Source organism: Emys orbicularis, chromosome 6, assembly GCF_028017835.1.
Source record: "Emys orbicularis isolate rEmyOrb1 chromosome 6, rEmyOrb1.hap1, whole genome shotgun sequence".
Lineage (NCBI taxonomy): Eukaryota > Metazoa > Chordata > Testudines > Emydidae > Emys > Emys orbicularis.
The window spans coordinates 33,117,843-33,262,021 of record NC_088688.1 but is presented as its reverse complement, the minus strand read 5'-3'; the positions used below and the strand labels follow the sequence as shown (position 1 = coordinate 33,262,021).

General features: G+C 41.0%; 2 protein-coding genes across 8 annotated transcripts; one reads left to right on the top strand and one right to left on the bottom strand.

The window, feature by feature from the left end:
* The first annotated feature begins 26,073 nt into the window (after window positions 1–26,073).
* On the top strand, window positions 26,074–34,029 carry MOCS2 (molybdenum cofactor synthesis 2). Of its 7 annotated transcripts, XM_065406169.1 has the most exons (6): window positions 28,445–28,544; window positions 29,225–29,354; window positions 30,606–30,733; window positions 31,685–31,838; window positions 33,120–33,243; window positions 33,944–34,029. In XM_065406169.1, exons 3-6 carry the CDS (start codon window positions 30,613–30,615, stop codon window positions 34,010–34,012), a joined length of 468 nt encoding a protein of 155 aa, XP_065262241.1. In that variant the 5' UTR covers window positions 28,445–28,544; window positions 29,225–29,354; window positions 30,606–30,612; the 3' UTR covers window positions 34,013–34,029. The 7 variants fall into 7 exon arrangements, 6 of the variants coding, with proteins under 6 accessions (XP_065262244.1, XP_065262245.1, XP_065262242.1 ...); XR_010561484.1 differs by lacking the exons at window positions 30,606–30,733; window positions 31,685–31,838; window positions 33,120–33,243; window positions 33,944–34,029 and adding exons at window positions 26,074–26,147; window positions 26,772–26,893; window positions 28,199–28,345 and having other exon boundaries at window positions 28,443–28,544; window positions 29,225–29,321; XM_065406170.1 differs by lacking the exons at window positions 28,445–28,544; window positions 29,225–29,354 and adding an exon at window positions 28,269–28,345.
* Window positions 34,030–42,407: 8,378 nt separating this feature from the next.
* ITGA2 (integrin subunit alpha 2) lies at window positions 42,408–143,944 on the bottom strand. The gene is made up of 30 exons (XM_065406608.1): window positions 143,753–143,944; window positions 120,208–120,331; window positions 95,695–95,804; window positions 94,341–94,432; window positions 86,451–86,565; window positions 85,909–86,036; window positions 81,582–81,730; window positions 80,214–80,364; window positions 79,294–79,459; window positions 78,853–78,926; window positions 76,770–76,908; window positions 74,527–74,672; window positions 73,576–73,719; window positions 71,503–71,706; window positions 70,507–70,643; window positions 68,779–68,918; window positions 67,397–67,548; window positions 65,882–65,992; window positions 65,467–65,549; window positions 64,816–64,957; window positions 63,100–63,192; window positions 60,968–61,044; window positions 60,722–60,805; window positions 57,411–57,513; window positions 56,402–56,512; window positions 55,271–55,375; window positions 54,324–54,437; window positions 51,362–51,451; window positions 43,584–43,700; window positions 42,408–42,497 (listed from the first exon to the last, which is right to left on the bottom strand). Exons 1-30 carry the CDS (start codon window positions 143,796–143,798, stop codon window positions 42,408–42,410), a joined length of 3,537 nt encoding a protein of 1,178 aa, XP_065262680.1. The 5' UTR covers window positions 143,799–143,944.
* Between the last annotated feature and the right edge of the window lie 235 nt (window positions 143,945–144,179).

Sequence of the window (144,179 nt, the reverse complement as noted above, 5' to 3'; positions counted from 1 at the left end):
ATAAAAAATAAATAAAATTAAACAAAATAATAGCAGGTTTTACAACTGTTAATGGAATAGTTATAGCTAAATATAGAGTGTCAGGGAAAAGTTAGAAAAGCTTTCAGATAAGAACTAAAAAATTCTATCACTTGATTGCTGTTCCCTCCTCCACTCTCCAGTATGATATATACAGTAGAGTGAAGTCACAGAATATTAGTGGCAAAGCATCTTCAGGAGACACCACCACTTAAAATCATAAAAAGAAGCCCCCTCTGACTTCACTAAAATATCTGATGGCTCCCAAATGTGTGTCTACAATACCATTCATGTTATAATTGCCCCAAGCATACAGTTTGGAAAAGATCAAAATATCTTCAAAGCAGACATGTGAGCAGTGGCTGATAAAGCTGGCAGGAACTGTGTGAGCTCTTTTCTTCCTAGACAGTGGAAATGCTGCTGAGATGTAAGTGTTACAGACTGAGATGTATTACTCACTGGTCACTAATGACAGCTGACTACATGATCTTGAAATGCGTCACTGATTGTGAGAAAGTGAACTCCCCATGTGTCAGCATAATCTAGATGAGTACACAAGTGCCAGTAAGATACTGTATTTACCCTCTTCTTTTACCTAACTTTATAGTTCTAGTCTGTTTTTCTTTTTAGGCTACGTCTACACTCTGAGCTAGGGGTGTGATTCCCCTGCTCATGTACACGTACTTGGGCTGGCTCTCATCAAGCATGAGTATAAATAGCAGTATAGCCATGGGAGGGTATGTGCTCCGCATGGCTCAGTCGTGCCTCTGCTGCCGCAAACTGTGGTACCCTTGCTACAGTGGTCGGCAAGCTAGTGTGATTATGTGTACACGAGCAGAGGAATCACACTCCTAGCTCAGAGCATAGATGTAGCCTTAGTTTCTTATTCATAATTTACCACTGCTGTGATCAATATCAGACTGGCAGCATAGCAGACTCCAAACGCAACAACAAATTCAAGATGGGCCTGAATGAAAACCCAAAGGCTTTTGGATATGCAGATTCTGGAATTTCCAAAAACCAAATCAGGATCCGAATCTCACAAACAGCCCTTCTCTCTATTAATATTACTGTTTATTATTTGTTGTACAGCACCTGAGAGCATGCTAGCTGATTTATAGAGTAAATCAAAGTCACAGCTCTTGCCCCTGAAAGCTTACAAACTAAGCATAGCTGAATGAAGTTTGATTAAAGGGAGGAGAGAGGGGAGAGATCAGGGTACAGACGGAGAAGAGTTACTTTAATAAGACAGCGTGGTTACATTAGTTAGTACAGATGTTTCATGTTAAGTTATTTTTGAATAAAATTAAAACATATAGTATCAGACAACTAGACCTAGAGAGCTTAAACCTAAATAGCGAATGCAGAGAGAGGGTGGGAGAGAAAAGAGAACCACAGGAGTGAGGTGACTTGCCCAGGATCACACAGCAAGTGAGAGGCAGAGCCAGGAATAGCACCAAGGTTTCCTAATTCCTACTAGGCTGACCCCCAAGACCTTACAATATAAAATAATCAGCTGAACAAACCCCTTGATCGGAGTAGCCCAGAATTTTGAGATGTCCGAAATCCAGATACGGGTATGGATCAGCATTTGGTGCCATCCCTAAAACGAAGACAAAAAAGCCAGGCCATTCCTTATATGAAAGAAAACATGAAGCGGATTTTTTTTCTCTCTCGAGACCGCGTGTAAATATTTCATAGAATTGCCCACAGTGAAAACTTAGTGGATGAGCAGACATCAGGCGTTGTGAATGTTAGTGCTTCCAGACTGCTCAGGAACTAAGGCCAGATTGTGATCTCAAGGCAGCATAAATCAGGACTGAATCTACTCAGGACAATGAAATTATAAAACTAACCTAAGTGAAATCAAATTCAGCCTCCATTATTGATGATCGAGATTATTAACGTTTATATCAGTTTCTGGACAAAGTGTCCTGTTTTATAGGCACCCACATGGCTAGGCAAAATCCCCATGTCTTCCAATTTTCTCCTTCATGCCCATGTTTTGGGCTACCGCTTAGATGCAGCAATAAGGGCCCAATCCTGCACCATCAATTTTACTGGATTTGGAAATTCAAGTGTATAAGGGCATTCATCTCCTCTCCTGAGGTCTTCTGTGTTTTAAAGGACTGGCACCTATGTAATATCAAGTATCCTTTTCTGGAAGAGCAGAAAGGAACATAATATGGGACCTTAAAAATGTTAGAGATTCCCTCCCTCAGCTCCTACAAGGAAAATACTCTTTTCAGAAGTCTAGACTCTTCAGAAACTTGCAGAGGTAGAAGCAGCTCCAGAATTTCTATCTGGGAAAAAGAAAAATCTGAAGGGAGGGTGACTGAGCTCTCAAGATTATTTAAACCCACTTGTTTGCTTTGTTTGTTTTTGTTACAGAGAAACCTGTAGTAGTTTTGTGCCTAGTTCTTAGCATTGGAGATAGGACAACAAACATTAAAAGAGACGTCATTGCCCTGTCTGGTGTGTTGAAATTCGGGGAACTTTTATTCACAACAGGTACAATTCTCATAATTCATTCTGCTGCAAGGTTAAAAATGTTTCAGTTTCTCAACAACAAACAAAGAAAAAAGACAATTCTGGCTGCAGAGATTTGCAATGAGACAACTTCATTGTCGACGTCAGTTTGAATTGATTCTGCCATTGATTCCTATTTTCCTAGACTCTGCATCCAGCATGCATCCAGTTCTTACTCTGTTGCTAACAGTCAATATTACAGTAATAGCAGATTCTGTATTTGCATGCTAATGGCTGATTTTAACAGGCAAATTATACAGTGCACATTGACCTAAAAGTTTCACAAATCAAAGTATGTTTGTATTGAACTTTCAATAGCTGCGAAATGTGTTACGTTAAATCATCAATAACTAGTTTCCTTTTTAATATTGGGCAGATTTCTTCCATTGATCTGGGGTTGCAGCAGTATAATTGAGAGGGGAAGTTTGTCCATCATCTCCAGTTATGGGGAGGGCTCATAGATTTCTGACACACTGCTAACCATTTCTATAGGAAACTTTCTCCGCTGGGAGAAAGTCAGAGAATTATGCAGCAGATGTAAGTAAATTCAGTAGCACTCCCCTACTAGTGACAGAACTGTGCTGTGCTTGTCATCCTATAGAAACGTCCACAATTATTTGATGGCATGGCTTCACAAATGATGCTGACATCAAATACAATCTAAACATGCACTGAAAAGGAACTCTTGTTTCGAGTGGAACTGGCAAGTTTTGGGGGTTTTTGCTACTTAAAAAGAATTTCAATCTTAACTCTCTCCAAACTGTCCATTTTCTGGTAACATGATGAGCAGAACTCTGTGCAATATTCCAGCTGTGGCTGCTCAGCAGATGTTCAGAGGAGGACTGCTCCTTTCATGTATGCAGCCTAAAATGGGTTTGGCCTTTTTTGCCGCTGTGTAGCATTGCAAAGTCAATTCTGATTTTTCTGTCTACTATTGCCTTGTGTATCTCTTTCAGTGTTACTGCTTCCCAGCTTTTGTTTTTTGTTGCATATGTCTGAGGTAAATTATTTTCCCTTTGATAACTAGCCGACATTGTTCCATGTTGAACTGAATTTTGTTGTTGTTTGGCAGTGTTTTTAATCTCTCCAAGACCCTTGCTTTAATTTATTTTTTCTTACTAGTGTTTACTACTTGGATTGCCAATGCTCGAGGATTGTCCTGGAGTCTCCAAGAATTAAAGATTGATCTTTAATTAAAGATTGTCATGTGGTTAAACCTCCAGGAATAGGTTTGATGAAAATTGGTGACCCTACTACAACTCCTCTCAATGTAGTATCCTTTGTGAATGTTAACAAGCTGTTTACACTCTGAACCTTGGAGTGCCACACCTCCCCTAGCTTGATATGTTGCTGTGTTTTGATATCCTTTGGTGTGGTCTTTTCGTCTGTTGTCAGTCAATATGACAGTGTTCTTATGCATGCCAGTTTTAAAATAGATGTTTATCACACCACTTATTTGCCTTTACTGTGATTATTTTGGTATTCTCTACACTCAGAAGGGGAAGTACTGCAAAAATAGTCACATATTTCACTGCAGAAAGGAAATATCCAGTTTCTAATTGGTGGTTACTGGGTTTGGAATACTGAAATACCATGAATACCCATGGTATAGAGTGGAAAACTGATCTTGATAACAGACAATAATCCCATACTTAATATCTTTGTACTCTAAATGGTGGTATCTTTTCTAGTATTTGAAAGATTGCACCAATGACATTATACTCTTGTCACATCAGTATGATACTCATAATAAAGCCTCTTTGGACATAGGAATGAAGACTTTTTTTCCCAGTGGTTTTCTAAATCTATGTGGGTTCCTGAGTATACTCAGATACAGGGAGTGTCTTGCCTTTCCAAACAAGCCTTGCTCCTTAAAGTGAAAAGGGAAGAAAGAGCTAGAGGAACTTGCTTGCAAGGGACAAGAAAGACCACCCTTTGTCAACTAAATGTACTTAGTCAAAATAAATAGGAAGTAAATAAAAACTCAGAGATCAGATATAAATATATGCACAATGTCAGTGTGAAATACATTGTTTGTTGAACCTGTAAATTTTCTCCACCTGCAACAAGGGGTGAAGAAGGGATTCTCTCTCTTGTAAGAATCTAGGCCAGGAAGCACAAATGGTTCTGAGTATGTTACTTCAATTACTGCTTAAAGTTAGTATTGGGCCTGTCATTAAGGGCAAACAGCTTCACGTGCCCAAAGTCTGCAAAGGATTGCCACATTCTGACTAAGCTAAAACTGACTACCAGGCCACCCCTCTTTTCTTAGATTGCACCCCTTTCCAAAAATTGGTTGGCAGCCAACATTTATTTTGCTGCTGGATGGGTGAGTGGATTAAGCATCTCCTACTCTCCTCCACGTCGTTGTTGGGAGAGAGGGCATGATTATGTTGAGCAACAACTTTCTGGAAGAACTGAGAGTGCTCCTTTGGCTTGGTACTTGAGTCCAGTCACTGGGGACTGAGTGCAAGATCAAATCTGTGCTCTCGGGTTTAGTGTAGATTTGTGGTGCAGGAACTGCTGCCTGCCAGCCACATACCATGTTTTTATATATATGGAACCCAGCCTTAGAAACAGAGAGGCCAAGAATGGGGTTAACCAGTTTTCAACTGGACTGGTGCCAGTCCTACATAAAACTGGAGCTCAGGAGGATGGGTCTGAAGAGGAGGTTTGGAGCCAGTGCTGCCTGAGAAGCCCTGCCAGGAGATGGTTGTCAAGGGAACAGCAGCTAGAGGAGCCTTGGAGGAAGGAGGGTTTGGAGAGTGTCATTTGCGTTTATTATTTTTTACTAGTCTCTGGGTGGATCACATTCATTTCCCAGAATGAGAGCACTGTAGGATTTGAGACCTGAATCCAAAGGAAAAGAATTCCACACAGCTTTCCAGTTCTGAGAGTTTAATCTTCACAATGAATTATGTCTTCTTCTAGATTAGTTGAATAATCCATCCCTTGTACTTGACATCGGGAGATTATTTCAAGTTATTGGGATTTCAGTTCATAGTGTCATCATCTAGGACATTTCTTTAGCCCCCCCCCCCCTGTCACGGAGTATGGGGGGACTCAGGGCCCTGCACCCCCGGCGTCCTGCGATTCACCATGACTCTCAGCCAGCCAGTAAAGCAGAAGGTTTATTTAGACGACGGGAATACAGTCCGAGACAGGTCTTGCAGGCACAGACAACAGGATACCCCTCAGTTAGGTCCATCTTGGGGTCCTTGGGCACCCTAGCCCCCCTGGGAGGTCAGAGCCCCGTCTGCCTCCCAGCCATGGTCACTAGCCAGCTCCTCAGACTCTGCCTTCAGCCACCCCTCCCACAGCCTTTGTTCAGTTTCCCGGGCAAAGGTGTCACCTCGCCCCAGCCCCCTCCTGGGTTCTCAGGTTACAGGCTCAGGTATTTCCCTTCAGTCATTCTCCCATCCCCCAATGGAGACCATCCTAGCCACACTCCCCTGTCAGCACTTACAGATCACAGTAAGAACAGTCCCAGTTCGTCACATCTCCCCCCTTCGAGACCGAACTGAGCGGGGTCACTTTAGCCAGTGACCCGGGGAAGTTCGAACCTACCCCCGTTCCCATGGATGCCCCAGCATCCCTCCCATTCCTGGGTGAGAATTACACCAGGCCCCTCCAGTTTCACTCCCCCCCTTAGGTCGGGGGTGCTCGAGGGCATTTGCAGCTCGCATGTGGGAAGGGTTATGCGGCCTGTGCCCTTTTCCCACCCCAATACCCCTGGGGTTCCAACTGGGCTGCGGTCTTCTCCCAGCGCTCCCGTCTGGAGGTCTGTGCTTCGGGCTCTCTTGGTTCAGAGCCCCCCTTTTAACCTTGGCCACCCTCTGGAAAGGCTCCTCTATGCTGGGCAAGGGTCCTAAAGCCGTTTTCCCCTTGTCCCGGGCCTTCCTTCCCCTCTGACAGGGGTCACAGGATCGGCAGTACTGCCGGACAGTAACAAAGACCCCAGGCCAGTAAAAGCTCCGTAGCAGCCTCTGCTGGGTACGCCAGGTTCCCTGGTGCCCTGAGAGGGGGGTGTCATGGGCCCGGTACAGCAGCTGGCGGCGATACTTCTGGGGTACCACCAGCTGCCTCCTGAACCCCCCTGACTCCATTTTCCCTGGGGGAGCCCATTCTCGGTACAGGAACCCCTTCTCCCACAGGAACCTTTTCCGGCCACCTCTCCCCATGGCCTGTACCGCACCGAGGTCGGCCAGGTCCCTTATCTTCCGTAAGGAGGGGTCTTTCTGCACCTCGGCCTGGAACTCAGCAGCTGGGACAGGGATGGCCACCTGCTCTCTCTTGCCGGCTGGGTCTGAGGCCGCAGCCTCCCTGAGCCGTGTCCCTGGGCGTTCCCTCCCCACCAGGTTAGGGTCCTGCACCTCGGGCAAGGCACCCTCCCCAAGGCCAGGGCGCAGTGCCCCTCGCCGGCTCTGACGGCGGGTCACAACCAGTGCACTTGGTGGGTTGCTTGACCAGTCCTCCAGGTCCCCCCCCATCAACACCTCAGTGGGCAAATGCGGGTGCACCCCCACATCCTTGGGGCCCTCCTTGGCCCCCCACTTCAGGTGTACCCTCGCCACGGGCACTTTGACTGGTGTCCCGCCCACCCCCGTCAGGGTCAGGTAGGTGTTGGGCACCACCTGCTCTGGGGGCACCACCTCGGGCCGGGCCAGCGTCACCTCTGCGCCCGTATCCCAGTATCCATCGACCTTCCTCCCATCCACCTCCAGGGGAACGAGGTACTCTTTCCGGAGGGACCGCCCCGCGCCCACCGTATAAACCAAAAACCCTGAGTCTGGAGCATCCCGCCCCGCAGAGGAGCAGGCCTGGAGCTCTCCTCCCTCCTTAGCAGGTGGTACTCTGCCAGCCCCCCTTCCCTGGGAGTGCTGCCTCTCGCCCGGCTGGGTCTCTACCCAGTCAACCCTCTGTGGGTTTGGTCTGCTCAGTCTGTCCCTGAGCCTGGGGCACTGGGCCCGTATGTGACCTCTTCGGTCACAGTGATAGCAGACCATGTCCCAGGGGTCCCCTCGAGTGGGTTGGATGGACCTGACGCTGGATCTTCCCCTTTGGTGGGGTTTCTCCGCATTTTCCCGCTGGGATGGCCCATGGTGACTCTCGCTCTGCGTTGAGGTGGGACTGTTCCTTTGGGACTCCTCCCTGCCAGCCCCTGACCGGCTCTTTACAAACTCATCGGCCAGCCGGCCTGCATGTCGCGGGTTCTCTGGCTTTTTGTCCACCAACCACAGCCTCAGGTTGGATGGGCACCGCTCATACAGTTGCTCTAGTACCAGCAGTTTAACCAGGTCCTCCTTTGTCTGGGCCCCAGCAGCCCACTTGCTGGCGTATCCTTCCATGCGGACGGCTAGTTGCAGATATGAGATCTCCGGGGTTTTATCCTGACTCCGGAACCTTTCCCGGTACATCTCAGAAGTCAGCCCAAACTCACGTAGCAGGGCCTTTTTGAATAGTTCATAGTCCCCTTTTTCCGCCTCTTCCAGTTGGCGGTACAAGGCCAAGGCTTTGGGGTCCAGTAAGGGGGTGAGAACCCGGAGTTTGTCTGCAGGAGGAACCTGGTGCAGCTCGCAGGCCGTCTCAAAGGCATCCAGGAAGTCATCCATGTCCTCCCCCTCCTTACGTGGGGCCATGATGCACTTATCAAAGCTTCGTGCAGTCCTGGGTCCCCCCTCACTCACCGCAGCCGGGGGCTCGCGGCCCTTCAGCCTCGCCAGTTCCAGTTCATGATGCCTTTGTCTCTCATTCTCCTCCCGTTCATGCTGCCTCAGTTTCTCTTTCTCCTCCCGTTCATGCTGTCTCTGGTGTTCACGATCCTCCAGCTCTCTCAGTTTTAGCTTTATCTCCCATTCCAGCCCATTCCGCTCCACGGATGCTGCGCGTGGCCGGGAGGATCCCCTGCTGGCCGGCGAGCGTTGCCGGGAGGATCCCCTGCTGGCCGGGGGGGTCACAGCACCCTCGGTATTTGCTGGGCTCCTCCCCACCCTTCCCCTAGGCATAGGCAGGAGGGGTCTCTGGAAGCCCTCAGCAGCCGGCTGACCACTCCCAGATGGGACAGACACTGGGGCCTGCGCTGCATCTGCCAGGCTGCTTCCCTCAGAGACAGGGATCAGTTCATTCGCGCGATCTCCCTTCTCCAGCTGGGCAATGAGCTGTTCTTTGGTGAGCTTCCCAGTGCGCACCCCCCTCTGCTTGCACAGCTCCACCAGGTCGCTCTTAAGCCGCTTGGCATACATCTTCCTGCTGGCCACTCACAGGCCTGGGTGCTCACCGCTCCCCACAGTCTCCAGGGAGACCCCTAGTGTGCCAGCCCTTCTCGAGGTCACCACCTCTCTGCCAGGGTCGAGCTGCAGACTCCTCCGCCCCTGGGACCACTCGCTGCGATCCCCCGGGGGACCCTGTTACTGCAAAAGTCCTTCTCGCTGGTCACACGCTCCCAGGGGTGATAACCGTCTCTCTCTGACTCCTCAGCACGCCTGGTCCCCGTCAATCCCCCTTCGTTTTACTGCTCCCCAGTCACTTACTGCAGGAAGCGCCGTCCACGGGGTGCAGTAGATCCCACCGCTGCCACCAGTTGTCACGGAGTATGGGGGGACTCAGGGCCCTGCACCCCCGGCGTCCTGCGATTCACCATGACTCTCAGCCAGCCAGTAAAGCAGAAGGTTTATTTAGACGACGGGAATACAGTCCGAGACAGGTCTTGCAGGCACAGACAACAGGATACCCCTCAGTTAGGTCCATCTTGGGGTCCTTGGGCACCCTAGCCCCCCTGGGAGGTCAGAGCCCCGTCTGCCTCCCAGCCATGGTCACTAGCCAGCTCCTCAGACTCTGCCTTCAGCCACCCCTCCCACAGCCTTTGTTCAGTTTCCCGGGCAAAGGTGTCACCTCGCCCCAGCCCCCTCCTGGGTTCTCAGGTTACAGGCTCAGGTATTTCCCTTCAGTCATTCTCCCATCCCCCAATGGAGACCATCCTAGCCACACTCCCCTGTCAGCACTTACAGATCACAGTAAGAACAGTCCCAGTTCGTCACACCCCCTAATCATCTTTGAGTTGTTAATGCTGTAAACTGAATTTAGAGTTTAGTTTTTATTTAAATGGAAGCCTGAGGGCTGCACAGAATCATAGCATATATTTGAATGCAGTTATCTTAACTGCATGTGCAAGTCAGGTGACTATGTGTACTAATGGCAAGTTATGTATCTAGCTAGCCATTTGCACCCACAATTTCCACAATTTGCCTTCTCAGTTTGTGGTAAATACATGTGTATTTTTGAGCATTGACCTAGAACCTTTTCTTTTTTAATTTGGTATTAAAAGTGCAATTTCATTTCTGGTACCGCATAAAGCATGTAAAATTGATATGGAATTTGAGTTCATCTATATACGCTAAACATTGATTGATCAGTCCTACCAGAATGTATGTATGTCATTTTACTCAAAACTCCTAGACACCTGTTTTTTTAGGTAAGAAGTGTGCTCATTATCCTTCCAACACATGATCCAGTAAACATGATCGTTAGTGTGGTGAATTGTATACATGATTTTTGTGCATCTTTACTAAGTGATTTTCACTGGCTAGTTATCTGGAAGACTATGAAGGGTCTGCAAATCTAAGTGACAAGGTTTGATTGGTCAATATTCAAATCTTTTCAACAATGACAGATTAACAAGAAGTGTTGTAGTTGAATAAAACCCATAAGATAATATAGCTCATGTGTTTAACCAGGCCACAATGTGCCACAAATCCTCTAACTAGCCTTACTCTTCACTGCATTGTTATTCTTTATATACTGAAAGTTAGAGACCCACAATATTGGGGAAGACTGGTGTACATGACTCCCAACAAAGAGTAAATTTGTAAAAACAAAAAAACCATCCCCAGAAGTTATTACAGTAACAATGTCATGCCCTCATGACCACAAATTAGTCAATCAAAATTTGTTCTGATGTCATGAATTTTGAGTAGGCAGGAAGGCTTGGAGAGTAGTTCCTTGTTTGAGAAATTTATGGAGACAGACACATTTTATTATCCTAGACAGCATTTACTTTCCATGTGTGGTAATCCTGCAGAATAAGCAATATCAGATGGAAAAAGGGGAGCACAGTTTACAATTTCCAGGGCTCAACAAAGTCATTGTGTATCAGTATCCAGCCACACTGCATCTCTGTAGCTGCTAACAGGCACGGTGTTTATCACACACTCCAACCATTCTGCAGTGTAATCTCCTCCCTGCAGTGTAATCTCCTCCCTATCTCAAATATCATTTATACTAATAAATCTGAGTTTCACTGGGAAGATCCTCAGCTGGTGTACATTGCTCTAGCTCCACTGAAATTCATTGATCTGCCCCACTTTCACCACAGTATCTTCATTGAAGAATTGTTGGCCTGTGAAAGTGGTCTGAACTAATCTGCTTAGAGAACATTCTAGTTCTGCTTATGCAGATCAGTTAATCTCTCTTAATAAACAGTCAGGGTGATTAACCATTGGAACAAACAACCATGGGAAGTGGTGGAGTCTGTCTCCTGATGCCCTTTGAATGACTGAATATCGTTCCTCCAATACGGCATTTGAAAAGCATGTGTGTTGGGGTGGGGAAACTGGACTTGTGGACAGAACATTTTATTACATTAAAATATATGTTATATGAAGACTATCTGAGTCAATCTGTGAAACTGTACCTTTTTTTATTGATGGCCTTTTTTGGGGGAAAGGCGCTGAGGAAGAAGGACTCTACAGGGATTTTTTTCCCTTCCCACAAAAAGGGCCTTATTGGCTCAAAAGCATTGGGAGAAAGACCAAAGGTACTTACATGGTATATGCTTGACACAAACAAGAATTCAAATATGTAGCAGTAAAAATGGAATCCGATCATTATTAACACTTGTCTGCAGAAGAGTTTTTCTGGATACGTGGGGGAAATTATCTCATGCTCTTCCCTTTCCACCAACAAGTTCTCTGAGATCAACTGATATATGGAACCTAGATTCCATCTGTCAAATTGTGTGGAACTTGATCTCTTCCAAATCAGTTTTTCCTCAGGGATGACTCTTTATTAAACTAACCATTTGCCATCAGCTTCAACAATGTCTAGTATAGTCAAGTCTTCTGGAACATTTCACAAGTCTGGTCCATTGCTTGAGTTTGTGCTAATGCAAAGGAACGTGTTTCTTTCTGTTTATCTGCCTTGCAGTACAAACATTATACTTTCCTCAGCTGAAGAACCATGTAGCTATTTGCCACCTCATCAGTATTTCCTCCAACTCTCTGACTTCATGTTGTAGACGGGGATAAAGGAAGTCTCCACAATTTCCCCCCAATACACAAAATGGCCTCTTACAGTTCCTTATTTCTACATGACTGGGAAATCTAAGGAAAGGTTTTTGGAGGCTCTCATCAAGCTTTTTAGTGTCCAACAGTACAATCCAGTTAATGATATTTTTAGAGAAGAAAAACACCCTCTTTATTATATCATGCTGCACAATAGCCCTCACTGATGGCTAACCACAATATCTAATTGATGTTACCTCCATTGTTAACTCCAATGTCTTGTTACATCCTCCTTAAATCATATCTAATTTAATTTGTGAGCTCTTTGTCCTTGCTTCAATGTCCCTTTTTTTACTCCTGTTTCTGAAGGATTCTATTCTTTTGGGTGCTGAGAGAAATATATACAGGGCCGGCGGTCGCCTAGGACGGCAGGATTTGGGGGGCAGCATTTTGCCGTCCTTGGCAGAAATTCGGCGGCGGGGGGTCCTTCCACTCCGGGTCTTCGGCGGCAATTTGGCAGCAGGTCCTTCACTCGCTCCGGTACCCGCCGCCGAAGTGCCCTGAAGACGTGGAGCGGAAGGACCCCCGCCGCCGAATGCTCAGAGGAGGAGCGCTGCCGCCTAGGGCGGCAAGAGCCCTGGCGCCACTCCTGAATATATAGATACACCTCTCCCTTGATATTATGCTGTCCTCGGGAGCCAAAAAATCTTACCATGTTATAGGTGAAACCACGTTATATCGAACTTGCTTTGATCCGCCGGAGTGTGCAGCCCCGCCCTCCCGGAGCACTGCTTTACCGCGTTATATTCGAATTCGTGTTATATCGGGCTGCGTTATATCGGGGTAGAGGTGTAGTTAACTTTTCTAAGTCTATTGACTTCAATGGAGTTGCTCCTCATGTACAGTGGTGAAAACAAGAGGCTAATCAGACCCTGTGTATCCAGCCCAATTAAAAATGTGGCTATAACAGTGACTTGGTTTGTACAATATTATGCAATGTCTAAAAATGAAGTGGGTGCTGCCACATACTTTTATGGATTTAATGAAAGTGAGGTTAAACTTGGAATTTTTGTTTCTTTCAAAGCTAAAAAATCATAAATTTTAATGAAAAACTTATTTTTATCATGCAGATGGATTAAAGTATTTTTATTTTTTTAAAATAAAAATGATCAATTTTGTGTGCTTTAAATATTATCAATTTTTAAAGCTTCCTGTGGATTTTAGAGTTGCCTATGCATGCAAAGTGAATTATTGCTCTCTGGGGATCAATAAAAACAAAGTGACCCTTTTGATATGCAACATTTTGAGAGTTGAATCTTTGGTCTGGCTACATAAAAATAAAATTGGAGTAATTGTTGAGTGATACAGTCATATCACAAACAGATTGTATATTAGACCTGAGAATAAGATGTCAATTAGTGCCCTCCTGTGGATATGACTGCTGTTACGTATTGGAGAAGAAAATCTTTTAATCAGAGCTGAAATCTATGAACTTCAGGTTTTTCATATGACCCATAGAATTGTGATGCTTCATTTAAGACACTTTCTTTTATTATTTATTTGTGTCTAGGAAATATCATGTCACTGAGTTTTAAGTGGAATTTCCTAATGAGTTCCGCATAACAACTGATGACACAGTACAGTATAACTCCAAATTTAAAACTTAAATGCAAAACTCAATTCACCCTTAACTGCAGAGCCACAGCTAGTGTTTCCATAATAAAACCTGTTGATTAATTTGTAGCAAGATAGTAAGATCAGTGGCTCTCAGCCTTGCAGTTGCAACTCCAAAGTCATTCACAAAGCTTGTTAGTGGTTTGCCAAACTTTCTATGGAGAGAAATCTTTCCTTAAAGAAATAGTCTATTGCCCTTTAAGGTTTCAAAGATAGAGTTCCAATGTAGAAATAAGGCTTACTGAATACAGACCGTGGGCCAGATCCTTAGCTGGTGTAAACTGTTAGCTCTATTGATTTCAGTGACTGCTAAACAAGGACCAACACTGTATGCAGTGCTTGTAAAAACCCACTTTGGTTATATGTAATACAATAAATTTTAAGCAACCATTAAATTAAGTATTACAGCATTTTAGGTTTTTGCTTTTCTTTGCTGAAATAGCACAAAGGATTCTGGGAGATGTCCAGCAAAGGGTTTTGGGAGATGGGAGTCATAGGAAAAAAAAGTGGATGGGTTGGTGACTGCAAGTGGGGCAAAAAGCTACAAAGCTCAGACATTCTGAGTGTCTTATTGGCTTCATTGGGCATCTACAACTCCTAATCTCCCTTACCATCTGGCCTTCAGCATACTTATTTTGAATTAGTTCAAAAGTTTACATACTTTCAATCTTGCTACTTCAAAAGGCTAAGCTTTAAGTGTTGTATCAATGAGTACATTTCAATCCAAACCAAACACTTTACAGTATCCGCTAAATAGTCCTATAACTAAAACGTAACACCGTATTTTCCACTTTGTTATTTTTCTAATTGAAATGCAAAAAATTAATAATTTGGCACAATAAGAACAATAAATAATACATTAAACCAGATCACCATCTGTTTTGGCCAGGTAAAAACAGAAGATCATGTGTTGTGCTTGCATGGGCTTCTAGAGGAAGTAAAAGTAGAGAAGTGCTGATGGGAAATATCATGAGAACTTGGGGAAAATTGCAATTCCTGAACTGTGCAAAACAGCTACAGTTGGTGTGGAGAGCAGGAATAGACCAAACAGGTACAGTAGGTTCAATCTTGCAATCAGATATGACAGGTCAGACCTCAAAACTCAAATTTTGAAAAGCTGGACTAGGAATCTGAGTAAATTCTTATTTTTGAGCCACCTATGGATCAATTTAGCCCCAAATGTAATTCCACTGGCTTCAGCAAGTGAATATGGCTGAATGTCTTTGCACTTAAGACACTTTTCACTGTCTTCTTTTTTATGACTTAAACTGTCCAGAGCCTCTGGAATTTTTTTGTTCTGTAGGGAGTTCCATGCACTTATGTGTCATTAAAATTAGAAACGAAGAGCGGTGGGTCTTATCCTTAAAGTGCAGTCCAGGTCAGGGACATCCTGCTTTACAAAGCACAATTAGCCATTTCATTAATCTAATGGGTTGTGTGTAAACTAAACTGCTTTAAAATTATAGTGAAATCATTCAGGCCAGTACTTGGCAATATGAAGTAGTTCTTGTTCTTTTTATTAAAATGATGATTAATGAACTTAGTCCTCCTGAAAGGTGCATCTTGAAATTGAAGCCCTGCATTGGTCTATAGGACAGGTATAATACTAGTAGTGTAAGCTTCCCTGTTTGCACTCTTGACGTGGAAAAAGAGATGTCCAGATCTTTTTAATCTTTGGTCTTTCTGCTGAGACCACCACCAAGCATACCAGTTCTGAGGCAGAGATTTGTAATGTGGACAGTTTACAACTAGAAACAGGGCTGATAAAGAACATGTCTCCTACAAGCCACTGAACAGTTGTCAGCTAGTTAGAAATGTCTTTTGATCATCATCAACCTGGGCTGGATTCCCTAATTTAGAGGTGAAAAGCTCTGCATCTCATTACAAATGTACAGATTTATCCAGTTCTTCAAAATTACATAACTGAAAAAACCCTCCTATAATTTATTCTAAGTTGCATAGAATCTTATCTGGTCTACCACACTGGGTAAAATCCTGTCTGTACTGAAAAGTTTTGTACTCAATGAGAGTTTTGACATTGTCTTCAATAGGAGCACCCTATATCTTTAAAAAACTATATAAATATATAAAAATATTTTTGTGAATTCAGTTTACTCCCCTTCTCATTATGGCTTCACTGTAGAGTTTTCTCCCAGGTGACTTTTGTAAAATGAAAAGCTACGGAAGTGTCATTGCCTTCTGTGAGGTTTTTCACTGATGAGGTTGGTCACATGTCAAAAGGAATAGGGAACATCCTGCAACGGACCCAGTACAAACACTAGTCAGCTGAACCGGTTCAGGGAAGGAGTCTGCAAACATGGACTCAGTCTATTAAGATGAATATGCAGTATAGAAAAACTGTTTTCTTCCTTTTTTTTTTTTTTTTTTTTTTTTTTTTTTGGTATTGAAAATGTAACCTAAGAAAGTACTTCAAAGAGCCACTGACTTGGCAGATGGAAATACCAGGGGTGAAATCCTGGCCCCACTGAATTATTATTTATTGTTTGTATTACTGTAGCCTATGAGCCCTACTCAGGGACCAGGACCCCTTTGTGTCAGGTGCTGTACAAACAGAACACACAGATGTTCCCTGCCCCCAAAGAGCTAACTATGTAAGTATAAGACAAGAGGCAAAGAAGTTTTACCAGTTTAAACATGACACACAAGACCTGAATTATGAAGATGGTATTCAACATTCATTGTCCTTACATAACTGCTATGTTATAGCGTTTTTGGACATTAGTGCAGAATAATGTAATATTTGTTTCCTAATGGAAGGATAAGAAATTTGACTTAAGATTAAGCACCTCGTTTAAAATACTTAGACTTCCTGAAGTACAGGTTCAAATCCCAGGCAGGTAGACCAATCCATTTTTTCTTCCAATGTAGATAAATTGAGTACTATTCACTTTGAAATGTGAGGATCTTTGGGATCAAATGTTTGCCCTGCATAAACACTATCATAAGACAAGGGGCTTGCCCCAGCACCTTCAGACAATTTTTGTTTCCATTTCCCACAATGCTATACAAGCATGGGTTATACTGGTTAGTTGCACCTCCACACCTCAAGAGTGGCACTGCTTGAATGGTGTTGTGTGTATGTTTATATAGTTTATGAAATATTTTTGTATCCTTTGGGATGCTGGGCACTATAAAAATGTAAAATATTTGTCTTGGGGAAACTGCACCAGAACCCAAGAGCACTTTACACAAGCACATGACAATATGTGCCCAGACAACATGTCCATTTTGATTCCACCTACTTAGTTTACTGTTACTGTTGACTGCAAGCAAAATATAATTGCATGTAAAACAGAACTGCCTATAAAGGAGGTAGTCACACAGAAAAATTGTGTACCTGTGAAGTACAGTTCAAGATTGTTCTGCTTGCCTTCAAATGTGTCTATTTGTATGTACTTGTACAAGGCATTTTAGATTGAAAGGCCCTCTTAAACCTGGGTGATCTTTGGTCCAGGGAGCAAAAGATTAGTTCCAGATGTGGTCATGCTCTTCTAGTCCTTCAAAAGTAACTACTGCACCATCTGTTTTGTAATGGACAATTTCAAAGAGTGCCAAGAGGATGTTAAAGACATTGGTCAAATGACTAGAGATACCTCTCACACACACAAATTCTAGAGGTCATAGTGCCTCAGACAAATTCATATTTTCACTTTTCAATCATTCTGCCACCATGGGAACTCAGGGAACAATTCTCTGTCCTTCAAGAATAAGGCTTTGAAAATGTGTTCCAGAATATGACTATTGTTAATATATTGGGCCAAATTCAGAATGGAATTCAGTGGAGTGATTGGAAATCAATGGCAACAGATCCTCTTACATCTGGTGTGAAAGTTTCCTGGTATGTATTGAAAACAATTTTGTTTTCTTTTTAGTGGAATCTCTGAAGGAGGTTAAAACTAAACTTGTTTAAACTGGCTGATTGACCATAACAAATGAAAGAGCTGACACACAAACTGAGCTGTTTTCAACATGGAATATGGGGTTGTTGCAGATCATCAAAATGGGAGTTCTTTCTATGTTTGATCTCAGTATTCATGAAATAAGAGGAATGAGTCAGTCTTTCTATGTATGATATTACTTATCAATAGCCAGGTTCATTATGGTCTGTGCGTTTATATCTAAGATACTAGCCACTAACCAGGGGTGAATCAGAATTTTGTTAACTGCTAAACTTTATTGCATGTTGCTTATTTCAGACACAATAAAAGAGGTTATAGATAAATTTGTGTCTACTTACTGCCAATTTATGTGCCCCCAAATATCAGTTGTTTTACTATGTTTTGATTTAACTGATCTTCTCAGGCCAGGCACCATGTCTTTTCATTTACCTGCAAAATGCTATACAGAGTGATGGCAAAAATAAATAACAATGGTTTTGAAATGAGTATTAGATTTTTAGTGATCTCCCAATGTGAATGCAAAATCAAACTTTTGGCTCTATTATGAGTTTTGGCCAAAGCCAGGAATTTTCATGGGCACCCAGCCAACAACAGAGTACTATATCCCCTTTTCAGGTTAAAGCAAACTCGGCTGATTCTGCAACTGCGCTCTAGCATCAACATAACAGAATTGAAGATGACTGTGAAGTAGGAATGGGTCAAGTTCTGTGGTCAGTTACATGAATGTAAACGTGGATTTCAGCTCAAGATTTACACCAATAGTTGAGAGAATAATTTGGTCCAAAATGAACTGAAAAAAAATGGGAAAGCTACTAGATGCTTTGTGTCAGAAATATCAATTCCAGGGCAATAACTGTCAGTGTGGCCTTAAGAATTCACATTTTCTGCATTATCCATAGCAAGTAAGTCATCAGCAAAAATAAATTAAGAGAAATAATAAAATCACTCCAGTTCATTCTTCTGCTAGTCTGCCCAATGCATCCTGTCGTCCCCTCTCTCTCAGGTCTCAATCCTGCAATGAGCTCTGCGCAAGCAGATTGCTGCACTTGAATAGTCCCCATTGATTTTTATTTGGTTCCTCCCCCTGTAGAGCTAATTGCAAGATAAGGGCCTTAGATTGTCCCCTATTTAGGGGAGGGTTTATCTTCATTCCATATTTTCACAGTTTGAAGTGCATCACTGGCACTTTAAGAAATAATATAAAAACAATAGCACAACTCCTTGCCACTTTCTCTCCATGGTATTACTATCATTTAATTTTTCATTGTTTGTGTCATTTGGAGGGGGATTCAGGAGTAGGGGGGATCCTTCCTGGGTTATTTTGCATCCATTGCATTTTAAAATGGAAAAACAAACTGGAGAGCAGACTAGAACACTTCCACTCTAAAGGGCTTCAGTTAACTCTTAAAGTTCCAAAGAAATATTATTGAAAGGGGTAAAAGTAAGTGTATGTGGGAGTATGTGTACAAACCTTTTCATTAAAAGAGCAGTTTTCTGTCTGAAGGCCATGGTGTGTTAATAGATAACAAGGGTGAGTAAATAATCCCACTGTTTTCCTGGTTCATATTCTATAGGCTAAATTCTGACTTCAACCAGAGTCACACAACATAGGACAGCTGACCACCTCTGTCAGCAATAATGGCTGAAGATAGCAACTGTCAAGGGCTGGGTCAGTCAAGTGAAGGGCTGGATGAGCTCTTAGTGGGGGTTCAAATAAAGAAAATCCAAAGAGTTGCTTCCTGCAGCTAATTTCCCCTCACCTCAGGGTGAATTTGATTCCCAGCTCAACCCAAAATCCAGACACACAACCTTTAGAGTTCACTGCTTTTGTGGTCGTCCTGAATGATTAATTTGCTCCAGATGAACCCAACCACCCACATTCCCCTCATGGCTCAGTTCCCCGAATGGCAATCTCTACTTGCAGGGCATGCACCTGTGGGACCTATGTTATCATGCTCAGGGTGTGTGTGCTAACCCCCTTGCCAGCTACTGGCTGGGTTATATAGACCCTGTCAAAGTGACATATTTAATTTAAGATGCACCGCTCCAAGAATACATAATCCAGAAAAAAGAAAAGAAAATGATCAGGTTATTCACGGTTACAAATGGACATGCTATTCATCTGGCACATGATGTCTTGAGCAGAGTTCAATTTGTAACAGTAGTTAATCATTCACTTCATTCACAAACGGAAGAGAGCATTTATTTCTTTGAAAAATTTAACTCATTTGTTTCCTGACAGCAGTGGATTGAGACACACAGGAGGCATATTCTTATCTCAGTTACAGCCATGTACATCCAGCGTCACCTCCAGGTAGTTCAGATTTACACCAGTTGAAATGGGTAGAATTTGTTTCAGAGCATGAGCAGTTTCCAGACGTGTAGACAGAAAATAAGTCACTCTGCTTAATGTTAACATCAGTTTGCCAAAACTTTTTCTGATATTAAATAGAATTTTCCAATAAACCACCTGACCCTCCTCAAGATGAGAAGGAAATCATGACGAGCAGAAGGATTTGGTTTTCAATTCTCTAATGCTAAAAATATAAAGCCAATATTCCACATTACCAATGTCAATATTTCATACAAAACTCTTCAACTCCATTGCAAACACCTGTCTTTACTCAGCCCTGCCTCCCATTTCATATTTGGCATTCAGAGCTATTTAGTGCAGGAAATCACTGATTTTCAATTGTCAGTAAACATAGATTCATAGTTTCATAGAGTTTAAGGTCAGAAGGAATCATTAGATCATCTAGTCTGACCTCCTGCATATCCCAGGCCATTAACTTTCTCCCAAATATGCCTATGTTGAGTCCAAAGCATTTTAGCCCTCAGGAGACTAAACTGGTCTGTGCCACAGGCAGAGAACAGAAGAGACCTTTTGCAAGTGACCAACTGAAGCCCTGAAGCATGAGATTAGATTATAATCATTATCATAATGCCACATGTGTTATGAACATGTTGGGCAATCACATTCTTCCCAAGGCCCTTAAAGGAAGGGGATGAACAGGGGGATTCACAGACTTCAAGGCTGGATGGGATCACCCCAACTATCTAGCCTGACCCTCCCATACACAGGCTGCAGAAATTCTCCAAGAAGCTGGATTAAAGGACATCTTTCAGAAAAATATCTAATCTTGTTTTAGAAACGCCAAGTGACGGTGAGTCTCCTCCCCGGTAAACTGTCCCAGTGTTTAATCACCTTCACTACTAGGAATCTGCATCTTATTTTAAGGGTGAATTTATCCAACTTCAACTTCCAGCCTTTTAATTATGCTATGCCTTTATCAGACAGGTTGAAAAGCTCCTCACTATCAAATATCTTTTCCATGTGTACGTACCTATGCACAGTGATCAAGGCTCCTTCGCTTCAATAAACTGAATAAATTGAGCTCATTTAGCATCACCACATTAAAACTTGTTTTCTGGCAACCGGATCGATTTTGTGACCCTCCTTTGAACTCTTTCGAGTATTTCCACATCCTTCTCGAAGTGCAGACACTAGAAGTGGACACAGTATTCTAGCAGTGGTCTTACCAATGCTGTGTATAGAGGCAAGATCACTTTACTACTTCTACATAATATTCCCCTTTTTATACATGCAAGGATTTCATTAGCCCCTTTGCCATACCATTGCACACAGCTCATGTTGAGAAGATGATCTACAATGACCTTTAAGTCCTTTTCTGAGTCACTGCTTTCAAGACAGAGTCTCAAATCCTGTAGGTATAACCTGTGTTTTTTGTTCCCAAATGTATTACCTTGCATTTGGTTGTATTAAAATGCATTTTGTTGGACAGTGACTATTTAGGCAGCTAATTCAGATCATACTGTAACAATAACCTGTCTTCCTCATTCTTTACTACCCCACTAGTCTTTGTGTCATTTGCAAACTTTACCAGCAAAGATTTTATATCATTGTCTAGATTGTTGATAAAAATATTAAATAGTAAGACCAAGAACCAATTTCTGGAGCCCCTATTGAAACCAGCCCCACACATTAATCTCTCCCCATTAACCACTACATTATGAGATCTATTGTAAACCAGTTTTTAATCCATCTGACATGCGCCCCATTAATTTCATATAATGCAAGTTTTTAAATCAAAATACCATATCATATTAACTCAAATGTTTTACAGAAATACAAGATACAAGTATACCATATCAAAACAGTTACCTTTATGAAGCAGACTTGTAATCCCGTGTTAAAAAAAATAAAATAACCGGCAACAGGTTTGTCTGACAAACCTATCTTCCATGAAACCACATTGACTGGCTTTTATTATATTTTTAGCTTCTAACTCCTTGTTGATAGAGTCCTGAATTAACCATTCCATTATTTTTACCTAGAACTGACATCAAGCCAACAGGTCTGTAATTCCCTAGGTCATCCCTTTTACCCTTTTTAAATATTGGAGCTATGTTGGCAGTCCTTCAGAATTTCATCAATTTTCCAAGATTTGTTAAAAATTAACATTTATGGTTCAGCAAAGTCTTAACGAAACTAGCTGTAGAGTTATGTGTATCAGTTATCCAGGCCTGTTGATTTGAAAATATTTAATTTTACCAGATGTTGCCTCAGTCCTCCTTTGTTACAGATAGTATATCTTCTGCTCAATCCACAACAGCTGGGATGCATAGATACCTCTGTTTCATCCCAAATACAGAACAGAAATAGCTATTGAACATTTCTGCTTTTTGAACACAGCTATTTATAATTTTAGCATTTTCATCTAGCAATGAACCTAGGGTGGTTGGTTTTTTATTCACAATATGTATAAAAATTGCCTTCTTATTGTCTTTTGACTTATTGGCTATTGCTATTTCATTGAGTTCTTTGGCTTCCCTTTTCAGTTGCCTACTTTTTTTTTTTTAACATGTTACTTATATCAATGCCATTTACTTCCCCATTTCCCCATCCTTTATAGGTTGATTTTTTTTTTTTTTTACACTTTATCGCTGCTTCCAACCAGAATGTCTTTTTGCCTAGCAAAAGCGGTGATGGGGAGGGGGTTTGTGTGTGTCTTTGGAAGTGTGGCTTTCTGGGCATCCCGTAAGATATCCTCAAACACTTTCCACTTTAAGTTATGTTCCCATTCAATTATGATGACAATTGCTTTAAGCTTTGGAAAACTGGCCTTTTTTGATGTTTCAAATATACACAATACATTGTGACATACTGTAACCCAAGGGAACGCCCTGTAACCCCAATATTCATCATTCATATATGGTTGTGAAACTTCGTACAAAACATGCCATGTAAGATATCATATGAAAGGTCATGATCTGCTGAAACTCATTGATTCATCACCAGACAATGGGATTACCCAACTCTGGGACTCGGCAAAGCACACCAGGCCATGTCTGGGCTAGTATTTTCCAGGCACATGGACTGAGGGTCTAAAATAAAGGACAGTGGCATCATGCAATTAGCTTTCCTTCCCCCACCTACACTAAAGGCAACAAGAACACTGGGAAGACAAAGACTTGAACTGAGGAGACTGGTGCCAGGCTGAAAAGAAACGCCTGCATATTAAGGACTGTAACTTACCTGCAACATCCAGAGGGGTGAGAGAAACTGCTTGATCCAAATATTGCTTGTCTAAAAAGGTTTAGGATTTAGACTGCATGTTTACTTTTTATTTTCTTTAGTAACTATCTTTGACTTTTATGCCTACCACCTATAATCACTTAAAATCTATCTTTCTGTAATTATCTTAACCAGTGAGTTTGTCTGAAGTGCTTGGGGAATCTGCTCAGGTTACAAAGGCTGGTGCATTTCCACTTTCCTTTGATGAAGTGGTGAACTAGTTAATAAGCTTGCACTGGTCAAGAGAAGAACTTGAGCTGTGCAAGACAGTATATTCCTGGGGTGCAAGGCTGGGGGCTTGCTGGTGTTTCAGTGTGTATAGTTTATGAGAGTATTTATTCAATTTAGCTGGGTGTGCCTCTGCATGCTGATAGCTGAGTGATAACAGCTGTTGGAGGGGTTAGATGCTTGTCACTGGCAAAGCACTGTAAGAGACAGCCCAGGCTGGAGAATAAAGGGGGCACAGCAGTCTCAGAATTCCAGGTTGTACCTCGGGGGTCCTGTCACATACATGTTGGTGAAATCATTAATCATGAAATAAGTTAATGTCAAGTGATATCAAATGGGCATATTTGAACTAAATAGATGCAACATATCTTAATGCATGAGAAAAAACAGGTCCATTAAGCAAAGTCTCCAATTAAACAAATTGATATCAAGAGAGCTTCTCAGCGTTGGGTGTAGTTGGGATGAGAGCCTGCCATTTCCAGCAACTCTTGTCAGATATCAATTCAAACCTTAAAAAAAGCAGAAAATTAGCAAAAATACTTTTTTTAACACTATCATTCATTAAGCCGTTTTCATTCCTCTATTTCCAGGGCCGGCTCTAGGATTTTTGCCACCCCAAGCAAAAACAATTTTGGCTGCCCCCCCCCCCCCGTTTTTTAATTACCCCACCCCCGGCCCCACCTCAACTCCTCCCCTTCCACAAATCCCCAGCCCTGCCTCCTCCCCCCAGGCTCTCAAGCCTGGGACGGAGGGGGAGCAGCGGCGCGCGAAACGGCCGCTCGGGATCTCCCCCTCCCAGGTTTGAAAGCGTGGGAGGAAGGGGGAGACACCGAGCCGCCGCGGCGCGCGAAACAGCTGATTCGCGCGCCGCTGCTCCCCCTCCCTCCCAGGCTCCCATTAAGGACCATCAGCTATACAACTGACCCATTGAGAGAAGGCAGATATGCCTTGTAACTCAGCAAAGTATGCAGGAACTTGCCCATGTGACTCCAGACTCCATTTTGCTATAATTTTCCACAGTAAGAACAAAGAGGTGTTCTTACACCTGGAAAAGGCTATAAAAGGCTGATGCCTCATCTCTATCTTGTCTTCAATCCTGCTTCTTACCTCTGGAGGGACTTTGCTACAAACTGAAGCTCTGAACAAAGGACTGAATGACCCATCCCAGCTGTGGATGTACTCCAGAGACTTGATTTAAACCTGCAGTTTAATTCATCACTGCTACAAGCTTGAACCAAGAACTTTGCCATTACTGTATGTAATTGATTCCATTTAACCAATTCTGGCTCTCATCCATATATTTTTCCTTTTACGAATAAACCTTTAGATTTTAGATTCTAAAGGATGGCAACAGCGTGATTTGTGGGTAAGATTTGATTTGTATATTGACCTGGGTCTGGGGCTTGATTCTTTGGGATCGAGAGAACCTTTTTTCTTTTATTGGGGTATTGGTTTTCATAACCATTTGTCCCCATAACGAGTGGCACTGGTTGTGATACTGGGAAACTGGAGTGTCTAAGGGAATTGCTTGTGTGACTTGTGATTAGACCAAAGTCCTCTTTGGCTGGTTTGGTTTGCCTTAGTGGTGGAAAAACCCCAGCTTTGGGCTGTAACTGCCCTGTTTTAAGTAATTGGTCCTGAATTGGCACTCTCAGTTGGGTCCTGCCAGAACCAGCATCGTTACAGCATCATAAACCCATATCACTATCAGGTATCAGAAATTCTCCTCTTGTTCAAGTGATAGGGTCTTTGCATTTGGAGGAAGATTTGAAAACTATTCTGCTGCTGTGAATGTGCACGTGAGCAGCACAGTGACAACTGTAGGCCTACCTGGCCAGAGGTTTATTACATCAAAGTTTCTCAAGTTGTGGTATATGGAACATTTGTTATTGGTCTTCGGAGCATTTATTTGTCATATAATGCTGGATGCTCCTCCTTATTTCCAGCTGTTAATTGTACTGAGTCAGCTAACACTCCTTTAAATATTGTCCCACTGTTACTGTTCCATGTAACCAATTGCTGTAGTTATCAGAAAGGATGCTAGGTGATTATAAATAGGAAGGCAGGTGACCCACAAGACAATCTCTGTATTAAAATATGACACACACTATGGATATTTTGAGACCATCTGGTGTTACCATTCCTTTTAATTGCATTGTATGTTTAGAACATGAAACTGAGTGTCTGGATCCCTTGATTGCAAATTGGTTATTGATACACCGTCCAAAAAACAGTGCTGGATGTCACAGAACAAATTCAAAGCCAGGGTCGCTGCCCTGAGGACCTTTCAGCCTAATTAACTTGTAACGAATGTCCGGGAGAGCTTGTTTGTTACTGCTGAGAACGGTACCTGCTGGCTCATTTCATGCTCAGGCTAGATCCGAGGACACTCCTGCAGCGGCCTGTACTAGCTAAGGCCCTCCAGCTGTCAGTGCCAGGACACCTCTGGCCTTGGGGCATGTCGCATCTGAGCCGCCCCACCGCCAGAGACCCCGGCCTGCGACAGAGCTAGGAGCCCTGGGGATCCACGTCCATCCACCTCTCCCCGGGGTCACTAGAGCTCTAGCCCTGTTATGACCAAGCCGGGGCTGAGCCGCTCAATGCGCCCCCGGTTTGGGGTGGGCTCAGCGCTGGGGCTCCCGCTCCGCCCCCACTGTGGGCTGCCTGGAGCCGCATTTGCCTGCCCTCGGGCCGGACCCTTTGGTCTCCCCGGGCTAGCGTCTCGTTGCCCTGTAGCAGGGCGAGGGGCCCCGGCAGGCTGGAGCCCCAGCCCAGTGGGCGGGCCGGGAGGCAGGGCCAGCCGGCTGGCTCCGCGCAGCTGCTCGGGCCGGGCGCAGGCGCAGCAGCCTGTTCCCCTTCGGGAAGCGGGTTCCGACCCGCAACGCTCCGTCAATGAGCTGCGAGGTGCGTAGCCTGCACCCGGGCCGGCGGGTGTTTACACGGCACCGGGACGGGGCACGGCGGTCAGCCGGAAACGTGCCGCTCCGCCCGGCGGGGCTCGCTCCCTGCTTCCCTAGGGAGAGCCGGCAACAGCCGCTCTGCAGTGCCCCGGGCAGCCCCTTCGCTCAGGGCGTGCTGGTGTTTGCTGGACTCGGCGGCCGGGCGGCTGCAGGGGGATTGGGTGACCACGGGACACCTGGTAATCAGCTCCCCCGACACTCCCCATTTATTCTGTTGAGGGAGTCACAAGAACACTGGCCATCTCCTTAAGGGCCCCCAATGTAAGCAGTTGCAGCGGGGCCTAATTAATCATGTACGGGCTTGGGGAGCCTGGGCTGCAGTCATTGTCATGACCTGTCATGGTTATCGTGCCTAAAACGAGATCAGGCATTAACGCGAAGAAGTGAAACGAAAGTGGAGAACCACGGACTCGCATGTGATTTAAAAAAAAAATCGTAACGCTTAATCCAGCATTCTTCCTTGGATGATGTTGATGGGTTTGGGGCCCATTTCCTGCGCTATAAATACCCATTGAGGAGACAGGAGATGAATGGTGTGTAATCTGAATGGCGATTTGTCTTTCCACAGGTTGTTGCGCTGTACTTTGCCAGGAGCGCTGAATTGGCAGGTGTTCGCTCTGAGATTATTTCTGTACCGCAACAATTAACCTCTCTACAGCTGTGGGAAGAAATTGTTAAAAGGCATCCAAGGTAGTTTTAGACTAGAGCATACCTCTGGTGTGCCTCAAGTTTGGGGTTTTGTAAACTGTTAACGGAGTTACAAATGTAATATAGTTGAATTAAATGTATGTCATTTTTTCAGTATAATAAAAGTAGTAAAATCTGTTCTACATTTTGCTACTTGTGATCTTATTTGTGAGCACGTAGTTCTACAAATATGTTCAAAAGAGTGAATATTTCACTGATTTTTGCATTAAAGTGGCTGGCATTAGTAGCAGCAGCAGCTAAGCTTGCAACTGAAAGGCTGTAATTAAATATTAGAGAAGGTCTTGCCTAAAATCAAACAAAATTGGGTTTTGCGGTAGCAGTAGCAAGTACAGGTCGGTCACATCTTACGCGCATTTAACATGTGCGATTTCAGCTTTACGCGGTTGGCAAAAACAAAAAAAAAGAGGAAAAAGAACAACAATTTTAATACTGTACTTGTAGTGGGACGATTCTGCCCGCCATTCAACTCAATGTAATTTTGACTATACGCGGTTTTCGCTTTACGCGCTAACCGTGGAACGGAACCCCCGCATAAGATGAGACAGGCCTGTAATCAAACTGGAGTGTATTTTACCATATAGCCTAATACTGGATTGATTACTAAAACCTATGGACTTTGATCATTTTGTGGCCTGTAGTTTGCAAGTTTTATTCTCCCTATGAAAAGTAAATCAAATTATGTTTTACAGTAGCAAATTGTGCAAAGCTCTTGAAGATGTTGCATACCCTGACTTGGCTGGAAAATGAAATTGTGTCTTGCCTTTCTGTCAGCAGTCACCACTGGCTTCTAACCAGATCACTAACACATTGACAGTCTTACTTGCCCAGTTGGCACATCTACTTGCATCTGGGCAATAGTATTTTTCCCCCATCTGTGCTATACGCTGTAAGCGCAAAGTATAATTCCTTTATTATGATTGATTTTACCTTTTCTAAATAAAGCTTCACCACTCTTTTCTACTGGACACATGGTATCTTCCTATCCACTGTGTAGAATTTATTTTTTATTTTGCTTGAAATAACCAGCTCAATTCCTATCTTTAGAAATTTTATTGGTTTGGTTCACCACTCGCCCTTGCCCATGAAAAGATAATCACCAAGTCCAAGGGCATACAGTTGTTTGTTGTGGTTAAAAAAAAAAATAGTACAAATGCAGATGCGTAAGTCGTAATCTTACTGACTTTAGCTTCCCTGAGCTATGCACCAGTCAATTCTTCACATTTAACTATGAGAATTCATGCAAACACTTTACTTAAATGTATTTATGCTACTGCTAATCCTTCTCAGACTTGCTGCCATTCAGGATCAAGTGGTTTTCGCTGTTCGCCAGGAATACGTGCTTCTTGGGGATCAGCTTCTGGTCCTGCAGTCAGGTGACGAGGTTGCCATTATCCCACCTATCAGTGGGGGCTAACTCCAGGCAAACACACTTAGGTATGTATAGCTTCTTCTTGTAAATGGCCTATGTGGGTTGATCGTACATTGAAACATTGCTGGAATTCTCTTTTTTTTAATTTTCCTCTCTGTTTAGGGTCTAGTGATTTGTGGATGACTTTCTCCTTCTGCTAGTACTCTCTGAAAAGGTGTAACATGCATCCCCTGCAGTAGACAGCCATGATGCTGACACTGAGGTGTAAGTTGGTGCAGGAATAAATGATTAACATATTTGCAACAGATTGGAAAAAGCTTTCAAAATACTTTGGGCTAGATTCACAAAGGGACTTGGTTGCCTAGACAAATCACTGGGATTCACAAAGCCTGAGTTAGGCACTCAGACTTCCTGGGCAATGAGTGGCAGGAGCTAAGCACGTAAGAGTGGGATTCACAAAAGCCAGCACACTAGGTAGGGAGTGGCATAAACTAGCCAATAGGAGATGCCAAGGAAAAGGATGTGTCCTAAGCCCGACCCCTCTCAAGGAATTGAGTGCCTCCTTCTGCTTTGGATTCTCAGCTGTGAACCCTCTTTCAGAGTTAGGCACCAAAGGTGGTGGTGAAGGACCATCTCTCTCATAACTTTTGGCCCAGCAGTGAGGGTACATCCCTGGGATGTGGAAGACCCCTGGTTCAAGTTGCCCCTCTGCCTGAGAGGGAAGAAGGGATTTGAACAGGGATCTGCTACCTCTCAGACTATGGGATGTTTTTGATATGGGTCTCCCTCAGTCTTTCGTGTTCGTATATCATTGGAGCGGGAGGACTGTATCCTGTGTCCACTATATCCTGGGTGAGTGCTCTAATCACCAGGCTGTAGAGTCATTCACATGCTCTTGCACTCTGTCTCTCTGGCCCACCAACTAACTCATTATTTATCCACAGTGGAACAGCTTTAAAGGGAGGCCCATGTCAGACTATCCCATAGCCTAGTAGCTACAGCACTCACCGGAGAGGTGACAGATTCCTCTTCAAATCCCTTTTTCCCTCAGGCGGTGGGACTCCTACATCCCAGGTGAGTACCCTAATCACTGGGCCACAAGTTAGGAGGGAAGTCCAGCCTCCCCACCCCCACTTTGTGTGGTGTTAGCCATGGTCTGAGCATACCTATGGGATTGGCCCCACGAGTGAGTTAGGAGGAGGAATGCCTATCTTCCATTGCTTTGTGCATCACACTGGGGCTTAGGTGCCCAGCTACCTAGAGTGAGACAATAGTGTGCATGCTCAGAAGCTGAAAAATAGGCTCCTTGGAAACTTTCAATGCAAAAACTTAGGTGCTAAGGAAGGTTGAGTGCCTATGGAGTTTGATCGCAGCTAAGCAGGGGTTTTATGAAGACTAGTGGTGCCTAAGTCCCTTTGATAATGTCCTTTAAGTTGTATTTTTTAAAGATCTTGTTGTGCTTTTATAGTTGTTGGCTTTCAGTAGAGGTGCCAATCCTCATGGTTGGCTAATATCACAATAAAAAGAAACCTTTTTTCACTTTGACTTTTTAAAATTAAGATGCTAGAGAGATGATTTAAAGCAATTTTGAAATATAAAATTATCCTGTTTCTCTTTTGCTAAAAGAACATCTCTCCTTTCAGATAGTCTCAGTGGATGAAATACTCACTGTCTCAAGAACTATAAATCGGGATAACTCCACTGATTTATGCTGGTGCAACTGAGATCAGAATCTAGTTCACTGCTGTTAAACGAGCTCCTCCTCATGCTTCCCAGATTAAGTGACATCTCTTGTTCCCATAGAAAGTGGAGGTATCCCTTTCTGGACTGGTTGCTGCTCTATCAATGAGCCCTGGCTGAAAGAATGCTTTTAAACTGCCCCTAGAGCAGTTTTTTTTATCATAATAAGGTTCCCTGCCTTCTTCTAACTCCAGACAGTTTATAATTTGACATTCTTACTATAGCCAGTCATACAGTAGGACATGCTAGCACAAGGGTCTCAGTTAGCTGATCCCACTGCAGACTGGGTCCTAGAATTGGTATATTAAAACAAACTGAGCCCCTGTACCTCCAGAAATTGCCAACAAGAAGTGCAATTAGTATTCTCCCAGCAAAGGGGCTAAGAACTAATTCTGCATGGGGACTGACCTACTTTTTCATTTCTGCTGGTGAGCCCTACAGCTGAGGCACGTTAGTGGGTGCCATACATTTGCTGGATAAATTCAGGCCTCACGGCTGTTTAAAAAGCAGCTTCCAAATGGCCAATGTAACCAGAAAAGTAACTTATTAAATCTTTGAGTTCTGTAGCTTTCTGTTTCCTTCCAGAGAAGCCATGAATGAAAATAAAGATGAACCCAAAGATTTCATCAAACTGAACTATGAAAAACTCTCTACAGATGAAGTGTCAGAGCTGGTGATTTCTCCATGCTGTGGGGCTGTGTCCCTGTTCATAGGTGAGTTTAATGCTCCTAAAATAAATCCCTGGATGTGTATATCCATCAATAAGTAAAGCACAGGTCACCTCATAAGTTCAACCTCATGCTTCTGAGACTACTTAAAAAATAAGTCTCTGGGACAAACCAATAATATTTAGCAAATTATGTATTAATCATTTTGAGCAAGATCATGGCCAGCCCTCATGCAATAGGGAATGAGGTCCTAAGGAGCCTCCTTGCTGGTGTGGTCAGCCTAGAATTGCAGCCCCTATATTGGGGAGCACAGGGACTGCTAGTTTCTCCCCCGGAGTAACTTACACAAAAGGAGATGGGGAGTAGATAGAACTATGGTTCTGTCAACCTCATGTGCTGACCACCAGGGCTGTCCCTCCACCACCCTCCAGTGTAGGGCTGGGGTTAAATGTCACAGTATACCCCATATGCAACTTACCTCTTCATAAAATAGTATCTGAAGAGATGAGACTTAATTCTAGCCTTGTGGTTAGTATATCAGGACCTACATTTTCAGAACCCTTTGTGCTCAGAAGTGAGTACCATTGTGTGCCTAAATTTCATACAGTTATTCATGTTGTATGAGCAACTGCAGTGACAACAGGCACAACTTTCTAAACATATAGGGCCAGATCTGTGCTAGTGAAGATGTTGCCATCTTGGGCATTGGTAACTCCAGCATGTAAAATCTGTGGGTTAAATTCTGTCCTTTGTATACGTTAAGAATTGCTAACGTACTTAAAAAACAATCACTTCCAGCTCATTGCAGTGAGCTGGTTGAACCTTTTCCAGAATAAGAAATATGTAGTTTGACATTCTTAGATCGTATGCTCTTTGGGGCAGGGAGTATATTTTTGTTCTAGCACAATGGAGTCCTGACCCAGGACTGGAGCTCCCACGTACTATTGCAATAGAAATAAATAACTTATTTGTTTTTAGTAATTCATTTATTTTTAGGTACTACAAGGAATAACTTCGAAGGGAAAAAGGTGATTCACTTAGAATATGAAGCATACTCACCAATGGCAGAAGCTGAAATAAAGAAAATCTGTAGAGATGTTAGACAGAAATGGCCTTCAGTCAAACATATAGCAGTGCACCATAGACTTGGGTATGTATGACCAAGATGTATCTAACTAAATCTGAATTAAATGTCAGTATGCTTGTAATTGCATATGGTGTGGGCAGGAACCTGCATATTATCTGCTGCGAAACCTGCCACTGAATCCACCCCTTACTGCAAAATTGTGCTGCAGTGCCTGGTCATTTTAAAAAATCAGTTTCCATCTCTGAGTTGCCAAAGAAACTTTCAAAACATGAACCACGTACAAACCAGTGCGGTGATGGATGCCTGAGGCTGCGCGTAGCCTGAAACACAGTGAAAATAAAACTAAGAATTATCTGAAGCTGCCATAGTGTTTCCAGTCTCTTGCCCTGGGGTACCACAGAATCCAAGCCCTTCACTACAGAAATTAAGTCAAGTTTACCAGAGTATACAAGGTCTAGAATTCAGTCCTACCCTGGAATATCTTTGAAATAGGCATTGCCAGTCATGCTGGCTGGGAGATCAAGGGTTTTTCCCACGACTTGACAATTACCCTTTTGTTGAGTTTAAAATGCAGATCCATTGGAAAGTAATGGCGCATGAATCTTACCAGGTCCATCCTGTACTGGGATCTCCTGGAATCAGTGAAATCAGTGGGTAGATGCAGGTTTTGGTGCTAGTGGAGCCTGATTCGGGATCAGGGTCTAATTTGAGCACATCACAAATGGCTGCCTCCCTACCTCTCAGCAAAGATAACCTAGCATTACTGAACAGTGGTAATGTGAGACTTCACTTATTTTTACAAAATGTATTACACTAGATGAAAAATATCCTCATAATTTGAAACTAAAAATATTTACAAACTCAGTGTGGATGCAGAACCGTGCTATTAGCGGGCCAAACTGTACTGCCAGGTTCACATGTGCAGCCTGTCAGTGATTATGCAGGTACACAGAGGCTAGAACTGGCCCTTACTGATTGATACTTGTTCACTGGTAAAACTCAGTCCCTTGCAATGGGTTTCACAATCATTTTTGCAAGTTAGCAAAGTTCTGCTCTATGCTGCATTGTCTAAAACAATTTTCCTATCTAATCCTATAAACCTGTTTTAAAAAGAAAAATTGAGGAAATACGTTTGTAAAAAGCGTAGGATTTGAACATCGGTTGCTGATTCAAGTTGAGTGGGTTTTGTGTTTTTAGAGTATAAGCTGTTTGGGACAAGGATGCTCATTTACTTTGTGTTGTGTACAGTGCCTTGGGAGAATGGAGCCCAGCCATTGTTGAGGACTTTAGATGCTAATGCACTGTAAATGTTACGTCCAATGTCCTATTCCTGTCTTTCCCTAGTTTAGTTCCAGTAACAGAAGCAAGTGTGATTGTAGCAGTCTCCTCTCCACACCGAGTGGCATCTCTTGAGGCTGTGCAATACTGCATCAACACTTTGAAAGCAACTGTTCCAATTTGGAAAAAGGTGAATTTAAGTATTGCACTTTACAAAAAGTGCCAACCTTCGTCTTCACCGTGTTCTCTGTCTCTGGAGTCCGATAGTTCTATAAGCACTTAAAACCGTCAACTGTCCACTTCTGTGATTTATATTGCAGAGGGATGTAAGGGACTGTGGCTATGGACTGAGAAAGGATGATCAGTGCTTTGGGACAGGACTGGTTCTGGGTTCCAAATGTTCAGTTCTGAGGACTTGGCTCTTGATTGTCAGCTTCCAGTATTTTGGGTGTTAGTCATTTTTTTAGCATCTCTGATTTATGAACAAGTTAAATATCTTCCTTTCTAAAATAAAGGCTCAGTAGTTTAATATGGAATAATGTAAAAGGCAAATACATTAAAACTTGATCATCACGAGCACTATGTTTGCTGCAGCTTATGCTTTCATTCATGAGCTCTGTGTAGGTGGACCCTGCACAGAGCCCTACTAATTTCAGTGGGGATCTGCATAGGCTTGGTGTGTCCCTCCATGGAAATTATTGCAGAATCAGGGCCTGACACTGTATGCATCTCAAGACAGTGTCTTCTTTTTCTGTGTGTCTGCCAAACACTATGCAAATTGTTTGTACTGTATAACTAATAGCAGATTAGCTGTTAAATTTTTGTGCACTGGTTGTATTTGTATGTAGCAGACTCCTGAAGCACTTCCCATTTTTTGTTTTTGTTTGCAGGAGATTTATGAGGAGGAATATTCTTGGAAAGAAAACAAGGAATGCTTTTGGGCAGATGTGGAAAAATAACTCCACCTCCAAAGTCACTCTACTGTGCATGCAGATCAGCCTTTAGTTGTAGATACTTTACAGCAGTGGTGGGCAACCTGCGGCCCATCAGGGTAATCAGCTGGCAGGCCGTGAGACAGTGTTTACATTGACCGTCCGCAGGTGGGAAGCGGGAAACAGTGGCCAGCATGTCCCTGTAGCCCGTTCTGCTTCCCGCAGCTTCCATTGGCCGGGAACAGCGAACCACGGCCACTGGGAGCTGTGGGCAGCCATGCCTGTGGACGGTCAATTTAAACACGGTCTTGTGGCCTGCCAGCAGATTACTCTGACAGGCCGCAGGTTGCCCACCACTGCTCTACAGTAAATCTAACTAGTAATAGCGTATGCATTATAACAAACACTTGAGTCTAAGACAGAATGAAATACAGACAGTAATTAGATTAAGTTCACAAATAACTTTTGTTTTTTTTGTAAAATCACCCAGCTGTGCTTTTTTTAAATAGCTAGACAGTTTTTTAAAACCATTTCCCCAAAAATGCTTAATTGAAAGGAGTCTAGTTTTATATACTATATGCTGCTTTAATACCTTTATTCTGGCACCTTGTGTGTTCACTGCAGCACTGGAGAGCACAACATGACAATCAGGTTTGTGGTTTTTTAATTTTAAAAATACCCTTTGTTAGTTTTATATGACTGCAAAGTCAACATACCGGCTTTTAGATAGTTTGACACTTTTAATTTGATTAAAGTTTTTGGTACAAGCAGAGAAAAAATATAAATTATCCCCAGAGTTACTAATGGTTACTTCCCAGTAAGCTTTGTTTCATACAAATATTTTTACTGTGTAGTTGATACTACAGGTCCATCACATTAAGGAAATTTAAAGCTCTTTATTTGAAGTGAGATCATAGACAACTAATTTGCATTAGCAATAAAACACAAACTTAACTGAACTTTAATAGATGTATAGAGGTGACTAGTTTTGAAGCAGCTTTTGCAGCTGTCTTATTCTGTGGGTTTAAAAAAGCCAATAGTTGTTACAAATTAAAACAGTGTTAAGTCTCTGACTTGAATTTACAAATGCAAGAATATTTAGAGTGAGGAATAAAATTTCTCATTTTAACTCATTGTTAAAAGGACATTGTCGTCTTGAAACAAAGTCAATTAAAAAAATTCAGTAGATTTAACAGGAGGAACTAATTAGTTCATGGGGCTACTCACATAAGTAAGGTTACTCACATATACAAATATTATCAATTTGCATTGTAGTTTTGTATTGTAGAGGTCTCAGCTGAGATCAGAGCCCCATTGTGCTCAGCCCTTAGAAACCTAGTGATAGATAGCTTCTGCCCCAGAGAATTTATAATCTTAAATAGAACAGAGAAGGTGTGGGAAGGGAAAGAAGCACAGGGGTGTAGTGACTTGCCCAAGCTTACACAACAGGCCATTACATAACACTTGGGCCCTACTTGTTTCACTGTTTCCTCAGTAGCATTGTCAACTGCACAAAGCAAAAACAGAAAAAGACAATTCTCTCTCTAAACTTCAGTCACAGTAATCTTTGGTGTTAGTTTCAACCAGAATAAGTTTTAAAACAAAATCAAAACCCAAAACTTCAAACACAAGTGTGATTAAACTGGGTCCTTGTACTGTTTTTGGTGTACTTCCTACTGATGGCAGGGGACATCCCTGGGAAGAAGAGAAGCCGCTCTTTGCATCTATTATGGGTGTCTGATGTGTCTTCTATGTCACTTTGGCTCTTATATTTAGGTAGGGGAGAGTAAGTTATAGACTTAATTTTCCTTGTTTGGAATGTGCGAGTAAAGAACTATGCTATTTGGATGTGGCTTTGCTGTATGGATTGTTCAGTGCTATCAGCTCCATGAATAAAGATAATTTCTACAGAGATCAATATTTGTTGGGTTTTTTTTAAAGTGCACTTATTATACCCAGTGTTTCAAGTTCTTGGCAGTAGTGGCTCCACCTGAATCTGTTTCCAGGGAGAGGCCCCAATTCTGGGATCAAGCAAAAAATGGGTATTACTTACAAAGAGAGGTATAGGACTAACATGCCATATCGGTGGTAGTCTATGAACCAGGCAGAACCAGTATAGTGCTTATATGCTAGCATTAAAACAGAAAATGACATTGCAAAGTTATACCGTATCTGGTTCAGAGGCTTCTTATGGAATCTATGGATTTCACTGGTGCTTCTGTAACTGAGCTGATGGAAGGAGAATAGAGTAATCACTCACATATCCCCATCATATAAGCAGAGAGAAGATTTCAGATCAAGGGGAATACTACTTCCCTCCCAGTAACCAGGCATAAGAAAGGGGAGGCATGTTGTGTTAAACTGCTAAGATCACACCATCAGTTTTTGTGTCTGTCCTTCAAGGCACAAGCATCACTTAATGTAAGCACTGGTTTAGAACAATAAGTTCAACTGGACTATAAAATAGAAATGGAAAAGTTCCAAGAAAGCTTATACACATGTATTTAAAGGTTATGGGAGTTACTGGAAGTTATAGTAGGGACAGGATGTTAAGATACTTGACACATTCAAACAACTTCTGAAGACCATTAAGAAATGATCGATCCTGCCTTTGCCTCTATCCTATAATATGACAAAGGTACACCCAGCTAAACCATTACACCTAGCATTAACTAGCGGAAATACTGTTTTATGTAGCAAATCAACAGCATTGGACATTAGGGTGATGTGCTATAAAGATGTGCTAGAAACCTGGGCAATTCATTGCTGCAGGAGATCAGCAAGAGAAATACTGGGCCTGAACAATGCAAGTAGCTGCAACCATTAGTGCTCATTAAGATAATCAGATCTCCTGTTGCAATATGTAACAATCCCTTGTAGTCATCAAGAAAAAAAAAATCTTTAACCCAGGCATTGTACCTAACCTATACTTTTTTGTATGCCTGTGATAGTATGCTGGTGAGATGGCTTTTCTACAGGAAAGTGCAAGGGCACAGAGAACAATTTGTGGAACACAGGCAGTTGACCTGTGGAGGCAGGAAACTATCACAGCATGGAAGCAAAGAATGGATTTGATGGCAGAACCCCTTAGAGAAAATAATTCTCACTTCTTGGCTTGCAGTATTTGAGAGTAACTTGTGCTGTGACTGGATGATCGCTTATAGCTTAATATTTGAGCAACTTTTTAATGTTGCTCTGGCCCTCATAGTATTTAATTGTTATGTTTTCAAAAGTGGTTTAGGTTGATTTTTAACCATCAATTGAATGCTGGGAGATCGTTACAAAGTAATGGATGGTGCAGGAATGTGGATCAAGATCTATCCAGTAGATGTCAGTAGAGACAGCTGTAGGTGGTAGTGTTATAGGGGCATTCACCTTCCCTGAATTCAATATGTGTTGTGAAATAGAATATAGATGCTCAGTTCTAGTTGGCTAAAGAGATACGGCCAACTTTAAATTATTTTAAAGAGTTAAAAGTACTACCTCTTTCCTGTAGCTCAGTGTTTTTCAACCACTGTTCCGCGGCACACTAGTGTGCCGCGAGATGTTGCCTGGTGTGCCGTGGGAAAAAAATATTAAACCATGCTTGAATGTCGGAACTGGTTACTAAAATTTTTGAATCCCACCACTGATGTTAAGGACTATAAATAGCTCAGAATATCAGCTTTGTGTTCAGCCAAACAGGCCCAGGTTGCGCACTGAATAAAGTATTTTATAATTTTTCATATTTCTGTTTACTTACTATTTCATAATAAAGTAATTATAAAATACTTTCTTTGTGTTTATTTGATTCCTATTCAAGAGAATTACTTTATATATAGTCAATATAGGCACAGAGTTAAATTTTTTAACATTTTCTAATGGTGGTGTGCCTCGTGATTTTTTTCATGAAACAAGTGTGCCTTTGCCCAAAAAAAGGTTGAAAAACACTGCTGTAGCTATCCTACCAGTTTTTGTGGTGTTACATACACATTTACCTACTTTTTGAATCTGCCCTCAATTTCTCTTGTTGTGTGAAAGCCCCCCACAGAGGATAGTAGTGAAACTGATGACATACAAATTGTTGTCAAATGCATATATTAAAAACCTGAAAAAACTGAGGCTTTATTCTAAACCCTTTTAATAATAGTAATCGTAGGGGGTTGCTTATGCCAGTGGTAGATTTAAAAAATTACAGAAATGATTTTTAAATTTATTGATGTCCTTTTAAATATTTTGAACCCAGTTTTGTAAAGATTGTCAGCCTGATACTAGCAGGTGTGTGTGTATATATAGAGCATCACATGCAATTTGACAGAAGTTTTGATTTGAATGTACACATCAAACAGTGCTGCCTTTTATTTTTATTATTAAACAAACAAAAACAAACTCCAGTACATTAGGTGCTATGGCATTCTGTACTAAAGTGCAAAATATACATACAGTAGAGGGCAGAAATGTCACCAGAGAAGATTTTAAATCTTAACTGCATTTCTCAGTGAGAACATCATTTTATATTCATTATGTTTAAAAGGTAATGACATGAGGAAATTGTTAGCCTGATAAAAAGTAACCAACATATGTAGTATTTAGTGATGTTTGATCTTATTTACCTTTATTTTCATATGTTGCTCTTTCAAGTGCAAAACTGGGCTGTAATACGAAGTAGATGAGTGGAGGGTCTGAGGATCACTCAAAAGTCACTGCCAACTTGGAGGGGGAAGACAACAAACTGCTCCAAGATGGGAGGGCAAATGAATTGTGAAGTTGTAATTTTAGAAGGGGGAGAGCATGTGGGAACTAGCTACATTGATATAGCTGCACCGGTGCAATCCCCTAGTGTAGATGTGCTGCCTCAGTGTGAACTGTGACTTACACCAGCGCAGCTGAGCTTAGCAGTGTTGCTGCACCAGTGGCTAAAACCTGTAAGGCCTGAGGCACAGCCTCTTAGTATCCTCAACACCTGGTTGTCAGCCCCTTGCAATAGCATAACCTTAGGATTCTACTACTGTAGCAAAGACAAATGTTGCTGCATTTTATATAGTGGCTTTTAGTAGAGCTTTTCACTCTTCAAAGCCCTGCTTTTATTACTTATTCTGTATTCAGATTTGTAACAAAAAATTAGTATTTATCATTTGTACTATAGTAGTGCCTAGGGGCTCTAGGGCCTCATTATGCCCATCAATGCACAAGCACATAACAGACGGTCTCTGCCCCAAAGAGTTTACAATCTAGTTCTGAGTCCTCAGTCTGATCATTTGTATTAAATCTCTATCTCACATTCCCCATTGGCAGTGTCCACTCTCCTATGAAACTAATTTTTGAGATTTACAAAGGACTTTACTCATATCGTCTAAACCTCAGCCAATCTAATTCGGATCTTGCACCAGTTTTACACTGTGTAACTCTTTTGATTTCACTGGAGTTACTCCTGACTTCTGCTGTTGCAAGCAAGATTAGAATCAAAGCCCAGCACCGCAAAATAACACGTTGGAGATAAAACTAAATATCTTTACAAGGTTTTAAAAACGTAAACCCCCAAACCGTTATACACAGTACAAAATATACATCACATTTCCAGCATTATTTCTGAGGCTATGCCTACCCAAAAGTGCAATAAAATTACTCTTTACAAAATGGAATGAACTATTTAAGTAATAAAAAATACACATACAAAAAAAAAAAAAACCCCAAACCAAACACAAAACAAACCAACCCACCAAACTAGTAACATTAAATGGCTAAGTGACAGATGAACTTTTACCTAGTTCTTCCAGACTAGGTAAAATATCCTAACACCTGGGACAATGAAAAACCCAGTCATGGCAAGTGAATGTAATCACTCACCTAAAACCCTGGATGTAATACACTCCTCTGCACATTCAACTTGTGACTGACAATAAAAACTGGCTGCCTGCCTGGGTTCCATTACATGCACCACCAAAAGGCACAAGAAATGAAAGATTTTACCATCCACTGCATTGTTAAATTCCTCTCCTTGCTTTGAATGCACAAGGTTAATTATGTATGAGTCTTTTGCAAGTACAGTATGGGTGCAATTTTTTTTTCAAGTTGTTAAAAGAGAATTGAGGCAGGAGACCAATTTTTATCTTCAATCTTAGGTCGCATGTGCTAGTTGATGCACCCAGGGTTTATAACTGCGAGTCAGAAGTTTGTTCTTTAAGGAATTGTTTAGAACACAACTTAATTTTTAAAAACTCAGTTTGGCCACAAACACAACTGGTGGCAACTGTATTTATCTGTCAGACAATCGAGTTTGGGATCCAGATTGTCTTTCAACATGTCACCATAAAAAATAGAATATGAAAATATAAAAAAACTTCTAGAATAAAAACAAACACCCGATAGACTGAAAATAATTCAGCTGTTATTCCAAATGACACCTCTGCCAGCCAGGGAAGTCGGTGGCTTGGCTGGCTACCTTTTACTGACTAAGAAGACTTTTGGTAAAAATTTTCAAAAGTGCGTAAGTGATTTAGGAGCCTAAGTCCAATTTTTGAAAGTGACTTGGGCCCTTAGGAGACTAAGGGTAAAAATTTATAAAGGCTCTAAGTGATGTAGGAGCCTCAGTCACATTCATAGAAAAGAGTGGTACTTTTAAAAATCTTTGCCTAAAGTCTAACTGAATGTCAAGAGTTAAGTCAAAATGTTAAGTCTCTTTTGAAAATGGGATTTAGGTCCCTTTGAAAATTTTACACCCTTCAGATAATTGTCTTCTATCAGACACCACCTTATTTCTAATCCAAAATATGTAAAGAAAAGCATATCACAACAGGTGATGTGCTTGTTGTGAGGTTAACTGCCTGTCACGAGAGTGAGGCAACCAAAAGTTCAATTATCTCAGCCCACAAGATTGGTGTGGGCTCTTTCTTTAACATGGAGATTCTTAGTTTTTCAAACCTAAAATTCAAAGATTTTGTTTTAAAGCAAAGGGTATATAACATAAGGTCACTTAAATAGAAAACTGTTATGTAAATTAAACAGCATAACATAAGGCCACCTGAATAAGCGTTCCTTTTTAACTCTTAAAACTTTTCTTTCAAAAGTACTACCGTATTTTAAATTGTACAAAACATAAGTTACTTATAAAAGTTCTTAAGCAGCATGACTACTGTCACATGCTGTTTGTTCTTATATAGCTAAATGCACCACTGAAAGGCACTCAATTAATACAACAATGAGAGTGGTACAAGCACCAATATAGAACAGATCTTCCACTGTTCTTTGTCACACTAGCTGCACATTACTTAGCTTTTCCTGTGCTCCTATAATACACCAGACACTTTCTTTCACTTCTGCCTTATTGTCAGCTACTGAACAAAGGCAAAATCTTGCATCTTCGTACTCATGCCAATAGTCTGTGGTTTTACTGCCGTAAGGATTATGAATAAAGGTTTTCAGTTCAGCTTTGCTCTTTGGGTTACAGAAAAATGACATGTAAATTTAAAGGTATAGTAAGTGATTTTTAATAATAATAAATATAGGCTTGTTATTTCTCCCTTATTAGATGGTGAACAGCACAAGACAAGGGTTCAGAGAAGTAAAATTTAAATCGATTGGAGTAGTGTTGAGAATTTGAAAACTGCCACAGTAGCACCTGGTAATGACAGCAAGTCACAGTGAGTTTTCAAATTCAGATCTTCTGCCTTTAAAAGAGACAAAACATGCAAGGCAGCACTAAGGCAGGAGCATGTCTCATTTAGAAGTACTTTACAATTGACACACACTGTAAAAAAGTAATTGTTGTCACCTTAGTGAAAGGAATATGGTGATGTACTTGGTATGGTGAACCCATCCAGACATCCTATATTAGGGCATAGTCTGGAGTCTTCATTCCCAAATCAGGACGCATTGCCCATTTTATAATATATACAACCTGTAACGTTATGGATTAGTTAAGACTAAGATTTGATGGGAAATGTGAGTCAGTTCTCCAAGACAATCAAAATGTAGCTAATAAACCGCAAACTGAGCTTTTCTTTTCCATGTCCTGAATCAATATTCATCATGCAATGATTCATCTAGATAATTTAGTTAGTAGAAAAAATCATTTTTACCAAGAGCCTATTAACTTGGACTGATATCGTTCCAAAATCTGAAAAAAGTTGTTCTATTTTGCTCTTTGTGGAACAGAAGTGGGATTTCTGCCACAAGGTGCACACTCCAGACCTGCCTGATTCAAGGGCTAATTTGTTTGCAAGGAAAAAAATATACAAGAAAATATACTATAAATCATTTGTGGAAAAAAAACTGACCTGCAGTTACTCTTACAATACAGAAGAATCTGTAAAATATTTTCATTAATTAAAAACCAAGTTTAACAGTTATTGAACTTTAAGGCACTCCAGCTGAAGATCTGATTGGACCACAGCCATTGTTTGTGGCTCAGAGGATTATTTCTGTATTCCCAGCACTGTTGTCTTCAATCTTTGTCCTTTGTGAGTTCTGTAATTTCGTCAATATCTTCTACATCCTTTGTCATTTTTTCATATTTTCTCTTGAAGAAGCCAAGCTGTAAGAAGTTTTGAAAATAGTTTGTCAGCCATGTATATTGTCTATTTTGTGCTGCCTGGTAATGAAAGGTACTAGGATTAGAAGATCTACACATGCCATTTATTTAGTCATTTGAGACTACATTTCTCAGCTGATAGAAACATTTTCATCAGAACTTTTTTTTTTTTGATGAAAAACTAATTATTGAGAAAAAACAGACGTTAGTTAAAATTTTCAGGTTGTAAATGTTTGTTTTTTTTAGCAACCTTCCTCCTCCTCCTCAAAAAAATATGTTTTTATGAAAGAATTCCCCCCCCCCCACTTTCTTCAATATTTTTTCGTGTTAGAAAACTATCATTTCCCTACCAACTCTAATTAGCAAGCTGTTAATTTAAACCTGATTCTTGACTCACACAGTAGTTTCTTAAAAAAAAAAAAAAAAAAAAAAAGAAGGAGAAGAAAATTCTTAAAAGCAGGAGGCATGTCTTCATCTGCCTTCCCCGAGCATTCAGGTTCAAGGTATAGCCCCAAACACAAATAAAAAAAAAATTGGCGCAGAGACAATCTGTTGCCTTTCCCAAAACCAGACACTCTGGATAGCTCTTCTCCTTAGTCCCTCCTCTCCCTCCTCCCACAAGCCTCTTCCTTTCTCCATCTCCCACTCACCCCGCCTGCCTCTTGCATATCTTTGTTCATTTTCCCATCTTTCCCCAAAGTCCACCCCCATCCCTCCTGCTGCCCAGCCTGCCCCCTTGGAACACTGGAGGTATGTGCAGAACACAGCTTGGGAATCATGGAGGTAGGCTGACACCTATCAGAAAACAGAGGTGCCATGGTTATACAGGAAATCAGTGCTTACCTGTTCCTTGTCTATTAAATGTATTATAATAATTTTCCATATTTCCCAGGGCTGCTGTAAGGATCCCTTGTAATGTACTTTGAGATCCTCACACGGAAGGTGCAATACTAATAAAAATATTTTTCTCCCCAAGTTGCAGATAAATGATTGTTCAGCATGATTACATAGTAATTCCTAAGATAGCCCTGGTGTATTCAGGCGGGAACTTTCATTGGTTTACTTTTACAGATATAAATATCTACTCACCTTCCATAAAACAGCAACCAACGCTAACAGCAATAGTAGTCCTGCCAGTATACTTCCTATCACAACTCCGATGGGCACCTCCGCTTTCTCCTCAGGCTTCATTATTGTCACTGGGATCTGAAAGCGTGTAGGGATATTAAAGAAGGTACTAACAGGTTTCAGAGTAGCAGCCGTGTTAGTCTGTATCCGCAAAAATAACAGGAGTACTTGTGGCACCTTAGAGACTAACAAATTTATTAGAGCATAAGCTTTCGTGGGCTACAACCCACTTCTTCGGATGCATATAGAGTGAACCATATATTGAGGAGATATATATACACACACATACAGAGAGCATGAACAGGTGGGAGTTGTCTTACCAACTCTGAGAGGCCAATTAAGTAAGAGGAAAAAAACTTAATTGGCCTCTCAGAGTTGGTAAGACAACTCCCACCTGTTCATGCTCTCTGTATGTGTGTGTATATATATCTCCTCAATATATGGTTCACTCTATATGCATCCGAAGAAGTGGGTTGTAGCCCACGAAAGCTTATGCTCTAATAAATTTGTTAGTCTCTAAGGTGCCACAAGTACTCCTGTTATTTTTAAGGTACTAACAGTGATTCCCCCAAGTGACAGTGACCCCCTCATAATTTGTCCCCCACACTTTAAAATCCAGCAGTTTCACCAAGTACAAAAATCTCTTGTGTCTTCTGTTAAAACTTGTAAGCTACTGTCTGTAGAAACCATTGATTATATCTATGCTGTGAAAGATACTTTATTACTATGTAAAACTTACAAACAAGTTAATTGACTTTGTTCTTGAAGTAATTGATACAATGTAAATAAACACTATAAGCCGTTAAGTGACTTTCACTTCATTCAACGGCTCCTAGGACAGACCCCCACCCTCTGTGATTAAAGGGCTGGGAGTCTCAAATGAATTAGCACACACTCTGAAAGTGGTGGAGACAGTAAATTAAAATATGGTTAAGAAATGGAATGACCTAGACAAATTAGAGGATTGGGCCAAAAGAAACCTGATGAGGTTCAACAAGGACAAGTGCAGAGTCCTGCACTTAGGACGGAAGAATCCCATGCTCAGCTACAGACTAGGGACCGAATGGCTAGGTAGCAGTTCTGCAGAAAAGGACCTAGGGGTCACAGTGGACGAGAAGCTGGATGTGAGTCAACAGTGTGCTCTTGTTGCCAAGAAGGCTAACGGCATTTTGGGCTGTATAAGTAGGGGCATTGCCAGCAGATCGAGGGACGTGATCGTTCCCCTTTATTCGACATTGGTGAGGCCTCATCTGGAGTACTGTGTCCAGTTTTGGGCCCCACACTACAAGAAGGATGTGGAAAAATTGGAAAGAGTCCAGCGGAGGGCAACAAAAATGATTAGGGGTCTGGAGCGCATGACTTATGAGGAGAGGCTGAGGGAACTGGGATTGTTTAGTCTCCAGAAGAGAAAAATGAGGGGGGATTTGATAGCAGCCTTCAACTACCTGAAGGGGGGTTCCAAAGAGGATGGAACTCGGCTGTTCTCAATGGTGGCAGATGACAGAACAAGGAGCAATGGTCTCAAGTTGCAGTGGGGGAGGTCTAGGTTGGATATTAGGAAACACTATTTCACTAGGAGGGTGGTGAAGCACTGGAATGCGTTACCTAGGGAGGTGGTGGAGTCTCCTTCCTTGGAGGTTTTTAAGGCCCGGCTTGACAAAGCCCTGGCTGGGATGATTTAGTTGGGAATTGGTCCTGCTTTGAGCAGGGGGTTGGACTAGATGATCTCCTGAGGTCCCTTCCAACCCTGATATTCTATGATTCTATGATTCTATGAATGCTTGATATACATGAATGGTTAGGGAGGTGCCAGCCTAGAAAGGGAGTATCCATCGGCCGAAGAATGTGTCAAGTGGATGACCAGACAACCCCCGGAGGGTAAACTGGGATCCACCCCATCACCTGGAAGGATGAGAAACACAAACTTTGGACAGTTTGGAGCCACCAGGAATGTGTCCAGGAATGTGCCATCTGCTGATTGAGTCAGCAACAGCAGAATGAAACAGCTCCCATAGACTAACATAGGAATTAATTCCTATAAGAATGGACTCTCAAGACTGATGACTTTGAGTCTCTGGTTCTGCTGCCAACCTCCAGGAGCATCAGGTGCATCTGACACAGACTCGGCTCCATCCTCATGACCAAGATACCTGGCCAGTAACTTGGCATGAGCAACTTCTAGGCTGGTAACTATAACACCTATACTGAACTTGAATGAATGATTGTGTGAATGAATCTATATATATATATGTATGTATGTGTGTGTGTGTGTGTAAGGAATAAGTAGTGATAGGAATAAGTAGTCAAACAATGTTGTTTACTTTTATCTTTTGCTTTACCATTATATTTACAATAAATGTGGCATCTTTGCCTTATCCCTCTTAATAAGATCCTGCTGGTTTTTATTCTATTGGTATAACAAGCGGACAGTTTTATTTGTTGTGTATCAACATGAACAATATTAAAGAAGTTTTTCTAATCCCCATCTTTTATTTAGCTGGAACAGCTATACAGATTCCCTGGCAAAAGGCTGCACCAGAATTATTGTCTGATTTGCTGGGGTTAATAGCTATTTCCTATTTTTATTAATAGATATTGGCATTGTGGTGGTGGGTTGGCACCCCAGCTACAGATGACAGTGCCATCATTTTAGGTGACATACAAACACATAACAAGATGGTCTCTGCAGAGCTCACAGAACAAAGAGGAAGAGTAATCTTGTCTTCATCACCTCCTTCTCCTTCCTTTAATGAGAATCCTTCTGCAGTGAATCCACGCACTGCAGACAGAGACCACTGCTAGATAAATCACATATACCCACAAACAAAGACTTGGGGCTGGGACTAGAACTGGGATGGTCTGGTCCTCCATCTTCACAAAACAAAGGCCTCTGCTACTTCAGCTAAAAGAGAACTAGTCCAAACTGACAGTAGTAGCCAGTAGTACACAAGAAGGCAACATTATTCGCTCATACACACGAAAGTTCATACATTATCCTCTCATCCCAGCAGGCGGATGGCTTCCTGCTCTTTGCTTGCAGGTCCTAACACCCTACTTGAAACTACTCTAAGATCTGTACTAGTTCTTCCCTGCCCTTAATGTTAGCCAGGTTTCCACTACCAGTTTTTAGCCTGAAGTAGCAGCAAGAGGAGATGGGTCAAGTTGGAAGGACAGAAAAGGTGGAATTGTGCTGGGATCTGCTCTTCCCTTGAGTTCCTAGACACTGCCATGCTTCTCACTGGTCAGAAGATCTCCTACTATTTGAATACAGAGCCCCCAAAATACCTTGAAATTAACTCATTTCCAGGTGAAAGCTACCATGGAACTAGTTAGTTGTACATGGGTTAAGTCTGATTATAAACTTGGATGGATATTTACAATTGCTCTTCTAGACCTCTTAGTCTAAGGTTTATAAACTTCACTTCTGATTAATACTACTTGCAAGTTTCAGGAACTTTAAACATTTTGGAGGCACATTTTAATTTTCATATGAGAGTAGTTAATGTTTATAAAGAGTTATAATGGGAACAGGTTTTGCTTGCTGTGAAACCTGATAAACCACAGCAATGTATTTTTTCAGGGTTGCTTGCTCTCAGCTTTGTCTGATGGAATTTAGTCTCAAGCTTTCTGGGAAAGCCACACTGACACGTCAATGATTTACTATTGGAATGCTGTTATTGTGTTAGGTGTGGCTATGTGTATCCATTTCACTGCAACAATCTTCATGCATTTTATAACTGAACAGCCACAATAATGATTTTAGCAGGTAAACTTTCTATACTTTGTTCTCAACTTGGCAGTGCTTTCTAACTGGAAAAAATCTGAAGATTTCTTATACCAAGTACATCTAAAAAGCTTCTCCACCCAATTACTCAGGGACAACATTCAATTCATTTGTGCTGAAAACAAGCTTCTCTAATTTGCAATAGAGGAAAAGCTGCTTTTATGTGACGGTTGACTGGAACTGTTACGGATATTAAAATAATGCTGAAGCTGCCTCCTTTTAAAAGGCAGCTCTACACTTTGAAAAGTCGCTACATGCAAATGGCACTCTCTTAGGGCCAAACTGTGGCCCAGCTTGCATGGTGGTACAAGGGAGTAAGGGTGCATAAGATGCCTTAAATATCTCAACAAAATCTCTCATCAAAAAAATAAAAAAAATTAAGTTATTTGGTAAGGGATTCTCAGCCAGGCATGCTACCATCTGACGTGGAAAGGGGAAAGTTTGAGAAGTGAGAGAAAGAGATGGAGAAAACCTGAATTTACATACAGACCTCTGGTGGCAGGGAGACTTGAGGGTCCAGTTGATTTGGAGAAAATGTCCTTTGAAATAAAAATACTGCAAGCTAACATCTCCCCCCCGCCTCCCAACCACTACAATATGGCCAAAATCACACCTGCAATATGAACCATTCAAATCAGTGTCAAAACTTGCATTGATTTCAGTGGGACCAGGATTTCACCCTAAGAGAACTAGAAATTATATTTTTTTCAAGTGATCTGGAATCACTAAAAAGTGGAGGACACACATACACTCTTTCAATATTCATTCTGCATACCATGTATATTTTTCTAACTCTCTATTGAACACATGCTGCTGTAACCTAACCTCTCACAACTCAATTATGGATCAAAGACTTATAATGCAGGACACATAGAAGATTACTGTAGATTAGGGCGGTCAAGCGATTAAAGAAATTAATCACAATTAATCGTGTGATTAAAAAAATTAATCGATTAATCGCACTGTTAAACAATAATAGAATACCATTTATTTAAATATTTTTGGGTGTTTTCTACATTTTCAAATATATTGATTTCAATTACAACACAGAATACAAAGTGTTCAGTGCTTACTTTATATTTATTTTTATTACAAGTACTTGCACTGTAAAAAAACAAAAGAAATAGTATTTTTCAATTCACCTAATACAAGTACTGTAGTGCAATCTCTTTATCATGAAAGTTGAACTTACAAATGTAGAATTATGTACAAAATAACTGCATTCAAAAATAAAACAATATAAAGCTTTAGACTGCAAGTCCACTCAGTCCTACTTCTTGTTCAGCCAATCGCTCAGACAAACAAGTTTGTTTACATTTGCAGGAGATAATGCTGCCCACTTCCTGTTTACATTGTCACCTGAAAATGAGGACAGGCATTCTCATGGCACTGTTGTAGCCGGCATCGCAAGATATTTATGTGCCAGATGTGCTAAAGATTCATATGTCCCTTCATGCTTTAACCACCATTCCAGGGGACGTGTGTCCATGCTGATAACGGGTTCTGCTCGATAACAATCCAAAGCAGTGCAGACTGACGCATGTTCATTTTCATCATCTGTGTCAGATGCCACCAGCAAAAGGTTGATTTTCTTTTTTGGTTCTTCGGGTTCCGTAGTTTCCTCATTGCAATGTTGCTCTTTTAAGACTTTTGAAAGCATGCTCCACACCTTGTCCCTCTCAGATTTTGGAAGGCACTTCAGATTCTTAAACCTTGGGTCGAGTGCTGTAGCTATCTTTCGAAATCTCACATTGGTACCTTCTTTGCATTTTGTCAAATCTGCAGTGAAAGTGTTCTTAAAATGAACAACGTGCTGGGTCATCATCCGAGACTGCTATAACATGAAATATATGGCAGAATGTGGGTAAAACAGAGCACGAGACATACAATTCTCCCTCAAGGAGTTCAGTCACAAATTGAATTAATGCATTATTTTTTTAATGAGCATCATCAGCATGGAAGCATGTCCTCTGGAATGGTGGCCGAAGCATGAAGGGGCATACGAATATTTAGCATATCTGGCACGTAAATACCTTGCAATGCCAGCTACAAAAGTGCCATGAAAATGCCTGTTCTCACTTTCTGGTGACATTGTAAATAAGAAGAGGGCAGCATTATTTCCTGTAAATGTAAACAAACTTGTTTGTCTTAGCGACTGGCTGAACAAGAAGTAGGACTGAGTGCACTTGTACGCTCTGAAGTTTTAAATTGTTTTGTTTTTGAGTGCAGTAATGTAAGAACAAAAACAAAATCTACATTTGTAAGTTGCACTTTCACTACACAGAGATTGCACTACAGTACTTGTATGAGGTGAATTGAAAAGTACTATTTATTTTGTTTATCTTTTACAGTGCAAATGTTTGTAATCAATAATAATATATACTTTGATTTCATTTACAACACAGAATACAATATATATGAAAATGTAGAAAAACATCCAAAATATTTAATACATTTTAATTGGTATTCTATTGTTTAACAGTGTGATTAAAATTGCATTTAATCGTGATTAATTATTTTTAATCGCGATTAATTTTTTTGAGTTAATTGCGTGAGTTAACTGCGATTAATCGACAGCACTACTGTATATACACAAGAAACTTACATTCATGTAGGATTAATTTCTTAATCACAAATAACATTTTCTACAATCAGTTTCATGATCTTGTTTTGCTGGTATAATTTATGTATAAGAATTAAATTAGGGTAACAACAAAGAGAAAGAGATTTGAGATATACATGTCATATGATCTAGGACACTCCAAGTATCATGCTAGTCCAAACACTGGCATCTACTCTTTTGGGGATAGTGTGAAATTCTTCAAACCCACAAATATACTTTCTCTTCTTTTCAGCAGTTCTCCAGGAACTGAATATATGCCTGAGTACAAATGGACCCAATTAGAATCTCTTTACAAAGTGCAATGTTTCATGGGAACAATGACGACAAAAGTAGTACTGTGCTTTGGCCTTATTTCCACTTGGAGATAGGTCAATCAATAACTGCCCTAGTACATATTTAATTGGATTTTCCATTAGCTGCAACTGGGTGCTGATGCACATTATTATCACTAAGCTGACTCCCTTATTAGCTTGTTTCTTGAGTTGCATTCCAATCCCCAAAGGTCTTGAAATAGATTTATTTTTTGGATCAGATGGACTAGGAAGTTCTCTAAAAAGATATACAAAACCAGTATTCCAGGTGAAGTAATGTCAACCCATACCCAGACCAAGGGAAGAAGATGTTTTTGTTTCTACTGTTGTAACAAAGCATTTTCCCAACACTATTTAAATTTACATATTAATGAACTAAATCCTTGGGAGGAAACATTCTAAACCATAGCAGTGTGTACAACAAAGAGTATTTAAGATAAGAGTCACTAGAACACCAAGATTATTAAATATGTCCATATTACATCCATTCTAAATTGGAGTATACTCTGCAACATGTTACAATGTAGATGTGATTTTGGTCATCATTAGAACTGTGCAAAACAGTCACAAATATACCAAAATGCACCTATGCAAATAGAACTTCAAACTCAGATGAGATTTGCTGAAATGTTTCCTAAAGTTCATGAATCCAGGTCAATTTATTGTTTTATGGTAAAACCTATGCAAAATTTGACATTTTTTACATGAAATCAGTTGAACCTCAGAGGTTTCTACTGACTTTTGCTGGTAGTTTTAGAGTTCATTCACAACAAAACTCAGGTGTGCAAGCTCACACAAATTAATTAAACAGCGTTTGTAGAAACACCAGCCAGCTGAAACTGTAACATTTTCAACAACTCTAAAAACAGACAAGTGAATAAAACCAACTTAACATATTCAAGCAAATGAGCAGATTTTCTGTGACCTGCCACATACTTCTCAGGGACATTAAAATCAAATATTAGCCTTTAGATATAGTAAAATATAAAGAAAGAAAACACTTCCATTGAACAACACTCACAGTTAGGGTATTCTCTCCAATTACAAATAATTCTGGGTTATGCGTATCAATTTCTGCATCTGCTGTCAACTGTAACATCTGGAAAGTTGACTGCAATAGAAAAATAAACTTGTAAACGTTTGATCAAGCATTCCTATAATGAAGATGTTTTAAAATAATTCTCCTTAAGTGAATGATACTCTAGAGCTAAAGAATATTATAGTATTCTGAAAACTGGAATTATATTTGCCATAGCTTATTGATCCAGTATCTACAGGAAAGTAATGAATAAATATGCCAGTAATGCAGACTTCATCCTTGCTATGCTTACCGTTAATAATTAAGACTTTTTTATTTTAAAAAACCCCTATTTTCATCATATAGTTCAGAGAAAAGAAGATATTGAAATATCTGTCATTGTTTGAAAACTTTTGCTGCTGTTTAGCTGTGAAGGTGGCCAGAGAATCAGAGGGAAGGGGAGAAATGGAAAGGCAATATAGCACAGGACGGGGACATAGTTCTGGCATTTAAAAGAAGAGTAAAATGAGAATGTGCTTTTCCCTTCCTTTTCCTCTGTGTCTCTATCCAACTTCTCTCTGCTTTTCTTCCCTTTACTTTTTCCTAGCACTATCTATTCTTCCCCATCCCTCAGCATCTGACCCTCCTCACTCTTTCTGGACTGAAAAAGGTAAAAAATGGAATACTTTTAAAAAGTATTCTTGTGCCTGACCCAGAGATCCCATCTCCTTCCATTAATATTTCCAATGCTAGTGAAGCCTGCACAGGAGTTCAAACATTGCCAGTTCAGTACGACTGTGTGCCATGTAACACTTTGCATATGCGACCAACAGTACAGGGATACCAGACTAAAGGAGTGCTGTAGGAATTGGTTGGGTGTTAGTAGAGGAATGTGGGCAGAACTCCAACTACTGCATGCAGTACTGGAGAAGCTATCCCAGATAGGATAAATATTTGGTCCTTTTATCTCTTGAATGTCATCGTTCTCTACTTGACTGTCGACTCCTCAGAACACTCTCGTTTCTCTTCCCTGCTTCACAGATGCATGCATACCCTTCATCCTTTTCACAAAGAATGCCTGTCATTCTAAATGCAAAGGATTATGGGGGTGCAGTGCCATCCAAAAAAGGCTGTTCATGCTGGAGTACTGACAATCAAACGGAGGATATGCGGCCATGAGATGAGAGGGAAAATTGTAACAGATTTTTTTCTGCTAGAGGGAAGCCAGCATTACCTGCTACCTCTCCTGCTCTCTCAATGCACAGCCATTTGCCCCTTTTTATTCTGACCTTTCGTGTATCTAAAACAACATCCAAGTATTTTTGGTTCAGCTCATCAAAAAAATAAATACATTCTTAAAAAGGACACTATAAAGGCAGGCAGATTCTTGATTCACACACTCTCATAAGCCTATTACACTATCAGTCTGACCTGAGGGCTTTTTTATTTTTTATGATCTAAGTATTGACGTTTACAAGAATCCTGCTTGTAAATTTCAATACCCAGTCACAAGACTTGGCAGACAGAACACAGACAGTGCGTCATATGCCTGAGACTGCAAACAAACCCAGAATGTTAGGAGAGTTTTGGTTGGTTGCCTAGCTGAGAGGCAGACATTGTTTCATTTCAGAGGGCTGATAATTTCTTCACGATTAGTGTTATGTCTGGGAGGACATGTGGGAGTTTAAGATGTGATAGTCATGATTATTATTTAAATGATATTTTAAGCATACTGTAAAATTCAATCTGGGATCTGTTTCCTTGACAAGTGACCCTTTAAAAAACCAAACAAAAGGTTTTTATATCTTTGTACTGAATGTACACACCTTTTCTGAAGAAAAAAATTGACAACACTAATGATAGCATCAAGTTCTGGGCTTTTGATACTTTGAGTGATTAGAATGAATGCAATATAGGCAGGCTTGGCAGGATTCGATTTAAATCCATAGATATCAATAAATGTTGATTTCAGCTGATGCACTGAAATTGATGAATAAAATATCCATCGGATATGGATATGGATATAGCCTGCCCCCTTCACTTTGCGCCTTCAGGGAGTGGGTGTCACAGGCCATGCAACATCTCAGGGAGCCCTCTGCAGCCCTGCTGACATGGGAGTCAGGGAGAGGGGCTATGATAGCAAGGCTGCAGAGGGCTCCTTGCACGGCTGCAGGTCCAGTGACACCCAATCCCCGTAAGCACAAGGTGTGGGGAAGGCTGCGGTGCTGGTGAGGCAGATAAGAGACCCCAAGCCAGGGCTGCGAGGAGGACAACAAGCCCCTGGCCATAGGGAAGACCACCCCACTGCTGAATAGGTTAAAATAAAGTAATACAAATCTTAAAAATAAAAATAGATACAAATTGGAAAAAAAAGTAAAACAAATTTGCAAAAAATAATAAAAAAAATCCTGACAAGCCAGAATAAAGGTTTGCTGCAGTTCAAAAGTGAATATAATATGACTGCACAATAATTTATTGCAGCCGTGTTGGCCCCAGACCTGAAGAAGCGCTCTGTGTAAGCTGCTTCTTTTCAACCAACAGAAGTGGGTCCAATAAAAGATATTACCTCACCCACTTTGTTTCAGTGGTTTATTGTCATGTGTTGTCTTTTTCAGCTCTATGGACATTCTAGTTTCTGGTTACTTGAGCTTATAGGACAGTCTGCAAAAGCAAACACCATGTGCCAGCATCGAGGAAGATTTGTGTCACCATTGTAGCTGCAATGCTTCAGTGGGAGTCTCTCTCTCTATTTAATATTTTAAATGGTTTGTTACACAGACTTAATATCTATTTCAGCTTCAGTTGCAATTTTTTGATTTAGGATAATAGACAAAATAATGTAAAACAAGAAGAGGAAGGGATTGCTATGGAAGGAGCGCTTTCAGTGTTAAGTTTCAAAAATATCAGCGAGCATGACGTACATGGGTATAACATCTTCCATCAAAAGGTACCTGATACTACTTACAGCTGCAAAGGTCCCATTCCAGATTCTGGTAGACACATTTACAAAATACTCTCCTTTCAGTGTGAGGTCTTTCAGACTGCATGTAATTGTATTACAATGCGTATTCTTACAGTTCTTTCAGAGAAGGGGAAAAAAGAGGTATTAGCTTGATTTTAAAAAAGCATAATTCACTTTAACAAATACCAGTTTTAATTCTAAACTTGGTCCTTGTTGCACAAGTTTCTTAACTTAGTTATTCTGTATGTATTAATTAAATGCTTGCGACCCATGCTAAAGCCCCCTGCTTATCTATAGGGCAGATACAGTATGAACAGTATAAGTGAAAGCTTACTCATACTTCTCCACCAACATACCTCAGCCCTAACCCAGAGGGATCTCCTCCAGCAAGAAGTCTCATTTCACATAGATCCTAAATGTTATATAAGCATATTTTTATAGTTATTTCTGAGGTGGTTTAGATTAATTTAGTCAGCATTAGTGATCTCAGTTGTCCAAAGACTGCAGCAATATTAATAGTCAGATGGTCGCTATAGGAAAAGCTAAACTAAACTAAACTAGACAGACACGAGCAGCAGAAAGACCAAAGTTTGAGTGAGCTGCAAGGAGTAATATTAGGGACTGTTCTGTGAAAAAGAGATAACCATTTGCACATACACAATAATACATACATGCATGCACACAGAGTAATATGTAGTGGAAAATGGGCTGTGGTTACTCTGCAGAAATTTTAATGGTAGAAAGAAAAATATATATACAAAGGAGGAGGAAACAGCAACACAATACAATTATAGGCCCCTATACTGCATTGTGATTTATGCAGGTGGATTGCTGAGCCTGTGTGGAGCACCACTGATGCCAAGAGGGCCCTGCATGGCACAGAGGTCTGCCTATCTGGATTACAATGCAGGATTGGGACCACAAATGTTATAGTCACAGCTTTTCCTTACTAGTTCTTTTGCAGCTCTGAAGTTTTCTTTCTTGAAAGATGCAGTATAAGATGTTTTTCCTATTTGCAAAGGATTAATCTTTGCATCACAACTGACACCTCCAGCCTAAAAAGAAAATGCAGAATTATACTTGGTGAAAGGATAAGGGTGATTTTGTGTGCGTGCACGTGTGTGTGTGTAAAATACTGAATGCTTTTGGAAAATACTGATAATGTATTGATTTCCTTTACAATTCAGAATTAAATTGCTTTAATATTTTTTGGTAATTCTAAGAAAAATAGCTTATGTTTCTTAAATTTTACACACTGATTTAGGATTTGAAAGAGGGTCCAGTTGAGAAGTACATGACCTTTGACCTATGTGTAGGTGTGAAATATTTTGAAAACATTGTCTACACTAATAATGGACCCTGTTTTTTTTCAACGTACATAAAGGAAGTGCATTCAGATAAGGTGAGTTTCCCTGGGGGCAATATTCTTAGTATGTTCTGGATGAAGAATAATGAAGGAGCCTGTTCCATTCCTGACAGTCTTAACAACAACACATGCTTAAATCTAGTCCCAGATATGGGGCTGTTTATTAAACATTGAAGTTGAGATCCTGGTCCCATTGAAATCAGTGGAATACTCCTATTTGGAAATCACTTATTTCATTATGTTACAGACTTTAATTATGTGATTACATGCCATTTTTCCCACCAGCACTTGACAGGTACACTAGGCAATACTATTATCCCCATATTTACAGATAGGGAATTGATCAACAGAGTCACTAAGTGACTTGCCCGAGGTCATGTAGGAAGCCTGTGGCAGAGCAGGGACATGAATTCAGACTCCTATGTCCTAGGCTAGTGCCTACCTCTTGGAGCATCCTACCTCTTTCTCCTATCAACTAAGACTGAAAAGAAAGGAAGGGCAGAGTTTCCCTGTTCTCAGGATGGAGGAGCCACTTTACCAGTGAATGGAGACAACATCAATACAAACATTGAAATGCAGGCTCAGGATATCACAACATGACTGCTTGTTGACTGTCTAATCCTAGGTCTCAGCTCTTATACCATTATTCTAATGAGTCTACATTATATTTATTACACAAGTTACAGTTTGTGATTGATGTAGTTTAGTTCTTCACCTGATCTGTATCCAGTGCCGTCAGATACATCAGAGGATTGTTTCCTTTAGTCAACTGTGGAAAATGGATTTTTACAGAAGCCACCTTTACTGGAATGCTTCCCGTTGTAACCTAAATAGAAAAGAGCTAGTTATTAATTTATTTAGCTATAACTGGATACAAACAAATTATTCAGCTATACCAAGAACATCAGAATGCTCTAAGACTGATTAAAACTCTGAACTGCTTTCACTGCAATAATTTTTCCGATACCTATACTTATCTCTAACTGGGCAGTAATTGCATTATACCAGCATTACATGTAAAGTAATTTATACCATATGATTTTGAATACCTGGCTGCTTTCTAAACAAAACTTTAATTAGTTGCATAAAACACTTCTGGAAAAGCAAATATTTTGTCGCATCCAATAACCTACAAGATAGGTTACATTTACATTCCAATAGTTGTTACCATTAAATTTAGGGTTCCACCATGTTACATATTTGCAACCAATTTAGGTTTTAGGTTTCCTCCATGCTGCATATTTGCAGCTAAACTTTTTCCAGAGTTACATAACCAATACTGTTATCAATAATCAGACTTGTTCATGTACCTCCTTGAACAGTGTGTCTTATTTCAATGGCCCAAATCCTGCAAAGACTTATGAACGTGCTTAACTTTATGTACTGTGAGTAGTCCCATTGATTTCTGTCTGCAGAGGAACTGATAGACTGACTTCACTACTAAGAGTGCATAAAGGTAAGCACATACGTAAGTCTTTGCAAGATCTGGGTTAATGTGAGCAATTGGAGAACCAAACGTGCATAAGACTGCCCATCACTAAATGGAAATCTTACCTTTAAGCAGTGAAGGTTGTGCATTATGGTGGTGAATCATTTTCCTCATTAACCAGATTCATAAAGCAGCACAGTAAAACATACCAAGGACCATCATTTTGTCTGCTCTTTGGGTACAGACTATAGATAAAAGGGAAGATCTTGTCTCATCCCCAAAAATGTTTACTAACCTTCACTGAAAAATTGAACGCAGGACCAATCTCTTCAAAATTATTCACAGTGGAAGGAATATTACGATCAGAATATACTTCATAGAAATTTATGTTGGTAAGCCTGGTAATCAACCATAAAACAATAGATTTTTATTTGGCAGCTATGTAATTGGATGCTTTTGGGTTCATTATAAATCAGTGAATCAAAGTTCAGAAGTGTAAGAAGAAGAGATTCAACTATCTGTATCCTTTTTTTAGTTTAATGTTAAAAAGTTGTTTAAGAAACAGGAAATTTCTTATTGGAGCCCAAATCTCGAAGAGGATTTGAAATGTAGTGCAGCACAGCAATACCATGAAGTGGGAAAAATTTGCCACTGATGTTAAAATATACACATTAAACAAGGAATATATTATTGCTGCTGCAAACAAAAAATGAATGTTTTTTATCCAGGGATTTTTGGAAATGATGATTATTGAAAAGATAACAGATGAAGTGTCACATACATTTTAACACTAATTTCACTACAGAATAGAGGTGTTTTAGAAAAAAATATCTGCCATGGAATGATACAAATAAGGCTGAGCTGATCAGCAAACATTTTGGGAGAAAACTCATGGATTCATCCTGCTGTTGGGACGTAGGAATTGGCACACCTGGTGAGGTGTCACATCTGGGTCTTTCAAGATATTGTAATAGTTTTTGCAAAATTGGGGCTGTTAAAATTGGCCACTGTATTTGTGAGCCAAATTCTTCTAAAATTAATCTCTCAGACCTTGTCTAAACTTGCCTATACTTGCAGTAGTGTGTAAGGTACATGTAGCTACACGCACAAGGGCTCTGGCATCTTCCCATTGCTGGAGCCTTTCACTGTGGCAGGAAAGGGCTCTGGCAAGGGGGGCCTATTGAAGTCTTTCCCTACTGCAGAAGAAGACTGGAGACTTTTCCTGCTGCCTCCCCTCTGCCAGTCTCTCTCTGCTGTCAGGTTCTTTTACTGAGGCAGGGAAAGGCTCCAGCTGTGAACAAACCAGCGTAGACATGGGAGGCACAGCTTGGGTGCATAGAGAGCTGTGTAAAGTATTACGCAAGGGTTCAAATGTGTCGGGCACTCTACTCTACTCACTTAAACAGTGCCTCAGTGTTTACACTGCTACTTATATCCGTGCTAGCTGGGATGCAGTGTCTGTATTCTACATGCCACCATAAGTGTAGAACTACCCTCAAATTCATTGTTGCTGTGCACTTTTAAGCAGAGGCCACCTTTCACCTCAAAAGTTGAGTTTGGAGTGATTGCTGTTTGTTGTTTTCTGTCAGTTTAAGTTTATAAATGTCATCGGGATACCTTTGGCATGAAGCACTATACAAAGTAAGATAATATATTTATTCCTTCACCTGTAGTTCGCTGCATGAGCACATCATATATAACCATAAATAGTTTATCCTAGATAATGTGGTTTTCCTTGATCCCAAGCAAACTATCCATTTTGTAAAGGGCTTTCAATACATTTGAGCCAGCAAGCCCACAACTGTATATACTGTACATTAATTATATAATTAAAAACAGAGCACTTTTGTTGGTGGTTCTTGTGCTGACCTAGCTACAATACAGATGTTACAGCCAGCACTACCTATCTAGGTAATTATATGGTTGCCACGACTGCAGTATTTGAGCACCTATAATATCTGTACCTGGCTAAGTATGTATTAAGGGTTGTATAGCTACATATCTGGTCTTTTTATTATTTTTCTTTTTAAAAGCAATGCCATTATACAAAGAGAATAAGACAACCTTTCCTGTACTTGATAAAGCAGGAATTTCTAACAGCAGCCAAATAAAGATAGTCAGAAATATAGAGGGAAGGGTAACAATCTTTATGTATGCAGTAGCATAAAATTCCACCTCTACCACCATGTCAGGGTTCCCCCCCCCAACTCTGAACTCTGGGGTACAGATGTGGGGACCCGCATGAAAGACCCCCCTAAGCTTATTTTCTACCAGCAACACTCATGTCTGACCCTGGGCTAAGGGCCCCAGACTTTGACAAACCTTTCCTAGTAACCACAGATGCGTCCGAGCATGGTGTGGGAGCAGTTTTAATGCAGGAAGGACTGGATCAAGAATTCCATCCTGTCGTGTTTCTCAGCAAAAAACTGTCTGAGAGGGAAAGCCACTGGTCAATCACAGAGAAGGAATGTTACGCCATTGTGTAAGCTCTGTAGAAGCTACGCCCGTAAGTTTGGGGACGGCGTTTCCACCTGCAGACCGACCATGCTGTGCTAAAGTGGCTTCATACCATCAAGGAAAATAACAAAAAACTTCTTTGGTGGAATTTAGCTCTCCAAGATTTTGATTTTGAAATACAACACATTTCAGGAGCTTCTAACAAAGTGGCTGATGCACTCTGCCATGAAAGTTTCCCAGAACCTTTATGTATGCAGTAGCATAAAATCCCTCCTTGGCAGCTGTAGTGAATCGCCTTACCTGTAAGGGGTTAAGCAGTTCAAATAACCTAGTTGGCACCTGACCAGAAGGACCAATGAGGAAAGAAGATACTTTCAAATCTGGGGGGAAAGGATTTGTTTGTTGTTCTCTTATGTTGTTCCCTCTCCGGATGGAGGGAGAAGGAAGCAGGTATAACATCTCCTGAAAATATACGTGGAATAATCCATCTAAAACCACAGAAATTGTAAGTAGGGCAAGGAAATGCGTTAGGTTATCTTTTGTTTTGGCTTGTGAATTTTCCTATGCTACAGAGGTAGTTTTATTCCTGTTTTTGTAATTGTGAAGCTGAGCCCAGAGGGGAATCCTCGGTGTTTTAAATCTTTTCATTACCCTGTAAAATTACCTTCCATTCTGATTTTGCGGGTGTGATTCTTTTACTTTTTTCTTTATAATAAATTTCTTCTTTTAAGAACCTGATTGATTTCAGTGTCCTGAAGACAAAGGGTCTGGTCTGTGCTCACTTTGCTAAGGCAATTAGTTGGTATATTATTCTCAAGCCTCCCCAGGAAAGGGGGTGAAGGGGCTTGGGGGGGTATCTTGGGGAGATAGGGATTCCAAGTGACCCTTCCCTGAATTTTTGTGTAAATCACTTGGTGGTGGCAGCAATACAATCCAAGAACAAGGAAAGGAATTTGTGCCTTGGGAAAGTTTTAACCTAAGCTGGTAGAAAATAAGCTTGGGGGTCCTTCATGCGGGTCCCCACATCTGTACCCCAGAGTTCAGAGTGGGGGGGGAACCTTGACATAAGGTCTCAAGGTCTCTCAGAGGGACCTTTATGTTCAAATACCTTTGACAAAAATGACAGATTCTTTTCTTTATTCAGCGTACCTTGTTAAGTGAATTTCTGCATCATACCGCAAAGGAATTGACAGGTAGACCTGGTTGTCTGCTTCTTGCTCTTCATTACTTTCACTATTTATCAAAAACATAGTTTGTTCACTCATGTATTATAACTCACAATTACATTTAAAACAAATTATACTGGCAATAATAGTTAACTTATTATATTTTAACTCTGCAGCACTGGCAGGGGATGCTTTTTAAATGAAATTATTATATAAGAATGTACTTTACCTCAAAGCATGAAAACTTATTTTTGCCATATCCTGAAGATTTTTGAGATTAAAGTCAAAATTAATATCGAAATATACCTACACAAAAGATAAACAGAAGTAAACAAACAGATTATACAATAAGCAAATTTAAAGTGCTTACAAACAAATATAATTAATTATAATAATTATTTATCTGCATATAAATACTGAGTGTGATGGACACACCAATGCCTGGGTGGTGTCTGCCCATGCAGGAGTAGGACAGAGGCAGAGCACTGCATGAGGCAGTGGCAGGAGCCTGGGGCACTGTCTGAGGCAGCAGCTCTGGTAGAAGCTCTGTGCTTCTCAGTGACCTGCCTTTGAGCTTTACTTTTTTTCTTCCCAGGACTGCGACTCCCAGAAATTTAAGCATAGCTCTCAGCCTTCATTTTTATAGGTGAAACAAACCATCATCTTGAAACATAGGATCTCTATTCCCCTGATCTTCTTATAGCTCTTCTCTGCACCTGTTCCAATTTAAATTAATATTTCTTGATCATGGGTGACCAGAATTGTATACAATAATCCAGATGAGGTCTCACCAGTGCCTTGTACTAAGGCATTAATTCTTCCCTATATCTACTGTAAGTACCTTACTTGAGACATCTTAAGATCACATTTGCCTTTTTCATGACCACATCACACTAGTGGCTCATAGTCATCTTATGATCAACAAAGATATCCAGGTCTTTCTCTTCCTCTGTTGTTTCCTACTGATGAGCCCCTCATGTATTACAGAAATTCTGATTAGTCCCTAAATGCATTACCTGGCACTTCATACTATGAATTTTTAACGCACTTCTATTACTCCAGTCCTCAGGGTCTCCAATTCTTCCTGTATAATATTCACTTCTCTGTATTGATAGTGCCTCCCAACTTTGTGTCATTAGCACACTTCATTAGCATACTCTCAGTTGGTGCCAAGGTCATTAATGAAATATGAAGTTATTTGGGTTATATACATTCTTAAGCATTAACTCAGCAGAGGGAACGTTTCTGTTCTACCTGGCAAGCTTCTCATTGTTCCAAATTACCCTGTCATGGAATGAGAGGACTATTTCCCTCCTGCCCCAGGGGAACAGAGAAGAGGATGGGCTTCCTAAAACCTTGGCTATCCTGAGATTTACACACCTCCTTTCAGGTGCTGGGCTACTCCTTCTTCCCTGGCAGCACAGCTCCCACAAACTGGTTATGTTTGCAGCCCTGGAGAGGGAGTTAATGTTGATGGAACCAAGCAGGAATTCCTAGCTCAACAAACTGCTCTGGGCAAAGTCTCTGATGTCTTTTTCCTACACAAATCTCAGAACCATTACTCCATCTTCATCCTCCTTAACCTGTCAGCTGCCTTCAACCCAGCTGACCATGCTCCTGCTCTTGAAGTCTTGTCATTCCTTGGCTTCCATGACTCTGTCCTCTCCTGGTTCTCCTCCAGCCTCTCTAACTGGGTCCTCCTCATCCATCCTCCAACTTTCTGTGGGGATTCCACAGACTCGGTCTTCTCTCCCCCAGTTTACATTATATCTCTGGGTAATCTTATCCAGAAACACAACTTCAACTACTATCTCTGTGCTGACGACTCTGAGATCTTCCTCTCTACCCTAGTCCTATCTTTTTCTGTCCAAACTAACATCTCAGTCTGTCTTTTGAAATCTCCTGGTGGGTGTCTAGTTGTCAGCTCAAGCTAAACATGGCTAAAACAGAGCTCTTAATCTTTCCCCCACTCTCCCCACTACCTTCCTTCCCAATCACTATGAATACCACCATCATCTTGCCTGGAAATCTGTTCAGTGCCCAGGGGAGAATATCATAAAGAATGGCTGCTTCTCACCTTCTGTCCCCAGCCCCCCTCCCTCACAGAGATACAGCGTTACAGTAGCATGGTAGGGAGACGCATACTACAGAGCCACTTCTTTCCCCAGCCCTGTGGGCTTGGAGGATCTTTGGGTCATTGTTTAGCATCATCAGAACAGGCAACATGTAACCCAAAGTGAGGTTTGAATCTAACCAAATCATTAATAAGAAAACAGTGCTTGTTATTTGTGAAGGGGGATCCTTTTATAAGCATTGTGGTAGGAATAACAAACTTACTTAAATACAAAATCTGAGCAGTACCTGTTGTCCCACTTTAAAAACAGGATAGCTGACTTGGCAAATGACTGATTTATGGCCAGTGCCCATCTGACACGAGATTTCAGTCCCATCAGCCTAGAGGGAAAAAAACCCAACAACCCAGATATTAGATTCTGCTACAAAACCATAGAATTCCCTACACTACATTTTTCAATGTGACATCTACCGTGTAGGGTCAAATCCACCCCTGAATCCAGCTGCAGTTCCACTACGGGCAAGCTGTTGAGAGGCTGTGCAGGGGAGGTTTGGACTGGGTCAGGTGAGGAGAGGGAAGATAACAGGGGGACTGTGACTACATACATCCACTGGCAAACTGCTTCTGTGCAACTGCTTATCGTCTAATAACCCCACGAGGGGGCGGTACTTAGAAACAAGGAATATAGATTGGAGGTCAAAGCGGTACGTGCTTTATATTAGTAACGACCCCAAAGTGACACTGAGGAGTCACCTGTTCTTCTGGGTGTAGTGACACCTACAGCATCAACTCTTATTGGGCTTTCAAGCACAGAGTGGGAATTCCATCCCCAAGCCCTCAAACAAAGCCAGTGTAAATGGGTTTTGTGCATGGGACCAGATTTGGCCGTTTCAGAAAATTAACCTAAATATGAACTTAAACAGAGAATCCTCCTTGAATGATGGAGTTCACTTAGTTCCCATTCCATTGTCTAGTTCCATATAGTTCTGGTTCTAGACTCCTTTCTGCTCTGAAGCAGAAGCCTTTTTTGGGGAAAATGGGTTCCCTTGAAGACTGAATTTTCTCTAAGCTAATGGATTTTTTAAAAATCTGATTTTTGTTGTGGTTCTTTGTGCAATGGAATCGTTGTGGTTGTGCTGTGCAATGGGGACTGGTGCATACCATGTGAGTGACATGGAGCCCATCTATTTGCATGCAGGAGAACATGGGTCTTGGTTGGGCCTGGGCAGGGCCAAGGGATTTGCCTCTTCATGAATGCTCCCATTCCTTCCCTGCATAAGATATATTTTAACCACTGGATTCTAACCCTCACCGTACACCTCTCCAGTAGCAGCCTTGTAACCTGGGCCAGGTACTGGGGTCTGGATTTTATCCTGTATTAACCGGCTGGGAGCAAGAGTTCAGATAAATGATTTATTCCAGTCCCAAAATAATATGTAACATTCCTTTCTTTTTTGCAAGGAAAAAAATCCATTAGAAGCATGGTTTCTGGTAGAGTGATCATCTTGATCTGACTAACGGTCTAGTTGAAATACATGACCTTGGCAGTAATGCTATTTCTGGCTCCAAAATCTGTGTTTTGAAGCTCTATCCATGTTGCACACTTGATTTGTCACGTATAAACTCTCTGTGGCACAGCAACGGTATTCAGAAGTGTTGCTGGGGGGTCAAGCAGTAGATACGGGATGCCAAGTCCCAGGGTAAGGAAAAAATGACGGTAATAGTGAGGCTGAATCAAACTAGATAGATTGCCAGCTTTTTTGTTGAGCTGGCTGTCTCTATCCTTGATCTAGATAAACTGATACGCTACGTTTAATTCTGACTGATGCTAAGACAAAGCTGGAAGATGATTTTGGTATCCTAGGGAATAAGCTGGGTCAGAGGGGTAGTTTGGACATCAGCCTTTGCTGGGAAAACGATACTAGAAAGAAAAACATTTCTCTGGGAAACCAGAAAAACAGCAGTAATAGGAAAAGTTGAGAGGAGGTGAATATTTTACATACTGGTAAAGAAGATGAAGCAAAAAACAAGTTTTCTGAAAATGTAGCCTGGATTCTGGTGTTGTAGGCATTTTCTTTTTTATTTCTCAGCTTCACACTGAATGTTAGCCTTCTGTTCTTGCTGCTGACAATAAAGGGCCGTTTGCTGTTGAAAAAATTGTTTGGTATTATAAATATAGTAACTAGTGCAGTTGCAGATCACTAAAAGGCATTATACTTCCATTAAGCAACAACTACTCACATGCATAGCACTATCAATTTTCAAAGTTCTACATACTTACAATAACTTTACAATAACTTTATACAATGTCTATAAATGAGGTGAACTCGTCTCTTAAAACTGACCTGAATGAACGCTTTCTGTAAAGCTACATAATCTTGACTATGTACTATCAATATGACATTATTAAGTTTTAACAGTAGAAATGCTGTAATTCTCTTTAAAAGCAAAGTAACTTTAAGAATTCAGTTGCCTTCCAGCACAGTCATACATCTGTCTACAACAGCTGGTTTCTCATCCTCTATTAGTGGTAGAAACTGAAAGACTCTTTGTATATTTTTCTACAAATATTTGCTGCATACTCTTAAGTTTTTATACAGAATGCAGTTGGCAAAAATGTTCCTTACGAAAAACTCACTTTATTTAACACTTACCCATCATCGGTTTTCTGTTGAACCTCAAGAACAAGATCAGAAATGCAGACTTCGTCCTCACCACAGTCCTTAACAAAAGGGATCTACAGGAAAGGAAAAACATATTTTCCTGTATTTCTTTAGTTTCAAATTACAATTTGAGGACCAGACCAACTATATCTAATTTAACTTCAACACCTTAGAAATAGCTTAGTTTTATTATCCCCATTTTATAGATGCCTCAGTGAGACTTATAGACACTAAGCAGCTTTTGTAAAGTCATACAACGTAAAACTGGGAAATGAACCCATGCCTTCTGTCGTCAGTACGTCTTAACCATAAGACTATCCTTCATCTCGACATACTCTGTTGGTGACAACAGGAGCAGTGTTGGGGGAGCACTGTGTGCTTTCATACAGTAACATTCTATACTTACACTGTAGGCCACAGTGGCAGGTGAATATATATCGAGGACAGGACTGGAGCCAGGATTCTTGAGGCTAATATCAATGCGCAGACTAAGGGAGTTTACAGCATCAGAAGGCTCCTATAATACACATATATATTCAGTGGCAATTAGCTGTTCAACAGTTCATTTAAAACAGTATAACATATTTTCCATTAATAATATTTAACATCCTGTAAACAACAGAGACTAACACAAAGTGTTTCTTCTCTTCTTCTAATATTGCAGCATTGCCTTTTTTTAACCTTTTGTTTCTTCTTGTGCTGGTCTGCTAAGCAGTATTACAGCAGAACCTACTAGTGTCAGCATTTCCATTATAATACCCAAGGATTTGTAGAGGCTGTAATTGTTTCTGTGTCTTTGGTGCCTGGCAAGTCTCTGCTGTTGCAGAGGCTGCTTGCTATTCAGAAGACGAAGTTATCCCTTAGAAGCAGACACATGAAACCTGTTTCATTCTTTCCTGGCTGTGTAAGTCTGGCCCTTTCCCAAGCATGGATTCACTGACTCTACCCCACTTTGCCTGACTACCATATATGGCAAATGGGCCCTTACAAATGACATCAGGGGAAGCACTAAACATGAGGAGTATGTCTCCCCACCATCACCCCTTCCTGATTTCCTAGTAGTGAATGGGTTCTTCCCAGATCAGTGACAAACTGATTAAAACTCTCTCGTCCCAATCCCTCTCTGAAATGAGGCTGAACCAAGAGGAGTTGATGGATGTGACCCATTGGCCCAAAACATTTGCCCTAGTGGCGAGTAGGTGTATGAGGAAAGGAAGAAATCCCCAAAGTTAACTACCTGTAAATAGATTGGTTTGGGTATTTTTTAAATTCTTTATTGAAGGCAGGAATAAAAGAACCAGTTCCCTGACACAGTCTCATCACCGTTCATGGAATCAAGCAAGGGGTTTACTGCAGCTTTAGGAATCTGGGTTGTTTTCATTGTTATAAAGAAGGGCAGTTGGGTTTTTTATGTCTGTACACCAGGTTGACTCACTTCCTGAAGAGACCAGCTTATTCTGCAGCCCCTTTCTGCAACCTTCTAGGGCTGGTACACACCAGAAGGCGGCCTAGGCTGTTTACCTTGTTTTTTTTTAAATAAAAAAAAACGTTTGCCACTTGTAGCTTTGTACAGCCAGCTATGGAATGGTGCACTCTGTGGGTGAAATCCTGACCCCACTGAAATCATGGGCTTGATGCAGAGATTATTGGATGAGGTTCTTTGGCCTATTTGAAGGAGATCGGACTAAATGATCATAATTGTCTCTTCCTGCCTTAATATCTATGAACGTGAGTTTTGCCATGCTTTGAATAGGGCTTATATTTTTAAGATGTCTGAGGTGTCTGAGAAATCAAACAGATTTGGTTAGGTATTTAGTAAGTTACTGACTATATCAAATAAAATTCTGATTTTTGGATGTAAGAGTCACCCATTTCTTTCTTAGATGACTTAAGACACATGAGGGTGTTTGAGACTGCTTACCTGTACATTAAAGATGTGCTCAACACAGGTCTCTGCAGAACTTACAACAATATTTTTCTGTATATATCTCTCATTGTTTTCTTTGAATAACCCTCTAGAAGTCACTCTAGATGACTGAAGATCAGCATCCAGTGTTGCATTGTATCTGATATCTACAAAAGAAATGGAACAAATTTTGGTGGAGTCCGAATTTCAGTGCAACTCCCATCAGAATCAGGCTTCAGTATTATAGAATGACTGATTTTGCCATGAAACCCAAGAATATTTTACTGCTTCTGTAGCTTGCTAAACATGAAACCTTCTAAAAAATGGTAAACAATCCAATATCTACTGAGAATGAGAGAGTCTGTAACCTGGGCAAGAGGTCATTCTGCAAGGCCAGGAATATGCCAAAGACAGATACCTTGCAATCATATCGCAGAACTCTAAATGTACCAGTCTATAAAGCACTCTGCATCTAGTCATCCATCAAACTGCATTTTCAGCTTTAATTTTTTTTCCAAATGTTACTATGAGTGCTTGCTATGGAAATTCATCGTTATTTTGTTGCTCACAAATTGTATGGACTGAAAAGGTACTATATTCAGTAGAGAAGTGGTTAAACTTATTTTGCCAATTATTTGGTGTAAAGATAATTGATCAGGCGAGGTCTGACAATATTGTATCATAAGTCCTTAAAGGATACTCATAATATTTTTCTATTTCCCTGTCTTCCTTAAAATGGTGATGGACAAGTCTAGTGAAAGACCCAAGGTTGGGCTTTAAATTATTTTTTTTAAAATCATATAGTTTGGGCTGTCCTGTCTAATTCTCTTCTATTACCCAAAAAGAGCTCCTGTCTGCTCACATCAGAGGTAGCAGCATGTTCAGCATGAGTGATTTAGCAGTGGGAGACATCTTTTTTTGTTGAAGAGAGAAGATATGGTCACTGCTGCAGCTTCAAACAGCAGCCTGGAAACAAGCTCTGTACCCCTGTCATCTTCTTAAGTTACTCCTTTACTCCTCCAAAGTGATCAAAGCGGATGACAGGACTGGAGTGCAGCTGAAGGACAACTAGAGAGCTCAATGCAATGAAACTAGCCTCTGAGCTCCCCTGCCTTTACTCCTCTCTCCCTGATGGCACTTCAGAGTGCTAACAGGATAGGTGAGAAGTCTGCACTCTCTTTTCAATATAACTTGTCTCTCACTTTCCAAAGACAGTAGGTCAGTGATGACAGCAGTGCTTTAAAATAAAACAAAGAAGCAATTTCTTCAGCCAAATTTATAGTGATTTCTTCTTTTATAGGTTTGTAATCCAATATTAGTTTTTAATTTTCCCCAGTATATTAGAATTGCAACACTTTCAACATAATTCACATAAGCAATACATTAGGTATTCTTACCCACTTGGTTATTTCTATTAGCAGGTCTAAACTTGGCACTGAAACATATTTTGACGGCTATCTCAGTGTTCTTATTCAGCAGACTGATTTTCTCAGGTACAAATGATGCTCTTATGGACACATTTGCAATGCTTTGTGACCTGAAACAGAAGAGATGGCTACATGTGATTTCAAGGACCCGGAGTAAATCAGAAACTTAGTTCTGGGACAGGCCTATCTGTGACTATAATGTTTTTTATAATGGACCCCACTGTAAAATTTCATATCATGCCAGCCTGGTACAGTTATCTTTCTTTGATGAAATGGTTCTTTTCAATAGCTAATATTCTTTTTCAAATCTCTCTTATGTTGTCACATTAACTGACACAATACAATGGGAGATTTATGATAAGTTAATATTAATATTCTTAATATTTTAAATAATTGTTCATAAGACAGAATCAAGTTCTTGTATTTTTCCATAAGGAAAACTGCTATTGTTCTTTTAGGAAAGTCACTGACCTTAATGGTGGAGCAGAGCAGTTACATTTTTTTTCACACAAGCTAATTAAGAAGAAATGTAACTGTCATTAAGTGGTCAAGATTCCAAAGAATTGTTTTGAAGAACTAAAAAAATATTGCCAAGCAAATCCAAGATGATGTTTTGTTAACAACTGATTTTCCTGTTTGCATTTTACAATTTACATATATACTTTAATGAGCTTCACTTTTTGTCAAGTTAGATCAAATTCTAGAGTAAAGCAGAGATATGAATACCTTTTATTGATCAAACTAAATGAAATGTGTCAAACAGCTTTCTAATGTATATATGGAATGCCTGCTGACATCAACCAAAGTTCTACTGTGGATAAAAGGTACTAGATGGCCATTGTTTTTTAATTTGATTTTATGATGCAAAAAGTGGCAATTTATTTATATTTTTAATTCTGTTACCAGTGCAAACCCATACTTCATAAAGTGTCTCTATAATATCGTTGGGGAGGCCTGGTGAGGACATGGATAACCGAGGAGTGAAGCTATTTATCAAGCTGTGTTTCAACTTAGCACCATGCAATGTGCTGCACAAAATGGGTATGTCTACACAGCAAAGAAAACCCTGGGGCTGGCCCGTACCAGCCAACTTGGGCTCACAGGACTTGGGCTGTGGGGCTGTTTCACTGCTGTGTATACTTTGGAATTGGGCTGGAGTATGGACTTCTAGGACCCCACGAGGTGGGAGGGTCCCAGAGCTTGGGATCCAGTCTGAGCCCAGAAGTGTACACAGCAATGAAACAGCCCCGCAACCCAAACTCAAGTTGGCTGACAGTTGCTGTGTAGACATTCACAAGTGCTTCCCAAAGCAATACTGGGTAACTGTTCTTGTTTTTATGTGATGAAACTTGTAAACTGTCTTGGTAGGTATGCATTGTCCACAGGACAGAAAAGATTAATTTTGTCAGAAGTAGGTGCCAATTTTATTTCACTGCTCTATTTGCTTACTCTATTGAACAGCTCTTCCAAACAGGTCAGTCCATTATTCGTTACTGGCAATTGAAAATAGGGTAGTCCAACACTATTTTTCAACTAGATACTCCATTAGCATAATCATGAGAAAACAACTGCGTTAGTGCCATACACATGCCATGAGTCGAGGTGGGTCGGAGGTTGGGGAATGTTTTGCCATTTCGTTAAACAAATGCACTACTTATATCCAAAATATTAAAACACTGGCCAAAATAATTGACTAACCAGAGTTGAACCACATTTCCATCGGCACCAACAGATACATCAGTAATGCCATCACCATTTAAGTCTCTATGGCCATCTACTGATCTTCCAAAGTACTGGAGTAGTTGTCCGAAAGCAGAATTTGATCCTAAAATTTTCTAGAAAAAGAGAACTTGATTACTGACAAACAGCAGCATAAGCATTTGATTTTCACAGTTATTCTATTAGGATGCAACATATTTGTTTAGACAAACTCTTCTGTGGATGGTCTCTCTATTATTTGTAAGGGTTCCTTTTTTCTGAGACAGCAAATCATCTTTTTTTTAAAATCTTGGAAGTAAATTGACCAAGCAGACAGATTGCTGCATGCTAACTAGTCATTATTGAAAAGCTTTATTTCCATCTCACATGAAGCAATTCTCAAGGACTGGAAAATTTAACAAATCTTCTAACAAACCTTTTTTGCATCAGGAGAATTCTCATGAGAGAAACATGTTACAATATTATTATTTCAATCTATGGGATTTGGGTATCTAATTCCCCTTTGTGTCTTTGAAAGTCTCCTCCTTAAATACTTTACTTTTAAAGCCTTCACATTTGGAATTAACCCAATATTTTCTGGTGTGCACCAACTCTATAAGGCTAAATAATGGGCTGCCTAAAACCTTTTCTGGAAATGAGTCAACTTGGTGTACAGGATTAAAAATGTAACTATAGATTCAGTGGGCTAGGCTTCTTCCCAACAAATGTTCACGTCACCTATCTCTGTACCCCTAGCTATCAGCTGCACAGGTGTTATCCTGGGAGTATTTAGGGCTGGCATATGGTGGAAGAAAAGGAAGTGATGCTGAAAACAGCCAATAAGAGTCTACAGAATATGACACAGTATTTAAAGGGGATAGAATACCAGCTAACAAAAAAACCCTCATTATATCAAATCCTTTAGTTTGAATCTAGCTGAATTTTGTATCACATCACAAGCTTTTGAATACAGTATTATGTAACAAAGTTATTTACCTGTGAATATTTGGTACGTATAGTCCTTAGATTGCCATTGTAAATGTAAACTGCTCCAGAGTTCTGATTTTCTAAAGGTGCACCTATTATCACATCATTAAAACCATCCAAATCAATATCTGAAAGGGTCGCCATAGCAGATCCAAATCGAGCATTTTCTAACCCTTGTGGACCTTCTAAGAGTTCTTGTTGATTCAAAATTCCCTTTTAAGAATAGAAGAAAGCACAAAACTACTGTGTCAGTAGATTAAAGGGAAAAAATATCTGCATTATTCTTTTCCAATGTGCATTTCCTTGGACTTGCCAGCACTGAACTGTATATGCCATCATGTTACCTATTCACTTAGCTTTGTTAGGTCCTTCAGTCATAGCAAATGTTGCAGCAGAAAAATTAAAGCATGCAAAGAGAAGTATTAATTGCACATGTAAATGCATTTCTGAGTCTTTACAATCCTCAGTTTCCTCATCTGATTGTTCTAAATGTTCCAAAATTTTTCAAATATCCATTGATAAATTTTTAATGGTGAGAGTAATTAACCATTGGAACAATTTACCAAGGGTCATGGTGGATTCTCCATCACTGACTATTTTTAAATCAAGATTGGATGTTTCTCTTGGATATGCTCTAGGAATTATTTTTGGGAAATTTTATGGCCTGTGTTGTACTGGAATGTCAGACTAGATGATCACTATATGGTCCTTCTGGCCTTGGAATCCATAAATGAATTGTCCAGCTTTGGATTACCAATTTTTACGCACAGAGAATGGAAATTCTTGTAACTGGACATAATTCTTTGAAACAGAAATGGAATTTCCTACTAGCTAATGCAAAACCCATTTGTGGAAACACTAGTATTCCTGACCTTCCTATTGCCAACTGAAGAAAAAGTGTTGAAAAACGGTCTATGTGGTAATATTGCATTATCTATCTTAAAAAGCATCGTCAAAACAAATATATTTATGTTTGCCATGTATTCTCATTGTTTTGTACACAAATATGCTATGCTAGTCAGACTGTTTATCCACAATGGTTAGCACTTAATTCCTGAAGCACAGGCAAATTACATAATTCCATGCTATTTTTAAATTCTATTAAAAATATTAATCATAGTTTTCCAATCATTTTCTATTTGCAAACGTGAAAAATCCATCCACTAAATGTTTGGGTTTTGTTTTTGTTTTTTTTGCCTATTATCAAAGTGAACTGTTGTATCAGCTCTCCTCAGTAGCACCTTCGTCCTGCTTAACAGCCTGAGGGAAAATGCTGTTGACAGAAGCAGAATTAGAACTCTGAGCAGGTTGAGTTCTTTTCTGCCACTCCCAGTATTCTCCACAGTCATTGGCTCAGTGTATGTGAGTTCCCACTCCCCAGCACCTCCCATGTTCTTGAAATGGCATTTGTTTCTCAGGCTCCCTACCAGGGGCCAGCACCCAATTAAAAAAACAAAAAAATAAATGCAGAAAAGTTTCAGAGCAGATAGGGATTGATTCCTCCACCTAGTAATATAGGAAACAGCTTTGCAATCCTTAATTGCTACTCAAAGGCTTTGATGTAAGGGCTGCTGATTATGGCCCATAAGTATCAAATGCACTAGTTTTACATCAGTAGTTCTAACTAGAACTGATAAAATAGTAACACTCCCCATCCTTCTCTGTGTTTTCTATGCTGCATGGAGTCATACTGAATGTCTAGCATGAATATTCAGGTGTCCACCATTCAGTCACAAGACTGTCCACAAACGCCAAGCATTTCAGGAATTTTACTACAAACATGTATTCATCTGAAAATATCTACCAGATGTTTGTTAATCTCCTGTTTTAAAAATTTCAGTCAGTCAATCAGGAGGCAGAAACAATATAATGTGGCCTAGGTGACAAATCCGACAACAATGGACTCTGCTTCTTTTCAGCAGTACTTCTGTCCAAGGAAACCACAGCAAGAACTTGGTGCTAGAATTGAGAATATCATGGGTCTGTCATGAATGTGGATGTCACATCTCGGTGCTAGCAACATGTCCAGAACATGAACTTAGGTCCTTAGCCCTCCTCCCCACCCTCCCACACTTTTTTTACCTTTGTGATGGAAAACATATAAACTCTTCCCTCTTCTTTCTTTAGCTCATTCATGAACATTGGTGCAGCTACTAGCAGCACATCTGTAACTGAATCTCTGTTAACATCCACTGCACACACCACACTGCCAAAGTAGGAGCCAATCTGGAATTGATAACACAAGAGTAATTTATTTATGTCTTTTTTAAATTACACTGTTTCTGCACCTCATCTTGCAAACACTTGCATGTGTGTGTGTGTGAACAGTCCAACTGAATTAAATGGGACCGCTCACAAGAAAAGCAACTTGTGTAACATGCCTACATGTTAGAAGATTCAGCCACTTACTGAATATCCATTATTACCTCACCCACTTTGTTTCTCTTCATTACTTTTTGGACAGCATCATACTGTTGCTGCTATGGCACTAACATAGTGTAATGAGACTATAAATGGAGAAAAGAGTGCTGTGCAATTTATTTCTTTTTTATGTTAAAATGTGCACATGAAATAGCCTGACCTGTGATTTACTTTTATATTTGTCTGCTTTCATAACATAAAAATTCAAACTTTCAGCATCACGACAAGGCTTTTACAATGGAGAAAAAGGAATATCATGAACTTGCAAATCAATCTTGCGGTACCATCTCTCCTCCAGAAGACCTCACATGAAGAGTGGATGGATGTCAGTGGAGTCTCCCCCAACTAGAGATATTTACATAGAGGGCCTGATAATGTTTTCCCCATACCTAATTGCCATGATTCCATGAGAGACTGTATCAAAGTTACAGAAAATCTCAAATTCACTGCAAGAGTGTAGCTACAGGAGAACGGACAGATATGATGCTAGACGTTTTGCAAGAAAAAAATAATTTTAAAAAGACGTACATTACCGCTGCCAACCATGAATAACCAGTTTCAGTGCAGCATATCTACAAAATTTATGTCCATGAATAAAATGATTGTACTTGCCTGATCCCCTCTCTGGGACTGAACAACTGTGACTCTGCCATGGCTGTCAATGTCATAAACCACTACTCTGCCAGTGTAGTTTGATCTTGGTGCACCAGCAACAAAATAGACAGTGTTCTGGGTTGAGATAATAGCGACAGAATAACCTAGAAAAGAAGTCAACATGACAGTTGTGAGATATTATCTAGTAAAGTAGGCAGAGTTAGGGGTTGCCTACTAAGGTTATAAGCTAGGGCATGAATTTAAAGCTCAATAGCTATTCTGCACAAGCTCTCTGTGCAAACATTCTCATTCTGCACTTCCAAAGTGGATTAAGTTAAAACACACAAAGGCCCTCGTTGTAAAATAAGGCCAGGTCTACACTACAAACTTACATTGGTATCACTACGTTGCTCAGGGATGTGAAAAATCCACAGCCTTGAGCAACAGTTAGACTGTGCTAGTCCCCAGGGTAGACAGTACTATGTCGACAGAAGGACTTCTGTTGACATAGTTACCGTGTCTAGTGGAGGTGGATTAACTACACTGATGGGAGAAGCTCTGTCGTTGGCATAGTAGTGTCTTCACTGAAGAACTACAGAGGCACAGCTGCACTGCAGCATTTTATGTGTAGACCTGCCCTAAGAGTGTCTATATGTGGAGCTAGTGCAGAATAGCTATTCCGCAATAACTATTCTGTACTATTTCCCTGCATACACAAGTCCTTAGTTACCCATTAGAAGAACAGAAGATGAGATGACATGGTGTCCTAGCGGCAAAACACTGCACGGCCAGGTCAGAGATTCAAGTTTGGAAGTTATGTTGTCACTCATCACCTAGCTCACTTACACTTGCATTTATTTGTTAAGGAGATATGGTTTTCAGGGGAGGAGAGTGAAATACAACTGCTCCTGACTGATTTGTAGGACAACACTGGCTTATAGAGCAAGAAGCAGACAACAAAAATGTCAGCTGAATGCAAATGAGAGTTAGGAAAAAAGGTGGCCCTGGAATGAAGGAGGGAGAAGGAACTAGAGGCCACCATCACAGCCATTCTTCAAATTGGGCCATGTCTGGGAAGGAAACCCACTGATTACGATGGGCTCAATGCACTCTCCCACAAGACACAAAACCACTAATCCCAGTTAATGACCACACTACAGTGCTTGACTGTACATGGTAGGATAAGTTAACAGTCCATCAATCATAGGTTTCAGATTGACTTTTTCTAAAAAACTTTAATCCTCTCCACCAGTATTATAACTTTAGCTGCTCTGCAGGAAATATCTTAATACTGGGAAGCATTTTAAGTACGTATTATCTCTGTAAACCAGTTTTACTACATATTTTGTATTTCTATTGTATTACTACACTAAATTTACTTTAGCAGAAGAGAACAAAAACATTTTGCTGTAAGGTTTAGGCTTACACTGAAGAGCAATTTAATAGTAAAACTTGGAGACGTTTTACCAGGCAAATGTAAACTTTTATTCTAAGAAGAGTCATTTTGGTGTTTAATGGCATTGATAAAGTGTCAAGGGATCAACCAGAGACTGCCATACAGAAATCCCTCATTAGGATGGAAAAACAAGTCTATCAAAAATGAATGGTGAAAGCCTAAACAAAAACGGTGGTTTCCTGTATATTACAAGATATCTAACTCTCCTGGCTCTCACTGTTCCAAAGTACATATTGTATCAGTGTGGGGGATATAGCAGGTCACCAAGCTGTAAAGTTTGCTGGTTTTGGCTGAGAACAGAAATGTATGTCAGAAAATTAATAGCGGATATAAATAAAATGTCTATTAAACTGCAGTGATGTCTAATCAAACTGGGAAAGGCCACTGAAGGAGTGAGCATGGATGAGTTGCTGACAACTAAATAAGCTTCTAACCTAAGGTCAAATAGGGAGTATATATGCAAACAAAAATCAGGGATATAAATAGACCCCTGATTATAAACTAAGTAGCCTTTTTCAATCCCTGTAATTTCTTACATTCTTGTAATGTATGTGTCCCAAGAATTTTTCATCTTATGTCATTAATATTTCAGTTAACATTCATTCAGAGTTTTGAAAATAATTAAAATGTGTCATTCCGTTTCAGTGAATCAATTGACCAGTAAATGAAATCCATTTATGTACAGAATTTCCCTTTCCTCTCAAATCAGTTCTTAAACAGGAGACTGCTGGAAGGTAATTTGCCATTGTTGCCCGTCTTTGATTAACTTTAGATATGCTACATAACAAATGTTACAGCCCCTTACCTAAATACGAGCTATGGTTTCTGTCTTGTAGAGTTTTTTCAAATGCTTGATTAGGGAATGTAGTCACTTGATTTGAGGTCTCCTGGACTACAGACCCACTCCAGTCATAAGCCCCAACAGCACCTAGCATCAGAACATCCTTAAAAAAATAAAATCAGAATTTTAGAGCTACCTACTCTTCCATAAGTACAAGGAAGCAGAAGTTACAGTATATGTGTGGTGTAATCCATTTAAATGAATTATGTTTAGATTCTCTAAACCCTCAGAGGTGAGTAAAATGACATAGTAATAACCTCCCTGTAACCTCAATCCTGACTCCTATACACACAATAGCTTCAATCACTGGAAACAACAGTGGAGGCAGAAAAACATTTACAAATTTTTGCCATGCAGATGGACCGATAAGAGAAGTGTGGGCTTCCCTCTTCTTCCTAAAGGTCTTTTAAAATGCAATACCCAATTAAGGTAGTTTATGTATAAACTGTTTATATATGGTAATTACTTGCCAAATTGGACTACAGCAGAACCTCAGAGTTACGAACTCCTCGGAAATGGAGGTTGTTCGTAACTCTGAAATGTTCTGTAGCTCTGAACAAAATGTTATGGTTGTTCCTTCAAACGTTTACAACTGAACATTGACTTTATACAGTTTTGAAACTTTACTATGCAGAAAAAAATGCTTCTTTTCCTTTATTTTTTTAGTAGATTACATTTAACACAGTACTGTACTGTACTTGCTTTTTTTTTGTCTCTGCTGCTGCCTAATTGCGTACTTCCGGTTCCAAATGGTCAGTTTATCTCTCTTGTGTGCGCAACTCTGAGGCCCTACTGTATTCAAATTCTTAAAGTTACTTGTGTGCTTAAGAACCCTGTTGAACTGATGCCTTAAAAAGGAAAATGGGAATAGAAAATATTTGCTCATATGCAACTTGCCTGACTAAGCAGAGAGAGATTGCTTAATTTTTGCTATATCCTGACTTTAACTGTCTCACAAGCTTAATGTTGCATTAATATTGAATTCATGTATTGAAATATGAATTCAACCTTTTATTCATGTAAACTTCCCTATTTTTTTTGTTTTTAGGGAAGAAATTAAAAATGGATATATGTATTAGGTTTGCAGAGCTTGAAAACTGCTTGAACTGCGGCTGGACTTTGCATATTTAGACTAGGAATTCTTTATTTGGTTGATTTCAGAGTAGCAGCCGTGTTAGTCTGTATCCGCAAAAATAACAGGAGTACTTGTGGCACCTTAGAGACTAACAAATTTATTAGAGCATAAGCTTTCGTGGGCTACAACCCACTTCTTCGGATGCATATGCTCTAATAAATTTGTTAGTCTCTAAGGTGCCACAAGTACTCCTGTTATTTATTTGGTTGAGGTATCCTTAAACATGTTTAATATGAAAAAAATAGTTCTAAAACGTGTTTATATGAAAGGTGCCAAAAACATTTTAACTTTGAAAATACTACACACATGTTCTTCATACTTGAATTGTTACTTACATCTCCATGAATGTTAACAAACAAGCTAGTTTTGAAATATTTAGTTTCAATTTTCTGAGCTATTCAAGCACAAGACATCAAATTAGAACAGAAGAATTGTTCATGCTTGGTGAACTCAGAAATGGCTGAACTGATTTTGACCAAACTTAAAATAATAATGATAAAAAAAATCCAACCCAATTTGCATAATTTGTTTGGGAAAATTATAAGCAGCTGAAAAAAAAAAAAAAAAAAGAGGAGCACTTAGAATAGAAGCCATTACTCAACATTAATGCTATAATAAAAAGTATTATTTCACTTTTCATTATGGTATATTTTCTCTCTCTTTCTCCTTGCAACCATGATGTAATTTAGTTTTGTGGTACTACAGATAAAACCACTTGTGTTCCACTTTCCTGGTTTATATTAGAAGAAAATATAAATGAAATTTGATCTGTATATTGCATTGTTGTTTATTATTCTTATTTTGTTAAATTTACACATGAACTTATGTATATGTAATTATATCTACATATTTCATTTGAGACAGTTTTTATATCATACCAGCATTATACACTACAAGATTAAATATACGTACCTTTTTTTGTGAGTAATACGCACTGAAGCCCACTTGTGACATTTCCATTTGGAATGTATCACCTTGATCGGTACCTGGTACAATAACCATTATTTTGAAAGTTATTCATGTATCATTAAGTCTGTTGAACATTATTGTTGCTACATATTGGCCCCAATCCTTCTGCCATTGAAGTCAGCTGAAGCATGACTGGAACAATTTGTCAAATAAATAATTTGCTCCCAAAAGTTCACCCAAAATATACACAACAGTTGTAGAGTATGGAAATCTAATTGGTAAAAAGGTAATAATGTTTATCAAGATTTTAATAATGAATGGGTCACATCAGCATTTATCATACATTCATGCAAAGACAGCCTGTAACCCCTTAATAAAAATAGTGAATAGATCCTCAGCTGGTGTAAACTGTCAACAACTCCTCAGCCCCAATGGGTATATTACCTTCTATGCTAAATATGCGTTCTCCCAGTGTTCCTGCTTCTTCCAATAGTGCAGCCTCAGATGACACGTTAAAAAAATACTTTTCTGTCGGAAGACTCGCAATTCCTTTGATTTCTTTAATTAAATTTTTAGTATCGAGTTCATTTCTGATTAAGTATCCCAAAACCTTGAAAAGAGAGAAAAAGAAACCTCAGTGTGGCTCCATTTCCCTCAGTATCACACACAGAGAGATATTTTATACGTGACAGGAAAATGAAATTAATGTGCACACTCCAGGCAAAGTCTGTTGTTTCCCTTGATCCTTCACACCCTTCCCATCATGGATTTTACATCAGCCTCCTGACATCTGTAGGTAAGGTGAACTGACGGGAATGCATAAGAAAAACGCAACATTCTGCCATTTATAATAAATATTAAGGTCTATAAACTGAATCTGAATTGCCCCACTTTGCAACTGGTGCAGTCATTTCCACCCAGGCCGAAGGAGCACAAAGTGGGTGTGTAATGCTACAAAAGCAGAATGGTAGAATTTTCCAATCCCTTCATACACGGTAAATGACTATCCAAGGTGTAGGGCAGCAGAGGATCAAGCCCTGTATTCTGAATTCATTTTATTGAACAACTTACCAACTTTGAAATATCTTGTATTTCATATACAACGGGAACTAAAATGAATATCACTGAGAATATCACGAAAGCTTATGCTCCAATACATCTGTTTGTCTTAAAGGTGCCACAGGACTCTCTGTTGCTGGATAACAATAATAATTCTAATGAATTAAAGCCTGCTGATATTACAGTGGTTCCTAAAGATGAACTCCCTCCGCGTCCCAGTCTCGCTGATATAATGATGCATGAATACATACTTTTAATTAAATCAGTCCCACCAAAATTACAGCATTAATTATAGTATTACTTACAGCTATGCCAAATCTGGTTATTTTGTCCTCATTGCATTTAGTTATCACTTCTTTCAAACTTGAGCCATCATGTGATTCACCATCTGTCACAACGACCATTACTTTTGTGGCTGTGGGCCGTCCACCAGAGTCAGAGGAAAAAGCATGACGTCTGTGATAAATAAAGCACTAGACTTATTAAATGCGAATGTATATAATGTATGCCATTTTATATGCATATTTTAATGAATGCTTCCATCATTGACTTAGAACAAAGTGCATCTGGAGTGTTTTTTTTTTAACTGTAACACATAGGCCCAGATTTTTAAACATATTTAAGCACTGCTGTGCCACACCTGAGCTGTGCTACGCCTAACTGATTTTAGCTCTCATTTTTAAAAGGGATCTAGGTATTTAGGAGTCTAAATCCCTAAATTGTCTCTCAATGGGATTTTGGTTCCTAAATGCCTAAATCACTTTTGAAAATCATATTTAGGCTCCTAAATCAGTTAGGTATAGCACAACAGTGCCTAAATATGTTTTAAAATCTTGGCCAAAATCCTTCATTAATAATAGTTTAGCACTTAATGCACTTTTTGCCTTCAAAGAACTGTTCAAACATCAAAACCTGAAACATTTTTTGGTCAGAGATGTGAAAAATTTTATCTGAATAATCCTTAATCTGAATTTCCTGTGGAAATCTATGTTCTGATTAAAAAAAAAAATTGTCCAAAAACGTTTTGACCAGCTTTACTCTCAATACTCCTGTGAGGCAAAAAAATCAGGGATTAGCTCCATTTTGCAGATACAAGGATCATCCTTGTTTTCATTTCCCTCTGTGGCACCGCTATAAATTTGGAACCTACTGTATTCAGAATCTGTCCCTAAACAAGTAGCCCAAGGTCACTGAGTCAGTTAGTGTTCAGACCCCTATTAAAAGTGCAGTTCTATTCTGAAAAATGATTGTGTAAAAACAGTGCCTGCTTACTTAACAGATCATTCCCCGTGTGTGTAATCGGAGTTATTTTACTGCCCAAAATAAGTTTTTACTACTTTTTACTGCTGCTAACACTACAAAGTCAAAAGTCCCATTGGAGAAAGGGTTTGATTCTGTGATGGTTTTCTCACAATCAACCAAGGCCTTATCCTGTAAACATTTAAACATGTGCAGTCGCATTGAGTCAATGAGCAAAATTTGCCTCATAAGTCATTTTGCATCTTTCTTAGGAACTAATCATGGAAGGTAGTGAGAACCTTCGGAGAGGTTCTTGAGCACTTTAATTCCCCAAGGGCACCAGAGGCAGTACTAACCTCTCAAGAAGTGCTCAACACCTTCCAGGATCGGTCTTTAGTTACAAAAGTAGCATAACAATTATTAGTGCACTTTACCTTGCATAGTCAATTGCTTTGAAAGTATTAGTCAAGTCTCCTCCTTTTTGAAAGGTCTGTGACGTTGCTTTAACAACATCATCTTTTGTTTTGTAGGTATTCAAGTTGAACACTACCCTTGGATCATTACCATACTGAATTAAGCCCACCTAAACATCATCGCAAAAAAAAAAAAAGTTAGATTGTCATGCATTCAAATCAATTATACAGAATTAAAATACCAAATTAATTGTCAAACTGATACACAGGATCTACAGAGGATTAAAATTCAAAATGATCTTGACAGACTGGAGATATGGTCTAAAATAAATAGGATGAAATTCAATAAGGACAAATACAAAGTGCTGCACTTGGGAAGGAATAATCAGTTTCACAGATACAAAATGGGAAATGGCTGCCTAGGAAGGAGTACTCAGGAAAGAGGTCTGGGGGTCATAGTGCACCACAAACTAAATGTGAGTCAACAATGTAATACTGTTGCAAAATAGCGAACATCATTCTGGGATGTATTAGCAAGAGTGCTGTAAAGCAGGACACGAGAAGTAATTCTTGCACTCTACTCCGCACTGATAAGGCCTCAACTGGAGTACTGTGTCCAGTTCTGGGCACCACGCTTTGGGAAAGATGTGGACAAATTGGAGGCAGTCCACAGGAGAGCAACAACAACTAAAGGTCTAGGAAACATGACCTACCAGGAAAGATTGAAAAAATTGGGCTTGTTTAGTCTGGAGAACAGAAGACTGAGAGGCAACATGATAACAGTCTTCAAATATGTAAAAGGTCATTATAAAGAGGAGGGTGATAAACTGTTCTTCTTAACCACTGAAGAGAGGACAAGAAGTAATGGACTTAAATTACAGCAAGGGAGACTTAGGTTAGATTTCAGAAAAAATTTCACAGCTGTGAGGGTAATTAAGCTCCAGAACAAATTGCCTAGGGAGGTTATGGAATCTCCGGTCATTAAAGGCATTTTTAAGAACAGGTTAGACAAAAAACTGTCAGGGAATGTCTAGAGCAGTGGTTCTCAAACTTATTTGATCACCCCCCCTTCTTTGTGTCTGTAGTTGTTTATGCCCCCATCCCTTGCCACACAAGTACATAGACTGCCACCCAGCTCTGAAGGTAGAGCGGAGAGCAGCAGCTGCTGGCCAGGCACCCAGCTCTGAAGGCAACTCTGCGCCAGCAGCAGCGTACAAGTAAGTGTGGCAATGTAAAAAGTGATATTTGTCAATATCACTTTTCACAGCAGACTTAGTGCCCCATTGCCACCCTTATTTCTGCGCTGCTGCTGCTGCTGCCCTGGGGCTGACAGCTGGAGCCCCACCACCACCTCCAGGTGAGGGATTGGGAGAGGGGAGAGGAAAGAGAGCCTGAGCCCAGGCTGCCTCCCAGTGAGGGACTGGGGATGGGAGGGGGGTGAGAGGCAGAGCACGAGCCTGGGCTGCCTCCCAATGAAGGACGGAGTAGCGGGGAGGAGAGCCCAAGCCCAGATTGCCTCCTGGTGAGGGACAGAGGAGCAGGAGAGGGGAAGGAGAGCCCAAGCCTGGGTGGCAGGTTCTGGCTGTCCCCTTTATCCCTTCCCCCCTGCCTCCCGGATGTGCATGACCCTTCTGCCCGAGCCCCAGCCACCGGGGGTTGACAGCCAGAGCTCTTTAAAAAAAAAAAAAAAAAAAAAAAGGCACACAGCTCACACCTCCCTGGACACATTCCCATGCCTCCAAATGACATGCCCCATAGTTTGAGAACTGCTGGTCTAGATAATACTTAGTCCTGCTTCTGTGCAGGGGACTGGACTCGATGACCTATCAAAGTCCCTTCCAGTCCTACATTTCTATAATTCTATATACAAGGTGGTATATTTTTCCTTCATCACATACAACCCCAATTAACATTATTGCCCATGTTTGGAAAGTAAAACATAATGTTACAAATTCTTACAGTAATTTACATCTTGTTTCTTTATCTACCCTACTCAACAATAAATGAAGACACGATCTACTTGTTTGCACTAGACTTCTTTCCCCCCTAAAAGTTCCCTACATAGCTTCTACCACTGCATTTCTACTAGTATAGATACAGAGCAGTCAATATTTTTATCACTATCTCATCTAGACCTGCTCTATAGAAATTCCATAGGAAATTACTTGATAACATTGTACATTCGGGGGGAGGGATAGCTCAGTGGTTTGAGCATTGGCCTGCTAAACCCAGGGTTGTGAGTTCAATCCTTGAGGGGGCCACTTGGGGATCTGGGGCAAAATCAGTACTTGGTCCTGCTAGTGAAGGCAGGGGGCTGGACTCGATGACCTTTCAAGGTCCCTTCCAGTTCTAGGAGATGGGATATCTCCATTAATTTCTAATTTCTATCCCTTTTATTTTATAGTATAAATTAATAATAGAGAAGTATATTAAGACATACATTTACCATGGTGAAGAAGAAATGAAAATACTAAGTATCTGTTATATGGCTGAGTAAATACTGCCAAGGTTTTTGAAATTTCTAAACTTGGAGTGATTGAGCTTGCAATCTTAATATTGTGTCAATACTAGTATTTTGCATTTAGTTTTCAGGTTTTAAGGGAAAAAATTAAAAGAAAAAAAATCCTGAGAATATTAGCTTGAGCAACCTTAAAAATTGAATTGTAAAGTTCCTTGCCCCTATTAGACTCATAAGTTCCATTCTACACAAGAATGTGTTTTGTACAGCTCAGAACCTTCAAGTGAAGTTCTTAGGCACATAGCTGCTGGATCAAATTAAATGCACCTCTATTTTAAGTGAAAATTTCCACTGCTGGTCATAAAGTGATTTTGATGTATCAAGGTATCTCAAAACAAAAAAATGCTAGCCCACATTGAGACAATGTTTGCTAGAACACTGTCTAAAAATAGGTGATTAGTTCTTTTTAAAAAATGGGGGGAAATCCTCCTCAAATTTAAAAATATCATTTTTCTCAAAATCACCACTTTCAGAGAGAAACAAGCATGGAAAATTCTGCACCAATGATCAGAGGGGTAGCCGTGTTAGTCTGAATCTGTAAAAAGCAACAGAGGGTCCTGTGGCACCTTTAAGACTAACAGAAGTATTGGGAGCATAAGCTTTCGTGGGTAAGAACCTCACTTCTTCAGATGCACCGCACCATAACAACTCTAACTCAGGAACCAACCCATGCAACAAACCTCAATGCCAACTCTGCCCACATATCTACACCAGCAACACCATCACAGGACCTAACCAGATCAGCTACAACATCACCGGCTCATTCACCTGCACGTCCACCAATGTTATATATGCCATCATGTGCCAGCAATGCCCCTCTGCTATGTACATTGGCCAAACTGGACAGTCACTACGCAAGAGGATAAATGGACACAAATCAGATATCAGGAATGGCAATATACAAAAACCTGTAGGAGAACACTTCAACCTCCCTGGCCACACAATAGCAGATGTAAAGGTAGCCATCTTACAGCAAAAAAACTTCAGGACCAGACTCCAAAGAGAAACTGCTGAGCTCCAGTTCATTTGCAAATTTGACACCATCAGATCAGGATTAAACAAAGACTGTGAATGGCTATCCAACTACAGAAGCAGTTTCTCCTCCCTTGGTGTTCACACCTCAACTGCTAGCAGAGCACCTCACCCTTCCTGATTGAACTAACCTCGTTATCTCCATACTGATTTATACCTGCCTCTGGAAATTTCCATTACTTGCATCTGAAGAAGTGAGGTTCTTACCCACGAAAGCTTATGCTCCCAATACTTCTGTTAGTCTTAAAGGTGCCACAGGACCCTCTGTTGCTTTTTGCACCAATGATGTAGATTTTGGAAAGCTATGATTATATGAAAAGTGGGCTTAAAATGGAAAAGGTTTTACAACTTTAGCCATACTGAGAGTAATGAGCTATAAAACTCGGGGGGGCAGGGGAGGGAGGGAAGATGTGTTCTGCTCTCAATATATGCACACAGCTCAAATTTTAATGATTGTTACACATCATTATTAAATGGAGAATAGACCTTTAAGTATACTGGAAATAATCTAGATCTCTCTTTTGACACAAACTATGTACTGGAATAAATTAATCAAAATGGAATATTCCCTTTTGAAACACTAGTTAGCTTTATGACAAAAGCCCTGATCCTGAAAGATGCTCAACTACTGCAAATCCCAGTGACTTTGATGGGAGCTGTAGAGATTCAGGCTCTCTCCGGATCAGACCAGGGGTTAGCTTTATGTTAGCAAACTTAATTTCCTTTAAGTTTGTCACAGATAGCTAATAAAACTCATTGCTACCTTCCTTCTATTTCAAAAAATGTTTTTTGACTTACCTGAGTTTTTGTGGGGCCTATATCTAAGCCTTGGACAAATTTTGTCAAAAACGCACTCACTGCAGTCCACGGATAAATGCTGTTTGACTCATCACACACAACAACAACATCTATGAAGGAGGAACAGTCTAAAAGAGAAAAGATAATGACTGATAAAAGGACATTGAATGCATAAAATTTACTTATAACTCATGAGCCAAATCCAGATGTTCATACCTAGTCCATATCCAAGCAAACTTCCGTTGATGTCACAGGAGGTTTGCCTGAATGAGAATAGAATAAAATCCCAGCCTGATACTGAGTCTGCTTACACCTGTGTTACACAGATGTAAATGCATCAAAAATCAGTGAAGTTACTACTGATTTTCACCAGTAAGTGAGATTAGAATCAAGCCTTGAGTGTGAACCTCAGGATTAGGCTCTTTTTAAACTGAATTTTAAAAAATTCAAATGTAATCACTTTAGGATTCCATTACATGACATCTCTCTTCATTTCAATGGATTTATTTATTACTGAATCTATTTTACATGCATTGCCTTACTTTGAAGAGCAGGTGAAAAGCTTCTTAAGATCTGGAAACTTGGACTGATTTCAGAACAGACTCCCGTTGCATAGTACTGACTTCCACACTGCTGGGCCCACAAAGGACCACAAGTCTTTAAAAAATAAAATGAGGAAAATATAAAAACAACATGTATGCTGTCATTTCACTCTTTTACATACCTTCATGACAGTGTCATATTCAAATACAGCACAGGAGATCAGTGGAATAGCTCCCTCCCAGGTAGACACAATTTTGACTGAGACTAACCACGAGGTGGCACTGTTACCATGAATTGTTTCTTATGTACACACACATACATACACACACATATTATTTTATAGATACACACACACACACACACACACAAACACACACACACAGAGTAGCAGTTTGTCTTTGGTATTTGCTGTAGAATACTTGCATTATCTGTTAACTACACGTAGTGCATGGCCAAAATGTTTTCTGTTGGCTCATGAGGTGTTTTGTGTGTGTGTGTCTCTACACCATGAAAATAATGGATTTACTAATTTGAGAATTCTTTGTTCTTTTATTCCACAAAAAATATATTTCAAAACTGTGGTTAAGACATTTATAACTTCTTTGTTTCTCTGTACTAACTTCAGTCTTGATCGTATGAGGATTTTTGCAAAAATAAGTAGAGAAAGAAAAAGACACATGTGAAGACTATATTTTTTAGAGACCCAAGGTGGGTAAGGTAATATCTTTTATTGAACAGAAGCTGAACATAAGAACAGCCATACTGAGTCAGACCAAAGGTGCATCTAGCCCAGTATCCTATCTTCCGACAGTGGCCAATGCCAGGTGCCCCAAAGGGAATGAACAGAACAGGTAACCATCAGCTGGTCCAATAAAAGATATTACCTCACCAACTTTGTCTCTCTAATATTCTGGGACCAACATGGCTATAACAACACTGCATAAGGCTATATTTTTTGTCATTTAGGGTCTTTAAATTTTTTTCTGTTCCTTCCATGCATGGCAAGAATTTAAAAGTTGAAGTACCAAATTTAAAAAAATGGATTTGAAAAACAAAACTGAATATAAGTTATTAAATATATAAATGGGACTGTATGATGCACAAGAGTCTCTATCTTCTCTACCCCCCTGGTCTGAATTTGACCAAACTGGAAAGAGAAGATCCATAAAGCTTCTTTTACATGAGAGTTGTTCAGTGGCCTATGTGATACGAGCTGGTGTCTCAGTCAAATTCTTAGTGCACAGGCATCCACAACACAAGAACCAATTCAGCAATAGGGTCAAGAGTTGATTAACAAGAAAGACTGAACTTTCCTAGAGTTAGTCTTTTCTAGTCAGGCTTAAGGCACATTGGTGGAGGCACAAGGAAGCTTCCAATGTCACTGCTTATATTGTACCTATGCTATTGTTGATCAGAAGACAATACTTTCTAATACTGACAGTACAGCACCTTTCAGAGCCCCACCGAAATACTTCTACAGAAATGTGAAGCAAGGAAGAGAAGGAATGTTCTACACTTAGACGAAAGGTTCTCTCTACTTTGTTAGCTCCTGTCAACGGTTTCCTACTTGCTCCCTCTCTTACACAGTGAATGGATTCAATCATTATTGATAGGCTACTTAAGTTCTTTTATATTTTAACAAACTAAAAGTAAAAACCAGCATTATGTTAAGGCGCATGACAGCTGGATTAATTGCATGTGCTGTATGATTTACAAATCTATACCTACAATGCTTTGCTGGAATATTTGGGACCAGTAGATTGCAATGCAAGAAACACTGAAATATAAAATTGTTCATATTTTTAAAAGGGCAGCAAGAACAAAATGTGAACTATTTGTGTAGGAAAGTTCAGGCTGGCTGCTGCTATTCTAGTATTAATTTTGTTATAGCAGATGTTTCATAGGCAGGGGCAGGTTCAGAGTTTTTTACTAAGGCCAATGTAAACTAAAAAGAAAATAAGATATAGGTCTTGAAGCTCCAGTATGCTGGGATCTCCCTCAGTGCACCAGAACGGCAGAATGGGGGACAAAAGGGGCTTTTATGCCACCTTTCCACCCACACCCTATGATCTTGAAGTCAGCCAGAGAATGGCCAAAACTCCTCTTACTCCCAGAACACCTTAAGAACATAAGAACAGCCATACTGGGTCAGACCAATGCTCCATCTAACCCAGTAGCCTGACTTCAGACAGTGACCAATGCCAGGTGCCCCAGAGGGAATGAACAGAACAGGTAATCATCAAGTGATCCATCTCCTGTTGCTCATTCCCAGCTTCTGGCAAACAGAGGCTAGGGACACCATCCCTGCTCATCGCAGCTAATAGCCATTGATGGACCTGTCCTCCATGAATTTATCTAGTTCTTTTTTGAACCCCGTTATAGTCTTGGCCTTCACAACATCCTCTGGTATAGAGTTCCACAGGTTGACTGTGCGTTGTGTGAAAAAATACTTCCTTTTGTTTGTTTTAAACCTGCTGCCTATTAATTTAATTTGGTGACCCCTAGTTCTTTTGTTATGAGGAGTAAATAATACTTCCTCATTTACTTTCTCCACACGAGTTATGATTTTATAGACCACTGTCATATCCCCCCCCGTCGTCTCTTTTCCAAGATGAAAAGTCCCAGTCTTATTAATCTCTCCTTATACGGAAGCCGTTCCATACCTTCTACACTGGGGATGCCAGGAAGGTATGGCACTGAAACAAAGCAGTGCAAATAGGACATGTGTTGGCCAGGTCTGGCTCAAAATGTTTATTGAGGACTACAGATACAACACACACATTTTTGCAACCCCAGAAACATTTTATTAATGTACAAAACAATTATATTCTAATTAATCTTAAATTTATTTTTCCTTCCTGTTAAATAGTCTACTGTAATCATACCTGTGCTATCCAGTCAGTGTTAATGTATTCACATGGATCAGGAAAGCTTTTGAACAGAAAGTGGCTCACGCATATTTTATATCTATATATCTATATATATAAAATATGCGTGAGCCACTTTCTGTGTGTGTGTGTGTGTTTAGATACAATTTAAATTATTCTACATGAAATATGTACATTTTTAATTATTAAAGATCACAATGGCTAATAAATAATGTTGCCTCTTACTCTAGAAGGCAAAAGAATCATTCAGGTTTTGGTCACAATTTTCTCACCCTAAAGAATCAGAGAACAGAGCTTTCAGTGCCAATTCACTAAGATACTTAAGCAAATGCCTAACTTTTAAGCACAAGTAATCCCATTGATTTCAATGGAGTTGCTCGTATGTTTGACATTAGGCATGTTTTTAAGTACTTTGATGAATCAGAGCTTATATTGGCTAAAAGAGGCCAGCGATGATGATAAATTCTTGAACACTAATACAATAACATAAGGGGCAATAGAGAAAATATTAATTCTAAAATGATTCAAGTCAACTGGGACAGCCTGAATAATGATGAAGGTTACTTACCTGTAACACTGGTCTACAATTTTTGAGAAGTCGTCTGCTTCAGAGATAAAATGTGCTATTTATTATGTATTTTGATGTGCTGAATTCAAATATGAAAATTAAAACAACTGATTGGCTACTGTTTCTAAGATATTTAAGTTTTTACATTTTATGTCTATGTATATTGTGTAGATAGTAGAGTTTTAATCATAAATTGTAAACCTAGGTCTTTTCATGTGTTTATGGTTGCTTTACATGATAATATTTCACCTGTCCTGTTTATGTAACACTTTAAAAATCAGCAAAAGGGTTATATAAATAAAATTTATTATGAAACAAAAGGCAAAAAACTATTCTGTACATAGTTTAGTCCTATTCAGTGTCTACTCGGCACTTCTTGGCTTGTCTCTTGTATTCATTAAATGGAGCATCTCTTGTCACTGTCCAGCAATAGTTTGCAAGCATTGATGGGCTCCATTTGCCCTGATAGCGTTTCTCCATTGTTGCAATGTCCTGGTGAAATCGCTCGCCGTGCTCGTCGCTCACTGCTCCGCAGTTTGGTGGAAAAAAATCTAGATGAGAGTGCAAAAAATGTATCTTTAGTGACATGTTGCAACCAAGGCTTTTGTATGCCTTGAGGAGGTTTTCCACCGACAACCTGTAGTTGTCTGCCTTGTTGTTTCCGAGAAAATTTATTGCCACTAACTGGAAGGCTTTCCATGCCGTCTTTTCCTTGCCACGCAGTGCATGGTCAAATGCATCATCTCGAAGAAGTTCACGAATCTGAGGACCAACAAAGACACCTTCCTTTATCTTAGCTTCACTTAACCTTGGAAATTTTCCACGGAGGTACTTGAAAGCTGCTTGTGTTTTGTCAATGGCCTTGACAAAGTTCTTCATCAGACCCAGCTTGATGTGTAAGGGTGGTAACAAAATCTTCCTTGATTCAACAAGTGGTGGATGCTGAACACTTTTCCTCCCAGGCTCCAATGACTGTCGGAGTGGCCAATCTTTCTTGATGTAGTGGGAATCTCTTGCACGACTATCCCATTCGCAGAGAAAACAGCAGTACTTTGTGTATCCAGTGTGCAGACCAAGCAAGAGAGCAACAACCTTCAAATCGCCACAAAGCTGCCACTGATGTTGGTCATAGTTTATGCACCTCAAAAGTTGTTTCATGTTGTCATAGGTTTCCTTCATATGGACTGCATGACCAACTGGAATTGATGGCAAAACATTGCCATTATACAGTAAAACAGCTTTAAGACTCGTCTTCGATGAATCAATGAACAGTCTGCACTCATCTGGATCGTGAACGATGTTGAGGGCTGCCATCACACCATCGATGTTGTTGCAGGCTACAAGATCACCTTCCATGAAGAAGAATGGGACAAGATCCTTTTGACGGTCACGGAACATGGAAACCCTAACATCACCTGCCAGGAGATTCCACTGCTGTAGTCTGGAGCCCAACAGCTCTGCCTTACTCTTGGGTAGTTCCAAATCCCTGACAAGGTCATTCAGTTCACCTTGTGTTATGAGGTGTGGATCAGAGGAGGAGGATGGGAGAAAATGTGGGTCCTGTGACATTGATGGTTCAGGACCAGAAGTTTCATCCTCTTCCTCTTCCTCGTCTGACTCAAGTGAGAATGATTCTGGTGCATCAGGAACCGGCAGTCCTTCTCCGTGGGGTACTGGGCGTATAGCTGATGGAATGTTTGGATAATGCACAGTCCACTTTTTCGTCTTTGACACACCTTTCCCAACTGGAGGCACCATGCAGAAGTAACAATTGCTGGTATGATCTGTTGGCTCTCTCCAAATCATTGGCACTGCAAAAAGCATAGATTTCCTTTTCCTGTTCAACCACTGGCGAAGATTTGTTGCACAAATGTTGCAGCATATGTGTGGGGCCCACCTCTTGTCCTGATCTCCAATTTTGCAGCCAAAATAAAGGTGATAGGCTTTCTTAACCATAGTGGTTATACTGCGCTTTTGTGATGCAAAAGTCACTTCACCACAAACATAGCAGAAGTTATCTGCACTGTTCACACAAGTACGAGGCATCTCTGCTCACTTTGGCTAAACAGAAATGTGTCCCTTTGCAAAATCAAACACTGACAAATAAGAGAGCACGACACTGTATGATTTCTAGAGCTGATATAGGGCAATTTGTTCAGCAGAGTGATGTAAGCTTCGTTATGATTGCATCATCCATGACTTCTAGGAATAACACGATGCAATACATATCATGTATGACGCAATAACAGCTTCAGATTGCATCATTCATTGTTTTGCCTAAAAAGCAAATACTGTCCAAACCCAGTCATAGATTTATTCATAGATCCAGTCAAAGATGTATTTTAGTCATTTCTGGTTTAAATTGAGATCCCTTCCCTTTATAACTCACTTATCCTCCGCCATTCCCAAGTCAAGGGTCGTATATACTGACCCAATAGCATATCTTGAAAACTAGAGCCAATCAACAATGTTAAGCATCATTTTCATTCTCAGTGACCCAGAATTAGTAAAGTTTGACTACATTTATTTCAGAAGCATTTTGGCTGTAGAGCAGTGTCAGAGTTCTTCAACATGGCTCTGCATGTTCCCACCTATGGGTACTGCAACGCCTTGTGGTGCCTTACAGTAAAACATCTTCTAGCAGTGTCAGCTAGAGTGCTCTTGCCCCCCCTGCCGTTCCCCATAGCATCAGGAGGCACTCCTTTATAGAGTCACCTCTCAGTGCATCATGAGGGTGCAGTACCCATACGTGGGAATATGCCTAGCCACTTGAAGAAGACCTCATTCTTACTTTAAACTGGGAAGAAAGTATTGTGAAGTGTCTGCTTTATATTTAGTTTCACCACGTTAGGTACTGTACTGGTGTATGATATATAAATCTTAAACTGGAGTATGTATGCATCACAACAGTGAATCAATATAATCTATAAACGTGTTGATCGTTCACCATTTTGTAAGCTCTACCATTGCTGTGGTAGATCTTTGAACATAACTGTTCACAGTATATAAACAGATTGTACATAATGTAAGCTATAAGGAATTGTTTTTGCAGCATCTGCAGAATACAAAGCTGGCATATGATAGCTGCATTTGGAGATAATGGAAAATGAAAGCTTTTAAAGGTATCTGAGGGTCTAAGTTCATACTTCATTTATCAACAACCAGAGAGATATTTCAGAGGGTCAGAAAAGTGGAGTGGGATATACTTTTATATATGAATTTTCCATTCCAATGCAGTTTTAGCTGTCTGCAGAGTTCATTTATCTACACTATTTTAAGTGAACATTTAATTCAGATTTCTCTCTCTCTCAAGTGTTATTTTTTAAAGAATCCTTACATATTGGAAATTAAAAGTAAAAAGACAGTGAAGCAATCTGAAACTGCTAACTCAAAACTTGCCTGAATATTTAACTGAAAATTTGTATTCTGAGCTAGAGAAAAATTCCCAAGCTGCTGAGTGCTTTAGGACAACAACATTTTTTAAAGGTGGCCCTGGGATGTTATGGGCTAATCCACACAAAGAAAGAGGCAGCCAAAATTAAAAGAAAAACACTTAATTCTCCAGTAAGATTTGGAGCTTTAGCTCTATTACTTAATCTCAGTTAGTTACTAGGTTAGCCTTGACTCCTCTCTTGGGCTCTCTTGTGGCTGTTAGGAAGTAGCCCATGCTGAAGGTGGAGCAGAGCTGCACCACATCAGGGGGAATTGTAGAAGGCACTCTCACTCAAGTTCCCCAGCATGCAGTATGTGTGCTACTACATCCCTTTATGGGGTACAGCTGGTCTTCCTCCACAAGCTGGGTTGGTGAAGGCGAAGCCATGAGGACACACAAAGGGAGCAGACTTTGTATTCACAAAAGCAGATGCTCTACCTTGGAAAAAATGGATTTTTGTAAAAGGCACTGCTTGGCAAATTAATAAAGAAACCCTTTTGGATTAATGCAACAACCACCACCAAGACTGACCTATTGCAAAAGAAACCTAGTTTGCTGTTACTATAATCTACTCATATTTAACATGACTGCTGTCAAAAGAGTATAATGAAGAAAAAACTCAATGACTATAGCCTGGGCCATCTTCTCTTTCCTGTGCAACTTTAATTCTGCTCCCTAGGCATGTGCCTTATGATACAGTGTTTAATTACATGATCATATACTACTTTTTTTTTTTTTTTAAACACAGGAACCCTGGATGGATGCACAAAGGAGAAATTCCTAACTTTTGAGTGCTTTACTTTGCAACCTAAATAACATTATTTTAATGTATGTTTTAAATGTAATATAAAATACATATTATTCCATGTTGTATAATGAAATATTTTCAGCTCAGATTTAGTTTACAAAAGTGGAACATTCCAGCTGCTACATTTTCCATCAATGGTCAACAGTAGAAATCATTTTTTTACTACTTACTGAGTACAGCTTTGACACTTACCAAAAATCCTCCAGTTTTTGAGTTTCTTATTAGTGTCAAGCCAAGGTTCATCTGTTCCTTTATCTCAGTAACATTTGGGATGCGTGTTAAAGCTAAAAATAAAGAGATTAAAGGATAGCAAAGAAACTCTAAATTCCTATTATATGTTCCTCGGTTACACAACTCAAAGTTTAAGCTTAAGGAACCAGAGTTTGGAAGAGGAATTTTTCAAATCCCATAAAAGCTTCTGGGACAAAACAAAAGAAAGATAATTGGTGTGAGAAATTTGCTAGACAACATTAACTGGCCTTGTCACATATCCAGATTAGCATTTATAATTAGAGTGCCTGCTCTCAAGAGCTACAGGAAATAGGCAAAGCAGCCAAACTCCTCAAGTGGCAGTTTAACTATATCCAGTAAAAATGTTTTTAGTAGGTTGAGTGACTACTCTTATTGTTTGCACTACCTGAGATAGCAGATCTCTCTCAACTGGATCAAGCCCAAATCTTAGATATTTCAGACAGAAAATATAGGATGATGGGAAGATTTGTATGAGAAGAGAAATGCTTTATTCCATAGCACCCTAAAATAGAAATTAAACAAGGATCTGAACATATGGTATTCTTAAACATCTCATCATTGCCTTATGTTGCCCTGTCTATTTGCTACATCTAATTGTTGGCTTCCATTTTACACTTAGATTGTAAACTGTTCTGGGTAGGAACAGTCTTTTTATGTGTTTGTTAAGTGCTAGCAAAATGGACCCCGATCAGAACCCCCTAAGCACTGCTGCAATATAAATAATATATACTACCACTTCTACAACTGCTACTAATTCTACAGTTAATATAGAGCGGATGTAAAAGTGTTAGAGAGAAACAGCAGGAAGTAGCATCAGAGTTATATACTGAGCTGGCTCTAGAAGCTAAAGCTGCCCTGGCAGCATGTGTAATAAATGAAGTGGAGAACAGAGTGGTCCTCGAAAAAGCTCTTCTTTTTACTAGGCCTAACAAAAAAACAATACAACATTACATGGGAAGAAGCAATAACAACCATATGCCTACACATGCAGCTAATTTTAGTACTAAAAGAAAAATAAAAAGCTATGTTGGAAGGAGAAGAAAAAGTTATGCCCTCCCTATCTTCTTATTAATACCACTGTCCGTATTTTTCAGATTCTTTTCAAGTCTTACCCTCATACCAAAGAATGCTCAGTAATAAAGAAACTATTTAGAATAATAGTGTCCTTTTTCACTTAATCAGGGTCAGTAGGTCTGTGCTGACTGCCTAATTCGAGTTTATCAAATAATCTGGCCTGGTACGGAAGTGAGGCAAAATGGACAATTGCATTAAGTCAGCATTAGTTACAACTTACTTTGTAAATTCAGTTTTTTACATGTGATTTCAAGTGAGTCAACAGGACATGTGTAGATATCTCCCATTCTGTTAGCTGGATACCCACTCCATGGCGAGCCAACAAGCAGCCTAAAAAAAAAAAACCAAGGGGAAACTGATTAATTCTTTCCTTACACGCTGATGAAGAGCAGTATATTTATTTAAAGATAAACTGAAAATAAATTAGAAAGTCTGAGGCCCCCTAGATAAGTTAGAGAGGAGCTCACAAGATTTAGCACGTAAAAACCAAAAAACCCCACAACCCAACTATTCCCTTTCCAAGTGTCCCAAAATTGTGCTTTGCTCAGCTGTGACTTCCCAGGGTGCACCGCACAAAGACAATGCAAGTATCATATCAGAGAACCCTGGTGGAGAATGGGGTTAGTGTATGGGAATGAGAGAGTCAAGTATTCAGAGGATGTTTTCATCTATTATGTGGTTATTAGTATTACGTTATCATGGAACTAGAAGGGACCTAAGAGGTCATCTAGTCCAGTCCCCTGCACTCGTGGCAGGACTAAATATTGTCTAGACCATTCCTGACAGGTGTTTGTCTAACCTGCTCTTAAAAATCTCCAATGATGGAGACTCCACAATCTCCCTAGGCAATTTATTCCAGTGCTTAACCACCCTGCTAGTTAGGAAGTTTTTCCTAAAGTCCAACCTAAACCTCCCTTGCTGCAATTTAAGCCCATTGCTTCTTGTCCTATCCACAGAGGTTAAGAAAAACAATTTTTCTTCCTCCTCCTTGTAACAACCTTTTACATACCTGAAAACTGTTATCATGTCCCCTCTCAGTCTTCTCTTTTCCAGACTAAACAAACCCAATTATTTCAATCTTCCCCCATAAGTCATGTTTTCTAGACTTTTAATCATTTTTGTTACTCTTCTCTGGACTCTCTCCAATTTGTCCACATCCTTCCTGAAATGTGGTGCCCAGAACTGGACACAATACTCCAGATGAGGCCAAATCAGTACAGAGAAGAGCGGAAGAATTACTTCTCATGTCTTGCTTACAACACTCCTGCTAATACATCCCAGAATGATGTTCGCTTTTTTTGCAATAGTGTTACACTGTTAACTCATATTTAGCTTGTGGTCCACTATGACCCCCAGATTCCTTTCCGCACTACCCCTTCCTAGGCAGTCATGTCCCATTTTGTGTGTGCGCAACTGATTGTTCCTACCTAAATGGAGTACTTTGCATTTGTCCTTACTGAATGTCATCCTATTTACTTCAGACCATTTCTCCAGTTTGTCCAGATCATTTTGAATTTTAATCCTATCCTCCAAAGTTCTTGCAACCCCTCCCAGCTTGGTATCATCCGCAAACTTTATAAGTGTACTCTGTAAGCCATTATCTAAATCATTGTTATATCACAAAATCAAAGAAACATAGCAAAGGTATCAATAATCACAAATATATAAACAGTAATTAATTTCTAACAAATATAGATAGACAAATAGTGAATTGGGAAATTATGATCTGCAGTTTCCTGACAGTAAAAACCCCCATAAAGAGCTGTCAGGTAAAAAGTTCACTGATTTCTTTTAAATTATCCTTTTAACTGATAGGAGACATTATACTTAACGCTTACACAGTGACAGTATGTTGCCCAAGTCTGAACTTGAACTCTGCTACTACACCTTGAAAACACTGAGTCAGAAAGGAAATACTGTAGGTGATGATAACAGACTATTGTGTTGTGTCTGTTTCGCCCTGGAAAAGAATTTTAAGATGCACAGCTTCTAGTTAAGTTGCCAAAAGTCTTCTAGTGATTCACTCTCCTCTAATTCTACACTCCTAGCAACTGCCACACACTCCCTTTCCAGCGTTCACACCACTCTGAGCACCTTCCATTTGGGGAATGCAGAACAGTTTTCAAACATTAGCCAATTAATCCCAGATACCTGGGGACATTGGCTATAAATACCGACATTTCAACTTTCACTTACCATGGAAAGGCAGCAGCGATGTAACAGTAGTTTAGGACAGGAAGTGAAGGAGAATTCCATATACCATAAAAAATGCAGGAGAAATGTGGATAAGTAGAACTATTTCCATGGGTATGAACAGTGATGTCTCAAACATTGGATTGTGAAACCGCTTAATTAATGATTAGAAAAGGAAAGACCTCCTGCTTATATAGTTTAATATCCATCTATGACCTCTGATTATAGAATATTAACCAGTGAGTAACTAGTGTTTATATGAAAGGGTAATAAAAAGCAAAGATATGACAAGGAAAGGGTCCCTGTTGAGAAAGTTTTACAGAGTTTAATAGAAAATGATAACCTTTCAGTAGGGTTGGAATTAGTAGAATTCTAAGGAGAACTGTATCCCCCACCTCCCATAGAATTCTATCGGATAGTTAAAACAAAGAAAAAACAAATTATAGCAATGATATTTTCTATTATGTATTTTCAAAGCAATTTCTATATAACTTTACTACATTTCCATAGGACCCACATGACCTAATTGCTATTCAATACTATAGGAATTCAATAAAATGGGTTTGATAAAAATATTACATTTCTTAACACACAAAGGATGTTTCAGGTTTATTCAGACAAAATATTTCCATACAAACCTTAGAATGTATTTAATTTCAACTAAACACAACAGTATGAAGAACAAACAACCCTATTTCATTTTAGCAACACAAGTCAGTCAGCAAAAATATAACAAAACTTTAGAATGTACCTAACCTTTTTCCTGTGTAGGAGTATTTTAAAAATAAATGCCTGCATCTCAATTATCTTGCTGAAAACAGTGATTATGCAACAAAAGAAACAGAGCGAATTTACCCACCCCAAAAAACATCTGAAATACTTTGTTCTGTAAGCAAACAGGATTTTATGTCCTTCCAGCAATTCCAAACCTATCATACGGTGTTATAAATATCTCTTTATAAAATGTGATAATGTCAGATTCTCTGTATAGTCCAGAGAAATGGATATTGGATTATTGACAAAGGCCTATCGAAACATGAAGAAAATCAGCTTTATAACTCCAGTACAAAACCAATAACCAGGCTGTCCAATAAAGCCTATAACTGGGATGTTCACTGACTTCCTGTGAGCAGGTTACTGTGCTTTTGTCTTTCTCTACTACCCACTAAGTACATGCAGAGATGGAAGGGTTTTGTGTGCGCATGCAGAAAATTATGCAATTATTCCATATTTTGTTTAAGGCAAACCAGAATAAAATAAAATGCAATTTAATTTAATTCAGATCCAATCCTGCTCCCATTTTAATCAATGACAAAATTCCTGTTAGAGGCAAGATTGGACCCCAAAACCAGTATCTTCACAAAAAGGGGACTGAGGTTACAATATAATTGTTTTGTACTTAAAGAAAACCTAAAAGACAAGGAAGTTCTAATATACAATTAAATTTCGCTCTTTCCCTCTTTTGTGTTTGACAGTCAGTTTCCACTCTTTGTGTGGGCCTCTCTACAGCAAAATAAGAGAAAAATATTTACAACAGAAAAATGTCATTGTAAAACCAAACCAAAACAAACCGAACATGGATAGCGAAACTTAGGGGCATGAGTAGTATCTGAAACTAAATTTATCTTTTAGAACTGACTAGGTTTCAAGTTGATGCTCTCATATAAATATTTTAAAACACCACTCTGCATATAATCTGTAAATATTTCACTCTCTATAAATATGTATATTATGCATAACTATTTGTATACTTTTTTCTAAGTTACTCAAAATACATTTAAGCATCCACAAGAGAAACTACTTATTAAAACAAGAAGGCTAGCGTTAGTAGATTTTGGAAATACCCCATATATTACTCTTATGATAAGTATGTGACAAATATAATGTCTGGACTGTGTTGGAGTCATCCTGTAATGATGGGTTATGTCTAAGTATATTTTAGTCACATAGAAACTAACTGTGAAAATATGAAACAAGCAAAAGAAAACAATTATGTAAAGATTTCACCACTCAGATAGCTGAACTGCAGTCATTTTAATGCCTACATTTGTAGATTAACAAAGTCAGTGTTTCCTTATCTGTGGGTTGCCAGCAGTTCCCTGGGGTGGGACGGTTTCTATCCTGTGCCCGTTCCCTGTCTCTGCTCTTCCATGAAAGCTAATTTGCACAATTATTTGCTCCTTAGGATACATCTACACAGCCAGTGGCAGCTCATGGCAGTGAGCCTCTGAGCCCAGGTTGACAGACTCAGGCTCATGGTACCGCTCTAAAATTAGAAGTATAGACAGTGCTTTTCAGTTGCTACTCAGGCTGGACCTTGGGCTTTGAAACCTAGGGAGGCCCTAGCTTCATCCCTAAGCTTCAAAGCCTGAGCTACAACATCTACACCTATTTTTAGTGCTGCAGCGTGAGCCTCATGAGCCCGAGTCTGCCGACCTGGCCTTGGAGGCTCACTGTTGTGGACTGTGTACATGTATGCTTGGGATAGGTCTACCCCTTGGGAGCTGCCACCCAATGTACCAAGACTACTTCTATTCCTGTTTTCCCTGCCAGCTCAGGACTCCAGCACCCTGTCTTGCTGAGCCAGACACTCCCATCTGCTCCAACACAGACCCAGGGTCTGAATTACTTGCCCCAAGGCTGCAGGTTTACCTGAAAACAGCTCACAAAAGTGTGCTCGTCTTTAGCACTCAGATGCCCAACTCCCAATGGGGTCTAAACCCAAATAAATCCGTTTTACCCTGTATAAAGCTTATGCCGGGCAAACTCAAATTGTTCGCCCTCTATAGCACTGATAGAGAGATATGCACAGTTGTTTGCTCCCCCAGGTATTAATACATACTCTGAGTTAATGAATAAAAAGTGATTTTATTAAATACAGAAAGTAGGATTTAAGTGGTTCCAAGTAGTAACAGACAGAACAAAGTAAGTCACCAAGCAAAATAAAATAAAATGCGCAAATTTATGTCTAATCAAACTGAATACAGATAATCTCACCCCCAGAGATGCTTCAGTAAGTTTTTTCTCAGACTGGACACCTTCCAGGCCTGGGCACAATTCTTTCCCCTGGTACAGCTCTTGTTCCAGCTCAGGTGATAGCTAGGGGATTCTTCATGATGGCTCCTCTCCTCCTCTGTTCTCTTCCACCCCTTTATATATCTTTTGCATAAGGCGGGAACCCTTTGTCCCTCTGGGTTTCCACCCCCCCACCCCACTGGAAAAGCACCAGGTTAAAGATGGATTCCAGTTCAGGTGACATGATCACATGTCACTGCAAGACTTCATTACCCACTTGCCAGCACACACATATACAGGAAGGCTCACAGGTAAAGACAGCCATCTGCAGACAATGGTCCTGGTTAATGGGAATCATCAAGATTCCAAACCACCATTAATGGCCCACACTTTGCATAATTACAATAGGCCCGCAGAGTTATATTTCATATTTCTAGTTTCAGATACAAGAGTGGTACATTTATACAAATATGATGATCACAACTCAGTAGATTATAAGCTTTGTAATGATACCTTACAAGAGACCTTTTGCATGAAGCAAATTCCAGTTACATTATATCACTTATTCTCATGTTTTTATAAAACCATATAGACTGCACAACGTCACAGACACCTGCAGCTGGCCAGTGCCAGCTGACTCAGGCTCGCAGGGCTCAGACTAAGAGACTGTTTTAATTGAGGTCCTTCCTCACAGGGTCCTAGACCCTGTGCTCCAGCCTAAGCGTCTACACTGCAGTCCCTTAGCCCAACCCCTGGGTGTTTAACTGCAGTGTAGATATACACTTAGGACCAGAAGCTCTGCATAAACCACTGCACTAAATTTCCACCTCCTCTGAAGAACTTTGGCCATACCTATACTAAGAAAATAAATCATGTTAGAAAGTAAAATAGCTTGTTAATTTATTATAAACTAACGATGTTAAACATGACTGAGCACCTAGTATAGACAGGGACAAGCTTTGTTTAAGAGAATGTCAGTTGGTCATTGCTAACTCTAGGGTTTCCGTAACAGGTTCACCATTTTCTATAATATCAACCATCAGAAAACTAAAAGCAATGAAGCCACAATGGCTGCTCAAGTATTTATCCCCAGGGTCCTTGGCAGGCAAGGCTAACTGGTGCAGCCACCTGCGGTGCCGTGGCTTCACTGCCATTGTTACTCAAGCTAGCTTTGATCTAGCTAGATCTATGCTAACTCGGGTATGTCTACATTTGCTTCTCGATGTGCATTCATCATCGTGTTCCTATTACACCTCTGGCATTTAAGGAAGTGACGAAGCTCCTCCACTCCTGTCTGTTTCTGGCAAGTCTTTCAATAGTTGCCCAGCTGTGCCCCAGGTTTTTCAGCTCGGCTTCCACAGCTCTTCACCATGTTGTTTTTGAGTGGCCTCGATTTCACTTGCCTTCAGGTGTCCATCTTATTGCTACTCTGGTGATGGAATCAGTTTCCAGCTGAAGCAAATGCCCAATCCATCTCCAACGCCTCCTAGCAATGATGGTGCTCAGATCCTCTTGGCTGCACTGTGTCAATAGATCTTGGTTTGAGATTGTTCTGGGCCAAAAGTCATGGAGGAGTTTTCTGAGGCAGGTTGTATGGAATGAAGACAATTTGGGCATGTCATACTTTCTCATTCTCCAGCAATCAGCACTATAAAGTAGTGTTGAAAGTACGCAGCTCTGATAAATTTTGAGTTTGGTTTTGGTGTATTTTGATGATTTTCCAGACTGTATTTAAGCTCCTGAAGGTGTTCCTGGCTTTATTGATTTTGTTCTGGATGTCCTGGCTTGTTCCACCATCCTGGATGATGGTGCTGCCCAAGTATGTGAATGTTTGTACACTGGTAAGAACAATCGTCTATCCGTACTGGTAATGGTGAGGCAATATTAAAGGTCATGATATATATCTTATTGCAGTTGATTTTCAGTCCAATTTGTTGGCTGAATGCGTTGAGTCGAGTTGTTTTTTCTTGAATATGGTGTTGGGTATGTGATAGAAGAGCAACATCATCTGCGAAGTCCAGGTCTTCAAGGGATGAGAAGAGTGTCCATTTAATGCCTCTTGGTATGTCTTTTGTTGTACGCCGCATTACCCAGTCGATGGCAATGTTGAAGAGGATTGCAGGCATGACTCACCCCTGACGTACTCCAGTTTTGACATCAAAACTGAGCTTACTGTGATCAACACTGCATGTAAAGTTGAAATAGAAGCTTTTGATGACGTTGATTATACAGAAAGGAATTCCATATGCCCGCAGAATGTGCATATGTGAATGCTGTCAAAAGCCTTCTCAAAGTCTATGAAATTTATGTAGAGTTGTCGTTGCCATTCTAAGCACTGTTCTATTATGTTTCGTAGAATGAAGATCTGGTACGTGGAGCCATGCCCTTTCAGAAAACCAGCTTGCTCTTTTCTGAGAACTCTATCAAGTTATCCTTGCCAGGAGCTTTCCCATTTTTTAAGGATTTGATGGCTTGAATGATCTCTTCCTTAGTTGGGGTGTCTGTGTTGATATCAAGATCTTCTTCTGCCACCTGGATGTTTGCTTCCTCTTTAGGTGGCTCCCTGTTCAGCAATTCTTTGAAATACTCTGTCCAGCACATTTCTTGTTCTTTTTCATTTGTTAGTAGGTGTCCTTGTTTGAGAGTGTTTGTTGGTGTCTGCCATTTACCACTTGTAAGCCGTGTCATTTTGTAGATGGTTCCTTGTACACCACGAGCAGCTGCATCTCTGCTTGTGTTGCCAGATTATTAATATAATGCTGTTTGTCCTCTCTCACAAGGCGTTTGACCTCCCGGTGTGCCTTGCTATACTGCTCGCGGTATTTGTCCTTTAGCTTCTGGGATTTTGTGTCTAAAACTTTGTTCTTCGGGGCTCGTCTGGTTTCTATGGCTTTCCATGTGTAATCCACTCCTTCCTTCTCTTTTGCTTGTAGCCTAGACGGGCTTCACTGTTCTGTTTATACATTTCTGTTATTTTATCCCACTTCTTGTTGATCTCCTCATCTGCATTCCCCTCCTCTTCATTAAGGTCTGCAAGTGCTTGAAACCTGTTCTTTAACTGCAGAATGAAGGCTTTCTGTGTTTTGGGGTACTTTAGCTTGTCAATGTCATAACATCTATGTCCCTTGTTTGGTGGACCAACAATTCTCAGTTTTAGCTTGAAGGAGGCTGTCACAGGTGGTGGTCGCTGCCAACATCTGCACCCCTTCTCACTTTCACATCTGTCAGTAAGCGTCGCCATTTACCATTGATCATGATATGGTCAATCTGGTTCTTATCTCTGCCATTTGGAGAACACAACATCAGCTTATGAATTTCATGATGTTGAAATAGGGTTCCACCAATGACTCAGTCATTCATATTACAGAAATGAGCAAGCTTCTCTCCATTTTCATTCATGGTGCCACACGCATGTCTTCCCATTGCTCTGTTGTTTGTGTGGTGAAGCATTGGAATGGGTTACCTAGGGAGGTGGTGGAATCTCCATCCTTAGAGGTTTTTAAGGCCCGGCTTGACAAAGCCCTGGCTGAGATGATTTAGTTGGTGTTGGTCCTGCTTTGAGCAGGGGATTGGACTAGATGACCTCCTGAGGTCTCTTCTAACCCTAATATTCTATGATTCTATGAAAAGCCACATGCCTATCTACCTATTTTCCTTTCCCCTCTTTGCATCTCTCCTGCCCAGTGAATGCTACCCTCCTTCTCCTGTCCCCCAAACTCTGTTCACCAGCTCAAAATGGTGGCCAGCAGCCTGTATCCTAGCCACTCTCCTGCCTTAGATTTGAATAATGAAAACATTCAATTGTGCAAAATACAACTGATTATTGAGACAGTGGCTACAGGAAAAAAAAAGTCTGGCCAGTATTCTCAGCTTACATGAGACAGACCTGGACTTTGCATGCCTGTAAAGGTACAAAGGCTCCCCGCTGAGGTATAAATTCCCAGTTACACCCATTCTTACAGGAAAAGAGCTTTGCCTTAGGAATAGCAAAGCTCTTAAAGGCTTTTCACAGGCCTACAGAGGAGAAAAATGCCTCAGACAATCAGTGCAGAACCCTATCTATTTTTCTCTGCACTTTCACCATGTCTGCAGGGGAGATAGAACAGACTCTAAGACTGAGAAATTGCTTGATTTTGGTCCAGACATTCTGTGGAATAGCTGCTTGGTCACTCCTCCTGGTATAATAGCTTGCAACTCCCTTCCACTCTTGCTGCACATCTGGGGGGACCACCTTAGTGAATAACTTCACAGTATATCTCATTGGTCTGCCCTTTTTGCCTTTTTGAATAAGGCCATTTTCTGCCTCAGGGTAATGTCATCCAGAGTGAGGACGGCCTACAGGGGATGCTGCCCAGTTTGCCTCAGAGGTCCCCCAGTAACCCCTCTGATACTGTATAAGCACCTCCAAGACAGAGCCAAACTGCAAACCCAAACCAAGAACATAATTCCCACTCTGCCTCCCAGGCACCACTGCAAACCCGAACAGCATGTACTGCACAGACAAAATCCCAATACAGTCCTCCTCATGCACACACCACTTACCATCTCTGAGATTCTCTCCCAATACTGGGAAGAATCTGAGGGCGGGAAAGTCAGAACTGCATTTAAAAATAATGCTATCACAGTCTCTCTGGAATACAGAACAATAACCACTTGCGGGGTTTTTTTTTCCTGCTCCCACAGCCAGTCACCTGCAGGCGCCAAACCCTCTAGGACAAGGCCTTTATCAATGGCTGAGTGACTGTCTAATCTGGGGGGGGAAAGGGGGCAGAAACTCGGGATGAAATGTTCCGAGACCTCATTGCAGACACCTCTTCCCCCCCCCCCCCAAATAACTGAAAACAGAGAGGTGGAGGTCGAAGAAGGGAAAAGAAGTGGAGTTCTCCAAAGGAATCGGTGGAGTGGACAAAGACGCTGTCACAGTGCCCAGAGACTACATTGCTGTGGGAAAAGACACTTAAGAAGGACAGGGAGATGCAGAAGTAACTCTTGGAGACAATACAGGGCCAGAAAGCTCTGCTGCAGTGCATGTTAGGGAAGCAGACAATGCTGGGCTCCAAACAGAGAACCAGCCATGTTCTGCAGACACTGGACAATACAGGACAACCAGCATTTGCTTCCCTCTGTACCCCCACAGCCATACTCCCAGAGGCCATTCCCTTCACAGACTGAACCTCTGGGCAATGAGAACAATTGCACATGCAAGCCCAACTGTTTTGAACCAGCTAGCGTCCCTGATAACTTCAAGCTGTGCCAAAAGCTGAAGGCCCAAAACCAAGAAAAGGTAGGTGTGAGGCACAGACTCACCTGTGACTTGAATCCCTCCTCCCCTTTTTGCAGTCCGCCCTCCACTGCCCTCCATTTGAGTTTTGGTTTCATTATTGTTTTAATTAAACGTTTTTTCTGGCTGCTATAACACAGATTGTTTAAGAATAAAAACCATTAAAAATCATTCATAAAGAGTCATCAATGGAGTTTACACAGAAAATCCATTAATTTTAAATAATTCATATGGTTTTACAAAAGTATCTAGACACAGACACAAGGTAAAACAAGCACTGCCACAATGTTCCAATTCCACCACACATAAACGAGACTGCAATGCTCACAATCCATCCCACTGCTCCCCTTTACGAGCTAATGGCTGCACGCACATTTTCAGGTCTGAGACTCAAAGTACGAGCAATAGGCATCCCTGGTAGTATTGCTCTGGCTGTTTCCATTGTCTATTGGATGACTTGCTGGATTCCTGAGCAAGTCTCTGCATCTCAGCCTCCCACCTAAGACTTTCCCACTCACTCTCATAAATATTGTGCAAAATACAACATGTAGCTTTAATTTTATGCACTTTCCCCCCTGCATTTTCCAACCTATTCTACAAACAGAGCCATCTTCCTTTCAAAAAGCCAAATGCACACGCCCCAGTCATTCTGCAACTATGGAAGTGATAGTTAAACAATTTCTTCCTTCTGTTCAAGTGGCCTGTGAATGACTTCATTAATCAGGGAAGCAAGGGATAAGCCAGGTCTCGCAGGATACCGAGAGCAATCTCCACACCATTAATACCTACAGTGACCCTGGGGACAAACTGTCCTTTACCCATTAAGGTAAATGTAAATGAGTTCAAAAAGACCCTAGCATCATGGACCCTTCCAGACCACTCTGTATTTATGCCCATAATCCTACCACAGTGGTCAAGCAGCCTTTGTAGCACCCTGGAGAACTACCCCTTTCTGTTTACAAATTTTTAGTCCTGGTGGAGGGGGAAGGGCAAATAATAAGTATAGAGGTCCCATTAACTGCCCCATTACAGTTTGGGGTCCCCATGCATGTAAAGCGGTCAATAATCTCCTGAGCATCACCAAGCTTTATAATCCAGTGCAACAATATTGTATGCATAGCATCACACTCCTGCATGACAACAGCCCCAGCAGTCGATCTCCCCACACTGAACAAGTTGGTGATGGACCAGTGGCATTCAGGGGTGGCTAGCGTCCAGATAGAAATGATGACCTGCTTCTTCATGGGTATGGGGCACCACATGTTGGTACCCTGCCCTGCAGCTTTTGGGCTAATTCAGCACATATCTCCAAAAAGGTTGCCTTCGGCATCCTGAAATTCTCTTGCCACTGCTGGTCATTCCAGGACTGCAGAATAATCCTTTCCAACCAGTCAATGCTGATTTCCTGAGTCCAGAAACAGTTCTGCATGATGCGAAGCTGCTCCAGGAACAGCTCCTGTAGTAGCACCATGTGCGCATTGTCATCCTCTTCTTCCTTGTCCTCATCCTGCTTCCTCTGCCACCACTGAAGCTCCTGCTGCTGCCACATCATCTGCTCAGGCAAAGCCCTCAGGTGAAGCCACCTTGCTTCGAAAGCTAAAATACAGCTCAAGCAGCTTCTGTGTGGTCACGATTGCCAGCAGAGTGGCACAGGACATTGCTGGGTCCACATTGGACAACAGCAATTTGAAAAAGGCACTAGCCAATCCAGAAGGGAAACATGGGATGGAGAGAGTGGAATCATGGGATTTTAAAAAATTTGAACCCTCCTGGTGTCCATTATGCATTCCAGAATGCCCACTGCTCAGCAGAGAAGCAAAGGACCATGGAAATACCCTCTGAGAATGCCACACAACAAACCACCAGTGTACACACAATGATGCGAACTAAGAGAGGCACAGCTGTCCCATGTGCACACTATTATTATGGCCTGCATATTGTGCATTAACTAATGCATGGCAAATCAATCTGGTTTAATTCCCTCACCCCTGAAGACGAGCCCTAAATATGCATGTAGGTTGTATGTTTTTTTAAATTCATTCTTCTGTAATGTTTTGTTCCAAATGCTAAATAAAAATACTTTATTTTAAGAAGGTTGTTGGTCACTATATCACTAATCACAAGTTCCCGAACGGAAGAAACACAGGTGCCTGAAAACCAATTGGAACTGCATGGTGAAAAACAGTTCATACACAGGGTACTGTATCCAGATCCTGGTCTAAGAGTGGAGGAATTGTGGGATTCTACCCTGAGATAGGCAACAGAACGAGACCCAAGACCTGAGGTGCGGGCAATTTTGAAGACCAGAAAAGGGACAGAGGACCACCTAGTCCCATAACCATGATACTTGGCATTTGAAACATCATGTTTTCCTCTTACAACAGATGAGCTGACCCAGCTGAAGGCGTTCATCATTAATTTTTTTCATCACTGTTGCTTACATTTGAATGTTATGATTAAATATTTTTTCTTATATCTTGCAAACTTCCAGAGGTAATCAATTTTTTTTCAATTGTGCATATATTTCCAATGAATGCTGGTTATGACACTACTGTAGTATTTGTTTGGAAAAAGATGATAGATAGATCGATGGATAAAAGGGAAGTCAGATTGGAGGCTTAATGCTAGCTTTGTATCTCTTTAAAACAAATAAAGCAAATGTTCTGTATGTGAAGCATAAAATAAAGATTCTGAATACCAGCACGAAGAATGCATGATATGTTTACTAAAAGATTTGGAAACATGTGTTTTTAAATAAACAATACCACACGTAGTTTATAGAAGATCTAATTAGACTCATCAATTTGCTCTGAACAGCATTTCATCATGCAGCTAATCTGCATTACACAATTATGTAGTGACTAAACTGAAACACTACTACAAATTTTATTAGTCTTCAAAACTGTCTCTCACTTTATATACACAGAGTAATGAGTCTGAATTTTATGAAGTCATGAAAAGTGCAGAGACAATGATAAACCACACAGACTCTGGGAGTGGCAGATCAAAGTACAACATGCATTATCTTTGGGAAACTACACCAGGCCACAACCAAGAACTAGCAAATGTGTAATATGTTCTAATATGCTGCAAAAGGCCCCATGTGTGTCCAAAATTAAGGGCTGAAGATCTTAGTAGTACTCAGATCACAATTTCCTGTTCACTTTGACTTGCTCCCCACCCGCATTCTGAACAAACATGATTAATGAAATAATGAACAAGCCAAGATAGTACTTCAGTCTGAGGCCCCAGATGCTTCTTGTAGCAAAGCAGGAACTCAACTGGAAAGCCTGTCTGCAGAAAGGGAAAAAGGGATGCCAACAGGCAAGAAGCACCACAATTGTCTGTGGCTAAAGCTTCTTGTGAACTTTTTAATTTTTTTTTTTTTTTTTTTTTTTTTTTTTTTTAAAATCAGACCTGAAACTTTTGTTGGGAAATTTACTCACAGTCTGGAAGGGAATTTCTGGGGGTAGAGAGAGACCCACTCCAGAATAGCCAATAGTTAGGATTGTCACATGGCAGACCCAGGTTCACAGTTCCCTACTCTGCCTGATTCAGACCAGGGATTTGAACCTTGTTCTTCCACAACCCAGGTGAGTGCCCTAACCACAGGGCGACAGTCTGTCTCAAGTTCTCCTATGGAACTGTTCCATTTTGTATAAATAATTCAATATTCATTAAGACAGAAAGACTGGTTTTATAACACAGTGGTTATGGACTTGGACCTGGGTCTCCTATATCCGAGGTGAGTGCCCTAATTACAGAGCTATGGGCCATTCTGGGCTAGGTTTCGCTTTCTTGTGTTTCATAAAATTTTTTTAAAGGTCTCATTTTTGTTCCATATTAGGAAAAAACCCCACAAATGCTGAAACCTCAAATGCCATCCCTAATAATGGTACTCACATCAGAAGTGGGTTGTAGCCCACGAAAGCTTATGCTCTAATAAATTTGTTAGTCTCTAAGGTGCCACAAGTACTCCTGTTATTTTTGCGGATACAGACTAACACGGCTGCTACTCTGAAACCTATCATAGGTACTGACAACCTAAAGAAGATAAACTCATGCATCCTCATCAATGCTCCCATAGTAACTTTGAAGAGTCTTAAAATCAGCCCTCTAGTGGAGACAAAGGGGAAAAATTCTTCTAGATCTATTTTAGGCTGCAGCATTTTCCCAATGCACTTTAGGGGGACATTCATCGAAACAGCACATTGGCACACTTATCAGAAGAGATATATTTTGCTTTATTAGAAGATGTGCAGTATCATAGAATCATATAAGATTAGGGATGGAAGAGACCTCAGGAGGTCATCTAGTCCAACCCCCTGCTCAAAGCAGGACCAACACCAACTAAATCAACAATATGCTCTAATATAAACAAGGTTCAAAAATGTCCAAAGATCAAGCATATTAATTTGTTTTGATGGCTTCATTTTCATTTTAAAATATGTTCCTATTCTAGGATCACGGTGCATTTACCAGTATAACAACATATTACAGATGAAAACCTGGAAAACAATAATGGATCTCCATTAGTGCTGGCAAGGGGAGCATCAAGATTGCTGGTCAAGAAAACTAAAAGTTGAAAGGAAAAATGAAAGGAAAGAACAAGAATCATTGCTGTAGATAGAAAGGCGAAAAGAAGAAGAACTGAAATAAAGGATGGTGTAGGTCAGGGGTTGGCAACGTTTGGCACGCGGCTCGCCAGAGTAAGCACCCTGGCGGGCCGGGCCAGTTTATTTACCTGTTGACGCGGCAGGTTCGGCCGATCGCGGCCCCCACTGGCCGCGGTTCGCCGTCCCGGGCCAATGGGGGTGGCGGGAAGCGGCGCGGGCAAGGGATGTGCTGGCCGCGGCTTACCGCCGCCCCCATTGGCCCAGGACGGCGAACCGCGGCCAGCGGGGGCCGCGATCGGCCGAACCTGCTGCATCAGCAGGTAAATAAACTGGCCCGGCCCGCCAGGGTGCTTACCCTGGCGAGCCGCGTGCCAAACTTTGCCGACCCCTGGTCTAGGTTTACATGACCGCAGGGGCTGGACTAAATGACCTCTCAAGGTCCCTTCCAGCTCTATATTTCTATGATTCTAGGAAAGAGGGTTAAGATGCCAAAGTCCACAATTGTTTAAACTCACATTGGACCTACTGTAACAACAAAGATGTTTTATTTAATCTCTGAATGAGCACAGATATGTGGTGTTAAGTATAAATTTCAAAGCAGTGACAAATTTTTACTGAGTTTTCCCTATTTGACTACCCTGGAGTGAGTTATAATTTAATTAAAAGGTTACATGGTTTCACCTAGCAATAAAAGCATCCACAGAGGTGTCTCCTTTGCAGTAGCTGACCTCACACATGTATCATAAGACTGTTATCTGTGTATCTATCTATTGGCTGCTTTCCTAATCAAGTAATATGCTGAGCGAGCACTGTCTCTTGCAGAACTTATATTAAAAGCAGAACTGACAATTTACTTTCTCTAAAATATTTTGGTGGCTTTAAGAGATAAAATAAAACAATATTACAGTAATACAGCTAATACATGCCATACATTATTCCTAAAGCAGGAATCTCACACAGACAACTATGTCTAATTATTTGGAATGCCATAAGAAATAATAAGAGCAATTGTCAGAGTAAGATGTTTGCTTTAGTATTAGTAATATTCCTGGATTGTCTTGAAGAAGCATATGGATGTAACTACTCATTAAAGAAAAGACATTATAATAACTGATATTCATGCATACAATTGACTTCTTGATTTTGGAACAGAAAAAACCCAACAGTATGATACAGTAAATTCTTGGTCCCACAAAATATACTGTTAGTAGCTTTTGGGGGGGGAGGGGACTTGTATTTTAAAGATAGATTGTTATCCCTTCCACGCTCTGTCCTTATTTAAAAAAACAACTATACAACAATTTGAAAGAGAAACTAAAACAGAATAATATACTTCACTGTTAGAATTCTAACAAAGGTGATCTCATCACAAGGACAGATCTCTCTTGGTAACAGAGTACGTTTTACTTGGGTCAAGACATGTATAGCCCTGTTATATCCAATCACCTTGAACATAGGGAAGGGAAAGGCACTAAATCCAAATCCAGTCTCTGCTGGAAATAAGTAAAGAAGTGGAGCCATAGAGATCCAAAACTCAGTTCTTTAATTTCTCATTCTTCAATATCAAACTCTGGCAGCCTACTTGGAATTTTGCCAGCAGCTTTCCATATGCTTGTTTTACTGGTCCACTTCACTTGCCATCTGAAGTTGAGAGTCTAGTTGAAGTGGGCTACCATGGGCTCCCTAACACACACCAATGCTGCTGTAGCCCTGAGCTTCCTGCTAGGCTGTGTTCCCTCAGCTCTCTCACATGGCCTCCCAGGTGAGTTCTTACACCTTCCCTACAGGAGAATATATACAGAGCTCCTACTCTGCACAAACAAATTCTGTTTTCTTCATGATTTTATGCATCCCTTATCACAACAGTATCTGAGCAGCTCCCAGAAGTAAGCAATATATTGTTTGCAATGTTGATATAGCCATGCTGGTCCCAGGATATTAGAGAGACAGGATGGGTGAGGTTGGTCCAATAAAAGATGTTACCTCACCCACCTGGTCTCTCTAGTAAGTAATATGTCTAACATCTGTTATGGGTGGTTCTGTATTTCTCTCTTACTGTACCTAGGGAAAAATTGTCAAATTTCTTAAATTACGTATATATACACACTGTGCTGTGTGTTTATATTAGCAAAAGCAAGGTTGAAGAAGTGTAAATTTCTGTTTAAACAGGTGAGTTTCATAGTGGTTCTTAGATTCTGCAGCAGTTCATTCAGAGTCTTGCACTGGCTCCCAAGAAAGCTTTGCCTCCTTGTAGTGAGCAGGTCCGTTGTACCTGAGAAGTGGAGTTGTCAACTGTGTACAGTGCCTGTTGGCCCAGTCAGTGCAGGTCTTCTAGCAAAAGGCTCTAGTGGAAAACCTGGCCTTTATAGAAGGTAGTGGCACAACTTAATGAAGACCTCAATCTGTGTACATCACTCCCAATCTACTGTTGTCAACAAGAATTCCACACACAGACTGAGGGCTGTGCATAGCTGTGACGGGGTGGACTAGGCCCAGTGGCCCCCTGCTGGAGGCCACAGGGTCCTACCACACCCCATCCCAGAGAGGAGCAGAAGAGAAGTCCTCCAAGCAGTCTAGCGTGGTTGCAAGGAAGCAACCAATGACGGAGGCCACAGGAAGCAGCCAATCAGGGCCCAGCAGACTCATAAAAGGAATTTAAGGATCAGAGTCAGTCAGTTGCTGCCTGGAACTGGCAAAGAGAAGCCGGTGTTCCTGGCAGGCAGAAAGAGCAGCAGGACTACGGACAGCTCGGTGCTGACAGGGACCCAGGGAGCAAGAGAGAGCTCCTAGCTGGCTGCTGGGACTAAGTAAGGACTGAACTCAGGGAGGGCTGCAGGAAGACAGTGCCTCCAGGGCAGAAGTCCTGGGTGTACAGCCCCATACCAGGGCCAGGACAAGTTAAAGACTGTATATCCCAGAAGGGGTTTGTTCTGTTTCACATGCAGACAGTGTGTGAGACTCGGACAGGAGGCTGAGTCACTGAAAAGCCACCTGAGAAAACACAAAAGGGGTCACCACAAACTGAGGGACTGCAGGCACACACACTTGACCAGGAGGCACTCATGAGAGATGGGTTCCTCCCTGTTAAAACAGCTTAAAATAAGGACTAGATCTCCTAAAAAGAGCCTTTATTTTATAACAAAGGAACAATAAATCTTTTCCCTGCATATGAGAAAGAAAATAATCTAGAAATGAAAAGGTGAAAAACAACAAAGTAAACAGTGAGAGTGCCCTAGTTACAATTTCTAATGACTTCTTGAGAGAGACTGAAAGAAGGAACTTTTTCACTTTCTTCATTGAATAGGCTGTGATGGATCCTGATAAATAGAGAGAGGGCTATTAAAACTTCCCTTGACCCATATGGGACAATGGCCAGACATGCTGTAATGAGATAAGTGATGACTAACTGAATATCTGCAAAAAGCATTTGCAGATTCAGAACATTAATTTTCTATGAACATGTGGAAAAGATAGGCGAAGTTATATGCCAAGGACCCTGCTTTCTTTGGGCCCCTGAACCTGGTCAGTGCCCACCAAGTACAGGTGGAAAAAAGTTTTCACTGCATTAACAATGGTGTAACAGGGAAGCATAATATAAAATTAGGTTGTACGAGGCTTGGGTCTAGTTCTTCAGTAATAAGATTAAAGAACATTTACAAAAGGATTGAACTCCTAATACACTTGGAAAATATTGTGTAGTACAGCATGCATAGGAATCAATTCATTTCAGGTGAATGTGCTTAGCTTCCCTTCAGTAGTTTTGAACAAAGGCTTAAATAGATGACCAAAGGAGCTATGTTGCTTAGCTACAGTAAGTGGATAAAATAAATAGAAACAGGATGGGGAACACTTTCCGCACTAGCCAATGAGGAAGGGGAACCATGCGGAGAGCAGTACTTATCCAGTCTAGGGAGAGGAGCTCAATTCTCCTCTGCTTTTAGCAGAGAAAGTGGAGCTGTGTTCAACCTTAAACTCCTAGCTACCATCTCTACATATGGGATAAAAACAGTGAAATGGTGGGATCTAGATCATCTTTACATTCAAGATCATGTAAAAGCTGTAGTCAGAGAAATAAAAAGGCAGACACGTTTATGGATGAGAAAGATCATTACATATTTTATGACTACTTATTTTATCATCAGCTAAAATATTCATATTTTAGCTAGTGTTCTATTAGATTTATCATCCATCCATTTTATAAGAACCAGAGGTGACCAAGCAGGAGTTTTAAAATTATTTTACAAGAGATAAATTATGACTTTTGAACACTTTTCATATAACAATTTAGCATGTAATTATGGAGATGATATCTGTTAATTCTAAATATGGCACGTTTCAGTATTGATATTTCTAAATTTTAAATACAAAGAATTTCAGATTTTATACATTTTCTTTTTACCAAAGTAGTACAGACCCTTAGTATCTTTCAGGTAATGTTAAACAAACATATTAATTACTGCTTCAGTGTTAACTTTATTCTAATTTATGGAGAAGTATTTACCCAAACCACTAGAGATCATCTTAAAATAAATTAAGTATAATTTATATATATATATATATATATATATATATATATATATATATATATATATATATATATATATATATATGATCCCTCTGCTACTGCAGATGCCTTAATGTTTGTGATTAAGCAGGTTTTTTTAAAATATATATTATTCAATAAATTAGTTTACACTCAGTTCATGTTTTTAAAGCTTTTTCACAACCATAAAGACTACAAATAATTTTTAAAATGGAAGCTTCTGGAGCACAATTCTGTGGCTGGGGTGGATTCCACAGAAATTCTACAGCTGTAGAATCACAGAATACACTGGGGCCTGGGTAGGGCTGATTTGATATAAGGAAATACAGTTAGACATATTACATGCTTCAAATGAACAGCTGAGAATGTATCAGAAACAAAATGGTTTAAATGAAAATTTGCATCATTTAGACATACCCCTCTGGACAACGTTTAAATACCTCCAAATATGGAAGTGCTTGTTGTACCACCAGATAGAAGGGCATTAAATTAAGGAACTAAGACTAGTAGGTAGAACTGGCCAGGAATTTTTAATCAAAATATCTTTTTGATGGCCAATCTGGAAAACCAAAACATCTCCCAGAAATGGTAAAGTTAATATCAGCAACATTAAGACAGAATAATTTCCCAAATTTATGCAATGTGTTACAGTTATATATGCGGATACAAAAGTGTCTGAGATCACTCTGAAGATTTTGCACTTGAGTGCAAGGGTGATGAAGTTGTGGTACGTATTGCTTTTGGTATCCGTTGGAGGTGTGAAAGCATTATGTTGGAGTGTGTTATTGCTGTGATGTAGGCAATATGAAAGTGGCAAGGAGGCTTTTTCCTTAATTTGTTATTTCCAACTTTTTCAGATTTTGAGTGGTGAGGTGTGTCCTGATGCAACCTTAACTGTCACTAACAAGTTTTGTGCAATTCATATAATATTCACCTTCTGAATGCAGGATCTTACTTTCCTTTCCACAAACACACACACACACACACACACACACACACGATACGATACTATGCATCTGTAAAATTTTCCATAAAAGGAGATCACTACCTGTAATCGGAAGTTCTTTAACATGTGTGGTCCCCTATCTGTATTCCATACGTGGGTACGTATGCACACCATGCGCCTGAGGCTGGAAAATCTTGCAAGTGGCGTAGGTTGGTCCGCTGCTGCACCCTGGATCTCCTTGTGCTCGGCACTGCAGTATAAGGGGAGATGCAAACCAACCGCCTCTTCAGTTCCTTCTGTACCATGAATCCAGTCACAATCCGAAGCAGAGGGGAAGGCGTGTGGGTAGTGAAATAGTTTGAACAGTCTCCAAACTGAAACACTCTAGGTCTGATGCCCATCCAAATACCAAGCCATGAGGAGAAGAGATTCTGAGCTGGGGTGTTTGATCCTGCTATTCTCTGGAGTTAGCAGGTCCAGGAAGGACTGAATGCTGATGGGTTAACATTCATAGGAGGACCAGAAACCAGAATTGTCTGGGGCAACTTGTTGTGATGAGAATGACTCGTGATTTGTCGTAATGCATTTTCTTAGAACCTGGGGTAGTAGTTGGATGGGAGGGAAAGTGTACGCTCAAGTAGCTTGTCCAGGACAGTAGGAGGGCACTGTCACTAGAGTCCTGATCCCGTGCTGCTCTCAACAATATACATTGAACTTCTTAATTAATTAGCCTCTTAGGAGTTGGTTTGGTAACTTCCACCTTTTCATGTTCTCTTTATGTATATATATCTTCTTACTATATGTTCCATTCTATGCATCTGATGAAGTGGGCTGTAGCCCATGAAAGCTTATGCTCAAATAAATTTGTTAGTCTCTAAGGTGCCACAAGTACTCCTGTTCTTTGTATTGAACTTCTTGTTCATCTGGAAGGTGAACAGGTCCCAAGTTGGCATTCCCCACTGACTGAAGATGTTCAGCATTGAATTGTGTAACTGCCACTCATGATTGGTGGTGAACTTGTTATGTAGTTCTATATACACCAGTTCCATAAGTTGAGCACCTCCACACACAGTGAGAGGGATTTTTGCCCCTCCCTGTTTGTTTATATAGAAGATGGTCGTCACATTATCTGACATTATCTGGACAATGACAGGATCATAGGAATGGGAGGAATGCATTGCAGGCCTGTCTGACTGCTCTTAGTTCCAGGGGATTGATATGCATCTTGCTCTCCCCAGGTGTCCACATATCTTGTGTTGGATGACCACACATGGGGGCTTCCCAGCCTATGAGGGATGCCTCAGTGATTATTGTCATGTCAGGTGGCAGGTCAGGTGGGAGGTAAGAATAGGACCCCAATGCACATGTGTTCTGGGCTCATCTATCAAGACCTTATTCTGATAGAGACTATCACTATAATGTTCATTCTGTGTCTGTCTGGCGTATGTACTGACCAGAACCAGGTATGCAGACAATGGAGTTGCAGCCTGGAGAACTGCTTTATGTAAATACAGGAGGCCATGTGACCTAGCAAAGACAGACAGACCCAGACTGTTGTTCAGGGTTTGTGAATGACTTGACTTATCAGACTGCTTATGGCATGGAATATCTCCACAGGGAGGTAACACCTTGCTGCAGTCAAGTCCAGAGTTGTCTCTATAAAGTCTATGAGCTCTGCGGCAGTCAGAGTAGACTTTTCCATGTTTACACAGATTTCCAGGAGGAAGAGCAAGGACAAGGTTTCCAACTGAACTTCCAAATGAGATCTGCCTGTTAGGAGCCAGTTGTCCAAACACAAGAAGGATCATCTCATCTGTGCTGCCAGTATGAAGGGGTGAAGGCTTGTTGGGGTACCAGCACTGGGTACCAGCGATCTCTTGGAGGATAACCCTGCTTGGATGAAGGATGGGTCCAAGAACTCTCAAAGCTCTATCTGGACTAACCTCCCTGAGTTGGGGTGGGTGGGTGATGGTTCATCTTGAACCTTGAATTTAGCCAATGAGAAGGCCAGCTGTGGCTCAAATCAGCAGTACTGTTGGTGCCAGTGGGAGGAACCTCTGGTTTGTGAATGGACTAGGGGAGTAACTCCTTGTCCTTGAGTTGGTATTCTTTTCTGGGGGTCAAAATGTCTCTTTGAAGGACTGTGCCCCATAGTACAGGAGATTGTGGGTCGAGGAGGGCCAATGTCCCCCAGCGTAGAATATGTCTCAGTCCGTCCCAGAGTCTGAGAGGACCCAGGTGTCAGTTCTGCTGTATCCGTTGTCATCACAGACTTAGAGGACGATGGGTCCTTATGGTGCCAGGCTGGTACTGTCAGAGAGTGAGAGAGAGAGAGACCTACCTGAAGCTCCTGGTCAGTGCTGGAAGATGTCAGTCCTTTGGCTTACTAGCGGTCATGGTTGGTTCTGGTGTCAGCACTGGTTCGAGTACCATTGGAGCTTTGCTCCTCTGTGCTTTCCCTTTGTGGTCAGGAGGCTTAGGGAGACCCAAGTCCTTGGGACCTGTGTGTGAAGACTCACCCAACTTGGAAGAAGTCAGGCAGGGATTCCTTCTTCTGGAAGCAGTTTAGAGGGGAAATCTGTTTTTATATGTCTGTGAGGGTGCCCCTTACTCTTATGAGATGTCTGAGACAACAGGTCTTTAGGTTTATCTGATCTGGCCTCTACTCCTGAGCTCATGCTCAGTGGTGCGCTGCTTGAGGACTGAGCCTGATGTACAAGCGGGTCTCCCCAGCGTGGATCTGACTAGGGTGTCATGGCTTTCTCGATGAGGTGCCTCCTCAGTCAGAGCTTTCGTCCCTCTTGGGTCTGGAGTTGGAAAGAGCAACAGATACTTCACTTAGAGGAGATATGAGCCTCCTTAAGGTAGGCTGGTGGTCACCGATGACTGCGAAGAAGCAAGGACAGTTCTTGAACCCTGGAATTCTGGGTATAGTCCTACTCCCGAAAAAGAGGGGACAGAGAAGGTCCCCAGGGTGGGGAAAAACTATGTAAAATATCGTAAAACACTAACAAACTATGTACAATTATATTTACAGAGATAAAGACGACGAGAGGATAATTCCAAACACAGAGGAGTCCAAATGAGATCATGTAGCAGTAGGAAGGAACTGAAGAGACGGTTGGTCTACACCTCCCCTTATACCCTCAGTGCTGAGCATAAGGAGATCCAGGCAGTGGCGGATTAACAAATTTGCCACCCCTAGGCCCTGAAAAAATTTCCGCCCTCCCCCCCGCCCCCCGCGCCAGCTCACCTCCACTCCCCCGCGGCAAGTTGCAGCGTGCTCAGGGGATGGCGGAGGTGAGCTGGGGCGGGGAGCAGTTCCCTGCCCCCCAAGGGTTACTCCCCACGCCCGCCGGCCCCAGCTCATCTCCGCTCCGCCTCCTCCTCTGAGCGCGCTGCTACTCGCTTCTCCTCCCTCCCAGCGCTTTCGTGCAGCAAGCCTGGGAGGGAGGTGGAAGGAGAGAAGCGTGGCGAGCCCGGAGGAGGAGGCGGGCCGGGGATTTGGGGAAGGGGCGGAGTTGGGGCGGGACCGGGGGGGGGGAGTGAGCAAATTTGCCGCCCTAGGCCTAGGCCTTGTTGACCTAGACGATAATACGCCGCTGGATCCAGGGTGTAGGTGCAGACCAACAGACGCGCCTTGAAAGATTTTTCCAGTCTCAGGAGCCTGGTGCTCATGCGTGCTCATGTGTGCAATGCAGGTAGGGACCAGCCCTCAAAGAAGAAAAATTGTTTCAACTGGTATTGACTAATCGTTTCTAAAACAACTCCTCTTCCAGTCATGGCACTCTCAGACATGACCGCTACTAAATTACACCTCCTACTCAAAGGAATATCAACAGGAACAAATATAAAAGTTTCTTCTATTAGTCACATTACTGGGTATAAAAAGACATCAGATTACATTCTTTCAAAAACACTTAACATTTAAATGCTTTTGTCCTTTGAATGTTTTCCCCTTTTATTTTTAGTCAAATAAAGTCACTTAGGATTTTACCAGCAAGAAGTTTCTTTTTTAAAGGAAAATGAAATAATGGAAAAAATTTCAAACGAGCTTTGTAACTGTTTGCACTTAGGAAAAAAGTTACATCATATTTGCTCTTAATCTTTTCACAGGACAAAGAACTCAAAACCCTTACCATTTGCCTTGATGATTTATAAACTGTTGAACTGCATATCCAAACTGCTCACTTGAAGGACCAGAAAACAATTTTGCTTCTGGGAGCCCAACGTTGTATGCTTCACAGCAATTATGAAGAATGCCTGTTAACAGGAAGATTAATATTACTGTAAATAGCAATTAAAGAAAGAATCTTGATTCCACTGAAACAGCCCATCTGTCTATGCCAACTCCCCTTAATATAGCAGTTAAAAATGTGGCCTTTGACACACCCAATAAAAATCAACATTTCTCCCACCCCTACACACGAATAGCCATCTATGATTATATGAATGCTTGTCAGTGCACTATATGGGCATAACAGTACAGCAGACAGAGTTTAATAACCTATTAACTACATTGCTTAATAAATCTTGTAGCGCTACCAATGTGTGTGAATCCAAGAGACACAATGAATATATTTTAATATATTTTACTGTAGTCTTTAATACTCCATTATCTTTGGATATATGGTAGCCTTCTAGCATCGGATTTCCTAAAGACCTATTTATGTACACTATAATGAAGAACAACTGATGACAATAAGTACTTTTTATACCATATGTATTCTAATGCTACATTTGAAATAGAACACAATCAAATCGACCTACTCCTTTATCATAGAAGGTCTACAGTTTCGGGCCACTTTATTTTCACACATTAAGTGTTTGTTTTCTTCTGAACAAACCACTGAGAAGATAAGCTAATAAATGGAAGCCTGGGAAATATAGGGCTAAGTTAATAAATAAACTATACTGTACTTAGCATTTAAACAGCACTTTGCATCTTCAAAGCACTGACCAGATATTAACTAATTAAGCCTCATAACGCTATTGTGAAATTGGAACTAAAAAAAAAAAAAAAAAGTAAAGAAATTACCTCAGCCACCTTGTCTCTCTAAAACTCTTGTGAGGCACCTAAGTATCATCCCTGTTTTACATATTTTTTTCTCACACATAGTGAGTGACATGTCCGTGGCCATTCAAGTTGGTGATGGTGCCAGGATCAGAATTTAGAGCTCCTGGCTTCTCTCTTGTGCTTAGCTGACTATGCTTCCCACCCATCTATAAATAACAACCACCAATATATAGTACTTATATAACTGGTTAATATAAAATCATCTAAAAGTTAGCTCAAAGATCAATTCTGACTGTGTGTGCTACCCATACAAACTATAATTGTGTGCTCATCAGAAAATAGTACAGCTGAAAAATCATAGCGGGCCCTACATTCCAGAATGGATAGTTATACCTATTTCTGTTTACACATACAGTACATCACATAACATTTATGTACTAACAGTGATCTTACATGAGATATTAAGGAACTTTAGGATTTCTTATATTAATGATAGGAGTTTAAGGGTTCCTTATAATAGGGATCTTTAAGGGTTTCTTCAAATCTATGACATGTTTCAAAGTCTTAACTTAAGAACAGGGGCATCATTTCAGAAAGATTCAGGGGTGGGGTGGGGAAGGACACAGTTGAGTCAGCACATAAAACATTATATGTGATTATATTGTATCCTGCAAAGTTGAGGCAGCGGTTGGGGTAGTGGAAGACATAATGGAGAATAACAGGAGTACTTGTGGCACCTTAGAGACTAACAAATTTATTAGAGCATAAGCTTTCGTGGGCTACAACCCACGAAAGAAGAAGAAGTGGGTTGTAGCCCACGAAAGCTTATGCTCTAATAAATTTGTTAGTCTCTAAGGTGCCACAAGTACTCCTGTTATTTTTGCGGATACAGACTAACACGGCTGCTACTCTGAAACCTGTCATAATGGAGAATATAGACCTATGAAATGTCTGGGGAGGGGGGCAACTGCCTCTCCACCCAATAGCAAATGCTGCCCCTGCTTAAGAATTAAGGTCACAGGTCAATGCATTCCTTCAGCCTTGATGGGTATGTCAGTAGTTACTGTGCCTGACTTTTTTTTGGCAGTCTCAAGACCAGTTTTGGAAGAGATTTTAAGAGGGATACCAGTCATGGACCCAGGCAACCTGAATACAGCCCATCATATTATACACTATATTGAGCATGTGAAGTTCTAAAGCAGCAGTTCTCAAATTTTAGCAACCTGAGAACCCCATTTTGATTTAAAGTTTTTTGGGGACACCCAATCCCTCCCACACAGCCCCAGGTCCCGCCCCCACTCCACCCCTTCCCCCCGTCCCACCTCTTCCTGCCCCCCACTCACTCCATCCCCCCTCCCTTCATCACTCACTCTCCCACCATCCTCACTCACTTTCACCAGGCTGGGGCAGGGAGTTTGGGTGTGAGAGGAGGTGCGGGATGCAGGCTCTGGGAAGGAGTTTGGGTGCAGGGCTCTGGGCTGGGGAAGGGGGTCAGGGTGCAGGAGGGGGTGAGGGGTGCGGGCTCCAGCTGGGCGGTGCTTACTTCGGGAGGCTCCCAAAAGCGACCAGCACATCTCTCTGGCAGCGGCTCCTAGGCGGGAGGGCCAGGGGCTCTCCGCATGCTGTCCCTGCCCCCAGGCACCGCCCCCACAGCTCCCATTGGCTACAGTTCCCAGCCAATGGGAGCTGTGGAGTCGGTGCTCGGGGCGGGGGCAGGGCATGGAGACCCCTTGGCCCCCCCTCCCCCGCAGGGGCTGCAGGGACATGCCAGCCGCTTCCAGGAGCAGTGCAAAGCCAGGGCAGGCAGGGAGCCTGCCTTAGCCCTGCTGCGCCACTGGACTTTTAGCGCCTAAGATCTCCCAGTTTGGCTTCAGTAGCCTCCGGGAGATAGAACCTGATTCCAGGAGACTTCTAGTGAAACCAGGAGGGTTGGCAACCTTAGTTGATCAGCGGGGCTGGCGGCCCTGGACATCTTCCCCTGAGAGCACCCTGTCCCTGCTCCTGCCTCTCCCTCCCAGCACCTCCTGCACGCCGGGGAACAGCTGTTCCCTGGCGTGCAGGAGGCGCTGGGAGGGAGGGGAAGGAGTTGATCAGCTGGGCCCACGGACCCCCTGCAGTACTCTTGGGGACCCCCAGGTGTCCGTGGACCCCAGTTTGAGCAACGCTGTTCTAAAGTGAAACCTGAGGGTGCAAAATCCACTTAAAATAAGCAAAATTTCAATAAACTCTCCTAAAACCATATCTTAACCCAAAATATATAAAGAGAAAGCAAAATGTTCCTCACAGAAGAATACACATAGCTTGCATATTTATTAACATTTGGTGGTGAACTCAAGACAGGAAATCATATATTAGTCAAACCAAACAACCATTATCTACTGATGACTGCTTGAAAGTGGGTGATTACCTTTCGCTAAGAGTTAAGTCATTTAAGAAATATGGTTAAGAATGAAAGAACTTCCTTCGCCACTAAACATCTGATTGGTATTGCGGAGAAGGAAGGATATGAGCGGACATAATACTGTGTATATTTCACAATACTTCCTACAGTAATCACAACCACCTACACTGGCAGCTAAATGGATCTTTTAAAGGCATTTCATATGTAAAAAATTGATTACTGTAAAGCTATTGCCAATATATCTGTTGTGTTCCAAATTCCCCGCATTTTATCTCAACACCATCTTTAAGTTGTCCCTTAATTTATTCTCATGTTATCATCAGTCAAAAATCATACATAATTGAACAGTGCATCAGCTAACAGCATCTCACTTAAGACTCTTGGTACCGACATATGGAACTGACATCCTAAGAAACTGCCTGAGAATCTCCTGTAACATTATTGTGTATTCTATTTTGCCCCATGTAACTACATATAGACCAGTGGTGTAGCTAGAAGTGGAAACCTGGGTGGGCCCCCAATTTATGGCAGACTGTCAATGACCAAAGTGCTGAGATCATTTTAGTAAAGAATCATTGTCACTCTGCTCCTCACTCCAGTCAGCAGCGGAGCCCAGACCGGCTCAGGTACGGCAAGTGGGAGCAGCACACTCCGGCAGGGCAGGGGATCCCAGGCCATCAGCACCAGCACTCACTTGGGCTACTATGGAGTTAGCTCCAGCCTGGAAGGTGCTGCCTTTGCAGGCAACTCTGCCCAGGCTCGCTGTAATGCTGGGTGGCTCATCCATAATGTGATGATGGGGATCTGTGGGGGGAGTGGAACCTGTCTCTGTGAGCTGGCAGAGACAATGCAGACAGTTCTGGAGGCAGCACGGAGCTATGTGCCAGGGATATCCCTTAGCCGGCTCCTCTGCTGGCATCCTCTGAGTTGCTGGGCTGAGCCAAGCCCAGTTGCAGAAAACTGCCTTTCTCCCCTCTGACCTTACCCACCGCCTGCTCCACCACCTTCTGACTTGCTTCCTCCTCTACTCCTAACTGCCCCCCTTCTCCTACCATTACCCCCACTTTCTGCCCCTGCCTCCTCCCCCCACTCATAATTCCCCTTCTGCAATCACCACAGCACTCCTTCTCCTATCCATTACCCCTTACACACACGACTGCCTTTTGCCCCTTCCCCCTGCCTACTTTCATCAAGCCAGCCAATCAGAGCTAGTAAGAAGTGACCTTGAAAATATGTATCATCTGAAGTATCTCTGTCAATGCACCAGCCCGATCTAACCCAATGTTGCGTCACAGTATCAGCTCCAGGTATAAGTCCAAATCCTGGTGAATATGATCTGGTATTGTCCAGCACCCGAAAAATTTTCAGCTGCACTGGGACATGTGCACTGGGACAGCCTGGAGAGTGCGGGGGGGAGGGAGGGAGGGAGCAGTAATGTCTAGCCCCGGGGGCACTCTAATCCTCATTCCCCATGAAAAGTCATGACCTCTGGGCTGCAGCCCCTGTTTTCACAGCTACCCTGCCCAGGGCAGGAGGCTCAGGCAAGTGCCAGGGCCTCTAGTCCCCTGCAACCCAACCTGCAGCACCAGAACTTTGGCAGGGGCTTCTCCATTGGGCAGGTATGCGGGTGCCCCAGCCTGTTACCTCCTGCCTCCCCTATGATCAGGCCAGCTGGCACCCCTTTCCCCGTGGCAAGGGAGGAGCTTTATCACTGCACAGACCGAAGATCTGAGCACCTGTGCTGGCTACAGTGAGGCTGCTGCCAGTCTCCTCTTTAAGTCAGGAGGGCATGCATGCCCTTTGAAAATTTTCTGTAGGCACCCCGGCTTCATGTGATATTGAAGTTCAAGTAACAAGTGAGCTAGTATCTTGGGTCTGATCTACACTACAGTTAGGTCAACAAAAGGCAGCTTACGTCAACCTAACTATGGAGTTTTCTACACTTAAATTTCGCTCCCACTGATGTTACTGCCCTGCCATGCCGACTTAATAACTTCACCTCTATGAGCGACATAGAGTCATGGTTGATGTAGTTAGGTCGATGCAGTGTAAGTGCTAATGTTGACTGTTACTTTCAGGAGCCTTCCACAATGTCCCACACTGACAATACAATCGATACAAGCACTCCTGGTGAGGATGAGCACCACTGACACAAGGAGCATAGTGTAAACATATTTTAATAATGTAATTATTACACACAATGTAATTACTGAGGCAGCTGTATGCCAACATAAGTTAGATTGACTTAATTTTGTAGTGTAGACATAGCCTTACTTATTTTAATTTTATTACTTCTTAACGCCATTTAGGCATTAGTGGCTAAATCCTACAAAAATTATCTCGTTCTAGAATCTGGAATTAGATTTCTGCACTTGGCCTAGGAAGGTGCCCCAAAACTAGCATTCAACTGATATCATTGAAAACGTTGGACTGCCCTTACTAAGTGAACCACATTTAATATATTAAGAACTGTTTCGAGTTATCTCTTTTTTGTTTTCACATTTACTTCATTCAAATGTTAATTGCTTTGGGCTCAGTGCAGAAAATAATTCTTTTTTTCTCCTGGTAAGCTGCAACACTGAAGAGGACATATGACTTTTTCCTGCAATAAATGTAGTTGCCAACCAAATCCATGGCCATGTATAGTACTTACATTACAACGGGTATACACAGATTTTTCCCCCCTACTTTATACATCAAAGTACAGTACCTGGGAACAAGAAATTCAGATAATTGTATAATAAAAATGCCAAGAGAGACAGGGTGGGTGAGGTAATATCTTTTACTGGACCAACTTCTGTTTGTGAGAGCCTTGTCTCTCAAATATCCTGGGACCGACACAGCTACAACACTGCCTACAAAAAATGCCACGTCTATTTTAGACCTATTTTCAGCCTATGATCAAATAAGAGCTCTCTTATGCACTTATACGTGCCAATCACTGCAGTGTCTGTGTTTTAAGTATTATATATTCTTGGCTGGAAATATTCAATAGCTGTTGCCTTCACGCAACTCATTTTCAGAATCCAAGATCCTCCTGATATGAAGTCTGCCCTACTAGCTGGATTTTCTGGGCTTCCAGTGAGAGAGATCTACATTTTTATTTAGTGATCACAGTGAAAGATTAGTCAGGCATCCAAAAGTTACCAATCTGAACTTCTGTTTGTAAATACTACCATATATACAGCCACATAAATAAGCTTGTACTTTGGTTTTATTTCCATTAAGGTGAATCCTTGCTGAATATTCTCTATGAGTATCCCAAAGAAACACAATCCCCTTCCTTCATTTATAGGTGAAAACTGGGAGAAGTAAATTCATTCCAGAATCCTCTGCACTCCCTGGAAGGAAGTTCCTGCAACAGCCAGCTCACAGGATTTGGGAGCATATTTGAAACCTCCTGCACATATCTCACCAGAAAAAGAGACACCCCTTTAGAAAAAAAAAACTGGGTAGACAAAAAGTACATCTAGGAGAGAGAGTTTCACAACTTGTCAGCTGGCAACATTCCCATAAAATGCCAGTATCCTTTTAGGATGGGCAGCATCCTTGGGCATTCACCTATTCAGCCCATATCTAATGCCTGTCCTGGCATACATAATAGGTGCCAGGGATGGCGGGTGCATAGCTGCTCTACATATCTACATCACTATTTCCTTGCTGCTATTACAATGCAGAGTAATACATGTTCAGGCTGTGCACATTTAAGTCTGAACATGTGGGAAGTCTTTCCATAAATATAAATGACATGTCTAAAAATGCCTATAACTTCTTCTTTATAACTATTTTTTTTAAAAATACTTCCCACATTTTGGTAAAAGCTAAAGCAAGGTTTTCTGATATAACGAAGCATGTAATGTGCACCCTGCCTCTAAGTGATATTTCAATAACAAACTTAAAAACAAACAAAAATCCTTGTGGGTTCCACTTGGATTTTTGTTTGTTTTTAAATGAGTAGGCTAAAAAGTGCCTAAAGAGCAATACGTAAACACGTCATGGAAAGTTAGTTAAGATGAAAATGAGAGTTGTGATCCAGTGCCCTGATTATCGCTGAGAATAAAAATAATCTTATATTTAGCAGTATCAAATGTTGTGAAACAAAAGGGGATTTTATTGGTATTTGATTACTTGCTACATGAATTTGTAACAAAACTTATTATATTTCTAAGGGATTTATTATTAGTCTGTATTTCATGTCAGAAGGGTACTGTTTTGTCTTTGGTTTAAAAATTAAAAAAAAGTAATTATTTATTTACTACAATGAGAAGACAATGGAACAGTTCAGCATGTTTACACAAACCATGGCAGAATCATATTGGAATGTGGACTCATTTTAATTAGACCAAAGCTCTGCACTGGCTAAAATATTCTGTTAAATTCACTGATGTAGTTAATTATATCTTGGACATACAGAAAAAAGTCTAATAAATACTGCAAAAGTAGGCATAATTATAAAGACATGGTAGAGACTCAAAGATCAAACATGACAGGCCCACTTTGAAGTTTTACATGTGGTACAAAAGTAGTACATACAATTTAAACTATTCTCCCAGTAAGAAAACTTTCTGTGACTATGTCACCTTTTTCCAATTAACATGGTGTAAACTTCTCTTTATCACATACCCATAGGCCATACAACCAAAACAAGAGAGGTAGCCTGTAACATTAGACTATGCTACATTTGTATTTCCATTCAGTATTAATACTGCCAAAAATCCACACAGCTGTCTAATTATGCTGTTTAATGGCATCAAAGCTCCTCTTGGTGCAGTGGGGAGAATGGTATGTCATGGAGTTGGTTACAACACCCTGAACCTGAGGGCCAACCACAGCCCTGATGGCTTTTAAAGCTACTTCCATACAGCTCTAAAATTGCACCAATGATGTAGGCTTCTTAATAAACCCTGGAGCAGCAGAGGATGGGCATAGCATAGCGGAGCTCCACCATGCCCCCTTTCCACTCCCAACACCCCCCAACAAGAGAGAGCATGGTCTGGCTGGAACAGGGCCAGATCCAGCACCCCTATGGCCAACAGGGAATTTCCCCATATACCAGGGGGAATTTTCTGCTGGGAATCTGTGTTCAGGTTACAGCCCCTTTACACTATACGACCAGGACAAAGGGGCCAAATCTCAGTTGAAAAACTGGTCAAATTTAGGGAACGGCTGATAAAGATAAGATAAGAGGGAGAGGGAAAGACAAAAGAAAACAACTCAGGAAGCAATACAGTATGACCCATTATAGTGTCACAGGAAGGAGTCATCAGGAGTTGTAGTAGGAGTCACCAGATGGTGCTGTTACATGAAGTTTAACAAGTTCTTTTAAGGGTATGTCTACACTACAATCACACCACACAATTACAGTGTAGACATAACCTGAGGGTATGTCTACACTAGAAGCACTACAGTGCCATAGCAGCTACATCGCTGCAATGCGGACAACTACACCAATGGTGTAGACACTACACACTCCAGTCTTCTATCACTGTAGTTAATCCACTCCCTCAAGAGCTAATAGCTAGGTCAACAGAAATATTCTTCCATTGACTTAGCTGCATCTACAGTGGGGGTTAGGTCAACATAATTATATTGCACAGGTTGTGAAATTTTTCACAGTTATGAGTGACATAGCTTGGTCAACCTAAGTTTTAGGTGTATATCAGACATGCAAGCAATTTTGAAGAAACACTGTATTATTGTTAATTTTATAATTAAGTTTATTTTGGGGAGTTGTTGCAAGCAGCAGTACTGTTTATTCTGCCTTAAATTGCTCTCACTAGAGTTTTTCAAATTGGCTGCTTGATATTTCTGGAAGAGGGTATTATTTATGTGCCATTTGTGTCTACTTCTGTCCAAAGACTCGTATATATAAATACACGTGGAAATAAATGAGTTACTCTAAGAAAATACCCACACTACACAGCACTGTTTCTCCTCCAATGTGAAACTGAATGGCAAGGCCCGGAGATCTGCCAGGGTTTGGCACAGTGACAACAACAGGAAAGAAAAAGGTGGAGAGAAAACAGGAAGAGAAAGAAGATAAATGCAAGAGAGATGCTGATCAAGTAATACTTGGCACATACATAATTTAATTTTACTGGAATTAAATAATCCGATTCATATTTTTATGGTATCTGACCATAGCTAGTCACATGCTATTCAGCAAATATATTACTAGAATAATAATTCCAGTGGAACTAGTCAAATATATTCACTGATTTATGTATTTATTTTTGCTTTTTGACCAAACTTACTAATAAGTTTTATTTTTAAAAATTAATGGAAAGTTTATTGATAATAGTATGATTAAATACAGGACACAATACACAGTGTCTCATTCCTTTAAATTGTATCAAGTGCATGACAGCAGAGTTATTTTTCACCCTGCCTACTAAGCTTCGTTCTGAGGCTAGAAGGAATCCACCTCTAGCCTCAATGCTCCGGAATCTAAGCTTCCATTCAAAAAAATGTTTTTACCCCTTGTGATTGTGAAGATGATCTTCCAAAAGCACAGCTCAATGCAGTGACGTCCACCTGAGTCTTAAACGGCCTGCAACAGTAGCACTAAAAGAAGTATGAACTTCCCCAGTCACAAAGGGTGTTAAGTTTGAAACTAACTATGGCAGTTTAAATGTCAACATTCTTAACTATGTTTTTACTAAATTGATCAGCTGTGACATCCGGGTAATGTGTTTTTAACACAATTCCAAATCACCTCCCCTTCTTAAATACCAAACACCTGAATTGTTCTCGCTCGATCTTCCAAAACCTCCAGCTTCTCCACAACTTGTACAACACAGTTCTGCATTTTCCATAATAAATTTTGTAGCGCATTGAAAAATAAAAACATAGCAGCAGCATAACATTAATTTCATGTCAAATTAACTAATATAGAGAATACTGTGTTGACTGTTTTATTGCAGAGAGATAATAGGAGTTTGCTTATAATTACCATTCTGATTGAAAATGTTTTCCCTACCATTGGTATAACTTAAGGTTACTATAACAGAAAGAGATTAGAGAAAAATATTTCTATTTTTTCCCTATATGTTTACTTTGTGTATTTAACAGCACTTGACAGGGAAGAATTAAAAAAAATTAAAATAGGAAAATGCGGCTGAATACCTACCAATATTCTCAGGGAACTCCAAGGCAGGTATCGAACCTCTCCTTTTTATGACTACTTGTAACATGTTTTGAATTTACTAGATTTTAAATTGAGAATATCCCTTTAAATTAAATCAATGTATACTTCCAACAGAGATTCTGAAAGAGAGAAGACTAACTGGACAAGAGACATTTTTGAGAGATATTTAGAAAGATGGCACTAAATTAGAGTATTTTATATATATGCCTATCTCATAGAACTGGAAGGGACCTTGAAAGGTCATCAAGTCCAGCCCCCTGCCTTCACTAGGCAGGACCAATTACTGATTTTTTGCCTCAGATCCCTAAGTGGCCCCCTCAAGGATTGAGCTCACAACCCTGGGTTTAACAGGCCAATGCTCAAACCACTGAGATATCCCTCCCCTCTTATAATCTTCAATTCCAGTTTTATTCATATTTCATCTATGCTAGTCTGACAATATGTGACTCTTATTCCCTACGGCTAACATCATTTAATAAAGACTATTTGTCATACTTTCTTCTATCTGGGGTCAAGGTTTGCTTCACATAGGCTATCACATCTGGAGCAATTTAATAATTAACACAGGTTATTTACTTCAGTGCTGATACTACAGGTGAAAACAAAACCAAAAATAATTGCAACTCATCTAGCAGTGGTTCTACAAACTAAGTTATTTTTGGCTTAGCTTATGACTTCCTGCTGAAAGAGGGCAAAATTCTCGTCCAGAAGCAGCCACCGTTTCAGTAAGTCAGAGTAACTGCAGCTGAGTTACAGCAGTTTATCAGAGTAAAGAGCAATAGCCAATGTTTTGGCAGTGACCAGTTTACTTTATACAAGTTTATAATATACTCACGTCTGCACAAATTGTGAGTCAAATGTTGGCAAGGTTTGGGAAAGTCCTACTAGATGCTTTCTAGTTTACTCTTCCAGCTCACTATTGCTGACTGAGTTAGAAGACTTATTTCAATTCAGTCACAGCTTTCCAAGTTACTAGAGATCACTTGCCCTTCTCTTGACATTTTCTATTTAATAAGCTTCCTACTCTGATCCCAGAAACAGATATGAAATTAAGAAACCTTAACAATTTATTATACATACAAGGGCTGATTCTACGGTTGCCAATTTTGTAATAGTTAAAAACTGGACACTCCAGCAGAAGTGCCGGAACCACCCCGACCTTTTTCCCCCCCTGAGGCCCCACCCCCTGTTAGCTCCTTTTCCCCTTGCCCCCATTGCTCACTGCTGTTCTCCTCTCTCCCCTGCCTGTATTGGGAGGGACTCGCCTTTGGAGCCTGGGCTGGGAGCTGCAGCTGCCCAATGCAGGTAGAAGGCAGCCCTGGCTGAGTAGGGGCAGGTGCGGGTGATGACCCTGTGCCTCCATGCCTCCCCCACCCACAGTAATTGGATTTTGCGTGTCTGATCAGTAAATCTGACCAGACATTGTCAGGTCCCCTTTTCGACCAGACTTTCCAATTGAAAACTGGGCACCTGGCCACCCTATCCCCACCTCCCTTGCCCACAGTGACTGGACACTGTCAGGTCCCCTCTTTGTCCGGGCACCTGGCAACCCTAGATTCCCTTGCAATGTTTCAGTAGTTCCTGAAAGATTGAGAGCTTCCTGCATGTTTTTGATAACAAAAAGTGCAAGTATTCAAATCCATTCGATTTCACTATCCTGTCTATCATTAACTCAAGTAGGAATAAATTACTCTGATGGAATGCCACATAAATTGCATTTTAATAAACTGCCTTGGAAATGCTCTCCTCTTCCTTTAGCCTGGAACAACTACAGAATGCCTTCAGTCCAGTCCTTAGGTGACCCTAGTTTCTCCCAAGTGGAACCACAGAGAGATTAAGAGAACTGCAGCATTAACAAGCCCCACATCCTCAAAATATGCAATAATTTAAATTGCCAGCTCCAAAAACAATAATAAAAACCCCAACTTCATCTGTTTCCCTGTGATAAAAAATTGACTTCTCATGAGGCATTCACTCCAGCGGATTCTGACCACATTCTCTATAATTAATACTGTCTACTAACTTTCCTTTAACTAGTGATATCTCCTACTATAGGAAGAGCAGCATGATTGAGGCAACACAAGGGAAACAGATCATCAGACCAAAACCCTTACCTCCCTTCAACTTATTCTTGTACTTTAGAACCCTACATTAGAACTTGAGGGGGAAAAGTGATGCTATTTTTAAAATAACCTCGGCAACAAAGAAGAGCAGAGACAAAGAGAAAATGTAGTATAGCAACAAAATTGTTTTTAATGTAAGTAGAATGTTTTCCAGATTTTTCATTCATTAAGTTCTGTGCCCTCCCCTGCCACCAAGGATGTCCCTTTGTGGGTATTGCTGCACAAGTTGGCAAGATACCAGGAGCCCACCCAGCAGGTGGGAACTGTCTGACATCCATGAACGTAGCTCTGAAGGGATTCTGTCTACACTGCTATATGGGGGTTGAAGGGTGCTCATATACTCTGATGAAAAGCACAGTAAAGGTCTAGAAGCTTGTCTACACTATAGAGCCTTGGCTGGTATAGCTATACCAACAGACCTTCCTAGTGGAGACTCAGCATACACTGTCAGAAGTTCTGCTGGCATAACTACACCACCTCCCTGACCGATATTAGCTATGCTAACAGAAACACACTACTATCAGTCTAGTTGCATCTGCACCAGCAGTTCTGCCAGGATAGCTATGCCATTTAGGGGGTGCAATTTTTTCACACTCCTATTGACACAGCTACCAGCAAAACTTTGTAGTGTAGATCAGGCCTAGATTAGAAAAAGAGCTGACGCATACATGAACGTGCAGATTCATCCAGCCATTCCTCACACTGTGCAATGTGGTGGGTGTGCGGTGAGAAAGTGGCTGGAAAGCAGCTCTATTATCACTCCAAAGTCAGAGTTTGGAAAGGATTCCTTTCCCTGCCCTGCCCCTTGCCCCAGCTTCCACAGGACTAGCCAGGATGGAGTTTGGCTATTTGGGCTGCACACAAACAAAAGGATTATGTCCTCAGAGAGACAAGAACAGCGTTAGTGGCTGATTTGTCACCAGCAGCCTCAGACTTAGTGTTACGAGAAAACCTCCAAAGTAGCCATGAGCATATGCAGCACAATAGTCCAAAAAGCTATTATTTAACCTTTTGTTTCCAGTAGTAACAATGTGCTAGGCGTTGTCCAGACATTAATAAGAAGCAGTCCCTGTCTAATGATCTTAGAAATTAAAACATCCTTTAAAAAGTGTCCTTTAAGAAGACTCTTTTATTCCTATATATTCTGCAAGTGCCAGTACGCTTCAATGAAAAAGTGCACAGTAAAGTTCAACCAGTGGGTTGAACAGTAGTGGATAAGTGCACAATGCTTTATGTTGTAAACATTGTCAGTAATTAGGGTGACCAGGTGTCCGGTTTTCTACTGGAACACCCGGTCGAAAAGGGAGCCCGGCGCTGACCGGGCTGTTGACTGTCCGTTTGGTGGCACGGCGCTGGCAGGCTCCCTGCTAGCCTCCACACCGCACAGTTCCCGGGAAGCAGCCGGCATTTTCCCCCTCCGGCTCCTACGCATAGGGGCAGCCAGGGGGCTCCACACGCTGCCCCACCCACCCAAGTGCCACCCCTGCATCTCCCATTGGCCAGGAACCATGGCCAATGGGAGCTGCAGGGGCGGCGCCTGTGGATGGGGCAGTGCGCAAAGCCGCCTGGCCACACTTCTGCATAGGAGCCGGAGGGGGGACATGCCGCTGTTTCCCAGGCGCTGCTTGAGGTAAGCGCCGCCCGGAGCCTGCACCCCCTGACCCCTGCCCGGGCCCCAACCCCCTGCCCCAATCCCCCTCCCACCCTCTGAACCTCTCAATCCCAGCCCGAAGCACCCTCCTGAACCCCAAACCCCTCATCCCCAGCCCCACCCCAGAGCCCACACCCCCAGCCAGAGCCACCAACCCCCTGCCCCAGCCCTGATTCCCCCTCCTGCCCTTCGAACCCCTCAGCCCCAGCCCAGAGCCCCCACCTGCACCCCAAACCCCTCATCCCTGGCCCCAGCCCAGAGCCCTCACCCCCAGCTGGAGCCCTCACCTCCTCTCACATCCCAACCCACTGCCTCAGCCCAGAGCCCCCTCCTGCACTCTGGACTCCTCATTTCTGGCCCCACCCCAGAGCCCGCACCCCCAGCTTGAGCTCTCACCCCCTCCTGCACCCCAGCCCCCTGAGCCAGCCTTGTGAAAATGAGTGAGTGAGAGAGAGTGAGCGACGAAGGGAGGGGGCATGGATTGAGCAGGGGGCAGGGCCTCGGAGAAGGGGCATGGCATAGCTGGTGCCTTGGAGGAGGGGCAGGGCAGGGGGCAGGGCAAGAGTGTTCAGTTTTGTGCAAGTAGAAAGTTGGCAACCCTATAAGTAATAACAAAATCAGTAAAACAATTCTCTACCTTCCTCCCCACCAATTCAAGTCAATACAACATCTCTGTTCATTTAATCCAGAATGCTGTATGAAACACAGAGTAAGACTGTATTTAGAAAGGGCAGTTTCTAGAGAATTTCATATGCATCAGATTTGAAAGAGACTTAATGTACTGTTAAACATATACATACAATTCTGGTATGTCCAGATGTCTATGGCCAGGTGGCACCCTAATTCCAGCCACAGCTTTGTAAAGAAGTTCTTTGTTTGTAAAATAGTGCCATTGTATCTTTTTTTGTGTCACTGACACTTAACAAGTGTTTTCTGGGTACATATTTGCTGCCAAGAGACCAGATCAACCTCTGTTTGTCTTTAGAAGTGCAAACTCCATTGCAATCATTTCTACAATCAACTTCCGATAGAAACAGTTTCACAATGACTATCAGGATATATAAGCTTTAGTGGGCAACTCCAGTATGGTGAGCTGCCCTCTGTCACATCTCACAGTGATGGATACCAGTGTAGAGAGAGTGAAACAGAAGGAATTTCAGACACAGACTCGAAAGAGTACCTATCACTAGCAAGAATACAAAAGGGAACTATCATTTAGGGTGACCAGATAGCAAATGTGAAAAATCGGGACAGAGGGTGGGGGGTTATAGGAGACTATATAAGAAAAAGACCCCAAAATCGGGACTGTCCCTATAAAATCGGAACATCTGGTCACCCTATTATCATTAGCAATGTTACTGTTTTTGCTCTCAATTTGTTGTTTATTGTTTCTTAACAATAAAGCTGGGCAAGGAGTCAAAATTTTGTTTAGATAAAATGTCACAGACTTTACAGTATTTCATTTTGACTTATTTTTGCTGATCTGAATTTCATCTATTCAAATTTCAGGCACATCTAAATATCAAACATATCTACACTCTACCCCAGAGGGCACATTTAGACAACTTATCTAGCTAGTTGAGCAATTTTATTTTAAATTTTGAATGGTTATTTTAGTGTTCCAAATTTCAACCAAATCTGAATATATTATCCAAAATTCACCTCAGCTCTACATAGCACCTCTAATATGTACTTGGGAACACTGCACAAAATGGCAATTTAATAATGATGCTCAAAAGTACCTTACTATGCCACTCCTTTGTTGAGTGAATTGAAACATTGCTCATAGTACCGTATCTTAAAACCGTTTACAGATAAGAGCATGAATAGGTGTGAGCGAGCTTTACAAAAAACACCCAACACTAAAATGTTGAGGCTATTGTGCAATTTCCTTTGTTAAATATTACTATTTTGCTGGTCTTGAAATTGAAACTGCAGGCACCTCGATACATGCAAGGGAACATTTCCCAGTTTCTCTGTAACTCATATATATCTTCTACTACAATGTTATTTTGTAACTTCTAATTACAATACTACACAATGACTGATAACATATTATGCTCAAACCTGCTCCAACAGAATGTTATGTCTACTCTTTCTCATTCAAATTAAAATGCTGATTAACCAGACAGTCCATAATGGGTTAACCAGAAAAGAGTCATGGGGCCAGATGCTCCACTGGTGAAAATTGTCCTGCCTCCATTTCCAGAGTTTTGTGTCATCAGCATAATGAACATCCCAACATAAGTGGCTGTATTACGTCTCCTGCTGGTGACACATACATAGTAGATGGTAGGAGGGTTCAGTGGAACTTTGTCATATCCCCATCCCCAAAGATGAAATCCCTTGGGGAAAATGAGCAAATACATGTAACCATCCTCTGAGTCCCAACTTCCAGGAGTGGCTGTGCAGCCCTTTTCACACCATCAGGAAATACAGCCTCCAGGGGCAACTGGTGCTTATCAAGGACAATTCTTTATTGTCTATTGTCAGTTGGAAAACATCAGTTCCAAAACCAGGGAGGTGGGGTGGTTTATTTAATACAGGACATTTCTTTCTTAAGGAATAAAGAGTGCTGAATTGGGAAAGACAAGTAAAAGGACAAAATGAGGCAGAGAAATGGCAAGAGAATCCCACTAAGGTGGTTGTCCATTGATTTGAATGGGACAAAAGAATAGAAGACATTAATCTATATAGTTATGCAGATGCCATTGTGTTATACTCTGAGTGTTCCATTATAGTACCAAAAAGTTCATCTGTTTAAATTTCATCTTATTTCTTTGTCTAAGTACTGTAGTTCCCCTTTTAAGAGTTACTTTTTACCCAGAATTTGCTTCCTTATTAAAAGAGTATAGCTCTTCAGAGGAAAATCAAAACAAATCCAGCTTCTGAATAATATTTTCTATTGCTGGGAAGACTAAGTCCTCTATCCAGGATAACAATACTCTAATAATACTTAAATAATTTTAAAACTTATCGACAGAACTCCTGGCCTGATTTTTCAGAGAGACTGAGCATACACAGTTTCCACTGGCTTTACTGGGTGTTGTGAAAATTCATCACCTCAAAAAATAAGAGTGGGTAGAATGTTACATCATATAGCTTTAAAGTGATGTGTATATACAGAAAATATAGACAGACTGCCATTCATCCAGTGTAGCATGATGTTATTTGTTCACATTAATTTTCACTTAATTCCTTTTCTCCAATGTCATGAGTAAGTGTTCTACACAAAGAGGCATGTTCAAACAATTATTTAATACAGCCAAGTGCCACTCCTTATCTTTAAGGCTTGTAAATAAAGATCCTTCTCTGTTATGCTTTTTGTAGAAATGAAAACTTAAGATGGTGTAGATTCTCCAGTGTCCTTGACTCATTTGAATGGGAACCCCACAGCTAGTTTTAGTTACACTAAAACAAGTTTATCTTGCTCATTATTTCTCTCACTTTACCAGGCCTGAAATCCTAAAACAAGTAGGCAACATGGGGCTAGTGATCACTTTGTGAAGAAACTTTAAAACTGCTGGTGAAAATGTCCTAAAACAACCAGACGGCATGTGTTGGTATGCAACTGCATGAACCATTCTGATCAGAATCCAGCTTGTGTCCTGTCTGCATTTTGACACGGTAACCATGGAAATGGGATCGGGCCTACCCAAAGTCTAACAAAGGAAACCTTTAAATGAAAATGACAACACTGGATTGTAAATGTTCAGAACTTCTACCAGTGCTAATAGCTTGGTTTACTCTTTTAAAAATAGATAAGCCCCCTTCTATCTTCACTATTCCAAAAAGTTCAGTATTTTATACCCATTTAATTGTTTGCATATTCATCAAATGCATGAGGAGGTTTACATCTTAGCTCTCACAAACACCTATTCATGTGAAAAAAAATATTTTCTTTCATTTAAAACAACTGACAATGAAAAAATATAATGGATATTGAGTAGTGGCCAGGAAACACAGTAAGACTATAAGGAATATCCGACTATTTAGTGTACTGCTTTTATTAAATACCAAGACTTCTCAATACTTAAAAAGCAAATTAGTGTCTGAAAACTGTACCACAACCAGATACTTCTAGTACAACATACCATTAAGTCTAAAGAGTAAGTCAATGCATTCCATATTTAGTGTCCAAGTTATGTAGAAATAAACATTGTTAATTTGTTTAGAATTATGAATAATTCATTGTGTACATTCTAAAAAAATTACTTTATATTTTACAAATGTTATAAATATAATTTGTAAAATATAGGTCTTCTGTAGATCATTGTGAAATAAGCCTTACTTAAATGTATAATATTGTAAAAATAAAAGCTCATAAGAAACGATTTGTAATATTGCTTTTACTAACAGACAAAAAATTCTAAGAATCAGAGACAGGTAAAATCAGTAGTGACTTTGGTTTCACAAAGGTTCAGATCAGACTCCCATTTTAATAATCCAACCCTCAAAGTTTGGAATGGGAGGCATTTACACAAACAATTCTACCTTTGGCCCATTCTAGTTAACATTACACACACAAAACTATGCTAAGAAATCCTATTAGGTTTTCAAAATCACATATTCCAAAGTTAAGAAATGCCTGAATTAAGGTTGTCTGTGCAACCTTAGTTCGGCCACTTTGTGCATATGCATTATGACACAATATTTAATTACACGATCACATTTTTCCACAGGACATTTTTCCACAGGACCCCATTCCATGCCACGTTCCATGCACAGAACAGACAGTGTCAGTGGCAGATTAGCCAGTGGGCCAACGGGGCCTGTGCCCAGGAGTCCCAGCCAACTGGGGGGACCCAGAAAAAATGGGTGCCCCCGAGCTCCAACCTGCTCCGCACTCCTACTGGGGAGTGGGATCAGGGCGTGGGGGCTTGCCCTGCTCCTGCTCCCCAACCCTGCTTCCTGGTAGGAGTGCCAGGTGGGGGGGGGGAGGCGGGGCAGGGGAAGCCCCTGCGCCCTGACCCCATTTCCCCAGTAGGAGTACCAGGGGAAGAAAGGGGGGGCAGGGAACTGCAAGCCGAAGGGGTGGGGAGGGGCCCCCACTTCCTCTGGCCCAGGGCCTCACAAAAGTGTAATCCGCCTCTGGACAGTGTTCACTAAATATTTTGTTTTCTCTCCATTATTCAGTGTGTAGCCCTGTGCCTTGTTTACTGCACACTATTCAAACCAGACTCTGAAAACAAAAAAAATATTAATTTCTTCATGGGTTAAACTATGACGCTCAGCACAATAGTATTGGGTGATTCACAAATACTAATGAATTTATTTTCACAACATCCTTATGAGGTGAGGGGCTTTTATTATCCCCATTCTACAGATGGGGAACTGAGGCACACAGAAATAAAGGTCAAAAGTATCCACTAAATTTGGTTGCCCAATTTGAGATGTATAGAACCTGATTTTTCAGAGTATATAGTTTTATATATTCAAAGCATAGCTCCCATTGAGTTCAGATGCTGCTGTGATTGCTCAGCACTTCTGCAAATTAGACTGCATAGTTTCAAGTTAGGCACCCATAAAATGAAGAACACACAATCACTGGCAAACTATGAAGAGTTTTGTTTAATTGACTTGCCCAGTATCATATAGGCACTCAGATAAGGGGAAGGGCCTTTTAACTATGGGCGGGCTTAGGCTACCGTCTCCCAACAACCAAAATAGGTACACACCTTCCAACTTTTGCAACAAATGAGGCAGTTTCTTTTGCTACAAAATCCCCCTACAAGGGGATAGGACACTTTGCCAGTGGGTTTCACAGATATTTGCTGACGCCAGAAGAATGGTGAGACCCAGAAAACTTGGGTTCCATTCCAGGCTCTGGAGAGGCATGTGCTCTAGTGAGCAGACTCTTCTAACCCCTCTCTTCCAACCTGTCCTTCTCCCAGTCTGGTCTCTTCCCCGCATTTGGCCCCTCATCCTGGTGCCATTTTTCTCACCTACCCTTCAGGCATCTCATCCTAGTCCCAGTCTCATTGGCCAGCCAGTCCTACTCTCGTTCCTGTCCCAATCTCCCCCACCACCACTTCCTGTCCCAGGCTCCTTCCTCAGCCATTCACAAGTCCCTCCCAATCCCACAATTCCTTGTAACCAGTCTCCTTGCCCAGTTTCCACCTCTTGGATGGATCCTCATCTGATCTGTCTCTCCCTCACTGGCCTCCAGTCAGCTACTCCTCATAGTCCCCTTCTGGTCCATCTCTTATCTCATATCCATTCAAATAAGGCAGCTTCCTCCTCCATGCTGCCTGGGCCCAGCTGGTGGCGGCAGGGTGGGGGGGATCATTGAGATTGCAGGAGACAGTTCCCCTGCTCTCAGTTCAGGTGCCCAAACTTGCCACAAGCACAGCTGCTGTGACCCAGGGAAAGCTCTGCTTTAAAGCCTGCTGGGCCCTGGGCTGGAATATGGTCAGTGATGACACAATCTTCAGGAAATTTGGCTGCTAAAATCTAAGTCTCTACTGAGTATGCATGAATCATGACTTTTCAGAGGTTTCTAACCTGGCCACATTTGGGCAGATTTTGACAGGTATAGCAAAAAGCCCAGCACTCACACAAAGGCCACTCCCTGCGAAAGTTCAAGTCGCTGCTTCCAAGTGTTGGGCACACTATACTTGTTCAAAGAAAAGGTCTCCAGATTATTTTTAACATAAGCAAAAGAACATATTTTTAATAGCCTCGTTCTCAGAAACAGATGAACTATTTTGCCTGAACTTTTCCAAGAACTTCAGCCTGAGGCAGATCCAGCATGGAAAATTTCAGCCCAAACAGTTAAAGTTTGGCAAAGTTATAGGTAACCAAAAACAGAGTCTTATAATGGAAAGTGTCAGGCAACCTTAATAATATGCAATACTACCAGCTCTTCCTATAATAAATTATTCATTTCTAATAAGCTAAAAAACAATCTGCTACTGTCAACCAAATATAATTATTTTGGTAAAGTATAATCAAGGTGGTAAATGGGAATACAATAATATAATATCAAAAGGGATGGCTTTACATAAGTATTATTTATGTCTACAGCACCCACAATGTGCTAAGCAGTTTCCAAACATAAAAGAAGGCACGATCTACAACCCCCAATAAGCACAACCTTCATATTACTGCTTAGCTTGCAAGAAAGCAAGAGCCCCCGTGTTCTAGAAGAGATGGCACCGATAATGTGGAAATTAAAAATATATACATAATCAAGCCCAAACCAAACACTGTACATTCATTGGGAGGGTTTTCCACCCTATTTATGGTATGATCCATTGGAGACATCTGATTGATTGAATGCAACAGGCATTGTAATGATTCCTCCATTCTTCCCTCCAAAAAAATGAGCCCACCCTACTGGAGGGTCTTTCACCACCCCCCATTAACTCCCAAACATACAGCCCTTCAGTAACCTGCCCCCCAGTCTGTTAGACCCAATTCCACAAGCATTTATATACAGGCTTAGGACTGCTCATAAGAGTAAAGTTATTGATTTCAATGGGACTATTCAAATATGAGAAGTTAATGTTTGCAGAATCAGGGGCTTAACTGCCCTATTCTTCTGTCAGCTGTGTAGCTAAAAAGCTAGTCTCTTTCACCAACAAAAGTTGGTCTACTACTAAAAGATATTACCGCATCAGTTTTACTGAGAAGAATATGGGTCTTTGGCCTTACATCACTTAAGCCAAGAGAGAATGCTGTCTCAGTCAGTGGGAGTTTTGCTATTGAGTTCAATTGGAGCAAGAAGAGACCCTAAGAAAGCATTAGTTCAGCAGTTACAGGAGTTTTTAGTTCTCAGGATAAATCTCAAACTGAAATTACAGCAGATATGAACCATAAGAATTAATACTTTGTTTAGGCAATGTGAATAAATTAATATACACCTTGATGCATCCCCTTACATACAGCTCTTATTGTCAGGGGAAACCTGCTCGAATAATTAGTTCCTATCCACCCCCTTAAACACCATTCTTCAGAATGTCCCTAGTCCCAGATCTTTTACACCGTGAATTAGTGGACATATTTATCCCCCTGGTATGCAGTCACTGTGACCAGGAGATAAAGGATGGATTAGACAAAAATGCAGAGTGGGCGTTTCACACTTTGATGCTTTAAGAAGTTTTCTCATTATAATATTACAGGGTTGGTTGTATACCGTAAATCTCACCACAGGTTAACATTTTTGTTTCTGATTTCATACCCTCCAGCCACACATTCCACCATGTTTCCCATAGTTACTGAAAGAACAAGTTGGGACACCTCACAGGTAAAAACTCAGTTTCTGTGGCTCTTCTTCAGTAGACTTGCCAATTAAAGATACATGAAAGCATACAGTAATATTTAAACTTTGGGAGGAATTTTATGAAAAGTGAATGTCATGGCTTATAGTTCCCAGGAAAATATACATAATGGTCACTCAGTCATCCAAGAATAGGAGGAGGGTGTTAAAATTTCCTATGGACAGAGGCCCAGGGGGTGGAGGCAAAGTTAGAGGGATTTAAAGAATTGAAGAACAGAATTCATAATAAAGAACATCATGCTCTCATTTAAAATGTGTACATTTATGCAGAAAATTAGTCACGACCTCCTGTAGTGCAAATTAAATTGGATGCTAATCAGCTTGTCCAGGATTTCATCTGATAACTTGAAAAATATAGATTTGTGGCACTTGCAAAAGGCAAGAATAACATGGATATATTTTACCAGTAGTTTATAAACTAGTTTTCAGTCACTTGGGGTAGTATATAAAGAAGAAGCTGAAGGAATGGACAGTTCCTCCTTCTTAAATATTTACCAGCCTTGATTAGGAGACTCCTTGTGTTGTCCCCTCTCTAAGTACAGTCGCCACAACATTTTATTCTCAGAGGGCAGCCAAATGAAAGCGATTAAGGGAGAGTTCAGAGTACATTAGAGCTTCTTTGGAGGGTGAAGGGGGGAAGACTGGAAGTGGGAAGATTTCATAATTTCATTGGTGGAATAAAACTGCTGCTGGATAGGGTCAGTATTTCAGCACCTTTCCTGGTGCTACTCACCAGGGGCTAGTTTTGTGCAGCAGGCGGAAGTTAGTCTGAAATCCCTTCCCACCCTGCTCTGCACCTTCTGTGTGTGCACTGAGTAGGGTCTGGCACAGCAGCAGCCTGCACGGCCACGTGGGGTTTCTTGGAAGTTCATCTAGAGGAAGCAATTCTGTCCCACGCCAGGCTGCCCCCTTTGGAGATGGTCGCGGGGCTCCAGGCGCCGCAAGGTGCAGTGTCCAGCTCCATTCTCAGCAGCAGGCAATGCTCTTTATGAGGTTAACAGAGACCCTCTGCTCAGCGGGACCCGGACTGTCCCAATCTCTAGCAAACCCGTAGGGAAACCTACCTTGGCTGAGGAGGAGCAGCGAGAGCCACATGCCGCCGGGCTCCATGATTCCTGCACAGCGGGGTCCTGCCGGGGAGCAGCGCTCAGGGAAGGGCCAAGTACTCAGATCCGGGGGCTGTGCCGGCTCCGAGCGCTGCAAGGTGCTTGGCAGTGCGGCTGCACGGTGACCCGAGCAGCACAGCTGCTGGAGGAGGAGAGAGAAATTGAGCTGCGCTGGGAGCGGATTTGGGTCACATTGCTCTGCTGCTCCGCCCCCAGCCCGCCCCGGAGCCAGGGGCAAACACCCGCTCTCTGGAAATGGGCACCATCCCCCTCACAGTACTGTCCGCCCCTCACCAACCTCCCCACCTCACTAACCTGCCCTCCAAACACACCCCTCAGCACTAACCTGTCCCCCACCACACACTAACCTGCTCTTCGAAACACA

Bases quoted from the DNA above. Each gene is read 5' to 3' on its own strand.
- ITGA2 (XM_065406608.1), bottom strand. From the start codon at position 143,798: ATGGAGCCCGGCGGCATGTGGCTCTCGCTGCTCCTCCTCAGCCAAG. The intron at 57,514-60,721 runs GTACGCTGAATA...GTTGATTACCAG, and splicing joins GCAGAAATTCACTTAACAAG to GCTTACCAACATAAATTTCT. The intron at 55,376-56,401 runs GTGAAGAACTAA...TTTTCTTTTTAG, and splicing joins CGGCACTGGATACAGATCAG to GCTGGAGGTGTCAGTTGTGA.
- MOCS2 (XM_065406170.1), top strand. From the start codon at position 30,613: ATGAATGAAAATAAAGATGAACCCAAAGATTTCATCAAACTGAACTAT. The intron at 31,839-33,119 runs GTATGTATGACC...GTCTTTCCCTAG, and splicing joins GCAGTGCACCATAGACTTGG to TTTAGTTCCAGTAACAGAAG. The intron at 33,244-33,943 runs GTGAATTTAAGT...TTTTGTTTGCAG, and splicing joins CTGTTCCAATTTGGAAAAAG to GAGATTTATGAGGAGGAATA.